We start from the raw sequence: 144179 nt of genomic DNA on the forward strand, positions 1-144179 counted from the left end.
CATTGAAACAGCCACAGCAGATCCAAACGCTGTCTGTCTAAATCTTTAGGTCTATAGACAGTGATTAACACTGGAAAATTCAAAAAAGCTATCAACACTGCTCAACATCAATGACAAGTTTGGTGGGTGGTTGGGTGCTGTTTAAATAGCTGGCACCCGGGCTCAGTTTGAGTATATAATACTCCAAATTGCTGGGTTTTATTCCCAAAATCTGCTTAAAAGTCAATGAGATGCAGAAAAATGTGGTTTAAAACACTTCATAAATTTTAATCATGCACATACAATATAAGGATATTTTCCTTTAACAAACATTGTCAGTATCTTACTTAACGGGAACTAACAAAAATGTTAGGCAAACAGCCCAGCAGGTAAAATGTTTACTATTTATCTTGTAGATCGTACACTTTTTCTTCAAAATCTCCACATGTACTTGACGTGCTTTTGAAACCAGATCTTCACTTAGACTTGACTCGTCCATCAAGCCTACGAGAGTCCATAGGACTTAGATTGAAGTTCAGTAGTAGCTGGAAAGAAAATGAAAGAATTAGATTCTTTACTTAAAATACTTCATAGGTAACTAAATGTCAGTTTACATTTTAAGAAAACCTGAGACTTTTCTAAGTTTTAAGAATGAAAACTACCTACATACGATTACAACACAAAACACAAGATTACTACTCTAGACTTTGCCCAGGGCTGCACATTCAATTAACTGCTCTTGTGGCTAAGGATCAGAGCGCCTGGTTTTCTCACTTTTCATTCATTTACTCAGCAACCACGTGCTAAGGCACTGTGACAAGCACTGGAACCGCAAGAAGAAGATGACAGAGCCCGCCCTGAAAGATCTTGTACCGTAAGCTGGCAAAATAGATGAACAGGCAGTTTCGGTACAGAGACATAAATGCCATGACAGGTATAAAAGAGGGCAGAGTTGGAACACTCAGAAGGGACGTCCAGGTTTGTGTCAATACTGTCCCCTCTTTGGTGGCCGGGACGTGTAAGTAGATACCCGAAGGAGGAGGAGAAAGTGTGGGAGGGAGAGGCAAGAAGCAAACACACAGAGCAGAGGCAGGAGGGGCGCCCGCGGAGCTGGACGCAGTCTGCCCAGCCGCTGGAGCACAGGGGCAGGGCAGGGGAGGAAAGAGATACGGCTGAAGGGTTTGGCAAGAGCCAAATCGATGTGGGTGTTTTTCTTCCAAGCTAAGGAATTTGGGATTTTTCCTGAGGGCAAAAAGTTAACCAGTGACAAAGTGAATGACAGGAAATTCATCCACCAGGTGACAGCTACATGAACCGAGATTGCTTGAGTCTGGGTTTTTGGCCTCAATCACTACCAGAAACTCGAGAAGCTGATGACCTCCATGCTTTCTGAGAACAGGTCCGTGTGCAGGTGACAGGCCCACGGGGACAGCAGGAGAGGAAGGGCACAGCCAGAAATAGAGAACACAGACTTCTTGAGTTTTTTTTAAAGATATGGATCATGATGTATAAATGAGGAATAAGCATATTTATCATTATGAATGAAATTACGCTTTCACATTTTTCATTAGCTACGTGTAAGAAAAAGATTTAACATGGTATCTGTTATTCAAGCAATAGAAAGTGGTGCCATTTACTGTTTACAGTGTATTTCAGAAATCAATGTCTAAATTTAATTCAGAAATGTTGGCAACATACCTTCTTTTAATTCTCCAGATATACTGTTTATCAGCTTCCTCTGTGTCTGAAATAAGTCAAATATTATTTTTAATGTTTAAGTGAAACAAGAAACACTATCATAGGAATGACAGCTAGCTTATGAAATGTGGCCTTTAAATAATACTTTTAGAGACTTCACTTAACTTGGGGATTGCTTAAATAGAAAAATAATCACATGAATAAAATAAAATAAATTCCTACTTACTTTGATTTTAGATAATAGAGAACACATATCTGTAAGGCTATTTAAATTCCCCTGATGAAGAGCACAGTAAACACTGCCCTGTCGGATACACATAATCTTCAGAGGGCGATGCCCGATCTTATTGGCACAGAGAGTTTCAACAGTTCAAGTCATGTTTCACACTGAATGCGTTGCTCTGCGGTTCTTAGAAAAACTGCCCTTTGTAAAAGTTTAGTTTTTTTTAACTTTAATGGATTTTTCCTTAAAATGAGCTTTCCATTCCTGCACTTTTAGAAAACTAACATTTTAAGGTCTGTTCTATGCTAATGTTTTTAGCACAGAATTGTAGATACATAAAATGAAGAAAGGGGTCCTGTTAATGTCAAGTGAAAATTCTACTGGCAAACAAGTTAAGCAAATGTATTTTGCTCTCTGTAGATGGCTAAAATATTTACGTCAGAAAGTCTGCTTGAAGAAAACAAAAGGAGAGGCTAGCGCCAGTTTTCAAAGTTGGTTTCTCATTCACAACTTCCTAGAGCTAGAAACAAGGAAAACAATACCTAATTCTTTAACTGTAACTTTGTTTCCATCCTAGACACTAGGGCCAACTTTTTGAAACTTGACTTAATTAGTTACGTATTTAATTATGAAATGTGTGGGGACACTTCAAACTACAAGTGTCCCCATCTGGAGTGTTCTTTTAAAAACCTTTCTTATAAAAGTCACCCGCTCACTAAACAGGGTCTAAAATAGTACACCAGACATAATAAACACTGTGGTGATAACAGCGACACGAGAGCCGAGGCTTCTGTAAAAGTTAGGTGCAAAGACAAAATTTGGGGCTACCGTTTGCCAGTATTTTCAGAGACTGTTTTCCGTAACACTGTCTGACAAGAGCACTCTAGAGAGGCCTTATGCCATCAACAACATGACAACAGTGCCAGGCGGGTCCTGTGAAGTGAAAAACACCTAGCAGATGAAGGGAGAAGCCTTGACTGAAATAATTTCATATAACCATTAATAAACACTATGCAAAATGTAGATCACACTTTTACATGAGTTGAATGTAAGGTTACTCTTTTCCTCTGCAAAGCTATTTTCCTAAACACGTACTTCTGGGACCTTTATGCTTATTTCTAGGTCCAGATGGTGGAAGTGATCTGAAGTCCAACATTAATAAGGAGAAGGCACCTGCAGTTTTACTTAAACTTTTCCATTTAACAAAAACACAGTAAGATGAGAAAATTATACACAGGAAGACAATGTATCAGCAAGTTTTAATTCTAATGATTTTTAATTAGGAGGATACTCTCGTAACTGGAGGTTTGCAGACTATGTCCCATAGAAATGGAAGGTCCCACTGGGGACACTGCAGGATTGAGGTCAAAACTGAGGTCACAGGCTGGAAGATAATGCTGCCCTCTCTTTCCGAGATCAATCTGATAAAAACAGACTTGCCACACACGTATACACACGTGTTCATTTCCAAAGTGAATATGTTTTCAGGTTATTGATACTTTTAAGTTAAAACTTGGTATCATTCTTATTTTAAATGTTATAAAAATAAGTACAATTCCAGAAATGCAATAAAATCAAGTCATTTAACCACTCTGATTCATCATACTGTTGTAAATAGGTTAATGAAGGAAATGACACTTGTCAGTTTGTAACTGTTAAATACATGTATTTTGTTGCAGACCAAAGAAAGGAGAAAGAATTTGTTGATCAAGGAGCTAAAAAATTCACTACAGAGAAAAAAGTGAATGAAAGAAAAAGAACTGGAAGAAGCTGAGTGACTGGCTTTCAGAAGTTAACACGCTTCCTCATTTGTCCATTCAGACAAAATGAAATGAGGGCAGGAGGGATTCCACAGAGCAGAGAGCTGATACAAGAAACAAGGTTACTGAACTCTGCCTCTGCCTTATGAGAAGTGAGCTTAACTACTGTGATAGTTTGATTAGAATTAAAATTCAGAGTGGATGTGCCCTGCCTTGGAAGCCTACTTTTAAAAGAAACGTGACCAGATTCTGCTGAGACGCAGTGCTGTGTCATGTAAAAAGTTAAAGTCTTAGGAATATTAATCGTTCTAGCTCTGGTGCACTGGTATAATCCCATTTAGAAAAGGGGCTGCTGAACTGAATGGACATTTGAGCAATTTAAAAAGTAGTTAAATGAATCATTAGAAAATGTTTGAAAGTGTCAGTAATACACCATAAGTCCAAAATCAGTGAGTGTAAAATTTAGTCTTCCTATTTAAAATAGATTTGAAGGACATTTATTAACTATTGTGGCCATGCTTCATGTTAGGCACACCAACACTTAAAAACTCTTGAACAAAAAAAAGTCTTTAAAACAGAGAAATTTTGTCTGTCATAATACTGTCTGGAATCAATTTTTAAGTTTTCAGTTCTCAGAAAAAAAATTCTATGTGCAAGAAAATCTAACAGTGATGTATCTGCTCAGGCTAATTTTAACTTTTTGTATTTTATAGTAATATAATTAAATAACACAATTGAGTAAAACTGTAAAATTGCTTCTGATATGTAGGACAAAACATCCCAGAAATAAACTAGAATGTGAAATCTGAGGGTACAAACTAGCAAAGCAGATATGGGGTCCATCTGTTACCACTACAACAATGTCAAGGGACAAAGCTGTACTTCATGCAGCAGTAAGAGAGGCAATAAACCCAAGTGTTATCAACTGGAAAAAACTTGCTTCGACCACCAGCACGACTAAAATCACAGACGTACAGCAATACTTCTGTCAAGTTAGAAAAAAATGCAGAGTAAGCTGGAACTTCACAGTAGGAACAGTCCAAAGTGTTTAAGCCTTGCAAATAAAGGAGAATGTTACATTCAATCCCAATGCCATTTTTGACATTTTGCTTTCTAGAACCATAGCTGAAAAGCTGTGGAAGTCTGTTTGGTTAAGCCCCATGCAAAAATCCATCCCTTCCTGTCATTTTAAACAGTATGTGCACAGCTCTCATAGCATTACTTTATGTTTTCCCAGCAGAAATAATTATATCCCTAGCAATTCTAGAAGGCACCTTCTTTCTCTGAGTCTAAGAAATCTGTAAGCAGTAACTGTACAATACCTCCTGTGAGGCGCCCGGTAGTGCTGAGGGAGACGCGTCTCTGCACCCGGACAGAGCGGGGCTTGTTAATCTCCCTGCTAAACCTAGCATGGTTCGGCCCCACAGCCCCACAGAAGAACTACGTGTACCTTGGAACTACAACACTGAGTTTAAGCTAAATTATTTTCCTGTGTACCTAGAAGTACTAAAACATAGACACCTCTTTCCTCCAAAAACATTAAAGGAAACACCTGTCCTCAGGAGATCTCTCTTGCACTGCTTTTGCACTCACACTCTTTCACCATCATCCTCTAAAGTGACACACTCGTGATTTTTTGGTGACAACTAATGAAAACATTTCGAGTTTGCATCATGCTTAGCCACTGACGGAAGTGTTAAGCATGCATTTTTCTTTTTAACACCACGCAGTCCGGTTTCATGACTCTGAAGTACTTAGACTCAATTTACCCACAACACTGTCTATGAATCCTGAGCTTTTTTCTTCTTTGATTTATGATGACATGAAGCCAAGTGAGAAAAAGCAGGTTGAGACCTCACTCAACAAGGGCCCGTGCTACCCTTCTCTGCATCAAGATCATGAAAACACCATCAAACCATAAACCCACACGCACCGATTTCAATGGCTATTTTAACAACGATACACAATGAAAACTGGTTGTAATTTAAAGACTCCCTACCATGGCCACCTCGGTATTCCTGCAGGTGAGGGCAAGACAGAGACATAAGTGAACTTCATTTTAAATATTTAAATATTTGCTTTACTTGACTACATATTAAGAAATGTTCTACAATCGCTCAGTAAGACATTTCATAACAATTAAAATAACAATGCTGTAAGTAAAATAGCAATTAAGAATGTACTCTTACAGAAGAAAATGATAAAAATTTTAAACTTAAAAACAGAACTTAATGTTTTTAGTGTTACAAGTTTATTGAATTCATAAAAAGAATTTACCTTGGATTCCTTTAAATAAAAAACATCCGTATGTGGTTAAGTATCTCGATGCCAATCATTTACTTATGCTTAGGGGTAGAAAAACTGGGGTGCAGCAAAACTTGAAAATGACTATGAACCAATGCCAAACCGAAATCAATCAGAAACTAAGCCAAACATTGGAAAGTGTATCTCTAGTTATTAGGCAATAACACTTAATTTCTAAAGTAGAATTTAAAATGGAGCTTTTTAAGAAATTTAAAATTTTGTCACTTTAGTTGCATTTATTGAATAAAGTTAATGACAGGTATCTCTTGAAAATGACAAGTCCTGGGACTTTAAAAAATAAAATTTGTCTCTTTCATTTGCACAATTAATTATGGCTTTTACTTAGTGTGCGTAAGTCAAATAAAAAACTCAGAATTTCATCAAATTAAAAACAAGAATTATATCAGAAATCTGAAACCCAAGAGAAAGAAGATAACATAACTAACCTTGAACAGAGCGCTCATGCTAGTTGTAGGGTGTGAAAAATTCCTTAAGTTCCTTCTTCGAGTGAGACTCCTTTTGGGCTCCACACTAGTACTAGAACTTTCAGCAGAAGGCGGTCTGTCAACAGGCCGTGCGGGAACAGAGCCGAGGAAAGAACTCTTGTGCTGTTTCTCCAGCTGAAGCTCAGTGCTCACTGCTGCCAGCCTCTCATTAGCCCTGCGAGGATCGCAAAGCACAGATTTCATTCATTTCGTTTTTTTCCTAAGTGATGTGTATTTCTAAAGTTGCTATAACAGTAAACAGATTGTCCCATTAAACTGTTTTGACACCAAAAAATACGTCAGCACAGACCTACTGTAAACAATTACAGTTTAAAACTGTCCTAAAGAAGGACGTATGGGCCTTAACTAACAAGTACTTCAAAGTGGGGAGTCAGAGATGGAGACGCCCCCACAGAGGATCCCCGCTGCCTTCTGCACTGGCTGCACCTAGACATACTCACCCTCAGGAAACCAGTTCAGAAATAAAAAATAAACCATCCCTCAAAGCCATTTTCAAGCATTTGCTTTCACCCCCCTTATATACACATTTCACGCATTACCTGGGAGAAATTAAGCATGCGGCACTGAGGAACAGTTTAGGGCCACCACCTCTGGGGGGCAGCAGGCGGCAGAGTCGATGGTGGGAAAGAACAATGACAGTGCCAGGGGCAATTTCAACTGTCCCCCAATGTCCCAAAGCTCACTTTGTTACTTCGCTTTTACCAGAGGCCTACATCAGCACCTGTTTTCCACAACCAGAAGAAAAACCTCAAGCGGATTTTCACTGCCATAAAAAAAAAAAAAAAAAAAAAAAGCAAAAAGCCAGCATAGCACTGGGTGCTTGTTTTAGCCCGAGCCATCAGTGGGGCAGTGAGCACCCCGAGCAGCGAGAGGGGCCCCACCGAGCTCCTTCCCCGGAACCACACTCAGTGTCCCGGCATCACGCCGCCACGGCTTTGGACTGTGTCTGTGAGCGCCTGTGCTTTATGCATATTTATTTTACGCTTCCACCAGCAAGACGTGTCCTAAGGTAACTGCCTCTGCTTTACACCGACAACTTTCATAGGAACGCTCTACTTTTGGACTGCGCGGAGACCTGTAGCTCATAACACTGCTACTCAGGCACCGGAGGTGGGACCTGCCCTTTCTGTCTTCCACACATCCCCTCGGGCAGGCCACCATACACTTTTTAGCCACTTTGTGAACCACTATACTGCCCTTCACCCCGATGTGAATTTCCCCGTTCCCCAAGCATGCCTTCACATAGTGGAGACAAACTTAGAAGGATACAGTACTTCGTCTCAGGGTGCCCACGAGCGGTGACACCAAGTATCACAATCAAGAAAGTAAATTCACCAAAAACCAGAATGGGGCCCCTTGGGTTTAAGTTGTACTCTTCCAAAACACAGTTAATTTTAAACTCATTAACATTTCTATTTATGGGAATTCTAACTAGAAATTTTGTGATAATATAGCTGTCTAAATTACAAAGTTTGCAAAACCCCTAGCTTAAAGACTAGACCAGGTTAAATATATGCAAGTATAAAAAATAAAGTCATGTAAAAGCAACAAAAGCCAGGGAGATGCAAACTGCCCTGGACTGACATTTTAAAGAGCTCATTTACTAAACCATTTCCCAAAATTACACTGTCTAGTCAGCTTTCACTTGCTACTCACCTCACGAACCTGGCTCAATAAAAATTATGCCTTAGAGGCAAGTTAATGACCTAAATTATTTTCTATAATTCTACGTTTTGACTTACGAGTTTAGCTGATTTGCCAATGACACTCTATTTTTTAGCTCTTCCAGGTACAGCTGCCTGTATTCTTCCAATTCTTTTTCATTAGAATCAAACTGAAAAGTCTTACTTTTCAGTTCCGTTTCCAGAACTTTAACTCTGTGCTCCACTTGACTTACTGAAGCACGTTTATACTCTCTTAAGTCTTCTTGAGATGCTGCTTGGGCCTACAGTAAATTAAAAGGATACAATTTTAAAAATACTTACAACCTGAGTAATTACAGTATATTTGTTCCCTTTAGTTTTGAGTCAGTGATTCAGAAAGCAATTTTAAGTGTGAAAAAAAAGCTAAGCTTTAAAATACTTATCATCGATGTCAAGTGAATTAAATCTGAATTATGAAGTTAAAGTTGAATCACTCTTATATTAGTACTCATGTAATGTGATCAAAGAATAATAGGATCAATCTAAACTTTTAAAAATTGAACAATACAACCTAGAAGTAATCCAAGAATGTGGCATAGTATTTACATCACAATATGTGCTTTTCCTCCTAGTGGTCTTGACTTACACCAATTGGTCTTAAAAATGATTGTCTAGTGAGAGTTGTTCTGAAAGATCAATTTAGTGATAGTAATGATGGAAACTGAATTATTTAAAGGGAGTAACAAATGCGGCCTTCCTTCCAGAAATCCACAAAACAAACTGCTATATGGGAAGTAGAGGAAACACGTAAAATGTACACATCCGAACTGTCATTCTCAGCGAAGTGAGTTAGAGCACGCTACAGATCAATGCTTCACCTGTAAAAACTGGCTGATTTCTTTCAATTTTTCTGCAATATGCTGTCTTGCTTGTTCTTCAGTCTCCTGTCTGTACTGCAGGACTTGACTGAGTTCTTTCAGTATTTCCACATCCCATCTTGCTCGCTCCTCAGTCTCCCGTTTGTACTGCTCCACTGGACTGCGTTCCACTGCGTTCATTTCCAGGTGACGCCTGAGGTGCACTACTTCTTCTTCCAACTGCTTTTTCTCCTCCTCCAGTGTGTCAGATTTCTTTTGCAATTCTTTCATAAATAACTCCTTTAGAAAACGTTGAGTTTCTGCACTCAGATGGAGAAGTACTGAAGATGCAGATTTCACTTTTGCTGGAAGATTAGCATTCTGCATGAAGAAGATAAAATTGTTTGGTAATGAGGTTAGCAGACTGAGAACAGCCTAACTCTAACCCAGCATCAAAGGTTGAAATAAATTCAGTTACAATAAAATGGTATCTGCCTTGTGGAATGGAGAAACTCAGATTACTCAGAAAATCAAGAAAAAAGTTCAAACCACCAAGAGTCACAAAAATATACTGTTTACTGTCATCACCTTTGTTATACATTTGTACTTGAGTTCACACTCTTTTCTGTAATTGTTTCATGTCTTTCCTACATAAAATGACTATAAGGCACCTCTTAGTAGAAAGTCTCTTACCCCTTCCTCCCCCAAGTCTTAACTCTCCATGCTTTTTAAAGTTTTAGGGAGATCATACTGAGTTACTTAGGGCTGAATAAATGCCTCCCAAAACAAGACTTTGAAAAAAAGACTGCAACTAATACGTCTTGCAAATACGGGTTCTAATGCCATAAGCCTTTCTCTGAACCACAAATATTTTATGCTTGTTTGAATTGCATTCCAAGGAGCAATGAATGATTCACAGAGTTAAGGAGAAATCCATCTCCTAGTGTAGTGGTTTAGTAAGGTGATCCATGTATTTTTCTAAACAAATAAACAAAAAAGCCTTAATTCTTGTAATCCTTTGTGGCTCTCCACAAAACAAGAGAACATACTCAGCAAAAACAAACAGAAAAACTTGCTGGAATTTCAGTGACACTGACTTGGGAAGAACTACTTTCCTTCAGATAGAAGGATTATTTGGTAAGACAAGATAGGCGGAGGTGCTGGTTGTAAAACATCTCTACAAATTCCTTGACACTTCCCCTGTGAAATTCCCTCCCCTGAAGTATGTACTGGCCTCAGTCAACTGGTTTCTAGGGGACAGAATGTGGGGACACTGCTGTGTGATTTCTAAGGCTAAATGGCTTCTGACTTTCACTCCATAGGGACGCTCACCCTTAGAACCCAGCCACCACATTGTGAAGCCCAGGCCACCTACTGAGTCTTTGTACACGCAGCTGTCCCAGCTGATGACCCCAGGGGATGTCCTTAACCAAAGCCAGCTCCAACTTCCAGATATGAGCATGAACAAGCCTTTAGATTATTCTAGTGCCCGCTTGATGCCAAGTGGAGAAGAAACAAGCTGGCTCCACTGAGCCTTGTCTAAACACAGACTTGTGAACCAAGCAAATGCTGTTTTGAGTCACCAGGTTTTGAGGCAGTTTATTATATAAATCATTAGCAATAAATAACTGGCACGGATATTAAAAATGGGGCACAGCCATTAAAAAAGAACCCAAAATGTGGGGATGCCTTTGAACCTGGAGGTAGGTGAAACCTGAACAGATGTAGAGAAGACTAAGAGTGAAAATCCAAAGTGTCCACGAGGCTGTTAGTGGAAGCCTGAGGGCCCTTGAAGGGCTGAGAGTGATGGCTTCTAGGCCAGGGAAGAAAATGACGCTAAAACCGGAGGAAACGGGACTCTTGCTACCGAACAGCTGAAAGTAAAATTGATGAGAGAGATATGCCAAAACATACAGGTTATTAAATGTAAAGGAACCAGGACTCACCGGGTTCAAATATCTGTATCCCATTTAAAGCATCTCCACATGCCCAATTGTCACATAATCGGTAAGCAGAGAAATGGCTTCCGGGCTAACATCAAATCTAGGGTGCTGCCAGAAAAACAGACTAAAGATGAAGCCAAGACTTTGTTAAGACCTTGAAAAGATTTAAGGTGCTGCCTCAAATTCCTTTAAAGATCTTAAAAGCATAAGAATTTCAAAGGCATGGTCCCACAACAGCTTCACAGGAAGCCCAAGGTGAAGAGTTTATCTCAAAAAGACGTGAGAGTAGCTTTTCCAATGGCATCAACCCAATAAAATTCACAGGAAACTCAAAGTTTTAAAGAGAACTGTGGTACCAAAAACACTGCTTGCCAGCTTGGACTGAAAGAGACAAAGACAGTGCAAAACAGGAAGAGGCCTTTGGGTTTTTCTTAGATGGTCTACAAGGAGGCAGCTGGCTTGAGAGAACTACTCAGCTGCAAACACGGGTCACTGCTCATGAAAGGGACAGAACAAAGAGCTCAGAGAGGGCAGCGAAGGAGAACCCCTCCCAGGGTTAGGACTAAGTCCTAATCAAAGAGCCGGCAGCATCAGGCTGCACTTCAGAACTGCTATGCTACGGACCAGTGTGCCTCCCATCTTCCATCTGTGAGTGAGTCCTTAGCAGTTCAGCAGAATGTTTGGTGTGTGGCGGTAAGTAACCCGTGTCTCCTTATCCTCAAGCCCCAGCACTGAGAGGAGTGTACCCAAGGGGCTGTACTCCAGAAACCACGCCCAGGAACCTCAGCCCCACCTGGACCTGGTGAAGATGGGAAAGTAAGACCTTGGGCTGGAGCCTGAGCCTAACACCACAGCGACCGAGACCTGCTCAGGGACTGAGTGGGGATAAGTGGATTTCTCGTATGGAAGCAGTAAGAAAACTTTGTGGCTAGTGAGTAGATTATGCTTGTTTTTGAATGTCTCCATAAATTTTCAAAATTAATTCCATAAAAAAGGTAGACTATGGGCCAACCTTAAGTGCCCTGCTCCTAAGGAACAGGAAACGGTGAGAGGGGCACCGAGTGAACTGCAGGGCAGGTTTGAAAAGGCAGTTCAGCTTCTGCCTCGCTCTTAACCCTGGAACCCAGTCTCAGGTGGGCACGCTCAGGCCACAGAGACAGCTTAGAACACTTCCAGGGGAGGTGGTCCACCTGCCCGCCCCACCAAAGCCACAGTCCACCGCCAACATCAACCATCAGACATCAATGGATGAACCTTCGAGTGATTCCAGCCGCCCGCCTTCGAGCTGCCCCACCTGAAGCCGAGAGGAATAGAGGCCAGCTGTCTTGGCCACACTATTCCTAAGTGTAGGTTGTGAACAGAATAAATGCTTATTTAAAGCCACTGAACTTTGGGGAGCTTGTTAGGCAAAAACAGATAAACAGAAAAGTGGATGAAAAACGATTGTAAGAAATGTAACTTGAGTATAGTAGAAATTGGTCTCCTATAAACTGGAATGTAACAAACGTTGAGATTAACTTGTCAATGACAAAGTGCTGATGAGAAGCAGATAAAGAAAGACCTCAGAACTAGTGAGAAGGAAGGTACTTCGGAGTTCCCTCCAATTACAGTTTCTTACACATAGGCATGTATTTCACAATTTCCCCTCGACTTTGAGGATGAGGAAGACTGGTAAGCAAGGGGACACAGGATTTGAAGTCTAATAATTGAAAAACAACTAGAAATAGTCAGTTTACCAAAATCAGCCTTTTCACCTCATTTCAATTGACTGAAATTCTAAGAGACAGGCAGCTTTGAGAACTTATTAATCTAGCACTCACTCTACATTTCCCTTTCCTCAGAGAGAAAATAAAATATTATGGAACCATAAATGTAGTGTCCTTTGGCAGTATTTAAATTAAATACAATTTTTCCTTTACCTTACTTCAAAGCTTGTTGGTAAGGGAAGGTAAGACTGTCTCACCTTTATGTTGTAGCACAATGCTTCTCCATATCACACAGATTGGCTTTGAGCTTTTGAAATTCAAATTACTAATCTGTTACCTGTTTCTGATAAACTGATTGAATATTATCTAACTTGTAACAGCTACTGTACTCTTGAAAAATTTTCCTTGCATGGGATGAAATATTTATTTCAATAATTATGCATAAAGCTATAGAATACAGCTAGGCATCTCTTTTTAAGTAAAAGGAGGTAGACACAGGGAGCTGAGAATGCAGGATCTACACCAAGAACAAGATCGGCACCAGTATTACACACAGGAACCAGGCCAAAAGAGGACTTCATCGTGAACCGCGAGATGATGGATTAGAGAGGCTTCCAAAGAGGAAGGTTGAATTAATCTTCTCCAGGCTTAATCTCTTTCCTCTAGATAGTGAAATCTATGGATGAGTCTATGAATTATAATGAGTGCAACATAATGAAGTATATTGCAGACCGAGTCAGCAGATCCCGTGACCATGATTTGATGGAAACGAGTGAAGTGGGAGGCATTGGGCGAGAAACTAAAGGATCTCAATGGGGGGGGGGGAAGGATGGACTTTATCTTTGCAAGCCTACTTTCTCTCATGTCACAGAGTCAGCAAGGCATAAGCTGGCCACAGGCCCCTTCAGGAAGCAGCAGATCTCCACAGAAGCAGAGTTACAGACATTCCACGACACTGACTTTTTATTACTATGTAAAACAACTGGTAATATGCAAGATGACTCGGAAAGAGTTCTCATAACATCTGACTTGGTACTGGCATAGGACAGACATAGATCAATGCATCACCACTGAGAACCTAAAAGAAACCCTCACATTTACGGTCAATTGATTTTCAATACGAGTGTCAAATAACTGAATGGGACAATAATAGTCTTTTTAACAAATGGTACTGGGACAACTGGATATCCACAGGCAAAAGAACAAAATTCGACCTCTACCTCATACAATACATATAAAACTAACTCAAAATGAAAGAGCTGAAACTACAAAATTCTTAGAAGAAAACACAGGTGTGTGTGTCTTCATGACTGGATCTGGCACTTGTTTCTTAGGTAGGACAGTAAAAGACAGAAATAGATTAACTGAGCTTCATCAATGTTAAAAACTTCTGCTCTTGAAAAGACACCATCAAGAAGGTAAGAAGGCAAGCTTCTGAACAGGAAAAAATACTTGAAAATCCTATATCTGATCAAAGACTTACACCCAGGATACAAAAAGAACTCTTACAATTCAATCATAAGAAGACAATCCAATTTTAAAATGGGCAAAAACCTGGACAGGCAGGTCTTCAAAGAAGATACACAAATGGATAAGCACATGAAAAGATCCCCAACATTCTGTCATCAGAAAAATGCAAATCAAAACACAATGAGATGCCAGTTCACACCCACCAGGAGAGCTAATGACCAGTGTTGACAGGGATGCATAGAAACTGGGAGAATTACACACTCTGGATAAAAATGTTAAATGGTGCAGCCACCCTGGGAAACAGTATGGCAGTTCCTCAAAAGGTTACACACAGTTACCGTATGACCCATACGACAGCATTTCCACCCTTAAGTCTATTCCCCAAAGAAATGAAAACGTGTTTACGCCAAAACTTGGATGGAAATGTTCACAGCAGCATTATTAGCAAGAGCCAAAAAGCAGAGGCAACCCAAAGGCCCATCAACTGATGGATGGATAAACGGTTTAGCCCCACAACCGAGAAATGTTCAACAATAAACGGAAATGGAAATACTGACAAGCGCTGTAACGTGGATGAACCTTGAAGATGTTTTGTCTAACGAAAAAAGCTGATCATGAAGGACCACATAGCATGTGACTCCACTCATGTGAAACACCCAGAACAGGCACATCTATAGAGACAGAAGTCAGACTGGTGGTTGCCTGGGGCTGAGGGGGGCGGGGGGTTGGAGGTGATGGCCAAGGGATGCAGGCTTTCTTTTCGGGGTGATGGGAATGTTCTAAAATTGACTGTGGGGACAGCTGCACATCTCTGGATACACCAGGAGATACTAACTATGCATCCTAAATGAGTGACTTATACGATATGTGAATTTATTTGTTTTGGTGGAGGGAAGCAATTAGGTTTTACTTATTTATTTTTAGAGGAGGTACAGGGGATTGAACCCAGGACCTTGTGTATGCTAAGCATGCACTCTACCACTTGAGTTATGCAATCCCCCCTATAATATGTGAATTATATCTCAATAAAGTTAAAAAAAAATCCAAAGGCAGGATCTAGACAATTTTCTTAATTCTCTATTTTCGGTGTACAGACATGGTCTGAACTTCTCCATGCTTTGACAACATACGTAAAATGAAGAGAAAATGAAGGCAATGCCTAACTTCAACTGGTTTGTATAATGACCTTTCTGCACAAGTTACTCTGAAATCCATGAAATGAATACACACAGATTCTATACCCATTCACAAAAGTGAAGAAGAGACATGACAATTTTCTGGAACATGCCATGAAACACTGTCCTCTGACTTTATCTAGCTGGCCTCATTGTGGTGAGAGATCACTAAACAATACTGTTTAATAGGAAAAACAAGTTAACTTCTGTGATGAAAGATGTGTAATTTTCAACTTCTCTAAGAGTAAATATTGTAAGAAAAAATATGTAAAGAAATGGTGGGATGAAAGTCAAAGTTTAAGAAACTGCATTATAAAGATAATAACAGTGTAATTACAATGAAGATACAAAAGAAAGCTGTCCCTGAAAAGCTAGTGTCCTGCAACACTCTGCACTGCACACTCACGGCCGACGTGCTGAATTTCACACGTACTGGGTTCGCAGTTTGATGTGATTTCCTCTCTGACTCCTGTGTCTCAGCTTCTACATCAGTCTGATGATGTGCCGTCACCTCCAGGGAAGCTTCCAACATGGACGCTTTCTTTCGGGTGTCAGTCAGCTCTTGCTGAAGCTGTCTCATACAGGCCTAAAAAGATAACTCTGTTACTGATTTTTAAGTCACCTTATCATAAAACTACATTAATAATATGTAACTCCAACATATGGACTTTGAGAAATATCCCCACAGACATCAATTCACCTTCTTTTCCTCACAGGTACACATTCCTGTTTATTGAACTTCATTTAAGACACAGAAGGCATGACCCTCCTGCCTTACCGACAGTAAGTTAACTTAGACAATGGATGCAGCCCCACCAGCCATTCCCTGCCCCTCCCAGGAAATGGCCAAGCTTTACCCCCACTGAAGTCTCAGACAGAAAGGGGTGTGTAGGTGGGATGAGTGGTGGTTAAGTTCCACACTGTGGAACATTCTCCCTCTTTCTCATTAGAGGCTTAAGTTCAGAGTTCTTCACATATTCAATCTGGTGTTTAAATCCTTCCAATAGACTCCTATCTCACAATAAAAACGAGGTTATTCCAATGGCCTTTGGGGACCTGAGACAACCTGGCCTCCCCTGCCTCCTGGACTGCAGCTCCTACGGCTCCCCCAACCCCTCCCACTCACTCCCTTCCTGCCACTCAGGACTCTGGCTGCTCCTCCTCAGTCTGAAAATGGGACCCCAATGCCAAACTCGTACATCACAGAGCGCTCCAGTTCCTCTGTACTGGACAAACTTAGATCCAAATGACAGTAACTGAGCCTTGAAATGAGAATTGTGAGCAAATTATTTGAAAAAATATTCAAAGTAAATTATAAATAGAACAGAGGAGACTAAGTCAAACACAGTTTTGCTAAAATTTACATGTGTCCCAAATTATGACTGAATGAAAAGTAGATGCCTTTAAGGAGTGGAGAGGTCATAACAATACATGACTTGAGATGGAAATATTTCTAAATTTAATTCCAATTGACATGAATAAAAATAAAATTATATCAACTAAAAATACATGAAAAGCTACTGAACGAAAAGTACTGCAAGATACAGCATTTACACATCAGTTCATCTGGGAAATCTGGATTTGACTGTCCAGGTAATCCACACAATTGAATCTTCTCTCTCTCTCTCTTTTTTCTTTTACTTTTTTTTGTTCACACAACTGAATCTTAATTTCAAAATACTCATTTTAGGTCTGAGCATTTCATTTATCTGCTTCATCATGATACTAAAATGTGGTGACAGAAAGATTAAAATCATTTGGGCACTGTAAGAGTAAATTACTAAGACCTGCCTGTATCTGTCAACAACTTATAGCTTAGTCTCCTAGAATTTCAGGTGACACGGCATCTTACTCAAAGTAAAGCACCTCTCAGGTCTAATTTTTGTTCGCTGGATACAAGATATGCTTTTAGGCTGCTTCACAGTGTATATATTTACAGCCCACACATTTTTTATGTTCAACTAGTTTCAACGTTCAGCTTTCATCAGATACTACTTTGAATTTTCTTTGAGGAAGTCTGAAAATGAGTTCCCTTTCTGGGTACTTACTTCCATTTCTGCTCTGTCCGTTTCATACTGATACAGTCTGTCCTTTAAACATTTGGATTCATCAATTAATTCCTTGTTTCCTTCCTCCAGCATCAGAACTCGTCTGCTCATGGCTTCAAGTTTTCCCATGTGATCCGGAAACAGCTCTGGGATATTAAGTATTGTCTTTTCACTTCTGGCTTCATTTTGAGCAACTTCCAGTTGCTGTCGAAGCAACGTGTTTTCACTCTGTAGTTTACATACTTTCTCCTTCAGGAACGCCTGCTTCCCAATGTATTTGCTGACTTCCCCTTGTTTGCTCTGAGACAAGGCTTCAGTTTCCTTGTTTGAACACTGGGCTTGGCCTCGGTCTCTATGCACACACTCTAATACCAACGTCGTTGGTCTAAGAGCATCTCTCCTGGGATGGAGCTCAATTTCTGGGCCACGGAATTGACTTCCAGCTTCAGGAAGTTGCTGAGGAAGCACCTCGCTGCTATCTTTTGGGTCAGACAGCTCAAAATCCATCGTGTCCTGTAAGTGAAACCCCTCATCTCTTACTCTTTGAACTGTACTCAACACACTGACATATCATAATTTCCTTTGAAGTGAAAGACTAATCTCTTAAGTTTATGCAACAAAAAGTTTGCAATAACTGGGTATCCAACTGGGAAAACTTAAGGTGGATACAAATCTCAAACTTTGAACAAGCAGAAATCCCCAAAAGTTCAAACATTTAATTAAAGACAGTGAATCCATGAAAGTAAAAAAGAAACCACAAAAGGATGTTTAAGAAGCTCAGAATCAGAAAGGCCCTTCTTTCTTTGAAATACAACAAACCCAGAAGGCTTAAAATAGAAAATGAATAAATCTGACTACACTTAAAAATTATACCTGACATCTAACCTTTACAGCTACCCCCAAAGTAAGAGCCTTAGCTCTGTATGTATTTGGACAGGTTAAATTTCCAAAAAATTTTCTTCCTGAGAATATTCCATAAATATTCTCTCTAACATTTTTAGAGTGAGTTATAAGAATGACATGTACGGATAAATGATAAATCTAAGCACTGTACTAAGCATGTCTACAAACATCAGTTAACTCATTTAGCTGTGACAATTCTGGAATAAAGGGTTAAAAACACAAGCAAGCTGCAGGGTTTTCCCCGGGGCTTCTGAGTCTACGACTCTTATACCAAACCAAAGCTACTTCTCTAGGATAAATACATAAACGCAAGAGAAGCCTTCTATTTCCCTAATGGTGACTACACTAAAGGTAAAGGTCAAATTTACAGAGCTCTTCTTAGAAAATCAGGAGACTATTTGCTTCTGCAATAATTGTTTTTGTTCTTCATGGTGTTTATAACAGTAATGGATGTGAAATAGCAGGGAAATACAGTGAACTGTTTTATTAAAAATAAAATACTGATCAATAAATTATCACTAAGTATAGATTGCGGCATATCTATCACTATATTCGAAAGCTCCTTGTACTGAAATCGGATACCACATGGAGCAGAGCGTTACTTTTTATCACACGTAGGAGAATGACACCCAAACTACGGTTTCTGAACTGGCTATACTTTTTCCTCCTTACCATCAGTGGAAATGATAAAGTAACCTCTCCAATCGTCTATCAAAGGAGTGAGAGCACTGCCAGAAACTACAATGCCTGCAGTTAGTAGCAACAGTTTTGAGATAATGGAGAGTTCATCGATTCCTATGGGAAATATGAACAGCCTCTCCTTGGATGAGGCCATTGTGAATGTCACTACGTCACTGTTGCCGGCAAGTGGATTTGAATTCAAAGTATTGCTTTATCCAATGGACCAGAAATGAACCCCCCAGAAAATATATTTACATATATAGGCTTTTAAAACCCTCTATACTTTCTGTACCTACAGTATTGGTTTTTAAACTATGTAAGTATACCAATTCATACACACACGTTTGAAGATGACTAAAGAAAATACCTTAGCATTCATTTTCTTATTAGCCTTTTCTGCCTCCTTTTGTTGGGAAAGATGATGGGCCAGGATTTCATCTTGTATTACTCTGGCATTCTGCTCTCGAGAAAGTTGTCTCTGAGCGTCATTTTGCTCTTCTAAAACCTGGCGACATATTTCATTAGGTTTTGGGTTTTATACCATGAAAAAAAGTCAAAAAAAGCTTAGGAGGGGAATCTTTAAAAAAATTTTTTTTTAAAACTGTTAAAAAGAAGTAGCCTTTTTAAGCACAGGGATCTTTAACGCACATAAATAACTCAAATTCTAATATATATGACAGCTAAATTTATCACAGAGCAAAAACACAAGGGATGTAGTATCATGAAACAAAAAGGTTTTTTTTTAACACTTTTTAAATTGTTATAGTCATTTTACAACGTTGTGTCAAATTCCAGTGTAGAGCACAATATTTCAGTTGTACATGAACATATATATATCCATTGTGACTTTTTTTTGTCGTGAGCTACCATAAGATCTTGACATTTCCCTGTGCTATACAGTATAATCTTGTTTATCTATTCTGCATATGCCTGTCAGTATCTAGAAATTTTGAAATCCCAGTGAAAGAAAATTTCTTTATAAGGCATTTAACCAATTCTATCACAGTCACAAGGCAATTTAGCCTGGATTTTAACTTCAAGAAGCCAAAATTAACACACGGATTTGAATTAGACTTGTTACTTTGTTGAATGGACCAAAACCGTCAGTCCTTATGTTAATGATTAAGCTCAATTTAACTTCCATTCCTTCATTCAGAAAAGACACAGAGCATCTATTAGATGCCAAGAACACCAAGAAATTAGTAAGTTAAGCTCTAAATGTCATAGTTCATATTCAGGATGAGATAACTTTTATTTGTTTTAAATGAAAATATAGATTAATTCAAAAGAATATTATAAATAATATTGACGAAACAGTGTTAGAGCTATGAAATTTTCACGTAAGACTAATTTACCTGATTTGGTTTATTCCTTATGCTCTTCAGTTTGCATTCTACTGCTCGGGCAGTGCTTTCAAGTCGTTGTTTCAGGTAAACTTGCTCATTGTATTGTTTCTCTTTTCTTTTCAAGCCATCCTTAGTGTTTTCATATAATGTATAAGCATTTTTCTTCTTCTTTGTTTCTTGTTCTAACGTGAATCTGCAGTGAAATATGCTTACCTTAAAATTTATTTTGTTAGAAAATAAAAAGTTCATTTTATGATCTCGTTCTTCACATGCTGATTTATTACCCTAATGGAATTTCTATCTTCTCAATTATTTTTTCATTTCTAAGTCTCACATTTTAAATTCCTCACATCAATCTCTTCATAAAGATAGACATATATCTATAGATATAGATATAGATATAGTTTCAGTCAAGAGTAACTCTGGACAATAGTGTAGGAAAGAAATTTTGCAATTATTCAGTAAGGTTTGAATTGAAAATTACCCTTTTTTCCCCACATAGTCATAAATTACTCCTTCATTAGGACAGAGAATTTAGTTACTAATGAAAAGAGAAGTTGCTATTTAGAAACAGGTTTATAAGTTCATGAGAGATAAAATTTCAACTTCATGAAGTATTACAGGGACTCCTAAATGACCTCCAGAGGAAGGTAACATCCGCAGACGTCTTTTCCAGAACACAGACCCGCTAATTAGCATAATCCAAGGGGAGGCTGGGGAGTCTACTCCCTGATGCCCTACACTTTATGTTTCTTCTTTTGCAACACTTTGAACTTACCTTGTTGAATATTATTTATTTAGTAAATCATTTTTAAATCCCTTTTGGTACAAGGCAGGATCCATATTAAGTAATTAAAAAATAAAGAGTAATCCATGCTTTCAGCATAGACCTTTGAACTAATCTGATCTCTGTATGAGAGAGATGCTGAATAAACTAACCAGTAATCACTTTCCACTTTACTTTTTAGTCCATCCATTCATATGTTAAAAATCAAACTGCATAAATTTTTTTTTAAAGTTTCTGCCTAGAGAAAAATGGTCATTTCATAATTCTGCAAGTGGGAATGTAAAGTAATATGAACTTTCTGGAAGACAATTTAGAGATAAAGATCAAAGATCTTTTTTTAAAGAAATATAGAATGAGGAAATATATAACATATATATAATATATATATATATATATATTATATATATATACACATATATAGCTGTTATTTCCAAGAGCCTCATATTCCACAATGTTAATGAAATTTTCTCCCCTGTAAAACCCCAAAAGGTTAAGTTAGCAATTTTAAGACTTCTCCTACATACCTACAGTACTAAAGTAAATACAAAGAGTTCAAATATTTCTTTAAAAACAAGAAATTCAGTACCTCATGCTGCAGAGCTCTCGTTCCCACTCCACATTTTGAAGTTTTAACTGTGATTTTGCTTCTCTTGTTTTCAGCAGCTCTGTTTGTAGCCAGTTCACCTGATTTTCCATTTCTTTAATTTTTCCTCTAAGTAGTGCACAGTCAGATTCTTTCAGTTCTGTTGATCTGAATGAATGAACTGGATCCTGAATTTTCAATAACCTATCAGAATCTGTATTAGGAAGAAAACAAAAATAGAAACAAAATATATAAATAATTTTTGTGTATAAAGAACTGCATTTTCACAATCATTCATCCATACATTGAACAAATGGATATTGAGCATCTATAACGTGGAAGACATTCTTCTAAGCTCTGCAGATATTAAAAGAATGACAAAGTAATATTATGAACATTATGCAAATAAATTTGACAATTCAGATGAAGTGGGTAAAATTCCTTGAAAGAGAGAAATTACAAAAGCTCAATTAAGAAAGAACAAATAAGCTAAAAAGCCCTGTATCTTAAAAACCAAAAGTCCTATTTAAAGACCTTACTACAAAGAAAATTCCAGTCCCAATGGTTACACTGGTGAATTCTACCAAATATTTTAGGAAAATTTCATACCAATTCTACACAAATTCTCCTCAAAAAACGAAGAGGAAGAACTATGTCCTCATTCTATAAAACTAACATTACCCTGAATCCAAAACCAGACAAAGATATTACAAGAAAGAAAACTAATGTCATGAAAATGGAAGTAAAAATTCTAAACAAAACATTAGCGAATTAAATCCAACAATACAGGAAAATTCGTCGTGACCAAGTGGGGTGTATCCCAAGAATGCAGGGCTGTTTTAACACATAAAAATCAATTTTATTCATCATATTAACAAACTAAAAAAGAAACCATATGATCATGTCAGTGGATAAAAAAAGGCACTTGCCAAACCTCAATGTCTATTCCTGATAAAAACTTCCAGCAAACTAGGAACCAAGGGAACGTCTTCACTATGACAAAGATCCGTGCTAACCCTACAGCTGACACCATATGCAATGGTGAGAAACGGAATGCTCTTCCCAGAAGGTGAGGAACCGGACAGGAATGGCTTCTCTTACTCCTATTCAGCACTGTACTGGAGCCAGTGCAATCAGGCAAAATGAAGAACCAAAAGACATCTGGATGGGAAATGAAGAGGTAAAACTGTCTGCTAATCAGCGGGGAATGTGATTACATGGTGCGAGTCAGCTAACTCCAACCTGTGGGCCGGGTTGCTTGCTTTGGTAAATAAAGTTTTACTGAAATACAGCCAAGTCCATTAACTTGTGTATTGTCTATGGCTACTCTTGTTGCAACAGTGACAGAGATGATTAGCTGCGACAGAGAATGTAGTTATTGGCTGCAAGTCTTAAACGTGAACTATCTTTAATAAGACAGTAGTTTAAAGAAGAAAAAGCTTGACCACCTTTGGTTACGTAGAAAATCTGAGAGAATCCATAAAAAGGCTACTAGAACTAATCAATGGGTTCAGCCAGGTTGGAGGGCACAGAGTCAGCATACAGAAATCAGCTGTATTTCTATCATCAGAAACTAAAATCTAAAATATATTATTTTAAAACAAATAAAGATATACTACTTATAACCACACTGAAAAATAAGAAATACAGGTAAACTCATAAAAGACCGAAAGACCCAGACACTAAAAATTCTAAACTATTACTGAGAAAATCAAGGAAGACCAATATAAACGGAGAAATAAACTTTGTTCGGGGTTAAAAATTCCGTATTGTTAAGAAGTCAATTCTCCCCAAATTAATCTAGAGATTCAACATAATCTACATCTAATCTCCAGGACACTAGCAGACATTTTTTTTTTTCTTACATTGACAAGCTGATTCTAAAATTCATGTGGAAAAAAGGGTAATAAAATGAAACAAAATGAAGCCAGAGGACTCTGGCCTTTAACCATGGAGCTGTGAGAAGCAGGAGCTGGATTTTAAGCAAGGGGGTAACAAAGATCTGAATTTTAAAAACTATCTAGTAATCATGGTTGCGGTGTAGACCAAGGTCCCAGGAGGCGGACAGCATAGAAGAAAGTCCTGAGGTGATTTCAGTGTTCTAGGAGGGAAGCAGTGATAACCTGACCTTGGGTGAAGGCGTAGGAGCAGCAGAGCCAACAGAAAGTACAGTGAGTGGAAACGGTCACAGCCCCTGGCTGGCAGCGCACAACACGTCTGATTCCGCTTAACACAAGGCAGGTTTCTGAGACGCAGCGGACTGTAACATATCCGTGCTCCCTGGGCAGTACTGGGTGTGCACACGTTACTGCGAGACACTTAAAAAGGCTTTGTAGTCACACGGGGGTCCTACCTTTACTCTCCGGGCCAAGTTGTTCGATTAGCTTCAGGGTATTCTTATAATTAGGGAAAAGCGACTCGCAGTCCTCGGAAGCTGTTTCCGGTGACAGAGTTAAGTCATCGAGGTCATCCACAGAATTCATCTGCTCTTTGACCTACAAATAAATAATGCTATTTCACAGTGTCTCCAACATAGTTATAAAATATGCTCAGTGTACAGAGGTGATAAATATCCATCTTTTTATGAGAGCAAAAACACAGACACTTCTCAAAAGAACTGATTTTTGTCAAAAGGCTAACTTAATCTATAGTGTTTCTAAATTATTTTTAAGTAAATGTCTCTACAACAAAGGAAGATTTTGTTTTTCCACTCTTTTATAAATTTTTTTTTACCACAGGAAAATATTTTTATAATTAATATTTTACTATACCTTGTCCATTTTAGTAGACGTTTTCTTTGAAGATCTGAAAAAAGAAAAAAGCAATTCATTTAAGCCAAATACTAAATATTGAAAGTACAAGAAATATGTACATCTATTATTTTTTATATAAAATCTTTGCACTGATAATTTTCAATACAAGGGATTAAATGAAACAGTAACATTAAAGGACAAAGAAAGTACATTAATTATATTATGAACAAAGTATTAAATTTAGATCAAGCGGACAAGCAAAGGAAAAGGAAGAACATAACATTACTTGTATTATTTGACAGGAAAAAATATACCAGGATTTTCTTGTTGTTGTCTTTTTCAATAAAAACTGGCTTTTATGGCAATAAAACCTATTTGGAAAGTATTACTTAAGTCCTTATATGAAGGAAACCCTTTTCCAATAACCATAACAGCTTTTTTGAGGACATAGTATGCAACCGCTATGCATTATTATCAGCACTTTACATGTCTTAAAAACATTTTAATCCTCACAACAATCCCGGGAGGTAGGTAATACATTAGGTACTTTACCCAGGAAGAAAATGAGGCACAGAAAGGCTAAGTCACTTGTCGAAGCCCCTATGTCTTCCCAGAATTCCAACCCAGGCAATCTGGCTTCAATACTTGCATTTCACAATATGCTAAGAAAGTAATATTTATTCTTAAGTATTTTTAACTAATGTAGTAAATGAATCTCTATTATTATTCTATGTCTAGGTATAATTATAAATAACTTCTGGGGCATATGTCCAGAAGGAACCCTACTTCAAAATGACACCTGCACCCCAATGTTCATAGCAGCACTATATACAATAGCCAAGACATGGAAATAGCCTAAATGTCCATCAACAGAGGACTGGATAAAGAAGATGCGGTATATTTATGCAATGGAATACTATTCAGCCATAAAAACCGACAACCTAACGCCATTTGCAGCAACATGCATGCTCCTGGAGAATGTCATTCTAAGTGAAGAAAGCCAGAAAGAGAAAGAAAAAAAAAAAACATGAGATCACTCATATGTGGAATCTAAAAACAAAAACAAAACAAAACATAAATATAAAACAGAAACAGACTTATAGACATAGAATACAAACTTGTGGTTGCCAAGGGGGCAGAGGGTGGGAAGGGACAGACTGGGATTTCAAAATGTAGAATAGATAAACAAGATTATACTGTATAGCACAGGGAAAGATATATAAGATCTTATGGTAGCTCACAGCAAAAAAACTGTGACAATGAATATATGTATGTTCATGTGTAACTGAAAAATTGTGCTCTACACTGGAATTTGACACAACACTGCAAAACGACTATGACTCAAAAAAATGTTAAAATAATAACAATAATAATTTCTGAATCTTAACACCTATTTTTTAAAAATAAAAAGACTTTAGACCTAGGCAATACTGGAAATCTACTTTTAATAAAGATTTGCTTTTGCTGAAGAAATTAATCAGCAGGCATTCATTATCCATTCAGCTGTTTGTTCATGCATTTGAGATGTCCTTATGGAGCATGATAGCTTTTTTAATTTAGAACTTAGTGATCCAAAAGTAATCATCTGTGATAGTTAATAGTTTATTACTCTATTGTATATAAACAAAATCTTCCCCTTCTTCCTAGAATCTAAACAAATATTAAGTTAGTATAATCTGGTATTTTACAATAGCACACAAAGCCATAGCCACTCATGATGATACTGTCAAGGACACTATAAAATTTAGAATCATCAAGGAATGATTAAACCCTATTCAGTATGGCCTAAGTGTTTGTATAGTTATTATGAGTATACAATTTTTAAAAATTTATGGACAATGGTGTAACTTTAAAGTCATTATCTGCATATTCAATTGTGTAAGAATATTACACTTCAGAACTAATGAATAAGCCCTTACAACAAAACTATACATGACTAGAAGTTTACTACAATATCTTAAAGACAACATAGTACAATCAATACACTTTCTAATATCAGAAACGCAAACAAAGTTAAATTGAAAAGCACGTCTTCTATGGAATCATATCCAACAGCACACAGACATGCTCTACAGACTACCATCTCATTAAAAAAAGAAAGGGAACTCCCACGAGCCCCACGTTCCCCTTCAGTTATCACCCAGTCCTCTCCTGCCTTCCCAGTGAATGTTCTCTGAGGGGCTGTTCACACTGACTCACTGCAGCCCGGCTTCCATGGGGACGTATTATTGAAACTACTTCCGGTCAAAGGCACTTGTCCTCAGCCTTTCGGCAGAGTTCCTCCGACACAGTTGAGAATTCTCTTGCCTTGGCCTTTGCACCATATGCTGCTGTTCTATTTCCAGAGAAGGTAACCACTGCTAATACGTCTTCGCCTAGAAATAAAGAATTTGTAGATTTTACCTGCCACAACCTTGATCTCTTTCACTTAAACTGCTGTTGTCATTCACGTGTAGGAGACCACCAGCCAGCGAGGCAGTCTTCGCAAATACACGTGAAGTCACAGGTGCTTTTAATGTCCGTTTTTCACTTTCATTCTTCTTTACTTCTGTCATATACGAGCCAGGACAGCTACTGCAAAACAATCCATAAAAAAGCCAATTTTTAAAAACTAATTCCACTGATAAGTTAAGAAACAACAATTTTTGTAAAATTCCAACTCTTACCCATCTTCAATCATTTATTAATTCACAAAATGGTTATCAAGTGCCAACCATAGGCAAGGAAACACAAATTCTTCCTTCAGAGACAGATACACAATTATGATACAATGTGATACGCAAGAGCTGACATGCGGAAAGTAAAGTGAGCATAAGGAAGGCTTTACAGAAGAGGGGAAATAAACAGGAGGTCATGAGCAGAAGAGACAGGAGGAAATTATTCTACTTAAGAGATTAGAATGTGAGCACAAAGATTAGGCACATGGCATTTAGGTGTGTCCTGGGAACCTGGAAGGAAGAGTACAAAATACATGGAAGCAAGTAGAGAGATGAGTCTGGGAAGAAATTCTGAACAATATCTAGGGAAATAATACTTACCTACTGTTGAATACTGATCTAGGCTTACCTATCAGAATTTCCTTTCTGCAGAGCAGGAAACTGCTGGTCATCAGTTTTTCCCCTCTTCCTCTGCCGAGTGAATCCTTTGTAATAACTGCCATCACACATGGTTTTTGATCCTTTCAGTTCACTACCTTTGTTCCCGCTCTCTTCTACTTCAACCTTTAGTGAAAGTTTGATACAAAGGGTAGTTATTACTTCATTCATTATAAAGACTTTTTTTCACTCATTTTATCATTTGACTCAGAGTTTGCCCTGGTTTCAATGATTAAAATATTTTTGTGCTTATTTTAATTTTATCATTTCAAGTCATTGAAATGTTTGTAAATTCTGCTTGTTTCTCTTTGAGGAAAACAAACAATTTCCAAAATTTCAAAAAGGACTTTGAGTGTTGTGCTCTTACATCCACTCTTCCCCATGTGACTGGCAGAGACAAAGAAATAAAAAGACAGAGGCATGAAATTTGTCCTCTTCTGTCTTTACCACCTAGATTTTGCATTAAACAGCCAGATTTAGAAGATTTCACACCTTGGTGCTTCAGTAACAGAAAGGAAACATTCTTCTTTCTGTGCTAAAGCTACCCTTTCCCCACTACTTTTTATAATTCTTGTTTCATTTGGATCCTGGGGTATCAAAAAAGTGGTGTTTAATAAAATACATAAACCCAAGTTTACCAAACCCACGTTTACCGAAAGGAGCAGAGTGAAACTGATGAATTGCCAGTAAGTGTGGAATTCTGCAAAAGGAATAATGCTTCCCAATTTCACATTCAATAACCATGACCATTTTATAGCTAGATGGCATAGGAGTAATGAATGATCTACTTTAGCCCCAGTGTTTACTGATAATCGGAACACAACCAAGAAAGGTTAAGTGATTTGTCCAAATTCCCTAAAGCAGTATTCCCCAGCATTTTACAGTGTCAAAAGAGATGATACAATTCTGTAACACTGAATCTAATAAGCTACCAAGTAAATTCATCAGATTGATCAGATAAGTTAAAAGTGTGTCTTTGGCAAAGTTGGGGGCAGGGCTCATCTCCTTTTTCTATTAAAGGAGAACACCTTCAGATTTCTATCTTTAACACTCTTTGACCTCACACAAAAGAACAAACACACACATTTGAAAAGTCTATTACTACAAGTAAAAAAAATCATTCAGTGCATCTCAAAACTCAAGCTTTCCCCTTTGGAGATAAGTACTGAATTTCTTTTGCTGAGAGTTCATACTACCTAGATGATACAATCATACATGTCAAAACTTACTACATTTTATTAAATAATATAATGTAAGTGTCTGACTCAACAGAAACACCCGAAAGTGGTGATTCAAGAATATGTGGGAGCACATGTATTAAGAATATCTCAAAGTGGCCATGATGGAATTCTAAGTGTTCAGTGATCAGTAAGACAGATAAGCCCGCACTCACTAACGCACAATAAACAGCTCAGTTTAGTGAGAGCTTGTGCTTATATCCCTTCTCAGTCACTGCTTCCTTCCCATTCTATGGAAGCGCAACTCACATTTAAGCCAATAGATTAAAACAAAACAAAACAAAACAACTCACAAAACCCCTGAGCTTATTATATTTCCTAAGCCATTTCACTCGCGTTTATTCCGGCTCAGAAGGTCACGTGGCACACAGCTGAATTACTTTCCCACTTCATATGAAAGACTGGTACAGACACTTAGGGTGATTAAGGAACAAAACCCAGGAAAATACTTCCCTGAGTTCCTGTTATTTAGATGGCAGAAATGGTCTGTTTCTACACGATTACATATCTAGATGACCCCGTTTTATACATAGGCTATTTTCATAAGCGGAAAATCAGATCAGATATGGATCAGAATGGAAGAGATTATTGATAAAGAGAAAAAACAGAGTAGCAGCAAAGGAACTTCCACCTCTTTCTGAAGCTGAATTTTCTTTTTCCAAAGCCAGGAATTCTACTTGTAACATGCCTACCTCATTCTTAAACCTTTGCATATCTTAGTGTAACTCTTTTAGATATACTTTGGGTGTTCTGTTACCATTTGATGGAGAAGAACTCACATTTCCTAATTCAGGGTCCATGATTTTAGAGTTATTAGCACCACAGTTATCTGCAAGCAGTGGCTTCTGGAGCTGGTTTGGTTTATCTTGGAAGTATTTGAAACAGCAGACATATCGTGACTTTTTACTTGAATCATGTGTTTCATCTCACCGAGCGGGCAAGCCACAAACCAAAAAGGCTTTTTGGATCATTTACCTGAGGTGCATGTCCAATGTCTGATTTCCAGTGAGTATTTTGGTGCCTTTTTTGTATTCTTTTTGTATCAAATTCTTGGTATGGAACTCGGTTCCTTACTTCATTTTCTCTGTCATTATAAAAATTCTCCTCATTTTTGTTAAAAACATGTTCTGTGTCTGGCTTATCATTTTCATCTAACTTATTTTCATTGAAATAAAGTTTTGAAAATGACTGGCAACCATACTCTGTTGACTCAGACTTGGAATAAGATGGAAAAACATCTTCAAGACTGGGCTCTTTGTGTTCAGAGACTGCCTGGACTCCTACAGAGACAGAGGCTCCAGGTGCATCTTTTTCCTCATGATCAAATATATTATCTGTCACACTGGAAGGTAGTTCCTTTAAGTCACCATGTAGTTCAGAGTTGTCATGTAGTGACTCTACCTTACGATGAAAAGTAATTTTGCCTTTTTCATGGATTTTACTGATTTTCTGATTTGACTTCTTTCTGATAAATTCTGAATTACTTTTCCAGTCGAATTTGCCTTGTTTGACCCACATGTCCTCATGCTTCTCTACACAAGAATGTTTTGAAGATACAGGTACGTACGTCCTTTCTGTCATGTTCCTTATTCATTTCTGGTTCTCTAGGCATTTTTTGCAGATGCACAAGTGAAAGATTAATCTGCTTGATTTCATCTTCAGATTTCTTTTATTTCACAGTACATGCTTATAAAACACATTTATCCTTAAGTAGTCAAGTATGGATAAAGAAAAACTAGAAAATACTTAAAATTGAACAAACTTCTTAATCCATGTTTGGCTACTCACAAACTAAGAAGTGAAACATAACTTGCCTTAGCCTTGAAACAGAAAAACAGGAACTCAGAAACCTAACTTTGTCACTGTCTGTTTGAACTAAACAATTCACACATGGTAAATCTACCAAGAATTAGAGGAGATTAATTTTTAACATTACAAAGATTTCCTCACTAAAAAATACTTCACCTCTCATACCTTAAATAGTGAGCCCCTCCAGTGCATGTAAAGATTTTTTTTTTAATGGACTAATAACTGGAGAATAAGCAAACTGTAAGTTATTAGGTGCCAAAACCAACTAACATCAATCAGAAAGAGGAACAAATTCCTGAATTTTAATGCAAACGACATACCATGATAGTGATCTATCTCAATATGTATTCTCCGCATCCACCGAGTTATATTATACTCTAACATTCACTAGTGAAGAGTGAATAAAAGAATTTTTAATAATATTTACTGATTTCCTACCCTGAAATGAAATAAATTAGAAAGGTTTTGTTTGTTCCCTAACAGCAAAGGTCCAGTCCTGGAAGGTTTGATTCTCTTACTAGGCAGTTGGGTTGACTCTATGACCCCTATTCTCTCCCTGATTGTAGATTCTGAAATCGATTACATAGAGATCACAAGACAGAAGAAATCTTTCATCTTGGCATTAATGACTTGCAATTTGAAACTGCTAATTTTGGACCACTGGGAATGACTGTTCCTTACGTGAAACTAACTCAGTGGCCATCACTGCTATATTTACAATTTCAACTGCTTAATCACATGATTTAATATTTGATATCACCTTCTTTATCATGTGAGGAAGCTATAAAAAAGGAAGAAGTAAACAATATTCAGGAAGGTTTTTTGCCTCAATTCCAATAAAGTTTAACTATAAATTATTATAGATCCTAACAATAATTAGATAGAATGCTATTAAAAACTAAATATTAAGTAATTATTTATTGACTCTAAAAGTCTAGTTTGAAAGGCAATTTCTTTTGAACTGTGTTATTGAAGCACAGAAAACAGTATTAAACAAATTTAAATTTATATTTTTACTTACCTGTGAGTGGCTATTTTCACTTCCATCAAGTCTTTCTTGCTCTTCCTCAGATGCCCTTTGTAAGTCTAGGCCTGCTGAAAAATGAATATGCTTAGTTAAAATTCACTACTTAGAACAGCTAAATAAAACACATCATCTTTATAAAAACATAAAAAACATTTCATCAATTGACACTTTAAATTAAGCTTAATCTTTAGCTGGATATTTACTTCTTTAAGAAATACTTCTAATTATCTAAAACTTCAACAAACTATTTGGGAAATACTAGATGTTACCAGATTAAAGGCATAAAAACATCTCAAAGTTTCACTCACAAGTTGATTCACCAGACATGAACAAAACAAAGAGAAATAAAACAAAATTTAAAAATACAGTAGAAATATACAAAGGCACAATAGACTCTATTCTCCTAACAGTACTTTTTAACAACATACCAAGCTTCAAGAGCAATGTTATTCATGGCTTCCAAAATTAGTGTTACTTTTTATGCTTTTATCTTTCCTTAATCTGAAATGTTTCCCTCTATTGTTCTGACAAATTCCTTTTCCTCTTTGAAGACTCAGCCTGCTCTGTGAAGTCCTCCTTGATTGCAGCTGTCTTTCCATGGAGACACAGGGATCTCCTACCTCGGAGCTACGTTGGTACTTCACAGATTTTTCTAGTGTATCTTCACCAGCTGAACTGTAAGCTATTTCTTTACATGTCTGTCCTCTTTGCTCCTATGCTGTAGAGGACAAACTCTTAAAAGTATCTTTGTATAAACAGCATTTATTAGAAAAACTTAGATTTATAGCTTGTAGTCACTACTATAGGAGATAACTGAGAATCTTTTGTAAATACGACATTAATTCTACAGGTGAGGAAAGAAAAGATAAAACAACAGGAGCAGAGAAACTATTGTATGACTTACTACTACAGCTCTGATTGTATCACTGATTAAGGCACTAAATTAATTGGTATATAAAGTAGAACACATGTTAGATGTAGTTAATCAACAGACTGGGTATCCTAGAAGAATTAGAATTGGTATTCCATATAATATTTTTAAGTGATAAAGCACTCCTTAAAAACCAATATCCTTTTCGACCTATCAATCCATTAGAAATAAAAAAACAAGCTGATATACTATGTGGACACAGTTAAGAACGACGTCCTGTGTAGCAAACTCCCAATGTCTGCTGCTACCGCTGGGACAGGCAGTTCTAAAATACAGAAAGTCAGAGAATATACTAGAAATATTTCGATATTTAGTTGCAGAGGTGTTTTTTCAGTTACACGGAATATAGCTGTAACAAATATTTATAAATTCAGAGCTAGATAAAAATAAAGCTAAGAAACCGTATTTTCAGAAGGGAATCTTTGGATGTCCACCTAGGTTTCCCAACTAGTCACAAAGCTCTAGACATCACTCTCCTACCCACTCTCAGGAGTGTGCTAAATACTAGTCTGAACCAACTTACTTTCACCTAATTCTCTTTGCTGTTTAATATGTTGCTTTGGTCAGAGAATGAATGTAAATGTCATGCCAAAAGATACTGTCTGGTTGTAGGTTGCACAAAAGGAGTAAACACAAAGGAGATCATGCCACAAAGTGATTTCTGCAAAGTCAGAGTATGGTAAAGCCACGCACAGGTAGACTATGGCTAGTTCCCTATGCTGTTTTATTCCTTCTTTGCTGCTTCTGTTCTCTGGCAGCTGTGATTCACACAGGCCACGGAGCGCTGCATTCCCCGGCAGAGACACGGCTCCAATATTCATCCGGCCTTTATCTACTAGGGCCGTCTGCCTCAGTTCTGTGGGTGCTGACTGGTTTGTGCCCACTGATTGTGATACCAGAGGACATTTATCAACTTTCAAATGCTTGGCTCTTTGACCAGCCTCATTATTGAGGCTCAAACTAGTAAAATCCCAGTCTGAAGAATATGAAAGCAAAGTTTCCACTTATTGGAATGTGAATAACAATACAAACTTGACTAACTTGTATGAATTCTCTTTCCAGAGCAGCAGCCCCACGTCCGCCCGCAGCCCCACGCCCTCCTCTCCCCCAAACACACTGCTCCTTCCCAGCTGGTTGCACTTTACATGTCATTGCTGTTCATATAGGGAACCACTGTCTTTTTTCTACTTTTAATTTTCTAGTATTACTTATTTGGATTCACTCATCACTCTCTATAAAACAGTCTATATTCCGTAAGAGCTTTATAAATAATTATGATTCTTCAACATATGAATTTTTTCATTAACAAAATGTATGTCTAACCAGCCATTTACTGGATATTTAAATATGCATGACACTACTGTGCCCTAGAGATGTGGGCTTTAAGAAAACTTTTACTGAATGGTACTACTTAAATTACAACGAGACAGTCTTTCCTCAATGTACCAATATCTTCAGAATTCTTACCTTAAGCCTTGGATAAACATCATAAATTTAAGGATAGCCTTGAGTGACTAATTTTTTCCATATAAAAATAGAGTAAGTCTAGGTACAAACTAGATCCAAAGAGTACAGAGTGCCATGAGACAGAAATGTTTCCCTTTTTTTAGGGAATTAAGTTGTCAGATTTAAACTTTTTAAGACAAGTTAAGGAAAAAAGGGCAAGAAATGTAGAAGTGAACTTTAAAGCCCACTTCATCACAAGGGCCCCTTTATCATTTCACATCCATGAACCCTGTTTAAAACAGCAGTTCTCAAGTGTCACCTGAGAAGCCCTGAAGCCCCAAGTTCCCTCCATCTAGGGAGTCCAGGAGGTCAAAACTAATTTCACAATAATACTGAATGCTATTTTCATTCTCATTCTCCGTTAAGTGAGCAGTGGAGGTTTCCAGATACATGACATGTGATAACATCATAGCTCTAATGGCTAATGGAATGTTTGTGTGTGCTTGTTTTTTCAATCTTTCAGTTTCATTTTCTAATATAGTAAATAAACATCAATAGATACAACCCACTTAAAAGTTCTTCAGAAGTCACAGTAATTTTCAATACTATAAAAAATATCCTAAACCCCAAAACTTTTAGGATTATTGTTTTAAAAGATCGTGTCTACCAAATATTAAGGTACAACTAATTACTTCCATCAGTTTTAATAAAGACACCACACACACACACACACACACACACACACACACACACACACACACACACACACTCTGCTAATCAAAACATCCAGTTGGCTTAAGATCTTTGGGCTAGGGAAATAGATCAGTGGTAGAGCACATGCTTAGCATGCACAAGGTTCTGGGTTCAATCCCTAGGACCTCCATTAATAAATAAATACAGAAATCAATAAATATCGTCAATGTGATAGCACTAGATGAAATAATTAAAGTGAAATATGACTGACATGTTAGCAAGTGAAGCTTTACCCTGCGTAAAGGTCAGAATTCAATTAAGCATTTTAAAACTCTGGAAAAATCTTAGAACCTAATAATCAATCTCTCAGAATCGCTGAGAAGTATAGGGACTCCAAGCTGAGCACTTCAGTGTCTCCCAACATCAACAGAAACATCCGAGTCAAAGCTGACATTTTAAAAATCTATTTCTTATGCTTATATATATTTTTCAAACATGGATACTGATAATAACATCTGCCTTACATATGTCATCTTTCAATTAAATTTAAAAAAGTAAAGGGAATTAGGAATAAGAAGACTGTACTTCATTTCAGAGTTAAATTTGTATTGCAAAATTTACCTGATTTGAATGTTTGTAAATTCTTCATTTCTCTTGTTTTATTAGGAACAGAATCTTTCACTCCAACTGCAGGCTGAATGGTTTTTGAAACAAACTGATTAATAATGTACATTTGATACAATCTGTAGTAATAATTCAAGGGGGGAGGGTCTAGCTCAGTGGCAGAGTGCCTGCTTAGCAGTGCATGAGGTCCTAGGCTAAATTCCAAGTACCCTCATTAAAAAAAAAAAAATTCAAGATAAAAGTATAAAAGTTTTTACCTTCAAGTGAGGATATTTTTCAGTAGAATCTAAAAGCCAAAAGGGACACATAATCAATTATATGTAAATATGAAAACCAACTATCCATTCACACAGAGTTAGTACTGAGCGCAATCCTCATGCTTGCTTTGGAAATGGACACGTTAGGTTTCAGTGTTTTGTTTTTCAGGGGCAGTTAGGACAGCAACAAGACAGAAATATGAATCCATTATAGATACTGAATAAAGAGCAGGAATTTTAACAAATGTTTAACAAAACATGCAGTTAAGATCTCAAAAGTACGATTATGTTTCAAATGACTATAAAATAGAAGCATGCACATGTACAAATGTGAACACGCTGCCTGAGGAGGAGAAAACTGATCTTTAAGCAGAGGAAAAAGTCACGGCTCCAAGAAGACAAATGTGAAAGCTGACGGTAAAATGCAGCAGCACGACTTTCATGCGACTGACACCATTAGTCTACAAGTACTTATCGTGCTCTTCAATCTGTCCTGCGATTTAGGAAGTCCACAGTTGTGATGGCAGTTCATTTGAATGTGCAATTCACTTCTCATCAGAGAAAGTGATATGAATTGATCAGCTTGGATACACACTTGTAGAATAATGGTTCATAAAAATATTCATTTTGTCCCATACCCACATGGGCTACTGGTCTGCGTACATTTCTTGGATCCTCTAGCCATTAAAGTTTCTTGATCCACTCATGCAAGAAAGAGTGTATACTGAGTTTTCAATATTGAAATCTGGTGATCAAAAAAAAAAAATTTAACTGCCACAGAACTATTAGACATTAAAAGTCTTTTATATTTCAAAACCTGTGTAGTATTTACTGAAAATAACAACTTTAGTATTTATGGAATGAACCCTATTAATTTCTTTTGTTTCCAAAATTAGTTTGGTTTGGTAAGTCAGGCTAATGCTTACAAGGATTTTTGTGAAACAGCTATCTTATCAAAAAATTAGGTATCATTAAAAAAAAACACACACACACAGCCAATGCTTCATATTCAAATTAATCTCACTTGAATAACAAATACCAATACAACATGTATCTTTGAAGCCTGATAGGAGGAGTGGCTGTGGTTTACCCCAATTCTAGGCCCCCTCCTGATTCCAGTATTCTCTGGAGTGGCAATGATCTAACCTTGCACTGAAGCAAAATATACTGATGCCATCGAAAAGGAGTTCTCTCAAGTTTCCTCCTCAATTCCAAAATCACCTACCTGCGGCCTTTTATTCTTCCTTCCTTTCACTTTCCTCTTCAAAGGTACCTCTAGATCTGTGGTCTTAATTCTTCCCCTTTTCTATTCTTTTGATGGACGATCCCCACCACTTCTTTTCCCTCTCTGCTTAGCAGCAGTAGCTTACACCTCTAATTTCTACTTCAACTCTTTGCCTCCCTCTGGCTATGAACGTGCTCAGAAAGAAAAACAAAATCGTGCTTTTCCTTGATGCTGTTATGTCTTTAACTCCCCAGTGGCTCTTCTTCCAGATTCCCCTGAACACAAGTCTACCCTCTGAGCGTGATCTGAAGACCAGCAACAAGGGCATCACCTGAGAGCTTGTTAGAAACGCAGACCCACTGCTCAGAATGTGCACTTTTCACTGGGTCCCCAGGTGACTGATTAAAATGTGAGCAACTCCGGTCTATACCGAGTCTGCTTCTGCAGCACTGGGACTTAACTGATCCTTCTGAAATCCAGCCTCACGTGTCTCACTGTAACACTTCCCCAAAAGCTGCAACAGGAGTTGCAGACTTTCCAGTGGACTCTTTACCAGGCTCCAGCTCCCCTGACCTCTCCGGAACGCACCCTGCTCTCTTCCTCTTTCCCACTCTCTTCTGTTGGCCTACCAGACACCATCCTATAAGGCAGCAACACGCTGCATGACACGAAGGTCCAGACACTGACAGCTGACCACACGCGCCTGTGCTCACCCACGGCAGGTACACCCAGTTCTGTGTGATCAGGTAACGCAGTCCTCACTGCCTTTCTAACGGTCAGGGGGATGGGGGAGTGGAACATTCTGCTGTGCTCCCTGGACAAGCTTTGGTGCTGGAAGAAGCTAAGCTCACTTCATACCCATCTCATTTCAAACACTCTTCTTTCTTCTTCCAAAGAACTATTGTACATTACCACCTCCTGCCAGGGAACCGCCCTCCTTTTCCTTCATTTACTCCCCTCCTCTCTACCTCTCTCATTCTTTGCTCCCTCCCCTTCCCTCCTCCTGATTTCCTGTCTCTCCTCAGGTCACAGAGCATCTTGAAAGCAAGCTAACAACTGAGCTCCTTAAACAGCATTCTAGTTTAATCTGTTGCTGACACCTGATAAGATATACAATTTACTTCCTTTTCTCCTCTTTTACTCACTATATGTTCAGCAGGTGATTTTCTTTGGCTGAGAGAATAGATCCAAATCCATGTCTTAAATCAACATTCTGTGAAATGACTTTTTTATAAAATACAGTGCTTACTTTCTACTTGTCCATTTAATGTATTTTTTTCTCCTAGACCCGCAGTTCCAGATAAATGTTCAACATAGTTCGGTAGTTGAATCTCGGAGATACTCTGTTAAAGTTAATATTAATAATGAGTTGCATAAAGATTTCCTGATCCCTTTCTAAGAAAATACCTGTGTTTCCTTATTATTATTATTTTAATTTCCTACTTTAAAAGCAACTAGACTTAAAAATAAAATAAGCATATCCTGGAAACCCAAACATTTAAATAGAAAATTCATATACACTCTAGGTCAAGTCTATCTTTTATCTTCAGTTGGCTTTTGACTCTGTAAACTGAGCATGGAAAGCCAGAGCAAATATTTTCACAGACAAAATACTGACTTACATGCAGATTTCAACAAAGAATTAACTTCAAAACACCGAATTCCATTTTGCATTCCTTGACAAATGAAGAGGACATTTAGAAAAAAATACATATTTTTATATGTATAACTGAATTGCTTTGCAGTACACTTGAAACTAACATTATAAACTGACCACACTTCAATAAAAAGTAAAATTAAAAATATACATATTTAAATATATTCTTTAATAAGTATACGTGCTATAAATTTAAAATGTTTCTTAGGACAGATATGCTTTTTAGCATTAAAATAACATACTTGGCATGAAAAGAAGCCTTGGAGTCTGTCATGCTGAGTATTAACAGAACACTGTGCAAACTGCTACATTTCAGTAAACAAAGGCTTAGCAGTATCTATTATTTGATAAAACTTTTGATAGGAAAAATACTTGAATAAAGTGCCAAAGTAGAAAGAAAAACATTTATGTTTAAATTAACAGCAGAAAAATTTTAAATGTAGCTATGCAGCTCTTCAAAGAACTACCATAAGCTTTACTTCACTTAGGGAAGAATAAGAACACTGTTTAGTGACCATCTGCACGTGCCAGGCCCTTATCATGCACATTCTCTTCTCTACACACAACAACAACAGTGATTCTAAGGACAGTTACCCACTTGCTGCTTCCTGGCCACTCCAAGACGCTGGAGCACAGTGATGAGCAGACGGGACCCGCTGTTCTCTGTCTGGAACATCCCTCCCCTGGACCTTCGTGTGACTGGCTCCTTCCTGTCCGTCACCTGGCAGCTTTGGTCACACTCAGCTCTTTTCTAACTACCTAAATTCCACCCTTCCTCCACCCCCGTCCTAACTACAAACTCCCCCACTGTTGTCTAACCTAACGCTCTCCACGTTCCTTGTGTGAAGGACTTACTGTCCCTGATACAGGGTTCCTGTTGTTCTTCTGTTCCTGCCACTACAGCCTCAACTGCTACGTTCAGTGTCTAACTGCCTGGTGCTAGTTGGTGTTCAGGAACAGGAATTTATTTAAGGTCAAAACATCTAAAATCCCCAGAAGGCGTCAAGTACCAAAGCACTACATACCTATCGGAGATCTCCGATAATAGTCTACCGACACTCAACATACGCCAAATGAGAAATCCCCGTGCCTGCTCTAACTTTCCCATTTTATTGTCCTTCAGATTTTAAAAAGGTGTCCTCAACATTTCAGTAGGTCACTCACTAGTGGCCGCTGTGATCATTCTTACATTTCTATAGCACCCTTTACAGTTGACAATGTGTTTTCACATTTGTTACCACATTTTTGTTCATGACACATAACCTGAGAGGTAGGCATCAGTACCATGATTTTGAACGAGCTCACTGACATTCAAACAAGTCAGACAAGTGTTTCCAAGATCCCACAGTGGGTCCGAACCAGGGTGCTACCACATCTGCTGACTTCAAGTACAGGACCTGCCGAGATCCAAGAGTTCAGGCTCTTCTGACCTCTCTCCACGGCTATCACCTTGCAATAGGTCATCACTACCCTGTACTTAGCTTCCTTCAAGTTCGGTCGCCATAAAGGTACTCAGTGCACGCTATTTTCCCTACCCAAAATGGGCTGTCCTCAGTAAAACATCACGAAACCAAACTGCTGGTATTTTAACCCCACATATTTATTACTATTCCCCATGCTTTTCTTCTCCTGAAATGTTCACTGCAGATCTACTTGACAATCCAAATATAATAATACTTTCAAGACGCAGGCACTGTCTTTTCAAGGCCAAAGTAGTTAAACAAACGAACAAACAAAAACACCGTTTTTTTGTGGGTTTTTTTTTTTTTTTTTTTAGTACAACCTGTTTCTCTCTGAATCTAAGAGTTATACACATTCATTTATAACAAAGAAACAAACATCTGGTCACAGGCTGACCAAGAATTATTTTCTTTAGTTTTTAGAAAATGTAACTTCAGAACCCAAACCGATTCCCTATGACTTCTAAGCCTTGGCTTTTGCACTACATACACCAGCTTCATTAGGTGAGTCTGGAAAATTAACAGAAGCGCACTCTGCAGTGGTATGACATGTAGCACAACGACTTTACTAAGTGTGGGTTAAAATGAGGAAAAAATTTTGCTGGGCAAATGTAAAAGTGAGAAAGTGAAGTCAAAACATCCCTCCATTTATGTTTCAACATCACGCAATGCTTATATTTGAAAATAATAATAATAGAAGACAGTACCTCAAAAACCCAGGATGATTCTGCATCTTTCTTTTCTTTGAATCTTAATGCTGGTGTTGCATCTACAAAATGCAGTCACAGATACATTAATGAGAACACATACCACTGGGACGTTTAAATATATGTAAGTCTATCTTGATTCATGAATATGTCAATAAATCAAAGTGGCAGGAAAGAATTTCAGAGGGTTGAAGCATTTTCTGGAAGAAAACTTGGTCATAGTTGGGATATTTATGAAGGAAGATGGCAAAAGAAAAACACTTCAGAAGAAATGGATATCAGATTTGGATCTACACACTTCAGATTTTTTACACTAGTTTTTTTTTTTTTTTTAATGGAGGTACCGGGAATTGAACCCAGGACCTCGTGCATGCTAAACGTGTGCTCTCCCACTGAGCTATCCCCTCCCCCCTCCAACCATACTAGCTTTTAAGCAGAGTAGAAACCCCATAGATGCTCACTGACTTCCCACCTCTGTCACTTTTGTGTGCTCCACCAGTAGAAATCAATTTGCTATGATCTGCTTGCTCCTTTAGAACACTGTTAATAGTCCGAGTGCCGTTCTCTTTTCCCCCACTTTTTGGCTTTGTTGCCTCTTCCTATAAAAACAAAACAAAATGTAACAAAAACCCAACTTGAGAAAACGTCATATTCCTACACTTGGTCATTCAATCAGTCAGGAAGACAACATATATTTACTGTATCCATCAAATCATAGGCATTATCCTGGGAGAAGCTGGCAATATACATAAAAGAGATTCTGCTTTATATTCTAGGGGAGGCAGAGACACATGAAAATGAATCAACACAGACAAGTATCATTCAACAGCTCTACACCTGCAGTGAACAGACACAGTAAGGGCACAAAGGAGAGAAGAGACTTGCTGCGTGTCAATAGCTCCGGGAACGCTGGGAAGACCAGACTGTGTCTTAAAAGACAGACCCAGTGCAAAGAGCAGATGCGAAGGGGATTCTAAACAGGGCAGCCGGAGCCAAAGGTCGAGGTGTGAAACAGCATGAGAAGCCACATGGAAAACTAGAACTCAGTTACTGGGGACGGAATGGAGAGACAAAATTTGCTGGATTAAATATAAGACATCACTTCATTAATTTAAATGTGAGGCTACCTAAAAAAAGAAATAACGAAGTTAAAACTAACTTCCTGGGATTTCAAAATTGTAGAATAGATAAACAAGATTACACTGTATAGCACAGGGAAATATACACAAAATGTTATGATAACTCACAGAGAAAAAAATGTGACAATGAGTGTGTATATGTCCATGAATGACTGAAAAATTGTGCTGAACACTGGAACTTGACACAAGATTGTAAAATGATTATAAATCAATAAAAAATGTTAAAAAAAAAAAAACTAACTTCCATAGGGAACTATATTCAATATCTCACAAAAAACTATAATGGAAAAGAAAGAAAAAGAATCAGATATATACATATATTTATAACCAAATCACTTTACTGCACACCTGTAACTCATACAATACTGTACATCAACTACATTTGAGTTAAAAAACAAACTTCTATAACCAAAAAGACAAAAGGTGAGGATCAAATTTTCTTTCTGTTGTTCATAAAATCAGCTACATGTCCTTCAGAAGAGTCTGAGCACTTTTTTCCATGACCTGACTTTTCCTTCTCTTAATTTGAATTTGAGATGATTTCTCTCATAATTTGTACTATGGAGTTCCTGCTCTCACTTAACCCCACTATTTCTGCTGTGTCTGTATAATCATCTCTCTCATTTTGACACTCACTTATCTTTATATTCATCTTGTCCTTATGAGATGAATCCTTCCCCTTTGTACCCCTGCCCATCTTCATATTCATCCAAGCTGCTCTTTCCAGTTGCTTTCTTATTTCTTTTCTTAAGGGCATACTTGAGAACTGTTTATTGCCACCAACCTTTACAAATCTCAGTCCTGCACATGTACCTCTCTTGTTATCACACTGTGATATTGTGATATTTCTATTGTGATCTTGAGGACTTCCATTTCTGTGTAGGATCCTTTTCATCCCCATGAGAATCAGGGGGATGGTAAGTGAAAAAGCACAGGAAGGAAAAGTTAAAAACAAAACGACTTACCTCTGTAACACCAAGGACTGCTGAAGACGTGAGAGGTTCCGGTGCTGGGAAGGCAGGATGAGAAAAGCCTGAAACTTCAGTTGATGGTTGAGAAACGGTTCTAACCGCATCTTCATTTTCACTATTAGAATTATCGTCCTCAAAGAAGGTGCCAGTTCCTGGTTTCAAAACACCATCTTTTGCCTCTGCTGTAGTGAAAACAAGGTATGGCAGATGAAATTATCTATAATTTCTAATCAGTGAAAACACAGAAAGACAGTCTTCAAATAACTTACTGTTTATCATGGGTTCTCCCCAGGCCTGAATTGGCTTTGCGGATCTTGGATGCCGGACTTTCTGGAGAAGAAAGTAACAGCTTTAAGAACAACAAATATGAAATTGAATAAAGTAACTATAACATTCCCCATTCCTAGATGATCTAACACAAAGAGCACTGGCTTTGGAGTCATTCAGACATGGATTCAAGTCCTGGGTCTGTCATTTACCAACCTACATCTTCTCATGGGGTGAGGATTATGAGAGATGATCTCAGGGGTCCCAAAATGTTACTTTCTTTACCCCTCATTGATTATTATACAAACACTATGGTATCCATTAGATGACTTTCTTGACCAAAATGATCTAGAACAAAAACTTATGCCTGATAGTTTAGAGTCCTATTGAAAAAACTAACATTAAGAAATTTAAAGTAATTGTTATATTTTGAAATGTGCTTGCATGATTTATATATGTGTGAATGATCTCTCATGGGGGAAATATGAGAGTTCACTTTTTAGCAGTATCTTATTTGGATGAGTTAGAACAGCAAACAGTATAAGCTACTTCTATTCCATTCGCCAAAAAGCTAAAGACAAATGATTGTTCAAATTCAGCTACTTCTAAGAGGAATAAGAACAAAAGTAATTCTGAGGGGCAATGACTCATGAGTGAAAGCCACACACATAGTAAACAGAAAGCTGTCACTAAATATGTTCACAGAGGCAGAGTGAGATGGACTGAAAGAACACACACTGAAGAAGTGTTTTCTGCAAAGAAATATTAGGTTTGGGGCAAACCATTAAAAAAAAAAGTGGGGAGGAGGAAGAAAAGAAAAAATGAGACATGACTAGTCAAGTACAAACTTAAGGCAAGAAAAAAAGCAAAATGTAAGTATAACAAGGCATGTGGAGAAATATATATATTTCAGCATTTATATATAATAGATCAGTGATGTATCAGTATTGTTAGGGACATACGATGAGTGAAAGCCTCTGTTTTACCTTTTTATTATATATATAAAAATATGTAAGTTATATATGCAAGTATATATATATTATTCTTCAGCAAATTTTATAAAAATATCAAAATATATGATATATAAAACAAAGGCCTTTGTTCATAGTGTATCCCCAATAACGCTGACCTGTATTACTCTACAACTGTTTGTAAATACCACTATAAGTAAGAGTTAAATCTTGTCACTCTAAGCCACTCAATTGAACATGGTCGTCTCTCACTACCTGAACGCTGCAAATTATTACTAGAGAGAGAGAAAAATAGATTTTAGAAAGTTCCTAACACATCAGCTTTCCACCTAGACAAAGAACTGGTAATCAGGATTCTAAGAATAATATATAGCTTGAAAAGATATATTTAATGGAACATGAGACGGGGCTAAAAGAAGGTTAAAAAGTTTTCATCTCAAATTCTAAGCTCACAGTTGGTGGATACTGAAAAACAGACTGTAACCTTTTCCTATTTATCATATACTTCTTATCTATTTCCTCGGCATTTATGACATATTTCCTCTCATAACAACTGAATTTACAACCTAAACAAAGGGAATAGAAATTTAAGTCATGTTTTTAGAATTCAAATAGATTTCACTATGACATAGTATGCATATTATATTACCTGTATCATCAAATAGATTTCATTATGATAGAGTGTGCATGTTATATTACCTGCAGCATGATGCAGAATTCCATGTCTCTTCATGCATTCACATTCAAAAAATACTAAAATGCTTCTTACATTTAAGACCTTATTCTAGGTGCTCCAGGAAATGCACAATTACGTTCCCTAATCTCCAGCGGTGTATACTGATGCAGGGGCTATAAAGTGACTATGTAAATAACTATACTACAAAATGTCTGAAACTTGAAATTTTAGAATGGGACACGAGGACTGGACATACTTTTTAAAACTATAATACAAAAGAGTTCTGAAGTAGGTTTCACCACATGGTTGTTATTAAGAGTCTACTTTTAGAGCTGGCTGGCTGGCTGTTATTTTAGGGAAAACATGTATTCTTCAATTAGATGCAGAGTTATGAATATACTCGTAATGGGATAGTTTAGAAAACACAGAGGAATCTCTTTATAATATGGATTTTGAGGAACAATTTTAATTTCTAAATTTCTATAATTCCAACTATTATTTTAGTCTTAATGCAGAACCAGAGATAGAAATAAAGTAAAAACAAACAAACAAACAAACAAAACACCTCTTTCCTCACAACTCTCTGATACCAAAATAACAAGTGTCCAAGGGGAAAAAAAAAAGATACATGCTATGTAGTTTTGTAACTGAAAGGCCCCAGGAAGAGTCCATGATGATCACAGTAAGTACTCTGACCAACTTTCTAATACAAACATAAAACAATGATAGGCAGAACACTGCTAAATTTTAAGAGTAAATACTACACAAAACTAAATTCAGAGCAGAAAAATTAATTTCACAAGAAAACACTTTACCTTGGGAGCAAGATCTAAGTTACCATCTGATGGAGGCCGTGAATCATCAACATCATGTTTGGGTGAAATACTTTGGAGCAAAAATACACATCAAAAATGAGTGAGTTCATTTCTTCAAACAAACAAGTCACACAAGTCTATGCTGAGGGATGAGAAAGCAGATTTGGGAGCCAGGCTGCCTGATGGTTAAGTCACAGGTCAACTACTTGTTAACCATGGAATCATGGGTCAACTAGTCAACCTCCTTAAACTAGTTGCCTAATTAACTAGAAGTAAGCTATAACAGCACAGCTACTCTGCAAAGCTGTTGTGGTGACTGTATGAGGTAACAAATGTGAAGTATATAATATGGTGTCTAACCCAGAGAAGGAGGACACTCAACAAGCCTTGTTTCTTTTCTCTGTGTTCCCTTAGTCAACATGTAACTTTTAAAAATCCATAAAATCCTACCGGCTTACAGAGATGTCTTCAAACCTCGGTGCAAACTTAGTCACTAAAATCTCTATTAAAGAAGAAAGTAAAATAGAGTTTATATCAGCAATAGGAAAATACAGAATATTAAAAGTATAAGACCAATGTTCTGTTAAAAAGCATTCCTTTGGGACCACACCTGGAGACTACACACTTGAGTGAATACTGAGTATACTCCTGGTAGGTAATTAATGCATAAAAACCACTTCCCCTCCTTTATATTTATCAAAAAAAGGGTGTTTATCCAAATTTGAGATCTTCAAGTGAACTGCTGTTTACAAGGACCAAAATCCCAACCAAACTTTATGAGACTCACAAAAGAATGATAATCGTTAGTAGAATCAGTATCATAAACTGACAACGTCCAGCTCACACAGCATGGTATTTCTGCACGATACCCATTGGACAAACCCACCCTGCCATTTGGCTTTGTCAACCTCCTGTTATCTGAGCACAGTCATCCCTATTCGCTCACATACGGTCTAGGGCTGCTTTCACACTGCAATGGCAGACACGAGTAGACATGACAGACACATGGCCTAAAATACTGACTCTCTGGCCCTTTGTAGAAAAAGCTTGTGCATCCCTGCTTTATGCCATAACAGGAAACCCTAAGACTCAAATCAAATCTTACTCTTCTGCTCAACATTCTTCAGTGAATCCATGTAGCTGCCATTTCTGGTTCCCAACTTGACAACCGTTTCTTCTTCGTTGTCCTTGCTGGACAATTGCAACTTTTCTTGGACATTTTCTGCCCCAGCATGCGAAGAAGGTAAGCTCTCCTTAGCTGCAAAAAGAGAAATGATTATTCTACAGTCATCACAGTAACTGCATTTCCTTTCGCAGTGGCTGCTTTAGGAATGAGCATGCGATGTAGCCCAGCCAATAAGATGCTAGGGGAAGTCTACTGGAAGCTTCTCTGTTTTCTTACTAGTTAACAGAAAACATGCAGAGAAGCAGCCCTCCTCGCCTGCGGATACGGTCATGTGAGACTATGATGCTTGGAGCTGCTGCTAATCAGCAGACCAGGAAAGGCGACATCAAACACCGGCAGCCTCACAGCTGAAAGAGGGACATCATCTGGGATCCTGATGACATCACCGAACCTTCTAAACAATCCTGACTCCTGTTGCTGTAGCTACTGTTACTTAGGTCTCCTATTATTATTTGCAGTTAAAAGCATTCTGACAGATTTCCCAAGGTCTACAGCAGACCTACTCCTTTCTATAGTACTAGAAAGGCTTTCAGAAGCGCGCCTGAGCTAGGTAGTCACCTCGTTCCCAACCATTCCTACAGCATCCTTCCTGCACCAACAAAATGAAACTCACAGATCCCGCAAAGTTCACTGGCACATCTTAGCCTTTGCACCGCTGTCCTCTCTGCCAAATGTAATCTTCAAAGATGTTCCACCCACCAAACACTGCCCTTCTGCCTCCTTCCCTGGCAAACTTCTACTCACTCTGCGTGGCTAACCTGACATCCTACCCACTTTTAAAAAACTTCTTTCCTCAACATCGACTTAAAACTATTTGGTAAATATTAAATACCAATAAAAAATACGTAAAGACAGTTACAAAGTCCTCATGGGCTCTGGGACACAGTAAGCACAGAATAAAGTAGAGTAAATCATAAAAATGAGGATGACAGTAACAAGCTCCCGGAGGCCAGGAGCTGTGCTTTTGATCTGTTTGCATTCTGCAACGTCAGAGTGGTGCTTAGTACCTAAAAGACACTTGATAGTCATCTGTTGAGTGGGTGAATTAACAGATAAGAATGTTTTCTTTGAAAATCCTGTTTAAAAAATATACAGGCATTAACCATTGGACAACTCTACTGTGTTATGAGCACCTTGAAGACCAAAACTCTGTCTTTTCCATCTTTGTATTTCTTACAGCAGAAGTTCTTTGCTTGATCAAGGTCTACAAAGTTAAAGGTGCCCTCATACAGTTCATACTGAACAGCACGCTAGGGGTCACATCTAGGCAACACAGTCTTTTTTTTTTTTTTTTTTTTTTTTTTTTATGTGAAGCACTTCTGTGCTCTTTTTTACAATTTGTTGAGTCCTGAGTTGTGCTATTTGAGTATGTATATAACAATCCTTTAACTAATGGCAATAGAAAATCTTGTTCTAACAAAATACAGTTTCATGACAAGTATCCCCCAAAAAGAAAACATCTGACTCATGAAGTCAACATATCTCATTCTGTTTGCACTTCTGAGGAATGAAATTGGTGAGAGAGAGAGACCTTGGTGGTGTAATGATGTGAAAAGTAACCAGTGCTTCTCAACAAGGCACTGCTTTTCTGACTTCTGCCCTATCACTAGGTATCTTTAAAAAACAATCTCTTATTAGTATGCTGCACACTGGCCCAGCTGTGCAGCTCTAATTGTTGGCCATTTGTTTACAGCACCAGGAAGGTATTGCTGAGCTCCCAGTTTTAAAGACAATCACTTTTTAGTGAGGCTAATCACTATTCAATAACTAGCATTCATTTACCTGCTGTGATCCATTTGCTGTAAAAATTAAAGATCCAGTTCTGTAACAAGGCCAACTTGTTATAATGTTACAGGAAACGTACAACAAAGTTAAAAACCTATTTTTCTTATTTACACAAAGATATAATATGGGATTTCAGGGGCCATGATTAAATAAATGAATTTCTTTTCAGACAATACTGTCTCAGATTTTAATTACCTACAATTAACTTCTTAAGTAATTCTGAATACTAGCCATTAAGAAAAAATTAATGAAAAAATAAAAACACACATGAAATTTACACACTGGCTTTTTTCACTGCTCTTTCATTATCAAAACTTCCTCACTCTTACTTCCGCATCTATGGTGGGCCCAAGAAGAGTAACTTATTACCAGAACTCTGTCCTAGGTCGCTGTTTTGAGGGGGAGTAGTTGGTATCTTTCCGTCTCTGTAGTCGACAATCAGTTGGTAAAGGCTATGTATAAAAAATGTGATAAATAAATATTACTACTTGAATACTAATATGAAAAACAATTGCCAAGTATATTAAATTCTTAGATCATTTCAGACAGTATCAGAGGTAATATCAAAACTTCAATTGTCCCATATACTTCAAATTTGTACAATCTACACTTTTAAATTTAGGATGTATAGTTAAAAAGGAAAAAAAGGTAAGGTGAAGTAGTCATAAACTGAGGGCAGTACAGCTCAGTAAACTAGAGCAAGCCTGACATACGGAAAGTATCTCAAACTCAGAAGTCCCAGCTCTATAACCAACAGCTATTTGTTCCTGGAAAAAGTGCTTCTCTTCAGCTCAAAGCTTCCTTTATAAAACTGGGATCTTACTGTCAGACAGTTAGTTATTAATACTCATAAGAATATTATGAAGATTTAGTGAGATAATGTATCCCCCAGATGCTCAGAGAAATAGAGGAAGAATGGAATAATTTGTTCTTGAACTTTAATGCTGGAACTATTTGAGAATCCCAAATAAAACCCAATGTGTGTTTTTTTCATAGGTGTAACATTTAAATGCGGCAGTTTTCAGAAAATGTTACAAATTACAGTGATTAGCTGTCCTTCGTGCTTTATAATTCAGGGCACCTCAGCTACTATATAACTTGTAGCTACATTTATTTATAAATATATGACCTCATACAAGCATATGTATGAGAACTAAACAAGCTGTCACGCTGAAGTTTACGTGTCCATCGCCACGAAGACCGCGGAAACTGGATCAGCACAGGCATCCCGGGAGCAGAGGTCAGTCATGACCCGACTGCAGGACCAGTTTCTTTTTCCTTTTCTTCTCTTAAAATTTTATTAAAGGTCTTTAGAGAGCAACATCCAGACCCCAGACCCAGCTGCCGAGGAGATCCTGTTAAAACCAGTTTTAGTGCCAACACTGCAGCAACAGAATCAAGGGAAACAAGAGAACGATTAGAATGCCCTCGCCCTGCCCCAATGCCTTGTGGGAGAGGATTGTCACTGTGCTCTTAGGGAATCCCTTCGGTTCTTGGAAAATTCAAGAGGAAGATTATAGAAGAAAGTCCCCAAAGGAAAATACAGGATTTTCTGCTCTACTAAACATTTCAAGACCCAAATAACTAGTTAGAAAAATCAGATATGTGACATTATTTGTACCCCATGCATAGGGGTTACACTGGGATGAAATGGAGACCAGTAGGACCCTAAGGATAAAGGTCTTACAAACCCTGAGATAAAGAACCCTGTGCCCACTGCTCCATCTCACTAGTCTGGCCTTTTGCTGGTTTCCAGCTGGTGATGGGGAGGGTCTCACTGCCATCCCCAAAGTGCCTGCTCCCAACTAGGAACTCTCACCTGTCATGTAACAAGGAACAGTTAGGTCATTTTCAACCTCAGTTTAGAGATAACTGGCATTTTAATGTAAACACTTACTGTTTAAAACCATTACGACAAGCATATCTTTCAGCAGACATTCCGTGTAAATCTCGAGAATCGGCATTAACACGCTTCTGAAGAAGCAGCTTGACTATGTCCGGTGAGTCATGAAACACAGCAAGCATGAGCGCTGATCTAAAAAGAGACAGCTTCACCCTTAGGAACTTAGTTAGCTTAACTTAAACAGTTAATCTGATCTGTTTTACCAAGTTAATATCCTGCCCACCCCTGGAGAACTGACCATTTACATGCTCGAGTGCTCATCTTTGCAAATCACCTCCAAGGCCAAAACGGAGGGACAAAAAAGAAGCCTCCTGTCCTACTTGGGTAGCACACAGTAGAAGTGGCTAAATTCAAGTCCTCTGATGGACAAGAAAGGATGCTGAGGTCACTTATCTGAAGCAGGTAAAGATTTAAATAAAGGATTCCCCTTTTCTTCCCTAGTCTAAAATATAATACTTTAAAATCAGCTAGAGGTCAGGTAAGGAGAAGCTGTTTGCAGGCCGAAAACAGTAACATGAATAAAAACGGCAATAAAAATAGTCACGGCTGCAGTTAACCACGCTGAGAAGCATGTGCCCGGCACTAACCTGAACAGTCTACGCATGGTCTTTCTTAAGCACAACCGCCCTTGAAGGATGTACTACGACCCTCCTTTACGTGTCAGGAAGTATATTTGTTGATAATAAATCATGTCCCCCAGGTAACACACCTGACCAGCAGGAGAGCTGGGAATTCAACCTCATCTGACTCTAAAGCCCAGCTCCTTCCTCTTTACCATCCACCAATGAATTGTCTTCTTTAAAGGGAATGTTTATTCAATAATTAGAGCTATTTTTCTTCCTTCTACCATTATCAATTAAAAAGAAAAACATCAAAATGTACTAGAAGTGAAAAAGGATAAAAACTGATGAGCCCACAGTATCTGGTCATAGTTACTCTTAGTGATACTCACTTAGTGATAACCTAATAACATCAGTATCCTTCAAAGGAAGTAATTTAAAGCAGAATCATCCAAAAGACAAAACAAACTCCTCTCTGTTTAATATGCATCTTTTAAGAAACAAATATATACCAAATAGAGGTTAAAAAAATTATAAAAGAGTGAAGAAATTCAACACTGCCTCATAAGTTAAATTAAAATTAGAGTCCATACTAATAAAACTAAAATGAAATCCCTGAACTATTGTAAGATCATATGACCAAAAAAATCAGGATGCAAATGACATCAGTCACTATCATAAAGGAAGATGAGTCCTGCTACATACCGTTCTTTGTGACACCAGGCAGAATAATTGCTTTTCTACCTGACTGATGATGTGTTGATTCCAAGTTAATCCTCTTCTTATTAAGTTAATCTTTCTGATTGGCTGTTACTACTTAAGAATTAAGATTTTAAAAAAAAAGACAGAGAGAGAGAGAACACACTATTGTACCTTTCCGCCTTGTCAACTGCATGTATATTTGCCCCGTTCTCAATCAAAAATCTGACCATTTCTTTGTTCTCCCTGATGGCGAGTAAAAATGGTGTGAAGTTATACTGTAAAATAGTAAAAATAGTTGATAATGTACAAAATTACATATAAATTTCAAAACTGAATTTAAAAACTTAAGTCTCTGAACTTAAACATATACTATAAAGTAAATAACAAGTAGCCCCTTCCTCCTTGCCCCTCTGTGCCCCTTCTCTTTAAAAGGTTCCTCCTTGACTTCCTCGAAAGCTTCCCTGTGAAGTCACTCTCTGAAACTCACTTCAGACATTTGCTGGTTCCAAGAACCTGCGCTTCTATTGCAGCATGTGTCAGGCATTCTCTAGTTACCTTACTGCTCAACTACTTACTCCCGACACTCTAAACACTGCTCCAGAGAGAGACATTCAGCTACTGAATCAACTACACTTCTAAGGAGCCACGCTGAGGAGAAAGATACCATACTGTTTGCAACATGCATAACCTATCCAGTTACAACTATGACTAATCTCATAAAGCTTGCAGACATTCCAATGGGTATATGATTATTTGCATGTAAAGAAAAAGTTTTTCTTAAACCAACTTATAAATTCTAATTTGAAAAATTCCATCTCACTCTTAAGGGATTATTATAAAATATGAAGTGGACTATAAATTAATATAGACTGCTTTTAAAATCTTGAAATATTTATCAAAATATACAACAGGAATTGTAAATTCAAATGCTTACAGAGGCAACATAGGTGGCCCGAGTAAGTGAAGGTCCCAGGTGAGGACAGCAAACCGGAGAACACACGCCCCACCGAGAAGGGGCCACCTCTGCAGGGCAGACCGCACAGGAGCCTGGGCTCAAGGGGGACCAGATTTGATTCTTTAGGAGAAGTTCTGAAGTGCAGATTCTGGCACAAGTCTCCTAAATTTTAAATGTTGACTCAGTGTGTGGAGGCAAACTGAACATAACCAGGGCCACGTTTAGTCTATAGCCCACTTGTGTTTTTATGTTTGCTGTGTTTCCAAACAGTTGGGTATAAATCAAGTATTTGTATGTAAAACCTTGCCTTTCTTTAGAATCATATGTCTTACACACAAAAACACTTGGCCCCAACATGTACTAAAAATTGTGATTAACACTCATAAGGCCCACTTCAAGAATTTTTCCAATGCCTACTAAAACTACAATCTACCTGTATCTAATTCTCCCTGATTGTTAATCAAGTGGATAATTAGTTCATAAGACGGCCAAAACTAAATTATTAAAACAATTCCAATTTGTTACTAATGTCATGGGTCTTGATGTTTAAAACTGCCATCTTCCATGGTATACTTATATATAATGGAAAACAACTCAGCCATAAAAAAGGAGTAATGCCATTTGCAGCAACATGGAAGGAACTAGAGATTATCATACTGAGTGAGGTAAGTCAGAAAGTGAAAGACAGATCCCACAGGATATCACTTGATATGTGGACTCTAAAATATGATACAAATGAACTTATTTATAAAACAGAAATAGACTCACAGACATAGAAAACAAACTGATGGTTACCAAAGGGGAAAGGGGGTGGGAGAAGAATAAATTAGCAGTTTTGGACTAGCAGAAAGAAACTACTATATATAAAATAGATGAACAAGGTCCTACTGTATATACTACAAGGAACTATACTCAATATCCTGTAATAAACCATAATGGAAAAAATATGAATATATATATGTATATATATATGACTGAGTAAGAATATATATAACTAAGTAAGAATATACATATATATAACTGGATATATATATATATATAATAGAATCACTTTGCTGTACACCAGAAACTGTCACAACACTGTAAATCAACTAGACATTAATTTTGAAAAAACTGTCATCTTGATTATGCTAGGGCTCAGTGAATCTAACAGATGTATTGCAAGAGTCTGTCACACAGCTTTAACCAAAAGAAGGTTCATGATTTCCTATTACTGCAATCAGAAAAACCCTGTTGACCTAATGACCTGCATGGGAACAAAAGGTGCAAAATCTTTGAAGGGTCCGACTCTACTTATTGAATCCCTCACAACAAAGTTTCTAAGACTGTCTGAGTGCCACTGAATGATCAGCGGTTAGAAGGGAAAAGGAGCTATTCTTCAAGGCAATAGATATTGCCAGTAATATTGTCAGTAAACTCCTCAATCACAGAGGGAAAGACGGATAAAAGTCAGGCTAACACGGCTGGAAAAGAGAGCACTGAAAGAAGCAGCATCTATCAAACCCCTGCGCTTCCAGTAATGTCTTATTTTTGAGATCTGTGAATTTACACGTATTACACGCATCCATTCAATAGTCCTTAACCAAGGGTTGTATCAGAATCTCAGGGAAGTATTTCTAAACACTTGTGTCCAGACCTGAGTAGATTTATTCAATCAAAATCTTCAGGGGAGAGCCAGGAGAAAAAGCAGGAGGACCAGCTTTGTCATCACTTGCTCCCCACCTACAGCCACAGCCCCGCAGGGGAGCCACACCAGGCTGAACATGGACGACCCCAAGGTGAAGGTGTACATGGAGGGCCATGTGGCCACCAGCACAAGTGAATGCCCCTGCTGGCTGTCAAACATGACCTGCCCTCACTTGTCCAGATTCTAGAACCTGGGATCCTGGGGTGCTCAGGGCCTGCGGTTTGCCGCCTCCCCCGCCCAGGTGCAGTCACCCAGCTCCCCCTGCTGGGTACTGGGCTCCTTCCTCCTCCCACCCATCCCCAGGCAGGCAGCCAGCCCTTGCCATCACTTCACTCCCCGCAAGCCTTCACCTTCTGTAGGCTCTGAGCCTACCACCCACTCCCAGACACTTCCTAATGGGAAGTTGTTCCTTCTGGGGTAGAAGTGCAGCTGGGAGACAGAGCTCTGCCCTTTCTGTGGGCACTACATCTAGCCCCTGGCCTTGGTTTTGGAGTTGTTTCCATGATAACAGGGCCTGATGTAATCAGTATACATATTACTATAAATAAAACACCTGTAGCTAGAAAAGACCCTATATTTGAAATATCTTGTAAATAGAGTCAGTTGAGCTATACCTTGTTTATCGCCTCAATATCTGCATTATAGCGGAGCAGCTTTGTTGCAATTGATGTATTTTCAGCCAAGACAGCGTAATGCAGAGCAGTGTTTTGACAGTTGTCCTTAAGATTTGGGTCAGCACCGCGTTTCAGCATGATAGTGACACATACTTCTTCCTGGCATTCTACAGCCTGTTGGTATCAAGCCAAGAAACAGACTGTAAGTGCTCGGCATTCCAAGTTAACATTTCTCAAGTCCCAGCCGTTTGTTATATTTAAAACAATTAAATTCATTTTGATTCTAAGTAATTACATCGAATCCATCTCATGTGGACATGGTTGGCTGCTACACACCTTCATGAGAGCTGTCTTGCCTTCCTCATCACGAGCATTCAGATCACACTTCCACTCTATGAGGAGAGTCACCACTGATGACTTGCCGCTGCTGCAGGCTAAGTGTAGGGCAGTCCTGAGAACATGAGAGGACGTTTTAGGAAATTAGAGCGTACTAGTTCAAAGGTACAGTTACTCACGTAATGCTAAACATTCAACAGCATGCGATTCCTATACTTTTAAAACTAAAACTAAATCTTCTTATCTTAGTTCTTTCTATGGGGAAAGAACACTATTTTTTATCCCTTGTTACTCACCACATTAAAGGAAGAACTACCTGTCTTAATAGAAAGGGCATGCGGTTGAGATGAAGCTCAACTTGGGTCTGACTTTCACTTTAACAGTCACTTATTAGCTCTCACTTACCATGTCTGTGTCTCAATTTCCTCATCAACAAAATGGGCATGAAGTAGTAGTAGTTATCTTACAGGACGCCACTGTGATGCTTAAATGAAAAGCTATGCAAAGTGTCTGGCAGTTCCTTGCACAAACTAACAGCTCAGTAGTTGTTAGGTAATACTATTATTGTTACCGTTACTCTTTTCCAAAGACAACATTTCAATTAAGTAAAATGACAGTCTATCTACTTTGTGGCTGCAAGGACGAGAGAGAACACTGTACTTCAATGATTCTAACACGCTCACTGTCTCACACTTCAACATCTCTGCCGTGGGAAGGCAATTTAAAATTCACGTCTTACAACCATAGTCGGCGGCTCCTCCCAGGCCCCGCCCCGCCCCGCCCCTGTTACCTGTTCCTCCTGTCTCTGCTGTCTACGACGTTTTTCTTGCGTGACAGCAACTCCTGCACTTTATGCCTGTAACCTAAATACGCGGCTCTGTGGAACTCCTTCAGCTCACCGCTGTGGACGTAATACCCAGGCACGGGGTTCTCACGATCCCTGGGCTCTCTCTGATGGGTGGTGAAGCCCACCCATCTCGCTAACTTAACGAGTCCCTTCTTCATCTGGCTTATCGCCTTCCGACACCGCTCACTTCCCTCCTGGCCTCTTGCCGCCTCCCGATCTCAGCGCTGGCGCTACAGAGGAGCCACAGAGGTCTCGCTGCCACACCTTGGCTGCGAAGCTCAGCGGCGCGGAATGTTTGGTTCGGAACGTTCGTAGCCTAGCAACAGCTCTGACCCTCAACTGTCCCTCAACTGTCCCTCCAGAGCCGGTGTCCCTGTGAGTGCACACAGAGGCCCGGAGGCCCAGTGTGCCCAGTGAGCACATGGGAGCCTAAGGCATTTCAAATCTCTGCAGTTGCTTGTGGGCCATCTTGGGTTCCCTTCAAATGCTGGTGCTAGGTGGCTAAGTGTTTCAGGACATTTCCTGAAGTGAGGCCTGCCCCTGACAAAGTCACGTTTGTATGCAACTGTGGTTACAGTGGGGTGGAACCACAGGATGCTGAAGGCCTAGTCCCGCACAGAGCTCCCCACCAAGAATCTCTACTTCGCCTTATCCCTCAGTTCATTCCCTTCCACATCCCTCTGGGCCCCAGCCAGTCTCCAGGGAATTCAGCGGATGCAAACAGCAGAAAGCGGCTTTCACGGTTTCAGAGACTGTGGCAATACGTATCATTAAGCACAAACTTGAGAAACCAATACACGCTCTCCAGATGAAATGAAAACGGGTTTCCGCATGTCTGCTGACCCTGCTCTGTGGCTCAGCCTTATGTTTACGTGCTTTCCTCGCTTGATTTTATCTTTTGCATTTATTTCCACCAAGTAAATCTTCAATCAATCAAAGATCTATTTGAGAGCATGCTATAACATTTGAGAACGTTTTAATCACGTAACTATGGATAACGTGTAACACCACGTCAGTTACTCAGCGAGGCCAGGCTGCTGGCTGACGACTTGCAGGAGGGGTGGAAGGCAGGACAGGCCTCTTCTTCCTGCCTACCTCCATCCTTCCTCCCTCAGCTGGCTAATTATGGCTTCTGGCCCTGCCAGGATCAAAACTGCAGGGGGCGGTAGAGTTCCTAAGTGGCTGACACTCCTGGGAGCTGGTCTTGAGTGGACTGGACCTGGCAAAGTGTTTTGAAGCTGACTCTCTCAGGGGCACTTCTGGGCCCACACCTGCAACTCCCCCGGCCTAAGTGAATGTGGCGTTACTAACTCACCCTTTTAACCTATCTTCTCTATTAGCGTACACTGTCATTTCCCTCATCTTAAAAAAGAAAGGTGCGTTCACCCTCCAGCTGCGGCCCCATCTCTCTGCTCTCCGGCACACACGCCTCCTGCCCCTGCAAAGGAGCTCTTCCCATTCGCTTCCTCCGATTCCTCTCCTCTTCCGTCCAAGCAAGCGTGTCCACTCACTGCAACTGCTCGCGACAGGGTCCCCCACCACCCACCAGGTGCTGACTCCACGGGGAGCTCTCAGTCCTCTCCTCGCACGGCCCGGCAGCCACGCTTCCCACCGCTGCTCTCCCCGACTTCCTCAAGCCCTTTCCTCACGGGGCTTCCCGGCTCTCAGGCTGCTCTGGTTTCCTCCCACGGCCCTGGCCGGTCTTCTCAGCCCCAGCCCCTGAATGCTGGCACACAGCACCCCTGAGGCTCAGTCTCCTGGCCTCTCCCACTTTCTGCCGCCGCCCCCATCAGCCTTAGGGCTTTATGTATTATTCTCTACAGGTTGAAACCTTCCAACCTGCTATTTCCAATCCAGACCTCCCTCCTGTATTCCAGACTCAAATACCCGTTTCCTCTCAACGTCATCTCTTGGAAGTTGAATAGGACTTCTCCTGGGCCGGCCCTCCCCTGGGCCTGCCCTCTCCTGTTCCCGCGCTCACCTGGTCCTGCCTTTTCCTGGGCCTGCCCTCCCCTGGGCCTGCCCTCCCCTGGGCCTCCCCTCTGCCTTGCCTCAATTTCCTCATCAACAAAATGGGCATGAAGTAGTAGTAGTTATCTTACAGGACGCCACTGTGATGCTTAAATGAAAAGCTATGCAAAGTGTCTGGCAGCTCCTTGCACAAACTAACAGCTCAGTAGTTGTTAGGTAATACTATTATTGTTACCGTTACTCTTTTCCAAAGACAACATTTCAATTAAGTAAAATGACAGTCTATCTACTTTGTGGCTGCAAGGACGAGAGAGAACACTGTACTTCAATGATTCTAACACGCTCACTGTCTCACACTTCAACATCTCTGCCGTGGGAAGGCAATTTAAAATTCACGTCTTACAACCATAGTCGGCGGCTCCTCCCAGGCCCCGCCCCGCCCCGCCCCTGTTACCTGTTCCTCCTGTCTCTGCTGTCTACGACGTTTTTCTTGCGTGACAGCAACTCCTGCACTTTATGCCTGTAACCTAAATACGCGGCTCTGTGGAACTCCTTCAGCTCACCGCTGTGGACGTAATACCCAGGCACGGGGTTCTCACGATCCCTGGGCTCTCTCTGATGGGTGGTGAAGCCCACCCATCTCGCTAACTTAACGAGTCCCTTCTTCATCTGGCTTATCGCCTTCCGACACCGCTCACTTCCCTCCTGGCCTCTTGCCGCCTCCCGATCTCAGCGCTGGCGCTACAGAAGAGCCACAGAGGTCTCGCTGCCACACCTTGGCTGCGAAGCTCAGCGGCGCGGAATGTTTGGTTCGGAACGTTCGTAGCCTAGCAACAGCTCTGACCCTCAACTGTCCCTCAACTGTCCCTCCAGAGCCGGTGTCCCTGTGAGTGCACACAGAGGCCCGGAGGCCCAGTGTGCCCAGTGAGCACATGGGAGCCTAAGGCATTTCAAATCTCTGCAGTTGCTTGTGGGCCATCTTGGGTTCCCTTCAAATGCTGGTGCTAGGTGGCTAAGTGTTTCAGGACATTTCCTGAAGTGAGGCCTGCCCCTGACAAAGTCACGTTTGTATGCAACTGTGGTTACAGTGGGGTGGAACCACAGGATGCTGAAGGCCTAGTCCCGCACAGAGCTCCCCACCAAGAATCTCTACTTCGCCTTATCCCTCAGTTCATTCCCTTCCACATCCCTCTGGGCCCCAGCCAGTCTCCAGGGAATTCAGCGGATGCAAACAGCAGAAAGCGGCTTTCACGGTTTCAGAGACTGTGGCAATACGTATCATTAAGCACAAACTTGAGAAACCAATACACGCTCTCCAGATGAAATGAAAACGGGTTTCCGCATGTCTGCTGACCCTGCTCTGTGGCTCAGCCTTATGTTTACGTGCTTTCCTCGCTTGATTTTATCTTTTGCATTTATTTCCACCAAGTAAATCTTCAATCAATCAAAGATCTATTTGAGAGCATGCTATAACATTTGAGAACGTTTTAATCACATAACTATGGATAACGTGTAACACCACGTCAGTTACTCAGCGAGGCCAGGCTGCTGGCTGACGACTTGCAGGAGGGGTGGAAGGCAGGACAGGCCTCTTCTTCCTGCCTACCTCCATCCTTCCTCCCTCAGCTGGCTAATTATGGCTTCTGGCCCTGCCAGGATCAAAACTGCAGGGGGCGGTAGAGTTCCTAAGTGGCTGACACTCCTGGGAGCTGGTCTTGAGTGGACTGGACCTGGCAAAGTGTTTTGAAGCTGACTCTCTCAGGGGCACTTCTGGGCCCACACCTGCAACTCCCCCGGCCTAAGTGAATGTGGCGTTACTAACTCACCCTTTTAACCTATCTTCTCTATTAGCGTACACTGTCATTTCCCTCATCTTAAAAAAGAAAGGTGCGTTCACCCTCCAGCTGCGGCCCCATCTCTCTGCTCTCCGGCACACACGCCTCCTGCCCCTGCAAAGGAGCTCTTCCCATTCGCTTCCTCCGATTCCTCTCCTCTTCCGTCCAAGCAAGCGTGTCCACTCACTGCAACTGCTCGCGACAGGGTCCCCCACCACCCACCAGGTGCTGACTCCACGGGGAGCTCTCAGTCCTCTCCTCGCACGGCCCGGCAGCCACGCTTCCCACCGCTGCTCTCCCCGACTTCCTCAAGCCCTTTCCTCACGGGGCTTCCCGGCTCTCAGGCTGCTCTGGTTTCCTCCCACGGCCCTGGCCGGTCTTCTCAGCCCCAGCCCCTGAATGCTGGCACACAGCACCCCTGAGGCTCAGTCTCCTGGCCTCTCCCACTTTCTGCCGCCGCCCCCATCAGCCTTAGGGCTTTATGTATTATTCTCTACAGGTTGAAACCTTCCAACCTGCTATTTCCAATCCAGACCTCCCTCCTGTATTCCAGACTCAAATACCCGTTTCCTCTCAACGTCATCTCTTGGAAGTTGAATAGGACTTCTCCTGGGCCGGCCCTCCCCTGGGCCTGCCCTCTCCTGTTCCCGCGCTCACCTGGTCCTGCCTTTTCCTGGGCCTGCCCTCCCCTGGGCCTGCCCTCCCCTGGGCCTCCCCTCTGCCTTGCCTCAATTTCCTCATCAACAAAATGGGCATGAAGTAGTAGTAGTTATCTTACAGGACGCCACTGTGATGCTTAAATGAAAAGCTATGCAAAGTGTCTGGCAGCTCCTTGCACAAACTAACAGCTCAGTAGTTGTTAGGTAATACTATTATTGTTACCGTTACTCTTTTCCAAAGACAACATTTCAATTAAGTAAAATGACAGTCTATCTACTTTGTGGCTGCAAGGACGAGAGAGAACACTGTACTTCAATGATTCTAACACGCTCACTGTCTCACACTTCAACATCTCTGCCGTGGGAAGGCAATTTAAAATTCACGTCTTACAACCATAGTCGGCGGCTCCTCCCAGGCCCCGCCCCGCCCCGCCCCTGTTACCTGTTCCTCCTGTCTCTGCTGTCTACGACGTTTTTCTTGCGTGACAGCAACTCCTGCACTTTATGCCTGTAACCTAAATACGCGGCTCTGTGGAACTCCTTCAGCTCACCGCTGTGGACGTAATACCCAGGCACGGGGTTCTCACGATCCCTGGGCTCTCTCTGATGGGTGGTGAAGCCCACCCATCTCGCTAACTTAACGAGTCCCTTCTTCATCTGGCTTATCGCCTTCCGACACCGCTCACTTCCCTCCTGGCCTCTTGCCGCCTCCCGATCTCAGCGCTGGCGCTACAGAAGAGCCACAGAGGTCTCGCTGCCACACCTTGGCTGCGAAGCTCAGCGGCGCGGAATGTTTGGTTCGGAACGTTCGTAGCCTAGCAACAGCTCTGACCCTCAACTGTCCCTCAACTGTCCCTCCAGAGCCGGTGTCCCTGTGAGTGCACACAGAGGCCCGGAGGCCCAGTGTGCCCAGTGAGCACATGGGAGCCTAAGGCATTTCAAATCTCTGCAGTTGCTTGTGGGCCATCTTGGGTTCCCTTCAAATGCTGGTGCTAGGTGGCTAAGTGTTTCAGGACATTTCCTGAAGTGAGGCCTGCCCCTGACAAAGTCACGTTTGTATGCAACTGTGGTTACAGTGGGGTGGAACCACAGGATGCTGAAGGCCTAGTCCCGCACAGAGCTCCCCACCAAGAATCTCTACTTCGCCTTATCCCTCAGTTCATTCCCTTCCACATCCCTCTGGGCCCCAGCCAGTCTCCAGGGAATTCAGCGGATGCAAACAGCAGAAAGCGGCTTTCACGGTTTCAGAGACTGTGGCAATACGTATCATTAAGCACAAACTTGAGAAACCAATACACGCTCTCCAGATGAAATGAAAACGGGTTTCCGCATGTCTGCTGACCCTGCTCTGTGGCTCAGCCTTATGTTTACGTGCTTTCCTCGCTTGATTTTATCTTTTGCATTTATTTCCACCAAGTAAATCTTCAATCAATCAAAGATCTATTTGAGAGCATGCTATAACATTTGAGAACGTTTTAATCACGTAACTATGGATAACGTGTAACACCACGTCAGTTACTCAGCGAGGCCAGGCTGCTGGCTGACGACTTGCAGGAGGGGTGGAAGGCAGGACAGGCCTCTTCTTCCTGCCTACCTCCATCCTTCCTCCCTCAGCTGGCTAATTATGGCTTCTGGCCCTGCCAGGATCAAAACTGCAGGGGGCGGTAGAGTTCCTAAGTGGCTGACACTCCTGGGAGCTGGTCTTGAGTGGACTGGACCTGGCAAAGTGTTTTGAAGCTGACTCTCTCAGGGGCACTTCTGGGCCCACACCTGCAACTCCCCCGGCCTAAGTGAATGTGGCGTTACTAACTCACCCTTTTAACCTATCTTCTCTATTAGCGTACACTGTCATTTCCCTCATCTTAAAAAAGAAAGGTGCGTTCACCCTCCAGCTGCGGCCCCATCTCTCTGCTCTCCGGCACACACGCCTCCTGCCCCTGCAAAGGAGCGCTTCCCATTCGCTTCCTCCGATTCCTCTCCTCTTCCGTCCAAGCAAGCGTGTCCACTCACTGCAACTGCTCGCGACAGGGTCCCCCACCACCCACCAGGTGCTGACTCCACGGGGAGCTCTCAGTCCTCTCCTCGCACGGCCCGGCAGCCACGCTTCCCACCGCTGCTCTCCCCGACTTCCTCAAGCCCTTTCCTCACGGGGCTTCCCGGCTCTCAGGCTGCTCTGGTTTCCTCCCACGGCCCTGGCCGGTCTTCTCAGCCCCAGCCCCTGAATGCTGGCACACAGCACCCCTGAGGCTCAGTCTCCTGGCCTCTCCCACTTTCTGCCGCCGCCCCCATCAGCCTTAGGGCTTTATGTATTATTCTCTACAGGTTGAAACCTTCCAACCTGCTATTTCCAATCCAGACCTCCCTCCTGTATTCCAGACTCAAATACCCGTTTCCTCTCAACGTCATCTCTTGGAAGTTGAATAGGACTTCTCCTGGGCCGGCCCTCCCCTGGGCCTGCCCTCTCCTGTTCCCGCGCTCACCTGGTCCTGCCTTTTCCTGGGCCTGCCCTCCCCTGGGCCTGCCCTCCCCTGGGCCTCCCCTCTGCCTTGCCTCAATTTCCTCATCAACAAAATGGGCATGAAGTAGTAGTAGTTATCTTACAGGACGCCACTGTGATGCTTAAATGAAAAGCTATGCAAAGTGTCTGGCAGCTCCTTGCACAAACTAACAGCTCAGTAGTTGTTAGGTAATACTATTATTGTTACCGTTACTCTTTTCCAAAGACAACATTTCAATTAAGTAAAATGACAGTCTATCTACTTTGTGGCTGCAAGGACGAGAGAGAACACTGTACTTCAATGATTCTAACACGCTCACTGTCTCACACTTCAACATCTCTGCCGTGGGAAGGCAATTTAAAATTCACGTCTTACAACCATAGTCGGCGGCTCCTCCCAGGCCCCGCCCCGCCCCGCCCCTGTTACCTGTTCCTCCTGTCTCTGCTGTCTACGACGTTTTTCTTGCGTGACAGCAACTCCTGCACTTTATGCCTGTAACCTAAATACGCGGCTCTGTGGAACTCCTTCAGCTCACCGCTGTGGACGTAATACCCAGGCACGGGGTTCTCACGATCCCTGGGCTCTCTCTGATGGGTGGTGAAGCCCACCCATCTCGCTAACTTAACGAGTCCCTTCTTCATCTGGCTTATCGCCTTCCGACACCGCTCACTTCCCTCCTGGCCTCTTGCCGCCTCCCGATCTCAGCGCTGGCGCTACAGAAGAGCCACAGAGGTCTCGCTGCCACACCTTGGCTGCGAAGCTCAGCGGCGCGGAATGTTTGGTTCGGAACGTTCGTAGCCTAGCAACAGCTCTGACCCTCAACTGTCCCTCAACTGTCCCTCCAGAGCCGGTGTCCCTGTGAGTGCACACAGAGGCCCGGAGGCCCAGTGTGCCCAGTGAGCACATGGGAGCCTAAGGCATTTCAAATCTCTGCAGTTGCTTGTGGGCCATCTTGGGTTCCCTTCAAATGCTGGTGCTAGGTGGCTAAGTGTTTCAGGACATTTCCTGAAGTGAGGCCTGCCCCTGACAAAGTCACGTTTGTATGCAACTGTGGTTACAGTGGGGTGGAACCACAGGATGCTGAAGGCCTAGTCCCGCACAGAGCTCCCCACCAAGAATCTCTACTTCGCCTTATCCCTCAGTTCATTCCCTTCCACATCCCTCTGGGCCCCAGCCAGTCTCCAGGGAATTCAGCGGATGCAAACAGCAGAAAGCGGCTTTCACGGTTTCAGAGACTGTGGCAATACGTATCATTAAGCACAAACTTGAGAAACCAATACACGCTCTCCAGATGAAATGAAAACGGGTTTCCGCATGTCTGCTGACCCTGCTCTGTGGCTCAGCCTTATGTTTACGTGCTTTCCTCGCTTGATTTTATCTTTTGCATTTATTTCCACCAAGTAAATCTTCAATCAATCAAAGATCTATTTGAGAGCATGCTATAACATTTGAGAACGTTTTAATCACATAACTATGGATAACGTGTAACACCACGTCAGTTACTCAGCGAGGCCAGGCTGCTGGCTGACGACTTGCAGGAGGGGTGGAAGGCAGGACAGGCCTCTTCTTCCTGCCTACCTCCATCCTTCCTCCCTCAGCTGGCTAATTATGGCTTCTGGCCCTGCCAGGATCAAAACTGCAGGGGGCGGTAGAGTTCCTAAGTGGCTGACACTCCTGGGAGCTGGTCTTGAGTGGACTGGACCTGGCAAAGTGTTTTGAAGCTGACTCTCTCAGGGGCACTTCTGGGCCCACACCTGCAACTCCCCCGGCCTAAGTGAATGTGGCGTTACTAACTCACCCTTTTAACCTATCTTCTCTATTAGCGTACACTGTCATTTCCCTCATCTTAAAAAAGAAAGGTGCGTTCACCCTCCAGCTGCGGCCCCATCTCTCTGCTCTCCGGCACACACGCCTCCTGCCCCTGCAAAGGAGCTCTTCCCATTCGCTTCCTCCGATTCCTCTCCTCTTCCGTCCAAGCAAGCGTGTCCACTCACTGCAACTGCTCGCGACAGGGTCCCCCACCACCCACCAGGTGCTGACTCCACGGGGAGCTCTCAGTCCTCTCCTCGCACGGCCCGGCAGCCACGCTTCCCACCGCTGCTCTCCCCGACTTCCTCAAGCCCTTTCCTCACGGGGCTTCCCGGCTCTCAGGCTGCTCTGGTTTCCTCCCACGGCCCTGGCCGGTCTTCTCAGCCCCAGCCCCTGAATGCTGGCACACAGCACCCCTGAGGCTCAGTCTCCTGGCCTCTCCCACTTTCTGCCGCCGCCCCCATCAGCCTTAGGGCTTTATGTATTATTCTCTACAGGTTGAAACCTTCCAACCTGCTATTTCCAATCCAGACCTCCCTCCTGTATTCCAGACTCAAATACCCGTTTCCTCTCAACGTCATCTCTTGGAAGTTGAATAGGACTTCTCCTGGGCCGGCCCTCCCCTGGGCCTGCCCTCTCCTGTTCCCGCGCTCACCTGGTCCTGCCTTTTCCTGGGCCTGCCCTCCCCTGGGCCTGCCCTCCCCTGGGCCTCCCCTCTGCCTTGCCTCAATTTCCTCATCAACAAAATGGGCATGAAGTAGTAGTAGTTATCTTACAGGACGCCACTGTGATGCTTAAATGAAAAGCTATGCAAAGTGTCTGGCAGCTCCTTGCACAAACTAACAGCTCAGTAGTTGTTAGGTAATACTATTATTGTTACCGTTACTCTTTTCCAAAGACAACATTTCAATTAAGTAAAATGACAGTCTATCTACTTTGTGGCTGCAAGGACGAGAGAGAACACTGTACTTCAATGATTCTAACACGCTCACTGTCTCACACTTCAACATCTCTGCCGTGGGAAGGCAATTTAAAATTCACGTCTTACAACCATAGTCGGCGGCTCCTCCCAGGCCCCGCCCCGCCCCGCCCCTGTTACCTGTTCCTCCTGTCTCTGCTGTCTACGACGTTTTTCTTGCGTGACAGCAACTCCTGCACTTTATGCCTGTAACCTAAATACGCGGCTCTGTGGAACTCCTTCAGCTCACCGCTGTGGACGTAATACCCAGGCACGGGGTTCTCACGATCCCTGGGCTCTCTCTGATGGGTGGTGAAGCCCACCCATCTCGCTAACTTAACGAGTCCCTTCTTCATCTGGCTTATCGCCTTCCGACACCGCTCACTTCCCTCCTGGCCTCTTGCCGCCTCCCGATCTCAGCGCTGGCGCTACAGAAGAGCCACAGAGGTCTCGCTGCCACACCTTGGCTGCGAAGCTCAGCGGCGCGGAATGTTTGGTTCGGAACGTTCGTAGCCTAGCAACAGCTCTGACCCTCAACTGTCCCTCAACTGTCCCTCCAGAGCCGGTGTCCCTGTGAGTGCACACAGAGGCCCGGAGGCCCAGTGTGCCCAGTGAGCACATGGGAGCCTAAGGCATTTCAAATCTCTGCAGTTGCTTGTGGGCCATCTTGGGTTCCCTTCAAATGCTGGTGCTAGGTGGCTAAGTGTTTCAGGACATTTCCTGAAGTGAGGCCTGCCCCTGACAAAGTCACGTTTGTATGCAACTGTGGTTACAGTGGGGTGGAACCACAGGATGCTGAAGGCCTAGTCCCGCACAGAGCTCCCCACCAAGAATCTCTACTTCGCCTTATCCCTCAGTTCATTCCCTTCCACATCCCTCTGGGCCCCAGCCAGTCTCCAGGGAATTCAGCGGATGCAAACAGCAGAAAGCGGCTTTCACGGTTTCAGAGACTGTGGCAATACGTATCATTAAGCACAAACTTGAGAAACCAATACACGCTCTCCAGATGAAATGAAAACGGGTTTCCGCATGTCTGCTGACCCTGCTCTGTGGCTCAGCCTTATGTTTACGTGCTTTCCTCGCTTGATTTTATCTTTTGCATTTATTTCCACCAAGTAAATCTTCAATCAATCAAAGATCTATTTGAGAGCATGCTATAACATTTGAGAACGTTTTAATCACGTAACTATGGATAACGTGTAACACCACGTCAGTTACTCAGCGAGGCCAGGCTGCTGGCTGACGACTTGCAGGAGGGGTGGAAGGCAGGACAGGCCTCTTCTTCCTGCCTACCTCCATCCTTCCTCCCTCAGCTGGCTAATTATGGCTTCTGGCCCTGCCAGGATCAAAACTGCAGGGGGCGGTAGAGTTCCTAAGTGGCTGACACTCCTGGGAGCTGGTCTTGAGTGGACTGGACCTGGCAAAGTGTTTTGAAGCTGACTCTCTCAGGGGCACTTCTGGGCCCACACCTGCAACTCCCCCGGCCTAAGTGAATGTGGCGTTACTAACTCACCCTTTTAACCTATCTTCTCTATTAGCGTACACTGTCATTTCCCTCATCTTAAAAAAGAAAGGTGCGTTCACCCTCCAGCTGCGGCCCCATCTCTCTGCTCTCCGGCACACACGCCTCCTGCCCCTGCAAAGGAGCTCTTCCCATTCGCTTCCTCCGATTCCTCTCCTCTTCCGTCCAAGCAAGCGTGTCCACTCACTGCAACTGCTCGCGACAGGGTCCCCCACCACCCACCAGGTGCTGACTCCACGGGGAGCTCTCAGTCCTCTCCTCGCACGGCCCGGCAGCCACGCTTCCCACCGCTGCTCTCCCCGACTTCCTCAAGCCCTTTCCTCACGGGGCTTCCCGGCTCTCAGGCTGCTCTGGTTTCCTCCCACGGCCCTGGCCGGTCTTCTCAGCCCCAGCCCCTGAATGCTGGCACACAGCACCCCTGAGGCTCAGTCTCCTGGCCTCTCCCACTTTCTGCCGCCGCCCCCATCAGCCTTAGGGCTTTATGTATTATTCTCTACAGGTTGAAACCTTCCAACCTGCTATTTCCAATCCAGACCTCCCTCCTGTATTCCAGACTCAAATACCCGTTTCCTCTCAACGTCATCTCTTGGAAGTTGAATAGGACTTCTCCTGGGCCGGCCCTCTCCTGGGCCTGCCCTCTCCTGTTCCCGCGCTCACCTGGTCCTGCCTTTTCCTGGGCCTGCCCTCCCCTGGGCCTGCCCTCCCCTGGGCCTCCCCTCTGCCTTGCCTCAATTTCCTCATCAACAAAATGGGCATGAAGTAGTAGTAGTTATCTTACAGGACGCCACTGTGATGCTTAAATGAAAAGCTATGCAAAGTGTCTGGCAGCTCCTTGCACAAACTAACAGCTCAGTAGTTGTTAGGTAATACTATTATTGTTACCGTTACTCTTTTCCAAAGACAACATTTCAATTAAGTAAAATGACAGTCTATCTACTTTGTGGCTGCAAGGACGAGAGAGAACACTGTACTTCAATGATTCTAACACGCTCACTGTCTCACACTTCAACATCTCTGCCGTGGGAAGGCAATTTAAAATTCACGTCTTACAACCATAGTTGGCGGCTCCTCCCAGGCCCCGCCCCGCCCCGCCCCTGTTACCTGTTCCTCCTGTCTCTGCTGTCTACGACGTTTTTCTTGCGTGACAGCAACTCCTGCACTTTATGCCTGTAACCTAAATACGCGGCTCTGTGGAACTCCTTCAGCTCACCGCTGTGGACGTAATACCCAGGCACGGGGTTCTCACGATCCCTGGGCTCTCTCTGATGGGTGGTGAAGCCCACCCATCTCGCTAACTTAACGAGTCCCTTCTTCATCTGGCTTATCGCCTTCCGACACCGCTCACTTCCCTCCTGGCCTCTTGCCGCCTCCCGATCTCAGCGCTGGCGCTACAGAAGAGCCACAGAGGTCTCGCTGCCACACCTTGGCTGCGAAGCTCAGCGGCGCGGAATGTTTGGTTCGGAACGTTCGTAGCCTAGCAACAGCTCTGACCCTCAACTGTCCCTCAACTGTCCCTCCAGAGCCGGTGTCCCTGTGAGTGCACACAGAGGCCCGGAGGCCCAGTGTGCCCAGTGAGCACATGGGAGCCTAAGGCATTTCAAATCTCTGCAGTTGCTTGTGGGCCATCTTGGGTTCCCTTCAAATGCTGGTGCTAGGTGGCTAAGTGTTTCAGGACATTTCCTGAAGTGAGGCCTGCCCCTGACAAAGTCACGTTTGTATGCAACTGTGGTTACAGTGGGGTGGAACCACAGGATGCTGAAGGCCTAGTCCCGCACAGAGCTCCCCACCAAGAATCTCTACTTCGCCTTATCCCTCAGTTCATTCCCTTCCACATCCCTCTGGGCCCCAGCCAGTCTCCAGGGAATTCAGCGGATGCAAACAGCAGAAAGCGGCTTTCACGGTTTCAGAGACTGTGGCAATACGTATCATTAAGCACAAACTTGAGAAACCAATACACGCTCTCCAGATGAAATGAAAACGGGTTTCCGCATGTCTGCTGACCCTGCTCTGTGGCTCAGCCTTATGTTTACGTGCTTTCCTCGCTTGATTTTATCTTTTGCATTTATTTCCACCAAGTAAATCTTCAATCAATCAAAGATCTATTTGAGAGCATGCTATAACATTTGAGAACGTTTTAATCACGTAACTATGGATAACGTGTAACACCACGTCAGTTACTCAGCGAGGCCAGGCTGCTGGCTGACGACTTGCAGGAGGGGTGGAAGGCAGGACAGGCCTCTTCTTCCTGCCTACCTCCATCCTTCCTCCCTCAGCTGGCTAATTATGGCTTCTGGCCCTGCCAGGATCAAAACTGCAGGGGGCGGTAGAGTTCCTAAGTGGCTGACACTCCTGGGAGCTGGTCTTGAGTGGACTGGACCTGGCAAAGTGTTTTGAAGCTGACTCTCTCAGGGGCACTTCTGGGCCCACACCTGCAACTCCCCCGGCCTAAGTGAATGTGGCGTTACTAACTCACCCTTTTAACCTATCTTCTCTATTAGCGTACACTGTCATTTCCCTCATCTTAAAAAAGAAAGGTGCGTTCACCCTCCAGCTGCGGCCCCATCTCTCTGCTCTCCGGCACACACGCCTCCTGCCCCTGCAAAGGAGCTCTTCCCATTCGCTTCCTCCGATTCCTCTCCTCTTCCGTCCAAGCAAGCGTGTCCACTCACTGCAACTGCTCGCGACAGGGTCCCCCACCACCCACCAGGTGCTGACTCCACGGGGAGCTCTCAGTCCTCTCCTCGCACGGCCCGGCAGCCACGCTTCCCACCGCTGCTCTCCCCGACTTCCTCAAGCCCTTTCCTCACGGGGCTTCCCGGCTCTCAGGCTGCTCTGGTTTCCTCCCACGGCCCTGGCCGGTCTTCTCAGCCCCAGCCCCTGAATGCTGGCACACAGCACCCCTGAGGCTCAGTCTCCTGGCCTCTCCCACTTTCTGCCGCCGCCCCCATCAGCCTTAGGGCTTTATGTATTATTCTCTACAGGTTGAAACCTTCCAACCTGCTATTTCCAATCCAGACCTCCCTCCTGTATTCCAGACTCAAATACCCGTTTCCTCTCAACGTCATCTCTTGGAAGTTGAATAGGACTTCTCCTGGGCCGGCCCTCTCCTGGGCCTGCCCTCTCCTGTTCCCGCGCTCACCTGGTCCTGCCTTTTCCTGGGCCTGCCCTCCCCTGGGCCTGCCCTCCCCTGGGCCTCCCCTCTGCCTTGCCTCAATTTCCTCATCAACAAAATGGGCATGAAGTAGTAGTAGTTATCTTACAGGACGCCACTGTGATGCTTAAATGAAAAGCTATGCAAAGTGTCTGGCAGCTCCTTGCACAAACTAACAGCTCAGTAGTTGTTAGGTAATACTATTATTGTTACCGTTACTCTTTTCCAAAGACAACATTTCAATTAAGTAAAATGACAGTCTATCTACTTTGTGGCTGCAAGGACGAGAGAGAACACTGTACTTCAATGATTCTAACACGCTCACTGTCTCACACTTCAACATCTCTGCCGTGGGAAGGCAATTTAAAATTCACGTCTTACAACCATAGTTGGCGGCTCCTCCCAGGCCCCGCCCCGCCCCGCCCCTGTTACCTGTTCCTCCTGTCTCTGCTGTCTACGACGTTTTTCTTGCGTGACAGCAACTCCTGCACTTTATGCCTGTAACCTAAATACGCGGCTCTGTGGAACTCCTTCAGCTCACCGCTGTGGACGTAATACCCAGGCACGGGGTTCTCACGATCCCTGGGCTCTCTCTGATGGGTGGTGAAGCCCACCCATCTCGCTAACTTAACGAGTCCCTTCTTCATCTGGCTTATCGCCTTCCGACACTGCTCACTTCCCTCCTGGCCTCTTGCCGCCTCCCGATCTCAGCGCTGGCGCTACAGAAGAGCCACAGAGGTCTCGCTGCCACACCTTGGCTGCGAAGCTCAGCGGCGCGGAATGTTTGGTTCGGAACGGTAGTAGCCTAGCAACAGCTCTGACCCTCAACTGTCCCTCAACTGTCCCTCCAGAGCCGGTGTCCCTGTGAGTGCACACAGAGGCCCGGAGGCCCAGTGTGCCCAGTGAGCACAAGGGAGCCTAAGGCATTTCAAATCTCTGCAGTTGCTTGTGGGCCATCTTGGGTTCCCTTCAAATGCTGGTGCTAGGTGGCTAAGTGTTTCAGGACATTTCCTGAAGTGAGGCCTGCCCCTGACAAAGTCACGTTTGTATGCAACTGTGGTTACAGTGGGGTGGAACCACAGGATGCTGAAGGCCTAGTCCCGCACAGAGCTCCCCACCAAGAATCTCTACTTCGCCTTATCCCTCAGTTCATTCCCTTCCACATCCCTCTGTGCCCCAGCCAGTCTCCAGGGAATTCAGCGGATGCAAACAGCAGAAAGCGGCTTTCACGGTTTCAGAGACTGTGGCAATACGTATCATTAAGCACAAACTTGAGAAACCAATACACGCTCTCCAGATGAAATGAAAACGGGTTTCCGCATGTCTGCTGACCCTGCTCTGTGGCTCAGCCTTATGTTTACGTGCTTTCCTCGCTTGATTTTATCTTTTGCATTTATTTCCACCAAGTAAATCTTCAATCAATCAAAGATCTATTTGAGAGCATGCTATAACATTTGAGAACGTTTTAATCACGTAACTATGGATAACGTGTAACACCACGTCAGTTACTCAGCGAGGCCAGGCTGCTGGCTGACGACTTGCAGGAGGGGTGGAAGGCAGGACAGGCCTCTTCTTCCTGCCTACCTCCATCCTTCCTCCCTCAGCTGGCTAATTATGGCTTCTGGCCCTGCCAGGATCAAAACTGCAGGGGGCGGTAGAGTTCCTAAGTGGCTGACACTCCTGGGAGCTGGTCTTGAGTGGACTGGACCTGGCAAAGTGTTTTGAAGCTGACTCTCTCAGGGGCACTTCTGGGCCCACACCTGCAACTCCCCCGACCTAAGTGAATGTGGCGTTACTAATTCACCCTTTTAACCTATCTTCTCTATTAGCGTACACTGTTATTTCCCTCATCTTAAAAAAGAAAGGTGCGTTCACCCTCCAGCTGCGGCCCCATCTCTCTGCTCTCCGGCACACACGCCTCCTGCCCCTGCAAAGGAGCTCTTCCCATTCGCTTCCTCCGATTCCTCTCCTCTTCCGTCCAAGCAAGCGTGTCCACTCACTGCAACTGCTCACGACAGGGTCCCCCACCACCCACCAGGTGCTGACTCCACGGGGAGCTCTCAGTCCTCTCCTCGCACGGCCCGGCAGCCACGCTTCCCACCGCTGCTCTCCCCGACTTCCTCAAGCCCTTTCCTCACGGGGCTTCCCGGCTCTCAGGCTGCTCTGGTTTCCTCCCACGGCCCTGGCCGGTCTTCTCAGCCCCAGCCCCTGAATGCTGGCACACAGCACCCCTGAGGCTCAGTCTCCTGGCCTCTCCCACTTTCTGCCGCCGCCCCCATCAGCCTTAGGGCTTTATGTATTATTCTCTACAGGTTGAAACCTTCCAACCTGCTATTTCCAATCCAGACCTCCCTCCTGTATTCCAGACTCAAATACCCATTTCCTCTCAACGTCATCTCTTTGAAGTTGAACAGGATTTCTCCTGGGTTGGCTCCCTCCTGGGTATGCCCTCACCTGGGGTCTCCTCTCCTGTTCCTTCGCTCACCTAGGTCTGCCCTCGGGTTTGTCTGCCCACCCCAGGCCTGCTCTCTCCTGGTCCTTCCCTATCCTGGTCCTGCCCACTATCTCCCTGGCCTCCCCTCACATGGCCTGCCTGCACCTGGGCCTTTCCTCTCCTGGGCCTCCCCTCTCCTCTTCTTGCCCTCTCTCCCTTGGGGAAGTAAGCCAGAAAGAGAAAGAAAAATACCATATGAGATCACTCGTGTGTGGAATCTTAAAAAAATTTATATATATATAAATACAAAACAGTAACAGACTCATAGAGATAGAATACAAACTTGTCGTTGCCAAGGGGGTGGGTGGTGGGAAGGGACTGACTGGGAGTTCTAAATTTGCAGATACTGACAGGCATATGCAGGACAGATAAACAAGATTATATTGTATAGCACAGGGAAATATATACAAAATCTTATGGTAGCTCAGAACAAAAAACAATGTGACAATGAATATATGTATGTTCATGTGTAAGTGAAAAATTGTGCTCTACACTGGAAATTGACACAAAGTTTTAAACTGACCATAATTCAACAAAAAAAAAAAGTGCTAAAAAAAAGTGCTCCATTCAGAGCTTTGGTTACATGCTGATCTTTCACGGACAGAGACTAGGTTGGAAACTCAATGTACAGACTGGGAGAGAAAGGGATTTCAGCTACTCTGACCGCTTCCTGTTGAATGAAACAGAGAGGCCAAGTCCTCACATTTCAAAAGTGCCCAGTTGGTGAGAAGACCCACCGCAGGGCAGGAGAAGGGAAGAAACTTCCTTAACAAAGGTTCCTGATGAGAAAATGGCCCAGTGACACTCACTCAGCCCACAGGGCCTTCAACCTCAATGTGAACATGGGGAACCCGGGCAGAAGTAGGCGCCAGGCCTCCCCTCACCTGCGCAAGGTGGAGGCAGCTTTCAGCACCCCTCCCTCACCACCCACCTGTCCAGCCTTCCTCACTGAGTCACAAGGGAACTGGGTGGAAAGGATTTCAGCCTCATGCGTTTGGCCCTGGGTGGGGCTGGGACTCCCCTTCCATCTGAGTGGAGGGCAATGATGTCCCTGGAATAGGGTGCGTCTGGAATCAGCTGCTCCAAGTGCCCCATGTGGGTGTTTCCTGGCACCACAATCTAGAGGGGAGGACCTGACAAATTCTGTCTGACGACAACCCAAATGCTTACCGAGCCTTTTATTAGCCAGTATTATAATGCTTATAGTAAAGGGCTGAGCCCAGACACAGCAGAAGTCAACCTCTGCACTACCTCGTGAGATCTACCCAGGCCACAGCGTTAGATGTAATTTACCCTCGTAAATTCCCTCTCCATTAAGGGTGAGCTCACACTTGACCCTTAGCAACTTCAACAACCTCCCATGTAGGTTCCTGGGGAAGGTTCTCACATACAACATCCAGGGCTTATGATAGTGACCCCAAAGCATCCCAAGTGTTAGCGCCATGTACACCTAAGATACACTTCTCGGGGAGAGATTTCTCTATTAAAATAGCTACTCCAGGCAGTGGATAAGAGCGGTGTTGTCTGAACACGTCCTGCCACACACAGGATGCAAATCAACATTCGGACAGGCTCAAGTTGTGTTTATCTTTGTTCATGGTCCCTGCTTCTTTTTGTAAAGTCTTGTAAGTTTACTTTCCCTCAGATGTTCTGATACTCTTCCTACTCAAATTAGTAATTTCTGCTCTCTGTATTATTAATCTACTTAGAAAATGGAATGGTACTAAGGTAGACTGGCAATCTGTTAAGAGCCAATGAAGGCAAACTTTCAGGTAGGTTCCTAACACAGACGTGTGTGTTACAATGAAAGCCCATATTGACAAGGTCTGTGAATGATTTGGATTTACTACTGGGTTTTTTTTTAACTCATATACAGCTAATGTACATTTTCCCCAAATTCATTTTTGCTTACTAACCCTACAGTTCATACCCTTATGATTTACTTCATCAAAAGCAATCACTTAAGCATTGTACACGGGCATGTTTGTGGCCTGCGTTCTCACTGGCTGCCAAGCACGACACAAACGAGACTAAGTTCATCAGGAAATGAGGGTGCACGTGACCCAGGGCCACACCAACTCATCTACTGCCCTGCGCCACAACCACAGCAGGAGGTGCCGTAAAATCTACAAAATCCTTCTGCCAGCTCTGAGCCGACAACAGTACTTACAGGTTCCGGGGGCCTCGTGCCAGCCAGGGGAGCGCACACACGCGGCGCTGCTGCACCGGCCAGGGGCGGGGTCCAGCCAACGTGCCCGCTGTTTGGTGGATTGTACACTTGGACATTTCTGGCCAGTCCTCTCACCACTGAGAAAAGAAAAGGCAACACAGATTTCTTATGTCTATTTACACATGTCAAGCTATCACTTATCCCAAACTTCTGCTCTGTAGTAGGAGAAATACTGACTTCCTTAAACTTTGGATTATCTACACACAAAACAGATGAAAACTCTCCAAATACAAATTTAGCCAAACTTAGCCAATTAGGGCCTTGGTCTCTAAGGAAGCTAAGTTGGTGCCAATAAAAACAAGCTAGTAAAGGCAGCAGTACTGGGTTGGCCATAAAAGGACAAGGGACAAGGGCAAGAAATCAGAAAAGAAGCTTCAGCTTTCCAGCACAGGTCATGGAGAGAGAGACAAGAGGATTCTATCATCTCCACCTCTAAATGAGAACTGACAACACCGAGGATGCCCATCTAATCCGGGCAGCTAGGTTAGCCAGTTTCAATCATTCATTTCTTCTCATTCAATAGACAGAGACTGAAGGTCGTCTGATTAAAGGAAAAGGCAAACAGGGAGAAATTAAAGATACACTCAGTTCTCAATTAACTACCCAAATAGGGACTTAGAAAGACATGCAAATGAAATCCATGTATTAACCCCAAACTCCAGTTTAGCCAGTAACATCACTTTTCTAGACTACTAATCTTTTGCCAAAAGAAGTCATCCACACTTGCTTTCTTTTAGCCATCAGCACGTGTATTTTTAAGCCAAAAAAAAATTTAGAGGTATGCACCAAACCCTTTAAACAATACTGCAAAGAACTATAAAACCACTCTGAACTGGTTTCTCAACATGTTAACAGCAAATGAAAGCACAGATTTTCAACACCAAAAAGTACTTCACCAGCAAATAGAGAAATGTGCTATCAGGTAATGTGACCAATAGATTTCAACAACTGACACTGAAAGCCACTGACAAAATACTGCTTCACACAAATTTATCAAGCAGAAAGTAAAGCTCATGAACTTCTGTCAGTGACAGAGAATACTGATAACTGTATACACACTTATAAATCCTGAAGTTATCATTTCAGAAGAATGTCACTATACATTTTTTATTTCATACACTAAAATATTAACTGATGAGGGTTGGGTGGTAAACTATGGGCAATCGTTACATTTCTCTTCCATCATTATTAATGTCCCAAATTTTCTTTAACAGGCCTATATGGCCTTTATACTGAAAAGCAAAACGCATCATGAAAAAACTAAATCTTTCTGCCTTCTTACTTCCATGTCCTTCCAGTGTCTGCTGTACGCTCTCCATCGCCCTCAGTATATAAACGGGAACCACTGTAACGGTGTATGGAGAGGAGTCAGATCAGGAGAGGCCAGGCAGGGGGCCACCAGCTCAGAGGACAGACTGACCCCGAGGCCTAGACATGACCCTGGTCACACACTGAGCCTTGATCTGCATCACAGACTGACTTTTGATACTGGACACAGGGTGCCTGGCTCCCATCACAGACAAGCCCTGATCCAGGTCACAGACTGCACCCCGAACTTGGCTGCGCTTCTATCACGGAGGTACACTCAGCGAGTGGTGGCTGCTCCCCATCTCGTACTGAGCCCTGATCCAAGTCACAGATTGCCCCCTGACCTTGGCCACGCTCCCAACACGGAGGGGCATTCAGCGAGTGGTGGCTTCTATTTCTGTTATCGTTGTGTCATTAACGTGTGTCCCACTCACAGTTGACCCGACAAATGTTATTCAGACCGATGCATCTACAACCGGGTGAGTTGCTGAGTGGGCACAGTGCTCCTGGGCTGGGTGGGCTATGACGGGGCAGGAGAGGAGTGGGCAAGGCTTGGGGGTGGGCTGCCCTCCAGGCCCAGAAGGAAGCAGCCATTCTTCGCTGGCTCAATGCCCCCTCTGTCTGGAAGCCTCATTTCCATCTCATTACAGGATGAATAGAGCCAATTAATGGTGGCCAGGCAGCCTTGGCCACCCAGGAGAGATGGCACATTGTGAGAGGGCTCCCAGCCTCCTTCCACCCTGGTGCCCCAGAATGGAGGCTGTGGCCTCTCTCGTCCCTGGGGCCCCAGTGGGCCGGGATGAGGGCCCTGGGAGAGACCCGCATCCTGCTAGGCCTTCCTGCTCCCTGGGCAGAGCTCTTCCCCAGCCCAGCAGGTGGGGCAGCAGAGGCAATGGGTCAGCCCCTGTCCATTCCTGCCCGGCCCTAGCCCACCAGGCTGGTTCCCCAGGCATCCAGGGCGTGGTCCAGGGCCTCTGAAGTTATGGCTTGTCCTGGGGCATGGGAGTTCCTCCTCAGCCCCTTGCATGGATGTCCAAATGAGGACCACAGGTGACAGGACGGCTCTCTTAATTCCCCCACCAAGTCCCCAGTCCCACCCACCCCAGCACCCATGGGTCCTGACTTGGCCCATCTGGCCAGGGGTAGGAAAATGCACAAAAGACTACCATAAGAGGGAGAGGGACGCAGAACTGAGACGCCGGGGGAGCAGGAGGGCAGCTGCACAGGGGCCCCCAGGTAGGGGTGGAGGTGGAGGAGAGGGGACAGTTGCTCTGGCCAGAGAAACACTTGCCAGACAGATATGTGATGTGGCCACGTGGCATTTGGACAGGCCGGGTGGTGGCAGGGCTAAAAAGAGGCCACGTGTTGGCCTGGGCCTCTTGCTGACTCCCAGCTTGGCTGGGGATGGAGGGACACAGGTGACACAGCCTCCCCTCGGCAGTGTGAGGGGCGAAGCTCCCTGGCACAGGATCAGACAGCAAGAACTGGGACGAGCACCTGCCTAGCTCAGCTGTGTGTCTTCTGAATGACTGCTGGACCTCTCTAGTCTGCATGCCAACCCACCCTGACACACATTTGTACACACACACACACACACACACACACACACACACACACACACTCTCCCAGTAGAGTGCTGGGCAGGAGACACCCCAGGTGGGTGGGACCACCAGCTGACAAGAGCTGACTCTTACCTCTGTCTCCCCCTTACAAGCTGTGTGACCTTGACTGCTGTTTAACCTCTGTGCCTCATTGCACTACATAAGTATTAATGCAGGGCCTGCTGTGTACCAGGTTTCATCAGCCAGCAGGGCAAACTTCCCTGCTGTTGGGGGGTACATCGTGGAAGAACAGAGAAGAAGGACGCGGGAATTATCCAGTATTCACAGGCGATGCCATGTGGGAAGAGAAAAAGACACGGGATACAGTGAGAGTGTGGCTGGGGCTGCTGCCACTTGAAGCAGCATGGTCAGGGGCTCAGGGCGGCCAAGGCACGAGCAAGCTGAGGGAAGTGGCCCCGTGGGCACGTGGGGAAGAGTGTTCCAGAGTGGGGAACAGCCCATGCAAAGGCCCTGCGCAGGTGGCCACCTGGCTGCTGGGAGGAGTAAACTGGTTAACAAGTGGTGATTCCTGCACAAAGGAGACACAGACGCGGCTGCTGTCACCACCACCAAGATGATTTTCATTCCCAAGGTCTCAGAGCATCAAGGCCTTCGGAGTCTCGGGCACACGCATGGGGGTCTGAGCTGACCCTGGGCCTGGGTGACCGTGTCCTGTCCTGCAGCCGAGCTCCCCACTTCACACTGTGGCAGCCCCAGCCCTCGGGCCCTGCGAGCCATCTTCCCCCAAGACCCCCAGCCCTGCCACACAGCTTTGACACGCGCTTTGTCACAACTACTGAAATCAGCCTACACACACACTCATACACGGTGGACACGAGTACCTCCCACGCTCACACACATGCACAGAAGAACCCAATGCACACGTGCACATACCGACATGCTGGAAGGGGGCAGGCATGACCATGTGCACACACGTGCCCCATGCACTGCACACACGCAAACACACCCCTTGCACACACGATATATGCTGGCAATGCATATGTGAATACACACACACATGCCATGTACATGCACACACAGTACTTGTAAACATGGATGCACGAAGACAGACATGCTCGCACAACACACAGCGCACGTACACACACATGGATGCAGGAGCACAAGTACGTGCACACACACACACAGGTGCAGTTCTGCCCGCCCCCTTCCAGCACCACTCCCCAGCATTACCATTCTCAGAATCTCTGCGCACGGCCATGGTACCCAACCCCATCTCCTAACCTCCCTCTCCCTGCCCCAGCCCTCAAGATTCCCTATCAGATAATGAACAAAGATACAGGTGACTTTTCATCAGTAACATTGCTTAGAAACACTTTCACCCCAGTTCTCATTCCTCATGACAAGCAAGGAAAAAGATGTTTTTACTCTCAGTTTTAAAGACGAGGGGTCTGAGGGGATGGAGGAGCTGATGGGTTGGGCCCAGGGACACTCACTGTGTGTGTGTGTGTCAGGCGGGGATTTGAACCTGACCTGGTCCTATCCTGGGGCACTAGGTCCCAGAGTTCCGTCCTCCAACGACATTCCCACCCGTGGGCCTCTCACATCCAAGCCCACTCTGACATCTGAATCTTCCTCCCCAGCACATTCCTCCCACTGCTTCACCACCTTGGCTGACGACCTCAGTGCCAGCCAGGAATCTGGGAGTGGTCCACCCACCTCCTTCCTCCATACTCACATCCTTTGCATCCACAAGTTCACCAGCTCCACCCCTACCCCTCAGACCCTGCTCCTTCCTCCCGACTGGGCCGGCTTTCTGCAGCACCAACAGCACACATATCACACCAGCCCTGCCTCCTTGATCTTCTCCAGAGAGCTCTGCACCGCTGGGTCTATCCGGTCTCTCCTCAGCACACTCCCTGCCCTCATGCTAACACAGACCAGCTCCAGTGTGGGCCAGGCCCCAGGGCCATCATGTCCACTGTGACCCAGCACTCCACAAAGCAGGTGGCATTTTGCTGGCAAAGATACCGAGCCTCAGGGAGCAGGTGACCACTGGAGTGTTGCCACATAAGATGCACAGCCAGGCCACTGCCCACCTGGTCCTCCTGCACCCTCCCACCTCCAAAACCAACCACTGCCCTGCATCTCTGCTCCTCGAAAGAGCCGTCTATAGTCTGTTCCATTCACCTCCTCCCTACCCACTGAGGACCACTCCCGCCAGCACGCCAGCCTTGGGGAAGGGGGAGCTGCCCCAGCCAAGGTCACAGTGACCTCCACCTTGCCCAGCCTGAACAGCCCTGGGGGCCCTGATCCCTGACGGGAGACGGGGATTTTCTGATGTGTCCTGGATGCCACACCTGCACCCCCTTCCCAGGGCTCTGGCCACCTCTTCCCTCCTCTCCTGATCCTCTCCGGCACATTGCTGCTTCACAGACCTTTCTAATCTGGGGGTCCTCGGCCTGGGCCAACAATAGAAACAGGTCCAGGATAACCAGCTTCCTTTGTAACCCCACTTAGCTTATTCTGTGCCTCTACAGAGGCTATTCTTTGGAACCCATCAGTGCCACTGGCTCAGGAGAGGCCAAGGGCCCTGGACCATGTCACCTGGCCCTGTGACGGCCAGTAAGCATGAACGCCCAAGCCTAGCCTGGCACCTGCTGCCCTCCCTGCCCTGGCTAAGGCTCCAGCCTCCTGCAACATCCTGGGCTTTCTGCAAAGGGGGGCTCCCCACCTGCCCTGCTGCCATGGAGGCCCGGCCGGGGTCCCAGCCCACTGCTCATGCCCTCCTGTAGGGGTGGCCTTCTCACCAAGGAAACCAAACTGCTAAAAAGGCAGACTGTGCCCCAGCCCCTCCTTGCTGGGACCCGCCCAGCACACAGGTACCCCTGCCTTTGCCTCCGACACCCACAGGGCTTGCCCACACCTCTTCCAGCATCTTGAACACGGCCCCCTGAACAAGACAGCCACTGACTCGAGATGACACACAGCAGGGACACTCCCACCCTTCACCTGACCCCTGCTTCTTGTGTTTGGCTGTTAACACCTTCCCCCTCCCCTGACCCGGAAGGCAGCTCCAGGACACAAAGGGCTTTCCTTGCGCCCCTTCACTGCACCTCGTCCCTGGCACCAGAACACTTCGCAAGCACTGAGGAACTAGCTGCTCGGTAAGGATTTGTGCAGCCACAACACGTACAAACCCCAAAGGACATCTCCTGACCACACTTCCCGACGGCCCACTCTCATTTTTTCTCCCAAGTCCCAGGAGGCCCCTGCAGACCCTGGCCACAGGCCACGGCAGCCTGCTGGCCCATCAGAATCGTCCTACCTGCAGAAGAGGAGGGACCTTCGCCCAACTGGAAATGAAACACTCCCTTATCCCAGGAGAAACCAGACCATCCTTCCCTGCACACTCAGCAAGCACCTCCCAGTGTGCCACACCATGCCTGGCCCTGGGGGCCTAAGGCAGGCACCCCAGGTCCCTATTCTCACAGTGCAACTGGCTTCCCCGAGGGAGCCCTCAGGGACGGGTGGCCAGGGCACGCCTGAAGAGGACACCCTCTCCCCCTTGCCCTCTGCCCAGAGGGCTGCCCCCTGGGCCTCTCCCCACCGGTCACTCACCTGGGGCGCATCCCCGCCCCAGTCCTGGATCAGGCTGGTGAGGCAGTTCTCAGGGCCACCAGCCACGTCGCTGCAGCTGCAGTTGCCCGTGACCAGGTGCTCCACGGAGAGGTCGTTGTTGGGGTGGGAGGGCCACACTCTAGGGCCTGCAGTCACTGTCTTGGGGAGGCTGCTGTCCCTTCATCTGCAGGAACTGCCTGCTGGCCTGCAGGAAGGCCAGGGGCCCCAAAGGGTCAAAGAGCCTCAGCACCTCATCACAGCTCTCCCTGCCCAGGTAGGTGCGCACGGACTCCAGGAAGGAGTCGAACTGGTAGGTGTGGATGCGGGCGGGGCTGCTGCAGGCGGTGCCTTGGCCACCCTCATGTAGAGCTTGTGCTGGCGCGGGTCTGGGTTGCGCAGCGTCCAGGAGCAGCGTGAGGTGCTGGAAGGGAACTCAGCAGCCTCCAAGAAGTACCTGAAGAACCTGCCCTGCATCAGCATGGGACACGGCTCAGCCCCAGGAACCACGTCTGCCCCCGAGGACACACAAGCCTGGTGCCCCCAGAAGCAGCAACAGCAGTGGATGGAAAATCCAAAGGGCACCCGGGGCCGCGCCTAGCTGGAGGGGCTGCCGGGGTTCCGCGGGCTGGGCAGGAAGGCATGGGCCAGGCCTTGGCATGCCAGGATGCAGAGGCAAGGCTGGGGCTACGTCCCAAAGACTCTGAGCCGAGGCAGGAGGAGGAGAGGGCTTCAGATGACCAAGGGGGCAGCAGTGACTCCTAATATCCGGGGCCCGGACGCCGGCCTGGGGCTGCCAGCAGCGGCTGGAAGAGAAACCAGAAGAGGGGACTGTGAGCCCCGTGGGGAAGCTGGGACTCTGGCATGCTGGGGGCAGTGCCCACCCCGAGCTTGGGGCCCTGACACAGGCTCTGGCCCTGCTCTCAAGCACCTGCTCTGTGCACCTGTCTGCCATCTGCCAGTGTGTTCACCTGCAAGGGCAGGGGGTGACAGGAAGCCAGGGGCCTGGCATGCCCTCTCCCACCTAGGCCTGGGTGGGAGCAGTGGGGCAGCCCAGACCTGGGCCACAGGCAACAGTAGCCTCAGCTGTGTCCATCTGGATGGACAGACTGGCACGGCCCCATGGGCTCTGGGCCTGCCTGCAAGCCCCATGGTGGCCATTACCATTCTGGGCCTCCGGGGCCTCTCTGACCTTACCCCTCCCCAACCCCACCTTTCAGGGAACGATCTACAAACCCAGCCAGGACAGTGGGGCAGAGGAGAAAGGTCATTCCAGGCATCTCCCAGCCTCCCTGCAGCCCCGCTCTCTGGACCTGAGCCCATGTCAGTGCAGAGACCCCTCCCACCTCTGCCTCCTCACATCAAGAGTGACCTATTCTTTGGAGGATGAGGGTGGGGTCAGACCTCAGTCTCTGGCTGTAACTTGGACATCCAACCGCCTCCTCTCTGCCCCACCCACCCCGCTGCCTGTCACATGGCCCCTCAGGTGCCCCTCCAGTCTCCCACCTGCACTCCTGCTAGGAAGCTCCCTTCCTCCCTTAACCCCTCCAGACTATACTGGAGCTAAAGCCTGGACCCACCACTGCCTCCTGCCTTGGCCAGGCTGGCACTGTTACCCTTCCCCCATTTCAAGGTGAAGAAACTGAGGCTCAGACAGGGTCACAGTGAGGAGGCGGGAGTACCCACCCCTGAACTCACAGACTGACCCCAATCTCGTGACCCTGGGGTGACCTGCCCTGCTCACGGAGAGGGTGCTGGCCGTGTGCCAACCGCTCACACCCGGGGGAGGGGGCGCTCCTGGCCCGGGTGAGCGGGGACGCAGCAGAGCTGTCCTGGCCTCAGGAAGCCAGCACCACCCACCCTGGACTCGCCCCCACGTGAACCCTGGAAGTTCCTTCTGCCTCTAACTTCAGTTTTCCCACTCTTCCTAAAGCCCCTGGCCGGCCATCGCCCCACGGAGAGCTAGGCCACTGGGTGGAGAGGGGAGACTGAAGTCTGCACCCCAGTGCCCGCCCGGCCTCCTGGTGCCAGCACCTCTGCTCTGCTGTCCGTGCACATGCCGGCCTCCTGCCCACAGGGACTCATTGCTTCTTGCTGCCTGGGCCCAGCAGTGACCCAAGGTCGGTCACTGTTCTACAGCCCCCTCCTGGCGTCCTTCCTGACAGGTCTTCTAGGCACAGCAGGAGCTGGGCGTGGGGGGCCTCCTGGTTAAGAAGGCACCATGAACATCTTTCTTTTCTAATAGAAAGGCAGTGGCTTCATGAAGTTGATGCTTCTAAGGTAATCTAGGAAATAAAAGATAAACCTTCACAAATCCTGTTCCTGGCGTCTGAAGATCCTAGTAAGATGGGAAAAAAAACTTAACAAATAATGAATTCAAACCCTAGTAGTACGCTACTTTACAGTATCATGTGCAAACATCTGACTTTCCAGTCTTGGAGTGGCCCATTTGGGACACTACTGAACCAGGGTCATTCATTTTTTTCCACTTTTTTATTTTAAAAGTTGTTATGCACCTGAATTATGTGTATCCACGACACAAAAGGCAACATGAACATATAAACAATAATAGTATACACCAGAAATTGACAAGTATAACTATACACAAAATATTTAGAGCAAAATGACAATGACACCAGTACACATTAGCTTGTGGAACCTCAATAAAAATTCATAAACTGAAAGTTTCTAGTGAGTAAAGAAGAAATACCAATTAAGCTATGATAAAAGAAAGAAAAGTAGTACAGAAAAGAATGTCATAGAAAGAAACAACAGAGAAACAACAGAAGTTTTAAAAAATCCCCGATTAGTCTCTGAAAAGATTAAGTAGAATACCACTTTCCTACTAAGAAAATAGAGAAGCACACATAACATATTAACAGGTTAACACTTTAAGTCAGCCCGTTTATAAATCTCCGCCATCTGTGACGCCTTCCTGTCTGCCCCTCACCCGCACATTCAAACTGTTCATGCTGTTATTTCTACCACCGAGTTCTCATACGCCCACTCCTTTCACCCCGGGGGCCCTTCCACACCTCGACTGCACTCCTACAGCCGCCCCTTCGTTACACTGTCCAAATCCTGCCTCCTCATTCCCTTTTATACCAACACGAGAGCTCTCGTCAACACAAAGCCAAACACATCGGTCTCACAAAAGCCATCGAAGACGCCTATTTTTTTAAAAGCAGAATGTCAGCCAACCTCTGACCCTAAGTAAACACAGGAAACATTCTGCTACACCTTCTCACCTCCCACTCCTGTATCGCTGGGTCATCTCCTGCTCCCCGAGGGGACCAGCCAGGAGCTTTCACGATCATGTTCCCCCTCAACCTACAGGACATTTCCCTTGCTGCTTCTTCTCAAATTCCTATTCATCATTCCAGTCTTAGTTTCAACATCACATCTTCCATGAAAGTACCTCTGATCCATCAGTTACAAATAATTCCCTAATTTCCCACATCCTTTGCCACTCTCACTGTACCTCTTTTGTAAAACACAATTCTACCTGCATTACAAGTTTTAATTTACATTATCTGTCTCCTTCAAGAGACTGCAGTTCTTTGGGTGACGACTGTTTTAGCCATCTGTGTGTAACCCTTAGGAACTAGGACAGTGCCCTGTAATTAGCAAATACTCCAGAACTCTAAGTATACAGTCAGAATTGGATCTGACACTAAGTGGTAATTACGAGACTATTACTGAGAAATTTAACTTCACTGGAATTCAATGAACTGACTTCTCCAGACATATATCACCCACAAATCACTACAGTGATCTTGGGGAAGCATTCTTCCTACTTTTCCCTCAATCTTTCATGTAATGTCTGCAGAAATTACTTTCATAACAATAAATTGAAAAATAAAAATGCAATAAATGCAACAAACCTAACAGCCAAATTGGCTGAACACATACTGACAGTACAAAAATAGTAATTAAGGTTTAGCTGAACTAAATATCAAAAAGCCAACCAAGCATTTATGGAAGTTCCAAAAACAAATAATCTACACAGAATTACGGTAAAGGTATTTGAAGAAATGTGTGGGCTAAGGAGTCCAAGAAATGTGTCAGTGTGTTAAAAGGGTAAGACAATCTAAAAATCACCTACCAAGTGATTCTCTGAACCTCAGGAGGGCTATTTGAAAACATCAAGTCATAGGAAAACAATCCAATTCAAAAGTGGGCAAAGGATTTTAATGGACACTTCTCCAAAGAAGACATACAGATGGCCAATAAGGCCAAGAAAAGATGCTCAGCATCACTAATCATTAGGGAAATGCCTATCAAAACTACACTGAGATGCTACCGCACACCCACTAGGCTGAGCACTATCAAGAAAACAGACTATGACAAGTGTCAGTGAAGACGTAGAGCCTTGCAACCCTTTGTGCACTGCTGGCGAGAATGTAAAATGATATACCATTATGGAAAATGATATGGTGGTTCCTTAAAAAATTAAAAATAGAACTACCACTTAATCCAGCAATCCCACTTCTCAGTGTATACCCAGAAGAACTGAAAGCAGGGACTCAAAAAGATATTTGCACACTCATGTTCATAGCAGCATTATTCACAAGAGTCAAAAGGTGGGAGCAACCCAAGTGCCCTTGGATGGATGAATGGAAAAACTGAATGTAGTGTATACATAAAGTGGAGTATTACTTAGCTTTAAAAAATGAATGAAATTCTCTTATGTGCCACAACATGGATAAATCTTGAAGATCTTATGGTTTAAGTGCAATAAGCTAGAAACAGAGGACAAATTCTGTGGAGGGCATAGCCCAGTGGTAGAGCACATACCTAGCGTACACAAGGTCCTGGGTTCAATCCCCAAGACCTTCTTTAAAAATAAATAAATAAACAAACCTAATTACCTATCACCACCAAAAAAAAAAAAAAAAAAAAAAGACAAATGCAAATACTGTTCAATTCCTCTTATATGAAGTCTCTAGAGTAATCAAATGCATAGAGTCTAAAGTAGAATGGTGGTTGCCAGGGGCAGTGAAGAATGGGAGTAATTACCTAATGAGTTTGGGAAGTTCAAAAAGATCTGGAGATGGAAGGTGGTGATGGCTGCAGAACAATGTGAATGTACTTAATGCCACTGAAATGGTAATAAACTTTGTCATTTTACAACAATTAAAAGAATAGAAGAAAATTTTTGAAAAACTGATAGGACACCAACTGTTGGTGAGAATGCGGAGCAACCACAACTCTCATACATCTCTGGTGGAACGTGAAATGCCACAATCACTTTGGAAAAAATGCCTGCTAAGTGCTTACAAAACTGAACCGACGCCTACCCTGCGATATCCCAGCCCCACTCCTTGGCAGTGACTGCAGGGGAAGGAGAGCATTTCCGTACAAGCGTGGTCACAGCAACTGTACTCGGAATAGTCAGAAGCTGGAACTAGCCCGGGTGTCAGTCACCAGGAGAACGGCGAAGCGGTGCTGTCTTCCTACAGTTAAACAGTGCGCAGCAGTAACAGGCACAAGGACTGACACGTGCAGTGACAGAGATAAGCCTCAAAACCATTACGCTGAGTCAAAGGAGAATTCTACTAGAGTAGCTACTGAATGATTCCACTAAAATGAATGAATAAAACAGGCAAAACTCACCCACAATGGAAAAAAACCCGGAAGTGTGGTTATCTCTGGGGGATGAAGTGGGGACTGACTGTGAAGGGACTTCCTGGGTTGAAGGTAATGGTCTCTATTTTGTTGGGGACTAGGGTTACACAGGTGTATGCATTTGTTAAAACTCAATAAATGCCACAATTAAAACTTATGCATTGCGTACGGTTATTTTACCTCAAAAAAATGCCACAGAGAAAGCAGCTCTAGTCAATGACACATGTGATAGAAATATTTACAGATAAAATGTACCCTGTCTGCAAGTTACTTTGAGACATAAGAAATTAAGATGGAATGATGAAAACTTACAGTTTTATACATCAAATAAAAAAAGATGGGACTGATAAATGGATAGAGGGCTAGATAGAAACATGACAAAGTACACAGTGTAAAATCTTACCTCTAGCATTATTAAAAAGGCACCAAGAATATCTGCTTTCTTTTCAAATAGTTAGGCAGTGACTTCATGAAGCTGATACTTCTGAGTAATCTAGGAAAAAGGAAATGACAAACCTTCACAAATCTTGTTCACGGAGTCAGAAGATTTTATTAATACTGGAAAAAAAAAATCCCTGTATAATAAAAAATGAATTCAAACCCTAGAAGTATGCTACTTTACAGTATATATGCAAATATTTGACTTTCTAGTCTTGGAGCGGCCCATTTGGGACTCTAACTGAATCAAGGTCATTCATTTTTTTTCCACTTTAAAAGTTGTTTGTGCACCTGAATTATGTGTACCCACTGCAGAAAAGGTAACATGAATATATAAACAATAATAATATACACCAGAAACTGACAAGTGTAACTACACACAAAATATTTAGAACAAAATGACAATGAAGCCACTACACATTAGCCTATGGGATCGCAATAAAAATTCGTAAACTAAGTTTCTAGGGAGTAAAGGAGAAATACCAATTAAGCCACGATAAAACAAAGAAAATAACTACAGAAAAGAATGCCACAGAATCAACAGAGAAACAACAGAGGTTTTAAAAAATCCCCAATCAGTCTTTGGAAAGACTAACAAAGTAGAATAATACTTTCTTACTAAGGAAAAAGAGAAGCACAAATAACACACGAACAGGTTAACAGATCAAAGAAGGAAAAGATGTGATCATCTCAATAAATAGAGAAAAAAATCACTTGATAAAATGCAGCACAGCACCCGTTCTCGACAAAAATAAAAACAATATGAAACACTCTAACTCAAACTGGGAATGGAACTTCTTTAATTTAATTAAAAAATACTATCAAAATCCTACAATAAAAACCATATTTAACATAAAACGTTAAGACACATTCACTTTTAAATCAGGAACGACAGTGCACACTGTCATTGCCTCTTTTCAATAAAACCCCAGAGCTCCTAGACCTCTGCCGGGAGACTGAAAAAAGCGTAAGACTGGAAAGGGAAAAACTACCATGGTTCTCACACAAAATATTATGGTTATAATAAAAATCTAGACACTATTTGAATGAAAAAATACTTCAGCCTCGTTGCTAGATATAAAACAACATGCTAAACTTAGTAACATGCACCAACAGTAATCAGTAAAAAATGTCATTTCAACAAATGTCCTTTAGAATGTTAACAAGAAGTGTAAGTATCTGGGAACAAATTTAAGAAAATATGCAAGAGACAAGTAAAATATAAAGTGACAAAGCCTCACCAAAGTGCACAAAGGGCGTTTTTAAAAGGCAATCATGGTCCTGGATGTGAAAACAATACCATAAAATGTCAATTCTCCTGGAATGAATCTATAAACTCAATGCATTTCTTCATCAAAATCCTAGAAAATGTATTATTTATAAAGGTATGTGACAATGTGATTCCTAAATTGATATGAATTAGTAAGAGGTCAAGAACAGCCAAAGGGTTTTAAAGAAAAAGAATGACGAGGGAAGAATATTCTTTCAACTCATAAATCTTACTCTAAAGCTGTTTTCATTAAAATCTGCGGTATTAGTATAAGGAAAGAAAAACGACCAAAAAAACCCAGAACAGAATCCACAGAAACATCTACGTATATTTGGGAGTTTGGTGTGTGGCAGTAAAAATAAGGGAAGGACGGACAATAAACTGGCACGTGGAAGATCAGTCATCCACATGGAAAAAATATATAAATCCCTCTCTTGGTCTGTTTACAAAAATAAATTCCAGATAAAATGTAAGAAGCCAAACTATAAAACTCATATACAAGGATATCCTTTATGCCATTAAAGTAGCAATGGAAATAAAAGTCACACACACAAAACTTTAACGTTAAAGGAAAATACTGATAAATTAAAATGGAAATCACTGAAAACAAATTTAAAAAATACGCCATAATAGCATGGAAAGAGGCATCTCCAACATAAAAGAGCACTTAGCATTAGAAACCCAGAAATAACAAGAACTTTGAGAAATCAGTACAAAGGGCAAATCCTCACTAGGGAAACAGGCCAATGATGTGAACAGATAGTTCAGGGAAAAGAAAACCCAACGTGTCATTAAACACATGGAAAGAGATGCAGTGTCACGAGTGATCAGTGAGAGCCATCAGAACTGGCAGAAATTAAGAAGCCTAAAACAACAAGGCTACGTGTCACGTTCCATAAATAAAAAAAGACTTAAGACGTCTAAATATTAGGAACACGCAAGGATGTGGAAAAACAGCAAACTAAAAACACGGATGAGGAGAAATTTATCACAGCAATGGAGACCATGCACCATGGAGTCAGACTGGGTTTAATCTCAGGTGCTAGCACTGACCAGGTATAAACTTAAGCAGGTAATTTAATATGAGTCTCCCTTTGCTCATTTATACAATGGTGAATGATTAAGGGAAGTTGACTCTTGCCTCCTGTACACCATTGGTCTTACCTGAATGGTTTCTTCTAGGCGGCAGCATTCCACGCCTGGCAGCATCTCTATAACCTGCTTGGGGCTGAACGGACACAACAGCTCAGTGAACGGCTCTGCGACACACGGTATTGAGAAGTTTGGTAGGGAGTATCTTTGAAATAATCATTGATTTTTTTCGCCCCACATATTTCTTGCCTCTATCTTACTCCCTGTTTTAAGAGACAGATCATTCCTTAGAGAACAGAAGTTACAGAAGAATATGAGAAATAACAGAGCTGCTTATTGCCTATGAGTTTTAAACACTCAGTTTTGTAGGAAACAAGAACACTTCATGGCAGAAAGATTTAGGTGGGAATCTCGTGGGGAAAGCCCAGAGCAATGAGGTGTACAGGACATGGGCACCGTTTCCTGCATAGAAAACAAGAGGAATCAGGAAGCCCTCACAGAACAGCGAACTCGCATCTCTGAGACCTAGCCTGGTGGAGCCACACAGAACTTCCTGCACCTCAACATGGAACAGATCAGGGAAATGGTTCCCATCAGTCTCAGAATGGAAGGGAAGGAATAACATCACTGGATGTGATGAGCCAGGTCTCAGCAACACTTGCGCAGGCCGGCTCCCCAGGACCAGACAGCAACCAGGACAGCTCAGCGGGTGCCCAGTGTACGCAGGCGACACAGAGGGCCAGGTAAGCGTCATTCCACATCCCACCACCTCCTAACTCCTTGGCAGTAGAAGACTCCAAAGCACAGACACACTCATGGAGAAAACGGAGAGGTCTTGCATTGCTACGAATTTGGGAACGACGAATTAAGTTGTAAATCAAGTGAGTTATTTAAAATTATACACCAGTACCCATCTTACATAAATCAGTTCGTAGACACAAAGGCACAAGTATATGGAATACGTGGTCCCTGCACTGTTTTCCTAGACAGTGTTTCATGCTCAAATAGGTTTGGGAAATGCTGTCTTTTCCTTTGGGACATCAAAATGCCCATTAACATGTAAAGATGCCCAGTATTTTCCCATTGATTTGACCTGGGAGAGCCTTTTGGAGAAATTGGTGATCTACGATCCTGGGAAGACGTCTTAGTAAGCACTGCTCTCAACTTATCTTAAGTCTTAATTTTACCCGTTCACTCACCTACTCAAAATCCTTCACTGAGTTTCAATGGATCTTTAGATTTGGTTTTCAGAGACATTTCTTTTTTAAGAGCCTCCGCAATGCAACCTGCCCTAGTCATCAGTCGTCACTGTTTCCCTGTGTAGCTCCTTTCCTTCAGCTACGTCACACTCTTCACTGTCCTGAACAAGATACATTCTTGTTGCTAAGTGTAATTCTCAACTCCCCGTGGTCTCTACACGCCCACAAACGAGGTGGCCATTTGGGTTCTACTCTCCCAGAAATGTCACAGAGCTGCCCCGGACCATTCCAGCTCCAACCAGCTGTTCTCTGATAACACACGAGCATGTCACCCACTTACAAGCTGGCTTCTGTGGTGCTTTGCCACGGCAGGAATGATGCCAATATGTTTACACATCATTCAACAAATCCAAATTCCGGTGTTGAATGATTGTATTTTGCCTTAGTTTTATGTTACTTTCAGTGGCTGGCTAAATGTCTACCCCTAAAAATGAAGGAACATGTGCACTTTTCTCAGAGTAGAAACTTTACATACATTGGGAATGACTGCAAATTTTAAAACGAAAGAGGCAGAACACAGCCCACAGGACTTCAGTGGGCGGCAGCAAGACATCAGTTTGACTAAGTTAGTTTGTTAGAGAGCACGTCACAGTGTTCACTGTTCACAAGTCCCAGGACGTACTATCTCTATTTATCATGTAAAAAATTTGGTATTGGTGTGACGTATTTGGGAAGAATTGTATGCGTGTGTGTGAGATTTCTTTTAAATAGCAAGATTCCATAATTAAAGGGACAAAAACATGGCTGGACAATACACCTGTCACTTGTTGAGCCAAGAAAGACATGCAAAAGCCCCTCAAATCTGAAAAGGAGACAGAAAGCACAGTAGGTAAAGAAAAGCTGAAGTTCAGCTAATTTGTCCAATGCAACTCCTACAGGATATTCTTGCCATGGGAAAATAGGTAATATTCACCCTCAGGATACTCAAGAACAATACATCCTTGAAAAAGTCAATTTACTAACTTTATGAAAGATGTTACAAACTGATAAACCGTAAAAGGACCAAACTGTCTCATTTAGACTGAAGTTAAGGCAATTACACTTTCTGATAGTGGTCTTTATCACTGCTCCTAAGATCTGTGCAATCACCCGTCAACCTGCATTAGTGGTCTAATTAAGGTTAAACATTTTCAAAATTGTATTCCAGAAAGAAAGCTATTGATAGGCTATCTTTATGTGAGAAAACTAATTTTCTCCATGGTCATTAATTACTGTGATATACTGAATGGTATATATAAATATAGGTATATATATATATATATATATATATATATATATTCCATTTAATACATGTATTTATATGTTATAAAATATATATTATACATAAGTATATATATGTGTACACACTCAACTTTTTATTCCATAAAAGCAACATGTAAGATTTTGGGGGGATAGATTATGTAGTTGTACAAAAAGCCGTCTTTTTCCAGAAAACATTAGGCGATGTGTCTTTCCTATTTCTCTGTAACTCCCTCTATTCTGGCCAAATGAGCCACTACGGAGTCTAAAGATCTGTAATGAATGGTGACTGTTTTTCACTTTTATGCTTTTCATGCCAACAGCATAACTGGTGCCGGGAAGAAACTGATTTCTGTTCGGCCCTAGACCTAAATGTCAGTATTCATTCAGTTGGCTTAGCCTTTCCAAAGAATAAAACCACTCCTTTGTCACGTGAAAGAAACACTAGCAAACAAAACTGTCACAAGAGAGATATAATTCCCTAAAATGGAAAAAGAAATGACTTTGTGAGAATGGGAGCTTTTCCAAAACGTAAAGGAGTAAGACTAGTTGAGGGGAGGGGGGACAATGGGAGGCGTCGGCACTACCCCCATCCAGCCAGGCCCCGCGGTCAGCCTCCGGTGGGGGGGGGGGGGATAAGCAACCAGGGTGCTCACCACCCACCCCGGCGCCACCCCCTCCACACCTGCTGTTCCCTCGCCTGCTCATTCCTTCAATCAAAGCCACTGAGCTCAGTGGGGTGTAGCGTGACTGCAGTTGGACCTGCCCCAGGGCAGGGGGAGGGCCTGTGCAGGCTGGGGGCAGCTGGCGTCACTCTGGGGAACAAAGGAGTCAACTCAGGGTTCAAGCAGTGACAGGGCAGAGCCTGGGGACTTGGGAACAGACATTTGAGGAGTGAGAGACCATTCTTGCAGCCATCAGGACAAGGCTTCTCACTGCAACGGGCACACGGAAGGCACAGGTCTCCAGGCCAGGTCCCCCAGGCTTTTCCGTGTTGGAGGCACGGACACTGGCAGCGGACGCCGAGGCTTCCTCTGCTGGAACGGCACCTGTGAGCGCTTCAGAGGAGCTGACGCCTCACCTGCCTGTACACCTGGCTGCCTTGGGGAGAGTGGGGAAGGGCAAGGGGGCCAGATTCTGGGGGGATTTGGGAGGGGCAGCCCCAAGCTTGCTGATGGACAAAGCGTCATGCTAACTAAACACTAGCACTTGTCATCTGCCTCTACAAGGACTGGATCACGTTGTCACCTGCCATCTAACTCTGCTTGGATCAAAGTGTGAGCCACTGCAGCCTCTGACCTCCAACACACCTGAAAGGAGTTCAGGAATGAGGCGCTCTGCTCTGGGAAAACTGGTGGACCAGGCCTTCAGACAGTTAGATATTTTCAGGAGATATTAGGAGCCCAAATTCTTGTGTCTCCTCCAATCTGGAAAAACACTGAATTCATCAGCGGTGACAACCGCTCCCCCTGACCTGCAACTAGCCTCTGCCTAGGTGTGTGCTTGACCGCGCACACAACCTCCTCTTCACTGAAACCACATGTAACACTGAGCTCTCCCCTGCCTCCTCAGAACAGCTTCTCACAGCTCTCTGGGACGCTGTCTCCTGGGCTCTAGTCCTCTTTTTGCCCCCGATAAAACTTAGCCCAAAACTCTCACGTTGTGTGGTTTTATTTTAGTCGACATCCCCTAAACAGACTCAGCAGTGGGGCCCTGGGGCTCCCCAGGCTTATGGCACCCAGCCCAGGAGACCCCAGGGGAAGGTGAGGTGGGGAACTGGGTGCCCCCGGGAAGGTGCCCCCTCATCAGGCAGGATTGGCCCCCCGTAAAGGTGGAGGGTCAGCAATGTGGGCGGGGTGAGTTCAGTGGAAATGGGAGCAGAGGATGTGCAGACTCCTTCGAGGTCTGCTGCCCCTGCTTTCCGAGGCCCCTCACTCCCTGCCAACCCCCTGCCCTACCCGCTTGATACCACAGTCCTGACTCCCAGCCCCGTTACCTCTCACACAATCACAGCACCCTGAGTCTGGTCTGCCCCGCACCTGCCACTAGCTCACCCACCCAACAAATGGTGCCTGGGATCCTTCACGGAGGCCACTGGGACAAGGACAACTGAGTAACACACATTTCCAAACCATGTAAGAGCTGGGGCTGACAGACGCTGGGCACAGGGCCGGGGAGCAGGTCCTTGCAGAGGGGTGACCTGCAGGTGGTAGGACAGGCCCCGGGAGTGCGATGGCAAAGGTTATGTGTCAGGAGACGCTGAGCTGCAAGCCACACAGGGCCGGCACCGCCACTCCTGGGAACACCCCTCCTGGCCACACTGCTGTCACATTCGACCTAGTCCCCTGCTATCAGGCCACAGTCCACCCTATGCTTAGGGGACATTCAGCTCCGAGTCCTTAGGGAGGCAAGTGCCTGCACGTGGCTGACATCATCCTGGGCGTTAGCAGCTGTGAAGGGAGCAGGTGGGGGCAGCAGTGATGACTTCTCACAGGTGCCCCTTCCCCACTCGCACTAAGGCACGTCCCAGACACGAACACTGCTCCCCGCCCAGCAGTGGAGAAGGCGCCGTCCTCCCCCGACCTTCACTCTCATTTAGATGTTTGTATGGCCGACCCCAGCAAGGACCGCTCCTGGCCCGGGCCCAGGGCAGCACAGAAGTGACCTTGCACTTGCACCTGTTGACCACGTCCCAGGCTCGGGGTGGATGCCCTGGGTTTCCATCCTGCCTGCACCTAACTGCAGGACACCACCCTTCCCCCTATGGGCTGTGGTCCCCACAAATGGGGGTCCCCAGGAGCTCTGGTCCCCTAGGGTTGTGGCATCCCTGCCCTCTGAGGGGCTGGGTCTGCACCGCTGTCTCCCGTGGTCCCGCAGCCTGCAGCCCTGGCCCCTCCAGAGAACCAGCTGTTCGGGCTGGCAGCCAGGAGGCGGGCAGCTGCTGGACTCACTCAAAACTTGCAGGATGGCAACGCAGGCTCTCTGGCCTCGGCCTCTCCCCCATCAAGTGTCCCCTGGCTCCGCAGTCTCTGGTGGCGACAATCAAGGGAGCATGCACGGGCTCCTGACCTCCAGCAGAGGGACAGGAAGCTTCTCCTTGCCACTTTCCCCATCTCTGTATTACCAGCTTCCCATGCATTTTATCATTTAATCTTAGAAATAATCCACAGCTCAGCTCTGTAAAGAAAACTGAGGCTCAGAGAGGTGGGAGGATTGCCGGACGCCACACAGCAAGACAGTAGGAGGGCCAGGATTCCAGTTTTTATTTGTCTCACCATCTCACATCCCCTCCACATCGCCAAAGCCTACAACATTTGAGCAGTGAAATCAGGACTGGGAATCACAGACCTGAAACGAACCCTCAAGGATGGTCTAACACCCAGACCAGATGGAGGGGGCCCTCCCTAAGGCCCATTCAACACGAGGGCGAAGCCCGATCAACGGAGGTCTCCCAGGCCATTTGCAGAGCTTTTCAGGCTGCCCTGGGCATCAGCCAAGGACTGGCCCCAAGCAGGACATGTGGGTTGTGGTCTCTGACTGGAGGACCCTCACTTGCATCTTAGGCACACCCTGACCTGGCAAACGTCAGGGGATCCTTGGCCCTCCTTCTTTCAGTTACACCTCTAGGACACATCCTCATATACCCGCAACATCTGGAAGTTCTTCCCCATGTCTGACTGAAATCCTTCCTGCTGCAGAGGACACCTATTACCATCTCTGCAACACAAGCAGGTCCTTCCTTCCTCGAGCACACAGTGACCGCTCCCACATGTGGGAGACCATTTGCTGCCTCTTGTCTGAACTTCAGAAACTTGGAATACCTGGGTCACGGATCCAGGCCCCCACTCCTGGGCTCAAACCTGAGGAATCTAGGTCAGTGACATCTGCTCCTCCCCACTCCCCAGGTCCAGGGTGACAGAAGGAGCTGGGGCAGGGGCCCCTCCCAGCACCAGGAGCTTGGAGCTCCTCCCTGCCTGAGGTGAAGGGGGGTTGTAGGGGGCCCCAGGCCCCTCAAATCAGAGCTCCCAGAGAAGAGGCTGTGCCTCCCTCATCAGACCAGGGTCTCCAGGAAGGCCCAGCCACTGCCCACTCCTCTGCAGGCCACCAGGTCCTCACTACAGGCTCCTCCCACCCCACTCTGGCCAAAGCCCCCATGTCACCAAACCCCAGGGACAACCACCTGTCCCTTTCGCTCCGCTTCTGAGCTCCTCTTCTGCCCTCAGTCAGCACCCCAGGGCCTGACCCTGAGCTGGGACCTGAGTTTCCTCTGCCGCTCCCCAGCCCTCGGATCCCTTGGTCAGTCAAGAATACAGCCAGCAACCTCCTTCCACCCCCACGCCACCCTCATCCACCCACCTCACTCCCTGGACAGCCGGCCTCCCGATCCCACATCCCCCCGATGCCAAGTTGTCCTCCACAGCGTGTTAGGCCAGTCACTGCCATGGTAAGCTGCCCCTCCGGTGGCTGTTCAAGGCCTGCACACCCGCCAGCTGCATACCACCTGCGGGTCCTCCCACCACGTGATGGCCCTATTTTCCTGCTGGCATCATCCTCTGGGAGGGCAGTAACAGAATCTGGCTTGCTCACCACGCTGCCTGCACCCCAGTAGGGGCAGAGTGCCCAGCTAAGACTTGCTATGCAGGGACAAGTGAGGCCCTATGGCCGGGCAGCATGGCCCTTCTCTGCCCCTGCAACCTGGCGGCAACCTCCAGGACCCCCCCCCCCAATCATACCCACACGCCCATCAGCAACCAGCCTTCATGTCAAAATGCACTGAGACTCTCACTGCTATTTTCCATTCCATGGCCACCACCCTGGTGGGACCCACTGCCAGCCTCCGCCCTGCCTGCCTCTGCCTGTACCCAGCAGAGTGCCATCATCTGAAACATGACAGGACACATGCTCTGCTCAAAACTTTCCTGCTGCTCCCTCCTCACTCAGAGGAAAGGTCATGCTGCCCTCAGGGACCCCACAGGCCCAAGCAACTGGCCCAACTTCCCTGACCCTCCCCACTTCCCCCCTTGAGTACACCCATCCAGCCACACTCAGACAGGGAACCCCAGCTCCCTGCAACCCCGCCCTCGGAGACCTGCCTCACTCCGACTTCAGCCCCTATGCGGGGCCACAGCCTTATCCTGGTGTCTCCTCAGGTGGTCACTAAGAGAAAGCAGCCTGGCTCCTGTCACCAGCTACCAGAGGGCAGTAGCCTGGCCCCTACCCAGCTCAGAACGCCCCCCCAGGGGACCTCTCCTGGGGCCCCGGTGTGTCAGAGCCTGGGAGGAGGCTCAGCCTGCAGCCCCCCTGCCGTCCTGCTCCCTGCAAAGCTCCCTGCTGGTCCAGCCCAGCCCCATGAGGGGGAGCTGGACAGCCGAGGCTACTGCGGGCCACTCAGGGCTGAGCTGCCTCCCCTGTGAAGTAGGCACACATCTTCACCCCGCGTGCTGTTCAGGGAGACAACAGGGATACAGGGCTCAGCACAGGGCCCGGCACGCTCATGGGAGATCAGGCGACAGTAACACAGACTGTGCGTGGAGAGTGCAGCCTATCTGCCCGCCCACTGAGCCTGGGCCTTCTCGGCATTCAGGATGTCTCGCGCAGGCCCGCAAAGCAGGTGTTACTACAGGACTGTGGGCATCAGGGTCCCCCCGGGGTTTGATGGGCTAATTCACACTGGAGTGGGAAGGACTCATATCTGTCCTCCCACACAGCACAAAGAAGCCAGGATGGGCGCAGCTAGCCCCAGGGACGGAACAGGGAGTGGGCAAGGTGTCTCTATAGACAGGGGCTTCTAGGAGCCCCTCTAAACGCCTCAGCTGGGCCTTTGGGCTCCCGAAACCACCCATGCCAGGTACAAGTGCTGCTAAATCACGCTTCACACGTCCAGAGTGCCAACCTCCCACCTCTGCCTATCGACTTCCAAGCCACAGACCAAGGCTTCTGCTGCGTTGCCTCCTCCAGGGAACCCACCTGGATGAGCCGTGAGTTCCTGAGCAGTGCACCTGGCTCCTCCAACAGGTCCTGCCCGGCTGCTGGGCTGGGGCTCCCTGCCTGGGGCCCACCTCCCGCAGCAGCAGGAGCTCATCAGGGCTCTCAAGTCCCCCCGCAGTCCTGGCGGCCCTGCCCACACACACCAGCTGGGATGGAGCTGCTCGGGGCTCAGAACACAGGTGCCCTCTCCTGACTCCAGGTCTTTATCTTGGCCGTTCCCTCTGACCGTATCCCCTCCTGTCCCCTGGCTGACTCAGCTTCATCCTTCAGGGCTCTCCTGAGGCCCTGCCATCTCCTGGCAGCCTCCTCAACCTCCCACTTTGTGCCCAGCTCCCATCTGACCACTAGCCTGTGAGAACCCCCGTCCGCGGGCAGACCAATGTCTGCTTCCCCAGATCAGTGCCATGTCCTCTCTGTTGGACGGTCTAGGGGCAATGCTTGCGACCCGAGAGGATCCTGGGGGGTGGAGAGGTGACTGACTTCGGTCTTGCTAAGTAAGCTGCTGGGTGAAAGCCATGCACCCTCAGGCGCGTTCCTGCCCATGGGGGGCAGGCTCTCCAGGCACTGACAATGTCTAAGGCTCACTTAGCAACCACGGGTCTATGACCGATCTCCTGGCTCCCACGTGGTGCCGGCCATGCTCTGAGTCAGAGCTTCCAGCCGCTGGCCTGTCCCAAGGGTGGAAACCTAGCCATCCTCAGGGTCTAGTGGCTCTTCACCTGACCCACCCCACCCACCAGGGCAGGGCCACTGAGCCAAGGCAGCCTGCCAGGCAGAACAGGAACCCAGCAGAAGGGGGGCCCCTAAGCTCCCCAGCCCTCCAAAGTGGTCTGCACTGTGGGTGCCAGGGTCCCACAACCCCAGGGCACCTGCTGACTCTGCCCAGCTCAGAGGCCTGCACCCCTGCCTGAGCCCTTTGTCCCTCACTCAAACCTTCACCTGGTGCACCTCTGGCCCAGCTCTGTCCAGCCTGCCACCTACTCATGCCAGCTGTGGGGCCAGCCCCTCGACACCCACAACCCATCACGCTCCAACCACTGGCGCAGCTGGACCTCAAGCCGATAGGTCACTCACTCAGCAAGTGCATCCCTGGCCGGCCTGCTCAGGCTTCATGCTGGGTGCTGGGCACCTGCATGGGCGCCAGTAGATCCCAAACCTCCTCACCTTCACCAGCCCAGCTCTGTCTCCTCCACCTTCCCAGACTACGTGGCCCCATGAGCGCTCCCCTCTTCCCTCCCACCCAGCCCCCTCACCTACTCCGCCTCATTAATTGCCCCGGGTGTGTCCTGGTTCCCATGAGGAGGGGGGCTTCATATTGTAACAGAGAACAAACCTGCCTCCACATTGGATCTGCTCTTTTAGTTTTAACCACTGGGCCGGGCCCTGTTTTCCACGCTCAGTCTTGCCAGCTCTGCACCTTTTGGGAAACAATGTTGCCTTTAGCCTGAAATAGACAGGAGAGCCTACTCTCAGGGCTCTGACCTCTAAGGATGTCAGCACTTCTGCACTTCTGCAGAGATGGCAAATTGCAAAACAGAATAGCCTTTGCTTTGTTGGAGGTTTACAGGAACACCAGGGCCTGACCCACATGGACAGCTGCAAGAACGAAGCATTCCTACAGCAGGAAGTTTGCAACAACGAACCCCACCCACTCTCTCTCTCTTTTGTTTTTGTAACAGGAGCCTGTATTCTGACTGGAGCAGGATGGTTCTCCAAGACACTGGTCTGCCATCCTCTCGGTCTCCTGCCTTTCCAAATAAAGTCACTATCCCTTACCCCAACAACTCGTCTCCCGATTTACTGGCCTGTTGTGCAGCGAGCAGAACGAGTTTGGACTCGGTAACAATTTCCCCCGAATTGCTGAGGCAACCCCCAACGCCACCTTAACTGTCACCACAGCGTCCACCCTCATGGTCCTCACTGAAACCACCATCAGCACCAGCACCACCACCGTTACCACTGCCAGCACCAGCGCCACCAGTATGATGACCTCATCACCATCACACACCGCCACCATTACCACTCCCAGCGCCCTGCAGCTGCCCTGCGCACCCTCCACCAGTGCAGGCATCCTCCCAGAGCTACCCTGCGCTGTTCCCCAGACTGTCCAGCAGATCCTGTGAGCTCAAGGCTGTCCACACTCGCTGCTTACCCTGTCAGGCCTCACCCCTGACACTCAAGTCACTTGGGAACACCCCACTCATAGAACTGCATGCCCCTACCACTGACACACACGGGGCCCGCAGGGGTCGGAAAACACAGGGACCAGACGCAGCCCTGCAGGAGACTCCTGTGCCCTAAACTCCACCCGGGAATGCTCCCCACCCCCAGATGCCCCCTGCCCCTGCCACAGCAGTGTATCCCTACCCTCACGCACATGTCTGTGATGGTCCCACCACAAAGGACCCCGCCCAGCCCCCTAGACACCAGGGAAACCACTGGCCCAGCAGCCGCCAACAGTACCCTTTAGCCAGCATGGGAGAAGTCGGGCTGGGAACTGGCTGGCTCTGACAGTGAGCTTGGACACCCTTCCTCTTGCCCCCCTTGGCCTGCCTCTTCACTACCCTCTCCAAGGAAACCAGGGACAGGGATGGGGCAAGGCTGTTAAGGGGCCCAGGACATGCACTTGGGTGAGGACCCCAGGGAGGGGGCTAGGCCTGGGTCCTGAGTGTCCCCCAGGACACTCAGGACGCAGGGCTGGGGTCTGCCCAGGCAGGGACAGAGCACAGACTGGCATGATCCATGGGGCCACCCTGGGCCTGTCGATGGCACTACGTGCCACAGTCTCCTAAGCCAGGCCGGCCTAAAGGTGCCTGGAGTGAGTCAGGTTTTGAGATAGGACCCAACAGACTGTGCGGGAAGGTCACACCCTCCACCAGCCAGTCCCAGTGTCTGCTCTGCCAGCTCAGTGAGGGTGCCAAGTGCCCACTAATTAGGGAAACCCCAACCCAACAGAACAGGAGCCACTTAAAGGACTTCTGAGACCTTTTATGGTTGCCGTGCATGTGAACCCAGGAGAACAAGACACGGTGGGTATGAACTCTACCCTTCCTGGAGCCCACGTGGGATTAGCGTCAGGCAGAACACCTCCTGAAACGCTGGCATAGCAGGAGGAGGGCCATGGAGGGTGTCTGCCCCAGGCCTGGCCTGTATGACGTCCCTATGCTGCGCCTCACCTCCACTGTTTTCAAGTGATTGCACAGCAGGTGATTTCGAAGGATCTTGCCAGCTCTCACTTTTGTGCTCTATGTAACTCTGGGTTATTCACTTTTAAAATGGGAACTGCACAACACATGCAGCCGCCATGAGTGAAAGACCCAGCGAGCTGTCCGATCAGAACCACAGGAAGTGAACTCCCTGGATGTGCTCCTGGCCTTCCTTAACCCCGGCACCAGTCCATTCTCCTGGGCCCGTCCTCCACCCACCCACCCAAACATCTGGGAATTCTGCAAACATCCCCTTTCCCTTCCTAATGGCCCTGCTCCCAAGGACCTCACTACCATCGGCCAGCCTGGTGAAGGGGTGTTGGGGGAATGGGGACGTGAGCCCTGTTGGGAGAAGTCACCTCATGTGTACATGTTGAGCCCGTGTGTGCAAGTGTGTGTGTACAACTGGGGGTGAGACAGGCAGGGGTTTTCTGCTGTGGGTGGAAACCTCTGACTCAGATGTTCCAAGACGAGCATGTCACATGACTGACAGTTGCACGGGGCTGGAAGAGGGGGCGGCCCTCCAAGCACATAACACGTGCATAATTACACACGAACGCACACAAGTGACTACAGATGAGACACGGGATCAGGGCTCAATGTGTAACCAGGATCAAGACTCAGAGTGTGACCAGTGACCAGGACTCAATCTGAGTCCGGAATCTAGGCTCCATCAGTGATCAGGGACAGAGTCTATGGATCAAAACATCAAGTACTACTCAGATGACGGTCACATCACTGATGGCGCTCAGCCCCCAGCGGCCCCCCAAACACACAAACTTCTGGAGACACGTGAGAACTTTTCTCACCCAAACACACACAAACACAGGCCCATGACAGCACAGACCCAATCTCTGGACTCACTGGTGGAAGCAGACCTGGGGTCCTGTCCCTGGTCCCCACTTTAGGAAACACTTGATTCCTCTGAGCCCGTTTATGTGAGGAGTGGCTACTTGGGCATGGAAGGAGATTCCGTCCAGCAAAGACCAGAGCAAAGGGGGAAGACTGGGGGAGGGGCAGCGACAGACCCCACCCTCCCCTGCCCAGCCCTGGCCTGGCCTTTGGCCCCAGGCTGTCCAGTTCTGGATCAGATACCGCACTCCTCATCCTGAGCTGGACCACGGTCCTTCCTAAGCCTCGGCTTCCCCCGATGTAACAGACATAGTTAGCCAGGCTCCTAGGGCCGTGCCCAGGACTGAACAGGGAGCTTGTGGGCAAAATGTGTTCTGGGGCACCTTCCCGCTGGCCTCAGAGCCCTGGGCCCAGGCACAGAGACCCTAACAGTGTCATCCACTCAGAGGTGACCTGCGGTGGGCAGTGGGTGGGCCCCCCACACCTGAGGTGGAGGCCATGGCCAGTGCTAAGCACCCCAGGGACCTGGCTGCAGCCCACTCCCCATCACCTCTCTGCCCCCACCTGCAAGCAGGCTGACTCTGGTCCCGAGGATGGGAGGGTGAGGCTCCCAGAGGGTGGTATCTGCCCCAGGTCACACAGCCCTGGGGACTGCGAACTTCACACTCCCTGGGCTGGCCAGACTGCTCACAGCCTGCTGCCCTGGGGGCCAAGGGGCTGGGTCCACATCTCTGGAAAGAAATTTACCACCAAGATCTTGAAACTGTTCAGCGGACTCAATGCCTAGGGAACGATCAGAAATGTGAGCAGAGCTGTCTTAGCGAGGGTGCTGGGCCACTGGGTGAATGGGCACCCCCAGGGCACTGCAGGCAGCCTTCCAACAGCCAGTGGGGAGGGTTTCTGGCCTGTGGGGAGGGGCTTGTGCTGACATCAGGGGCCAGATTAAACGGACCTGCAGTCGCAGTGTAACCTCCCACGATGGCCAGCCTGGGCCCTACAAGCACGTGGGCCCTCTTTCTTCCTTCTTCTTTTTTCAACCTTTTTTGATACTCCACTTTGAACAAAGAGCTTGCACCATGTGCAAAACCCAGAGAAAAGCAGTTGACAGCAACCAAAGCCAGAGAGCCAGTTTCCCAAGGCTATGGGGTCCGCCCCTGCTCTCCCCCAGCCCAGGCCTCTGCCCCAGCCCATCTTCACAACCGCAGACCCAGAGTTGGAACGGGCAGTGGACTCTGCTATATGGCCCTGGACACTCCCACCACAGGGTCTTTGTACTGCCTGTTCCTTCTGCCAAAATGCTTGTCCCCAGACAGCCACGTGCAGTGCTGTCAAGCCTCTGCTCAAGCACCACCCCAGAGAGGCTTCCATGAACCTGCCCTGAAAGGCACCTCACCCCACCTGCCACTCGGTACACTGGCTCCACTTCCTGGCCTGTGCCATGACCTGACAGTTTCACAGGGATCCATACGTTCCCACTTTCCTGTCCCTCCTCACTGGGGATCAAAGGAGGCTGAGGTCTTGAGTGATTACTGACCACCGACAAGGCAGTCCTCCTAGAGCAGTACCTTGTCAGGGGTCAGTAATCACTGAAGACCAGATGGATGGATGGGAGGATATTTGGGTATGCGGATGGGTGGGTGGATGGATTGATGGACTGGGGGGCTGGATGGGTGGATGAGTGAGTGAATGGGTGGACAGGTAGGTGGGTGGATAGCCAAGGGAGAGGATGGATACAAGGTGGGTGGGTGGATACTTGAGCAGGTGGACAGATGGACAGGTGGATGGAGGATGCACGGATGATGGTCACATCCCTCCCGGACAACTTCCATAGTTGCTGACACGCAGCCCTACAAACTGGCCCCACGCCCCTTGCAGCCTCCCCTCCGGCACCCATCCATCCTCCTCTCCGAGGTCGCCTACTTGTCCTGGCCTCACGTTCCTCCTGTACCCTCTAACTTCCACACCTTTCCTCAAAGTGTGTTTCTGCCTAAAGACCTTCCTCCTCTTCTCTGACAGAAAAACACATCCTCCTCTAGGGTCAGCCAGTGTGGGAGCCTCCCTGACCTCCCTGACCTCCCTGACACACCTCCGTCACTGCACCACGCTCAGCAGTAGGGACTTGTCCCACGCACCCCCCGGCCCATAGGCGGGCCTGGGGACCGGTGGAACCAGGGATGAGAGAGGTGGGTGGTGACAACGACATGCAGCTCATACAGACCCACCCCAATGGACACCAAACCTCTAGGGGGGAGGCCCAGCCACCACCAGGCCCATCTGGCACATTGGGACTCGGTCACTAAGTTCTCTCCCACCCTATCACCGCAAAGTCCGACCTTCCTCGCCTCTGGATGCTGCCCCCATTATGGGGCTTTTGCACAAACTCTCCTCTGTTACTACGTAGCCCCCCACCTGTCTCTTAGCTTCCTTGTGTCTGAGAGGACACCTGGTTCTGGGCACCCATGCAGGGCCCTGTAACTCTAAATCGCTGTCTGGTCAGTCCAGCCCGGTGCCCTGTGCCTCTCGTTCCCCCTGCTGCAGCGCCTGGGCTGGTGCTACCGCCTGACAAGGAACTGGCCAAGGGCCCCAGGAGCCCCCCCCATCTGCTTCCCATCTGATCACTCGGGGCCTCACCCTGCTGTGCCAGTCCTTGGCGGTGCTCTTGCAAAGCTACACCACCTCCCGGTAACCTGGCAGGTGTTGGGGGGACCACCACACCCCTCTGGATCCCCAACTGTGGACTTCCCTGGGTGGGGTGGTAATCCAGCTGGGAGGGACCCTGCCGCCTTAGACCCTCACCTGGGCAGGGAGACCGTGCAGGACGGACGGAGTGGAGGAGTCAGCGGCCGCAGAACCTGAAGGCTACGCCCCTCCACTGCTAGGTCGGCCTTCCCACAGGCCCACGGCCCTGAGGACACAAAGCGCAGATGAACTTGCAGGTCAGTTTCAGCCCACAGTCTGGCTGGTGGTGCCCACAGTCTGGTTGGTGGTGCCCTGGGAGGGAGGGGGAGCTTTCAGGCCACCTGCCGGCCCTACGGGCCCCACCCAACCATCACTGCACGGCCCAACCTGTGCCCAGCACTCTGCCTACCCTCTTCTTGCAGAGTAAGAGTTTGAGGGGGAAGAACTGAGACCCAGCGCGGGGAAGGGACTAGCTCAGGCACCCAAGCCCTGCTGTGTGGCCTTGGGCAACTCCTGTCCCCTCTCTGAGCCCGGATGGGGAGCAATAGCTAAAGCCCAGTTCTAGATGCCCTGGTAGCCACTCCAGCGTCTGGATCACCTCGGAGACCGCCTCCCCAAGCCGTCCACACTGAGCCTTTGCCAGCTGCTCCCGGGCTTGGAAGATCGAAGGGTTGGGTGCCATCACTTGCAGGTACCAAGGACTTCCCATGCCAAGAAAGTCCTCTGCAGTCCCCAGTCATGGCCATGGATGGCTTACATCCGCACAGTGTGCCACTGGGGACACAGGGTTATGTCAGAGTACAGAGGGCAGAGGAGGACCCTGGAGAGATGGGCTAGGCTGGGTAGGAGACCCCTGTCCCAGCCTGACCATTATCTGGATGTTTGGGTAGCCGATAGAGACACAGCGGATGTAGGTGGGGGCTCCCAGTAGGCGATTCCCTCCTCGTCCAGCTCACAGCATCACAGGATGAGACCTGGGGAGACGGCGGGTCAGCTCTGTCTCCCGATTCGCAGGTGGGTGCCCACCTCAAGCACAGGCGTCCCACCCATGGCTCCCAGGCACAAGCCCCTCCAGGTGGAACCCTTAGCGCCAGAAGCAGACACTTGCCCGTGGACACATTACAAATGACCCAGCACAAGGGACAGGCCTCCCTAGGTTTCTTTCATTCAGAACATTTCTGAGCAAATGCTTCAGGTCGGGCACTGCACCAGGTCCTGGGACATGGCAAGAGCCACACCTTCAGGGACCCCACCTGCGTGGGGGCAGAGACCTTTCCTATCCAGAGCCCTGGCAAAAACCAATAGCCCGGCAGGTCCTGCTCAGTTCCACCCACGGGGCCAGGGGACCCGATGGCCTGGGTGTGCCGCAGCAGGCACTGGGCAGCCTTGGGGCCGACCGACGTCAGGTGTCGACTGCCTTAAACACGGGCACAGCCTGTGACCCAGAACTTACTCCCAGGGAACCAGGCACAGTTGCACACACACACAGCGATGACCCTAGGCGACTGCCACAACCCTGTCACCCAACAGAAGCCACACGGCAGGATAGGACACCTGCTCCACCGCATGGTGCAGAATCAAAACGAGGGAAAACGTGGTCGTACACGCAGACAAAAGGTCAGACAAGTCACACCATCCCGCGACCAGGGTTTTCTTCACTTTACTTCCATGGATTTGCAATATGCTACCCAGACACGTATTGTTCTGTAAACAAAACACGGCAGGGGGGCTGCAACCATAGCTGGGAACACACAGCCCCCACTAGGGGAGGAGCCCTGGGGGGACAGGGAACCCACAATACCCAAAAAACCACGGGTTTTACAGAAAGTAAATAGAGGCTCAGGGAGGGTCACTTCCTGAATGTTGCAAAGCAAACACAACTCCAAACCTGTGTGCTCTCTTCGAATGTGAGGGGCAAAGGACATCAACGCACTGATGTGCCAAGCCCCTTCTGGGAGCGCTCTCTGCCTTTTCCACACCCCCCATCACTCCACAGGGCTGCACGGGGATGAAGACCACCGCGTCCACAGCCGACTTCCCACTTAGTGGTCCTGCATGCCCACGGCTACTGTGTTAACGTCTCTGTGCCTCAGTTTCCCACGTGTCAATGGGTGGCTCCCTAGGGCACTGCACTAAAGGGCTTCATGCAGGCACTGGCTCCTGGTGAAAGCTCAGGACACGGTGGTCCTGAGCCCCCGTCCCCTCCCACCTGTACAGCCTCGGCTTCAGGGCACGGGCTGCCTGGGCATGGTCTGGCCGTGTTACCTGCGCTGACAGCACCTTGGACCAGAATCTCAAGGACAGGAGTCCCCCACGACACCCAGCCCTCAGTCCTCACCTGTGGCACTGTGAGGACATGGGACTGCGGCCACCTCTCTGACCAGGACCTCCTCCCAGAGCACAGCACCGAAGCTGTCCTCGTCACAGATCTCACAGGGCTCTGCCCAGGGGCCGGGACGTGAGTGGGGGTGGGGACAGGAAGAGCAGGGGATAGCTGGTAGCAGGGCCAGGAAGGCCAAGACCCCTCCAGGAAATCCACCATCACAAGCGGAAGTCATTTCCCAGGAGAGCTGAGCCCCAAGCCCACCCAGTCTCTCAGGATGCCCCTCCCCAGAGTCCAGCTATGGGGTGGGGGGACCCTCACCGGGACACTGCCGGGTGCTGCATTGCTGGTGCTCATCTTGGGGGCGCTGGCTGTGCTCCCAAAGGGCCCCAAGCAGGCATGCTCCCCCTACTGTGTGCCACCACCACATGTGACACGGCATCTGCTCCCTGACGCCCAGAGTGCCACTTCCCATCCACTGTGGGATGCCGCCACGCATAGAGGACAAGGAGGATGCAGGTACTGGAGCCACAGGGATGCAGACACAGGGATGAAAGGGCAGGAAGCCATGAGAAGAAAAATACTGAGACCCAGAGAGTAGAAGCCAAGCCCAGCTTGATACAGGATAAAACAAATGCCTCACACGCACTCGTCCCCTCACCATCACCCCACTGCCCCCGGCATCCCCAGGGACACTGCAAGGTCCCACAATGAGATGCCATGCAGTCTCGCCCCTCCCTTATGGTCCATGCCCACCAGGACGCCACCCACAGGTCCCTCGGCACGGCCCTGACCTGGGCACTGCTGCAGGAAGCAGTCTCGAGTTTCTACCCAGTGGCCCTGGCACTCGGCGCCCCTGTACCAAGGCCCGTTGCACACCCACGTGCACTGCTGCCGGCCCAGGGAGCAGCTGGCGGAGCATGGGCTCCAACTTGTCTTTCAGGGATGACCCCTCCCACACACGGAACTGGGACTCAGCAGCCCGGCGCTCAGGAGGCAAGTGTGGGCCGAGACAGGATTAGTAGTGGGCTGTGATGCAGAGGCTGGGCAGGGAGGGGCAGAGATGCCAGGGAAGTTGGGGTCCGGTGCCCACCCCACTTCCCCCTGGAGGCTTGAGGCCCTCCAACTGTGTCTACAGGCAGCTGGGCCAGGGTCTCCACCGGCTTTGCATCCAGGTCCCCAGTGTGGGGGCTGGAAACAGAGCTGGAGCCCCAGCTAGGTCTAAAGAGTGAATGAATGAGTGAATGAACGAATGAATGAAAGACACCCCCGGCCATCCAGCACTGCCTTACACAACAGGGTGATGGGGTGATGGGGTCAAGCATGGTGCTCGGGCACGCTTTCCTGGGCACAGGTCCTCACGCCCCGCTGCCCTCTCCCCGTGGTCCTCGGTCCAGTTTCCTCTGAGCATCAGTCTCCTCCTCATCCCGCTCCTGCCCCAGCCATGACCTGTGAGCTCTTTCCCCCGCGCCCTCCAGGGACAGCAGGCGTGATCAAGCTGCTGCAGCTGCTGGCGGAGCACCAGGCTGAGCCTCCCCCACACCCAGCAGAGACTGGCTGCTGAGGGCCTCCAGGCCCCTCTGGCCACCCTCCTTTAGCCCTCTCCTAGGTCTTCTCCATCCTGGCCCTGACCCCCCAGCAGTCATGACCTCATGCCCCCAAAGGCCTGAGCCCCTTAGTAGCCCCAGTGCCACCAAGAACACGATGAGGGACAACCTCTAAATACTGGGGAGCCATTGAGGAGTGAGAAATGGAGAGGCCTCACATCTGGGGCCAGCACTCCAGGCTACGCCGATGGGCTCGGGAAGAGGCTGCTTCACCCAGGCTTTCAGTCCAAAGGCCACACTTAAGGTTCCCAGATCACTCCGTCTGCGAGGGACCCTGATGCCACCATCCTATTTACTCTCAAGGTCACCCTGAGGCCCCTGACCTCCCAGCAAAGCAGGGTCGGGGCAAACTCAACAAGGGCACAGAGCCTCACGAAGCACCTACTGTGGGCCAGGCTCAGGCCGGGCCAGGCACCCAGCATGTGCTGACGTGGTACCCATGTACCAGGAACCAAGGAGATGGCACTGCCAAGGCCCAGCTCTGGGACCCACATTAGATCTGGGCCACTACCACACCACCTACTCGGCCAGGGCTGGAGCAGGGGAGCTGAGCTGCCTGACGGCAGGTCACACCTGGCCTGGCAAGAGGGTCTTCAGTGCCACTTGGAGCCCAGCTTCTCTGTGGTTCCGGGGAGCAGACCCCACCTCCAGGGGTGAGACTGAGGACTGTGTAGATCCCAGAGGGTGGGCTCTGGAGCCAAAGGGACAGGGTCACGTGGTGGCCCACCACCCACCGCCATGGGCCCGTCAAGTACATCCCACCCTGGCCTCGCACCCCTCATCTGAGGACGGACTGATGCCTGAAATGGTAGGAGGTGACCGGTGTGGGCACGTTGCTGGGATCAGAGCTGATCCCAGGGAACCCACTTTGATGGCCAGCAGGCTCAGTGTCCAGGCACTCTGTTCTGAGGAGGGCGGCTGGAGAGGTGCAGAATCCCCTCCCAGCAGTCCCCGTGCCTGCGCTGGGAACTGACCATCAAGAGGGGCCTGATGAATGAACTGGAGACTAGGAAAGGACACCCCTAACTTCCCCTATTTGGAAGGTGGGGCTCCTTCTCCCTGCTGAGTTATGTAGCAACTGAGAATTCCACACCCCCCACACCCTCGCAGAAACTTTCCTCTCACAGAGCCCACCCTCCCACGGGCCCCACTTTCCCCTGAACCCAGAGGCAGAGCCCCTCTGCCAAACAAGGGACGGGTAGGAGGGGTGGCTCCAACCTTACTGGGGTGGGCGTGGACTGTGCTTGATCCCTGAGCTCCCAGCTGTGCAGCAGAGGCACAGGGAGGGCCACAGGGCAGGGGCAGGGCTGAGCTCTGCATGGACCCTGACTCTGGGGGCTGGGGGGCTGGGGGGCCGAGGGGCTGGCTCTGAGCCACATCCTGGGTCTGGGCGCAATGCCTTGTGATCCCACAAGGGAGGCCTCTCTGCTCTCATTGTTCAGGTGGAAAGACGCGAGCCTGTCCACGTGAAGAGATGCCGTTTCCCCTATTGAGGAGGGCCCAGTGGGACTGGGCCCCCTAGTCTTCAAAGAAGGTTGCTCCCTCCAAGGTTGGTTCTCTGGGGAGCATCCTGGGCAAGCAGTCCTGACTCCCCCCTGCGCCTGCTCTGTGCTGGTCACCTCAGTACACAGAAGCCTTGAGTCTCAGTCCACCCGGGAACCAAGTGTTCACTTCACGTACAGCAGAGACAACTGAGGCTCAAAAAGGGGTGGTCCAGACAGCCAGGAGGGTCTGCCCTGGAGACGGTGTGGAGGCCCAAGTCTCAGAAGACAGGTGAAGCCAGGGTCTCAAGGATACTGCACAAATAGGAGTTCACTTTGAACTCGGAATGTCGTGGAAGAACCCTGGGGGCCGGGGTGCAGGAGAAGGGGAGCAGACCAGGCCTGAGGGAGGTCGGGGACCCCCAGGACTGCCTCCGTGCGCTCGGGACAGGGCAGGTGAGGGCTCTGAAGGTATGACGGCCGAGGCTACCCAGACATCGGGCCTTCATCACTGCCACTTCGCTCGGGTGACCGCAACAGCTCTGTGACCACGCCCATTTGGCAGATGCAGACAGAGAGGCCAAGTTACCCCCTAGGCTGACAAGGAGAGGAGCTGGGATCAAACCCAGGATCAGATTCCAAGTGCTCCGCTCGCTGGCCCCCAGACTAAGGCTGCCTGCCAAAGCCGACCACAGGGCCCCCTGCTTGGCACTCTAGACCTCAGTGGTTTCCCCTGCTGAGCCATCCCACCCCATCATGCTGAGACAAAGGGACAGAGGCCTGGGGTCCAGGAGACAGGACTGGAAGCAGGGCCAGGGTGGGCACGTCCTGCCCATCCCCCTTTGCTGCCCCAGCCCAGGTGTCAGGTGGAAGCCTGAGTGACGGGGAAACTGGCAGTGGGTGGGAGAGAGAGGATGCCCCTTGGTTCCCATGGCAACTGCTGCAGAGCTCAGTCTTTCAGGATAGACTCAGGTTAGGCCTCAGCTGCAAAAATACCCATTATTTCAGGGCTGGTTACCGTGGTGCCCCAGGTGGTGAGGATGTGGTGGGAGGAGGCGGTGGAGAGGAGGGGTCAGATCAGGAGAGGCCTGGCAGGGGGCCACCGGCTCAGAGCACAGACTACCCCCAAGCCTAGACATGAACCTGGTCACACACTGAGCCTCGATCTTCATCACAGGCTGACTTCTGATCCTGGACACAGGGTGCCTGGCCCCAATAACACGCAAGCCCTGATCCTGGTCACAAACCACCCCCCAACCTTGGCCAGGCTTCCACCACAGAGGGACACTCAACTACTGGTGGCTGCTCCGCATCACGTATGGAGCCCTGATCCAAGAAACAGACTGACCCCTGACCTTGGCCGTGCTCCCATCACGGAGGGACACTTAGCGAGTCGTGGCTTCTATTTCTGTTATCACTTTTATATCTTTAATGAGTGTCCCACTCACAGCCGACACCTGACAAATGTTATCCAGACTAATGCATCCACAATGGGGGACTGTCCATAAGGACTCCTGGGGCCCACAGTGCTGGGCAGAGGCTCTCAGGACCCCCTTTGCTGGGTGGCCACAGAGCTCCTGGGCTGGGTGGGCTATAAGGGGGAAGGAGAGGAGTGGGCAAGGCTGGGGGGTGGGCTGCCCCTCCAGGCCCAGAAGGAAGCAGCCATTCTTCCCTGGCTCAATGACCCCTCTGTCTGGAAGCCTCGTTTATGTCTCATTACTGGATTAACAGAGCCAACTAATGGTGGCCAGGCAGCCTTGCTCACCCAGGAGAGAGGGTACATGGTGAGGGGGCTCCCAGCATCCATCCCACCTTGGCACCCCAGCCTGGAGGCTGTGGCCTCGATGGCCCCTGTGGGCTGGGATGAGGGCCCTGGGAGAGGCCCGCATCCTGCTGGGCCTCCCTGCTCCCTGGGCAGAGCTCTCCCCAGCCCAGTAGGTGGGGCAGCAGAGGCAGTGGGTCAGCCCCAGTCCATTCCTGCCCTGCCCTCGCCCACCAGGCCTGTTGCCCAGGCATTCAGGGTGTGCTCCAGGGCCTCTGAAGTTAGGGCTTGTCCTGGGGCATGGGAGTTCCTCCTCAGCCCCTTGCATGGATGTCCAAATGAGGACCACAGGGGACAGGACGGCTCTCTTAATTCCCCCACCAACTCCCCAGTCCCTCCCACCCCAGCACCCATGGGTCCTGACTTGGCCCATCTGGCCAGGGGTAGGAAAATGCACAAAAGACTACCATAAGAGGGAGAGGGACACGGAACTGAGAGGCCGGGGGAGCGGGAGGCCAGCTGCACAGGTACCGCCAAGCGGGGACAGAGGTGGACGACAGAGGACAGTTGCTCTGGCCCAAGAAACACTTCCCAGCCAGATGCCTGATGTGGCCATGTGGCATTTGGACAGGCCAGGCGAGGGCAGAGCTGAAAACGGCCCACGTGTTGGCCTGGGCCTCCTGCTGACTCCTAGCTGGGCTATGGATGGAGGGACACAGGTGAACCAGCCTCCCCTAACCACTGTGAGAGGCAAAGTTCCCTGGCACAGGCTTGGCCGGCAAAATCTGGGACAAGCACCTGCCTGGCTCAGCTGTGTGTCTTCTGAATGACTGCTGGACCTCTCTGGTCTGCATGCCACCGCACCCTGACACACATGCGTACACACACACTCCCCCTCCCAGTAGAGCACAGTGCAGGAGACACCACAGGCGGCACCACCAGGTGACAAGAGCTGGCTCTGCCCACTGTCTTCCCCCTACAAGCTGTGTTACCCTGGCTGCCGCCTTAACCTCCCTTTGCCTCATTCCACTACGTAGGTATTAATCCAGGGCCTCCTGTGTGCCGGGTTTCATCAGCCAGCAGGGCAAACTCCTCTGCCCTGTTGGGGACTACATCATGGCAGGACAAACAATAAGTAAAAAAGGAATTACCCAGTGTTCACAGGCGACGCCATGTGGGAAGAGAAAGAGACAGGGTGCAGTGAGAGTGCGGCTGGGGCTGCTGCCACTTGAAGCAGCATGGTCAGAGGGTCAGGGCGGCCAGGGCACGACAAGCTGAGGGAGGGGCCCTGTGGGTGTGCCAGCCCCGGGGACAGCCTGTGCAAAGGCCCCGCGCCGGTGGCGCCTCGCTGAGGAAACATCCCCGGGCTGCTGGGAGGAGTAAACTGGTTGACAGGTGGTGCTTCCTGCACAAAGAGACACTCAGACGCGGCTGCTGTCACCACCACCAAGATCTTTACTCCCAAGGTCTCAGAGCATCAAGGCCTTTGGAGTCCGGGGCACGCGCATGGGGGTTTGAGCTGCCTCTGGGCTGGGTGACCGTGTCCTGTCCTGCAGCCAAGCTCCCTGCTTCACATCATGGCAGCCCCAGCCCACTGGCCCTGTGAGCCGTCTTCCCTCAAGGGCCCCAGCCCTGCCACACAGCCTCAACACGCGCTTTGTCACAACTGCTGAAATCGGCCTACACACGCACTCACACACGGTGGATGCGAGTACCTCCCACGCTCACACACATGCACAGAACGCAATGCACACACACACATGCTGACATGCTGGAAGGGGGCAGGCGTGACCACGTGCACACACGTGCACCATGCACTGAACACACGCACACACACCCCTTGTGCACACTCCACCCTGAAGGAAGGAGGAAAGCTGCCCCAGCCAAGGTGGCAGTGACCACCACCTTGCCCAGCCTGAAGATCTGCACTCAGGCCTCCCACCCCAGCGCTGGGGGCCCTGAAACATGGGTGCAAGATCGGGATTTTCTGATGTGTCCTGGATGCCACACCTGCACCCTCTTCCCGGGGGTCTGGCCACCTCTTCCCTCCTCTCCTGATCCTCTCCAGCACCTCGCTGCTTCAACACGTTTCTAATCTGGGGTACTCGGACGGGGGCCGTGAATAGAAACAGGTCCAGGATAACCAGCCTCCTCTCTAACCCCACTTAGGCTATTCTGTGCCTCTACAGGTGCTATTCTGTGGCATCCATGACTGCCACTGGCTCAGGACCACATCACCTGCTCCCGTGATGACCTGCTGGCAGGAAAGCCCAGCCCAGACTGGTCCCTGCTGCCCTCCCTGCCCTGGCTAAGGCCCCAGCCTCTCGCAACATCCTGGGCTTTCTGCAAAGGGGGGCTCCCCTCCAAGTGTCTGCAGGTCTTCCTACCTGTCCTGCTGCCATGGAGGCCCAACCGGGGTCCCAGTCCACTGATCATGCCCTCCTGCACAGGTGCCCCGCTCACCAAGAAAACCAAACTGCTAAGAAGGTGGACTGTGCCCCAGCCCCTCCTTGCTGGGTGCCCTCCTGCACAGGTGCCCCGCTCACCAAGAAAACCAAACTGCTAAGAAGGTGGACTGTGCCCCAGCCCCTCCTTGCTGGGACCCGCCCAGCACACTGGGACACCCGCCTTTCCCTCTGACAGCCACAAGGCTTGCCTGCACCTCTTCCAGAATCTTAAAAACAGGTCCCTGACCAAATCAGCCCAACTCCACATGACACGCAGTCCCGACACCAGGGACCCCCTCACCCCACACCTGACACCTGCTTCTTGTGTTTGGGTGTTAGTGCCTCCTCCCTCCCCCGACCCGGAAGGCAGCACCAGGACACAAGGGACTTTCCTTGTGCCTCTTCACTGCCCCTCATCCCTGGAGCAGAACACCTCCCAGGAGCTGGGGAACTACCTGTAGGATGAGGAGTTGTGCAGCCACAACACATGCAACCCCCAAACTGCATCTCCTGACCACACATCCCAACAGCCCACTCTCCTCATTTTGCCCCCATGTCCCAGGAGGCCCCTGCAGACCCTGGCCACAGGCCACAGCAGCCTGCTGGCCCGTCAGAATCGTCCTACCTGCAGAAGAGGAGGGGCCTTCCCCCAGCCGGAAATGAAAAGATCCCTCATCCTGGGAGAAACCAGACCCATCCTGCCCTGAACACTCAGCAAGCACCTCCCAGTGTGCTGCACCATGCCCAGCCCTGGGGCCACAGGCAGGCACCCCAGGCAGGTCCCTATTCTCACAGTGCAACCGGCTTCCCCGAGGGAGCCCTCAGGGATGGGTGGCCAGGGCAGGCCTGAAGAGACCCTCTCCCCACTGCCCTCTGCCCAGGGGGCTGCCCCTTGGGCCTGTGCCCAACGGTCACTCACCTGGAGCGCATCCCCGCCCCGGTCCTCGGTCAGGCTGGTGAGGCAGTTCTCAGGGCCGCCAGCGACATCACTGGGGTTGTGGTTACCCATGACCAGGTGCTCCACGGAGAAGTTGTCACTGAGGTGGGAGGGCCTCACCCTGGGGCCTGGTGTCATTGTCCGGTGGCAGCTGTCTCTCGATCTGCTGGAACTGCCTGCTGGCCTGCAGGAAGGCTAGGGGACGTGACGAATTGCACAACTTCAGCACCTCATCACAGCTCTCCAGGCCCAAGTAGCTGGGTGTGGACTCCAGGAAGGATTCCAACTGGTAGACGCAGACATGGGCGGGCCTGCTGCAGGTGGGCACCTTGGCCACCTTCATGCAGAGCTTGTAGCGGCACGGGCCCACGTTGCACAGAGTCCAGGAGGAGCGCAAGGCGTTGGCGGAGAACTCAGAGGCTGCCGAGAAGTACCCGAAGAACTTGCCCTGCACCAGCATGGGGCACGGCCCACCAAAGGACGCACATCCATCTCCGAAGCCACACTTGGCTGGGGCCCAAGCAGCAGCAGCAGCAGCAGCAGCAGCGGATGGAAAACCCATAGTGCGCCCGGGGCAGCGGCCTGGCCCCTCGTCCTAGCTGGTGGGGCCGCCAGAGTTCCACGGGCTGAGCAGGCAGGCGTGGGCCAGGCCTTGACATGCCAGGGTCCGGTGGTGAGTAGGGCCAGGCTGGGCTCGGGCCAGGTTGCAGAGCGCTGAGCGGAGGCAGGAAGAGAGGGCTTCGGGTGACCAAGGAGCAGCAGTGGCTCCTAACATCCGGGGCCTGGATGCCAGCCTGGGGCTGCCAGCAGCACCTGGAAGAGGAAGCAGAAGAGGGGACTGTGAACCCCGTGGGGAGGTTGGGACTCGAGTATGCTGAGGGCAGTGCTACCCCGAGCTTGGGGCCCTGACACAGGCCCTGGGCCCTGCTCTCGTGCACTTGCACTATGCACCTGTCACCTGCCAATGTGTTCACCTGCAGGGGCGGGAGGGGCAGGAAGTCAGCTGCCCGGGCATGTCCTTTCCCACCTAGGCCTGGGTGACAGTAGTGGGCAGCCCAGGCCAGGGCCACAGGCCACATGGGCCTCGGATGTGCTCATCTGGATGGACAGACTGGCATGGCCCCTCTGCTCTGGGCCTGCCTGCAAGCCCCGTGGTGACCATGGGGGTCACTCCCATTCTGGGCCTCTGTGGCCTCTCTGACCTCACCCCTCCCCAACCCCATCTTTCAGGGAAGGATCTGTAAACCCAGCCAGAGGGGATGCAGCACAGGGGAGCAGAGGAGAAAGCTCATTCCAGCCATCCCACAGCCTCCCTGCAGCCCCGCTAACTGACCCTCAGCCCATGTGGGTGCAAACTCCCCTCCCATCTCTGCCTACTCACATAAAAAAATGACCTATTCTTTGGGGGATGAAGGTAGCGTCAGACCCCGGTCTCTGGCTGTGACATCCAACTGCCTCCTCTTGGCGCCCCCCTACCCTGCTCCCTGTCACAGGGCCACACAGGTGCCCACATCAGCCTCCCGTCTACACTCATGCCAGAAAGCTCCCTTCCTCCTTTATCCCCCACCCAGATTCTCCTGCAGCCACTGGGTCCAGGCTTCTGCCTGGACTGACTCCTGCATCCTGCCTTGGTCAGGTCGGCAAGGTTGCCCTTCCGCCATTTCATGGTGAGGAAACGGAGGCTCAGGCGAAGTCACAGTAAGGAAGGTGGAGTACCCACACCAAACCCCAAAGATTGACCCAAAACTCGTGACCCTGGGGTCACCTGCCCTGCTCCAGGAGAGGGTGCCGGCTGTGTGACACCCACTCACACCCAGGGCAGGGGGGCAGCTCCTGGTCCAGGTGAGCGGGGACGCAGCCCAGCTGTCCTGGCCTCAGGAAGCCAGCACCGCCTTTTCTGGACTTGTTCCCACGTGAATCCTGTGAAGTTCCTTCTGCCTCCAAGCCTCAGTTTTCCTACCCTTCCCAAAGCCCCTGGCCGTCCATTACCCCACACAGCAGTGAGGCCAGTAGGCGGAGGAGGGACACTGCAGTCTGTGCCCCAGAACTGGCCCGGCCTCCTAGTGTTGGCACCGCTGCGCTCTGGACCATGCACACACTGGCCTCCTGCCCACAGGGACTCCTTGCTTCTTGCTGCCTGGGCCTAGCTGGCCAGCGACATAAGGTCGGTCACTGCTCTGCAGTCCCCTCCTGGCGTCCATCCTAACAGGTCTGTAGGCACGACAAGAGCTGGGTGTGGCCGGCCTCCGGCTCTGGGCCAACCACCAACCAGGCCAGGACAGCTGGACTTGGGCTGCCCCTCTCATGGCTCCATGGACTCGGGCCCGTCCCTCACCTCCCAGCCTCAGTGCCCCCATCTGTAAGGTGGGAGTTAGGCTTCATGCACTCAACATAAGCGTAAGAGCTATACCTGCTGGCTTACCCAGAGATGGGGCAGGAGGGGACCCCAGGGGGAGAAAGGCTGGTTGGGGATGATGGGTCACCGGGGGCGGCCCTGTGGGGGCTCTTCAGTGGCAAATGTTCATGTTCTCTGAAGAGGCAACTTGCAAATTCCTCATGCTGCCCCTCTGAGCAGCACTGGGCACAGTTGCACCTGACCCCTATCACTGGGAAGCCCGTTCTCCTGCCCTGCCTCTGGACCACTCTGGGGACAGTCTTGGTGGTGGGCAGAGCTACCTGCCCTGGCCTCCTAATCAACAGTTGGGGACAGAGACTGGGGCCAAGGTCCCACAACGAATCTCACACCTGGCAAGGAGCCCACCCTGCAGGGTGGCAGTGGGACCTGAAATCTCACCTGAGCCTCAGCGCCAGCTGCAGCACGCCCTCCCCTGCACCCAACTTGGGACCTAATGCAGTCACCAGCACCCAACCCAGGTCCCCAGCCCCGGAACAGACCCTCTTGGATGTCCTGGAGATCCTCAGTAGAAAGTCTAATCACAGTCCAGTGCCTCCCTCACCACCACCCTACGTGACAGCTGCTTCACTCTGTCCTGTCCCCACTGACCAGGGGTCAAGGGTATTTCAAAAGCCAGCACCCCCCCCCCGAGGGGCCTGTACAGTCTGAGATGGTCCAGGCTGGGCCCACACTCTCCCCTCCTCATTCCAGTCCCTGACAGCCCACACCACAGCCCTCCTGTCTGGAATCTTTGAATTTGGTGGGGCAGGTAATTAGGTTTGTTTGTATGCTTGTTTGTTTTTCATGTTAACGGAGGTACTGGGGCTTGAACCCAGGACCTCATGGGCAGTAAGTACGCGCTGAACCACTGAGCTATCAGCCTCTCCCAGTCCCTTTGCAGTTTTGACGTTTTTTGGTTTTATGACATTTATCTCACTACTTTCAGGAAATCTTTAGGAAAACCTATTTAATCAGGAATTTAGTTGAGTCTAGTACCTGAGAATGTGCTTTACTAAGACAACTGTTTTTGAATTCATCAGTGACAACAGGACAGCGCCTGGAATCAGCGCGAATGAAAGGGGCAGTCATTTACAGAAACGCACAAGGACAGTACGAGGCCAAGCGTCCATCGACCACGGGTCTACGCACGTGCCTGTCCACGATTCTCAAAGTCCCTGAAGAACAAAAATGGCCATGATCACCTTTGACCCTTCCTCTTTTCTACCTTTATTCCTCACATATTGTTTCACTTTTCTTCCTCCTCTATTCTCCATGTTTATATTCATTTAATACAAATGGGTTAGAACCACTTTATCTGCTTATGGCCCATGTTAACCCCTTGGTGGAGGCGCATCGGGGCAGTCTGTGTCTCAACTAAGGTCACTGCTGCACCTGCAGTCAGGGGGCGGCTCGGCTGGGGCTGACTCACGTGTCTGCTGCTTGGCGCTGGCTCGAGGTGGATCCCCATCTCTTCGGCAAGCTAGCCCGGCCCTCTTCATACGGTGGAGGAAGAGTTCCCAACAGCAAGACGCTCTTCATGAGTCCATGTAGGGGAGGACTGCACGAAGGACCACAAAGACAATGAGTTATTCGTCACTTACTGAGGGTTACGACTCTCATCGACCACACACGATACTCAAGACTTGAGATAGCATTCCTACCACACACCTACTCTTCTTGAGATGTTAACCCTCCGTTCTTTAGACCAGCATTTTCCATAGGGTATTAAGAAGCTTGGTAGGGGGTATCTTTGAAATAATCATTGATTTCTTACCCACATATTTCTTGCCTCTATCTTTCTCCCTGTCTTAAGCTGTCTTAAGAGACACATCATTTCCTCAGAGAACAGAAGTTACAGACGAGTATGAGGAATAACAGAGCTGTTTGTTGCCTATGAGGTTTAAACACTCAGTTTTGTAGGAAACAAGAACAATTCATGGCAGAAAGATTTAGGTGGGAATCTCATGGGGAAAGCCCAGAGCAATGAGGTGTACAGGACATGGGCACCATTTCCTGCATAGAAAACAAGAGGAATCAGGAAGCCCTCACAGAACAGCGAACTCGCATCTCTGAGACCTAGCCTGGTGGAGCCACACAGAACTTCCTGCACCTCAACATGGAACAGATCAGGGAAACGATTCCATCAGTCTGAGAATGGTAGGCGAGGAATAAAGTCACTGGATTTGATCAGACAGGTCTCAGCAACACTTGCGCAGGCCGGCTCCCCAGGACCAGACAGCAACTAGGACAGCTCAGCAGGTGCCCAGTCTACACAGATGACACGGAGGGCCAGGGGAGCGTCATTCCACATCCCACCACCTCCTAACTCCCTGGCAGTAGAAGACTCCAAAGCACAGACACACTCATGGAGAAAATGGAGAGACCTTGCATTGCAACCGATTTGGGAACAAAGAATTAAGCTCTAAATCAAGTGAGTTATTTAAAATTACAGACCAGTAGCCATCTTACAGATATCAGTTTGTAGACAGACTGGCCCAAGTATATGGAATTCGTGATCCATGCCTTATTTTCCTAGAAAGGGTTCCATGGTCAAATAGGTTTGAGAAATGCTGTATTTTCCTTTTGGACATCAAAATGCACATTAACATACTGATGTCTTAGGGAAGAATCAGAGTAAAGAAACCCAGTACTTTCTCCATTGATTTGACCTGGGAGATTCTTTTGAAGAAACTCTGTTGATGGATGATCCTGGGAACACATATTAGTCAACACTGCTCTCAATTTATCTTAAGTCATAGATTTTACTCTTTCACTCACCTACTCAAAAACCTTCACTGAGTTTCCATGGATCTTTAGATTTTTTTTTTCAGGAAAATTTCTTTTTTAAGAGCCTCCACAATGCAGCCTGTCCTAGTCATCAGTTTTCACTATTTCCCTGTGTAGCTCCTTTCCTTGAGCTAGGTCAAATGCTTCACTTTCCTGAACAAGACACACTCATGTTTCTAAGTACGATTCTCAACTCCCCTTGGTCTCTACAGACCCACAAACTAGGTGGCCATTTGGGTTCTACTCTCACAGAAATGTCACAAAGCTGCCCCTGACCATTCCAGCTCAAGTTGGCTGTTCTTTGATAATGCACGAGCAGTTCACCCTGTTAGAAGCTGGTTCCTACGGTGCTTTGCACTATCAGGAGTTACGCTAGTATGCTCATACACCATTCAACAAAACCAAATTCCTGTGGTAAATGATTGTATTTGTTAGTTTGATGTTACTTTCAGTGGCTGGCTAAATGTCTAACCCTAAAAATGGATGAATATGTGCACTTTTCTGAGCGTAGGAACTTTACATACATTGATAACGACTGCAAAGTTTAAAACTAAAGAGGTAGAACACAGCACACACGGAATTTCAGTGGGGGGCAGTAAGACATCAGTTTCACTAAATAAGTTTGTTAGCACGTCACAGTATTTACTGTTCACAAGTCCTGGAATATACTATTTTTATTCATCAAGAAAAAAATGAGGTATTGGTGTGATATATTCGGGAAGAATTGCACGTGTGTGTGAAATTTTTTTTAAACAGCAACAATTCCATAGTTAAAGGGGCAAAAAAACATGGCTGGACTATGCACCTGTCAGTTGTTGAGCCAAGAAAGACATGTTAAAGTCCCTCAAATCTCAGAAGGAGATAAAACACTAGATAAAGAAAAGCTGAAATTCCACTAATTTGTCCAACGCAACGCCTACAGGACATTCTTGCCATGGGAAAACGGTTAATAAATGTTCGTTTCACCCTCAGGATACTCAAGCACAATACGTCATTCAGAAAGCCAATTTACCACTTTTTAGAAAACACCCTTGGAACTGATAAACTGTAAAAAGACCAAATGGTCTAACCTAGAATGAATACAAGGCAATTAGACTTTTGATACCTGTCTTTATCATTGCTGGTAAGATCTGTGTAATCATCAATCAATCAGCACTTAGTGGTGTAAATAAGGTTAAATATTTTCAAAAGTAAAGGAAAGATACTGAGGATGAAAATCTTATTTTATTTATTCCAGAAAGAAAGCTATTTTTAGGCTATCTTTATTTGGGAAAACTAATTTTCTCCATGGTCATTAATTACTATGATATATTGAATGGAACATACACATGTTCCATTCAACATACATATACTTATTTGCTACAAAATACATATTACACATACATATATCTACACACTCAATTTTATATTCCACAAAAGCAACCTGAAAGAATTTGAAGGATAGAGTACACAGTTGTACGAAAGCCACCTTTCAGAACACATTAGGCGATGTCTTTCCTATTTCTCTGTAACTCCTATGCTAGCCAAACAAGCCACTAAGCACCCTAAAGATCTGTAAACAAGAGTGCCTCTGTTTGCTACTTTTATGCTTTTCATGTCCACAGCATAATCGGTGCTAGGAAGAAACTGATTTCTTTTTGGCTTTGGACCTAAATGTCAGTATGCATTTGGTTGGCTTAGCCTTTCCAAGGAATAAAATCATCCCTTCGTCACGTCGAAGAAACTACCAGAAAAGAAAATTGTCGAAGGAGAATTACAATTTCCTCTAATGGAAAAAAGAACCTACCTTGTGAGAATGGGAGTTTTTCCAAATTATAAACTAGTCAGATCAGCTGGGGGGCGGCGGGAGGCACTGGCACCAGCCCGCTCCGGCCCCGCAGGGCGCGGGCGACTCCGAGAGTCCGGGCGCGGGGCGGGCTCGGCGGCGGCCCGAGCGCCACAGAGGCCTCCGCGCCCGTCGCCGGAGCGCCCGAGCGGCGGGGACACAATTTTCGGGCCGCGGGAGGGGTGGGGAGCGACAAGGGCTCCAGGGTGCTCACCGCGCCCACAGCCGTGCCCCCGGCGCCCACACGGCCGGCGCCCGCCCCGCCTCGCCAAGGCCCGCGCGGGCTCCCTCCCCCGCGGAGACCCGGGGCAGCAGCCGCCGCATCCCCCTCCTTCCCGCGCCCCGCGCCCCGCGCCCGGCCGCCGCCGCCCGCACTCACCTCAGGGGCGCACCCGGCACAGCCGGCCGTCGACACAGTTCCCGCCGAAGCGTCTCGGTGCGGTACTCCCTGCGTGGGCGGGTTCTTCCCCTGCGGTCGCAGGGGTTCAGGGGTGGCGGGGCGGGGAACGGCCGTCACTTGAGCTACGAACCTAAGCGCCGCTTGGTGGCATTTTCCACAGGCCAGCGCCACCGCAGCCGACTTGGGTCCACACAGCCCCCTGCCAACCGCAGCTCTTACTGTCTCGCCGAGCCGACAAGCCTGCGCGGAAACAGGAGGGAGCCGAGGCGCGAGACGGAGGCCGGGCGCGGGTGGGCGCGAACGCTTTCCTGCGGGGACTGCGCGCATGCGCACCAGCGGGGCGGGACCCGTGGCCGCTGCGTGGGGGCCGGCCCCGCCCAGGGGCGCTGGTCCGGCTCAGCCAGTCGCGAGCGCCGGGTACTTCTTGGTGCGGGCGCTGTGGGTGGTTCGTGGGCCGCCTGAGGCAGCGGCAGGGTGGCCACGCCGCTGCCACTTTGGGAGCTTTTCTGAGACCGGGAGGGGAACCCGCCCCTCATCCCTTCGCCGGAGCCCCACCCTCGCCAGGCCGCGAGACTGGGGAAAAAAAAAGTTGGGAAAGTAAAATAAAGCAACACTGACTTCAGGATAACAGTTACCTCTTTGGATGGACGGAAGGGAATGGGATAAAGGAAAGGTGAAAAGGAAACGTCAAGCATTTGTATATTTGATTTCTTGAAAGAAAGATTTTTAAATGCTAACATTTTGCCACAATGCTTCAATTTTTTAAAGAAATAAAATGTTAATAGGTAATTTTGTTACATAAATACCCACGATATATTCATGAATATGCACACAGATATACATATTTTATATCTAAACGTAAAAACATTATTCAATGAATAAAATTATAGAAATTTTCTTTATCATTCAACTTACTATTCTTTTCCTTAACTTATGGTTACTTCAGGCACTTCAGGGCTCCAGAGCTTGCCAGGAGATGCACATATCCAAGGCCAGTCCCCAGCAGGGAAGCAGGGTGGAGCCCCAGGTGCACGGAGGCCACTACAGGATGAGGGTGCTGGGGATGGTCCAAGGCAGGCAGCCAGGCTCGAGGTTGGGCAATGGGGAGGGAAGCATCGGGGTGTATGTGGGGCACAGGTAGGCCAGGGCAGGATGGAGTGAGGGGCACTGGGTGGGACCCAAATAGGAAGGGAGGCGAGGGGTGCTCCAGGACCTGGGGTCGGGGTACCCCCTACCCCCACCTCCTGCCACCTCCCAAAGCAGCAGCTGAGTCCCTCCTGAGCTCCCTGTTGGACAGGCCCAGCTTTGGCATCTACGTCCTTGCCCCAAGTTGCTACACGGCTCCCCTCATCTGGAGCCCCCTGCCCACTTTTCTTCCCTGCCAGCGACCTGTGCTCAAAGGCACCACTGTCAGGGGCACCAGACCCAATGCACAGTCCCAGGGACACCAGGGGGATTCCATTGTTCTGCTGCCCGGACACCTGGCACTCTGTCCCTTTTCTGGTCCCTTCCACACCCACTTGTCAGCTGAGGCCTCTGTCCTGGGTCTCAGCCCTTCTGGGGAAAGCCAGGAGGCCAAGGGGACCAGTGGCCCAGAGCCGGAAGCAGGGGGAACCCATCTGACTTCCTGCTCCAGGTGCAAAATGAAAAGCCGTCCTGTAGAAGGACAAAACAGGCCCCAGGTGAAGTTCAAAACCTGATCTTCATAGCCCTGTGCTTTGGCTCCAGTGGCACCAGCTGGCTCAGGACTCCTCAGCACTTCCCCCAACCAGAGGGTCCCGGGGGATTTCTGAGTCTCCGTGGGCCTGGGTCTCTGGACCACACAAGTAGCGGTTCCTTTTTTCCTTTTACATTTGTAAACAGGTAATACACTCCTGTGGTTTCAAAATAAAAAAACCACGAGCAGATACACAGGGCACCCCACCACCCTCTGTCCAGCCCCCACCATGAGTAGACAGGTTTAGTCACTTCTACAATTTGTTTAGATTCTTACTTTTTCTTGGTTTGCACAAAAAGACACTACCTACAATACAGAGATGCTTCCTCATCGGTACAGAAAACAAAGACTGTTAGGGGGCTTTGCACGTTGATCCATTAGGTAGTCGGATTCTTCCTGGGTGTTAGGAACATTAGCCCCTTATTGATCTTTCCTGGAACTTGTGGTTTGTCCTTTTTCACTTACTATAGCATGCTTTTTTAGAAAAAATTGTATTTAACCTATTTTTTCTTTTATGGCTTCTGTGTTGTGAGTTGGCGTTAGAAAGCCTTCCTTCTGACAAGTTTACAGGGGAATTCATCACTATTTCCTTCCAACGTTTTATATCTTTGTTTTTCTACATTTAAATCTTATATCCATTCATAATATATCACGGTGAATGGTGTGAATAGGAATACAACGCTTTGTAGATTGTTTAAAATTCTTGTTTTGTCCTAGTAATCCATAAAGTTTTAAAGAATATAAAATTCAATCCCTTGTAATTTATCTTACGTACAGCATGAAGTAGGGAGATGGTTTTATTAGTTTGTTTTTATCTTTTTCCAAATGACCAACCACTCAAAACAACATATAATGAGAAAGAAAAAAACCTCTCTTCCCCTTCCGTTTGAAACCCTCTCTTTTCCTGTAGGATGCTCCCATGTGTATGTCTGGTAGAGCATCTTCTTTAACAGGACTGCGTTTTTTTATCTGTAAGCCTTGTCTGTATATTTGTAAAACAATAGTAAGTTATTCTATCTGTAAGCTTTCAATATGCTACAGTGTCATGTTCTTTTATTTAAAGACATAATCAAATTTCCAACACTGAATTAATGGTTCTTACTTCACTTTCATAAATAGATTACTTAAAATAGCTCGTGTTCGTAAGAAAATGTATTTACCTTGAAGTTTCTTTTCTGTAAACGTCCCAGTCTTTCCCCTCGCCCCACTTCTTTATTCTGAGATCTTGGTCCCTATTTGAAGTAGAACAACTTGGTCTCCTTTAACAAGTGCTGATTGTCTCCCATGGGATTTGGATCATTTACTTTTCTCCTTGATCTATTAGGGGATTTTTTGTTAAGTCAATTATCCTCACTAGCGTATTTGTTTCTTCTTATTTCTCCTTGGATTTTGCTCTGTAAATGCTGATGTTATGCTATCTGGTGCAAAGATAATTATAACAGAAAAGCATTTTGGCTTTTTTTTTTTATTACACTGAATTTTTCTTTTTTGGTCTTAATGTATTTTGCCATGAAGTCAGCTTTTTCCCATGTAAATAGTAAAGTCCCTCCGTTTTTTCACTTGTAACTCCCTCGTTGTCTTTGCCATCGTCTACTTTGAAACCTTCTGAGCTCTTAGTCTTCCGTGCATCCTACTGTATACAGTGTGGAGTTGGATTTCCTTCTAATCCAGTCTGAGAGTCTTTTAATAGGTGCGTTTATTCTGTTTACACCTTAGATGTGGCAACTGTTTGACCTTTACTTCACCAAACAGGATATATAAATGGTAAATACATGATACACAGGAAAAAGAGCCAGTATCATTAGTCATTACAGAAATTCAAATTAAAACCACTATGCAAACAAGATACCACTACTCTCCTATTGGAAAACTAAAATTTTTAAAAATTAAAAACTGACAATATCAAATGCTGCTGAGAATGTGGAGGAACTGGAACTCTCGTACACTGCTGGTGGGATGGAGGAATGGCACAGCCGCTTTGGAAAATGGTTTGGCAGTTTCCGAAAGCAACTCATTCTCTGAAGTAAATCCTGTTTTCCTGGTTATTTACAGTCACATTAATCCATTTCTAAGGGTCTTACTGAAGGAAATGATGTTCAAAAAGGACCCCAATTGCTCCACAGTAGATGCTGTGTAAACGGTCATGATCAGCTCACCCTCCCAGGAGGAGGGGACACTTCCTCCTGGCTTTCTGACCGAGCACGAGACACCTTGGTGTGTGAAGCCAGACGTGCTCCTCCCACTCTGGTCCATAGCTTGTCCCTGCTCCTTAACTGCTTCCTGTCACTCACTCAGCCTGGGCTTCAACTTCCCCTCAGTTAATTGATGATGGTCACACTCGCCTCATAAGAATGCCATGAGAAATTAAGATGAACAGATTTTGAATGTTTTAGCACACTCCATGGGATAATTGTTCCCACGTGGAACCCTCCCCAAACTGTATTTTCAGCACCTCTGATGATTTAATCGTGGATTTATTTTGGAAGAAGAAAAAAAATTGGCCATGATGGAATTGCTCCCATCTGTCATTAGGTTTGGGATTGGGACATTAACAAGCTTTTCAAAAACATCACAGCCAACCCCACCCTCAGCATCCCCACCTGCCCAACACAGTTTCATCATGGCTCTGCTATTTCATGTTGAGGTTCAACGTTTAGATGATCTCATTAACATTTAACACTTTTTTCTTAAAAAATGTTACCTGAAAGTCATGTTTTTCAATCCTATCTTTAAAATACATCTTTTTTGATTGATATCAGTAAGTTAAAAATTTGACCTAAGAATCATGTAAGACTAGGGAAAAGACAGGCCCAGCAGGACTGCGCTCTTGTTCCGTGCTAGATTTCATCTTGGTGCTGCAGGCGTCCCTCGAGAGGGCAGAACTGGAGGGTCTGCCTCACGGTCATTGTACCTCAAGGACAATGTGCCCAGTTGGGCTTGCTGCCCGTCTTGAGGCTCAGCTCACTGTGACCCTCCAGGACGCCAACCTCTGTGCTTTGCTTTGACAGGTCCCTGCATTGAGCTCCCCTGAGGATGAGAGTCTTTCTTCAGTGACCAGTCAGCCATCCTTGAGAAGCATTCCAAAGCACAGCCACCCTCAGCTGGCGCATGGAGCTACGGGGAGACGTCCCCTCCTACCGGGAAGAGGTCCCTGCTGGTGGGTCCGCACCGCCTGCCCACTCCTCCTGGGACCTCTCATCATCCCAGCAGGGCTAAGCCCCATGGGCCCTATCAGAGGGAGGCAGCTCTCCACCATCCAGGCCTATGAGGTGTCCAGTGAACAGCGAGGGTCCTACTCAGACCCCTGGGCTCCTAGGGAAGACCTGGTCATGCCAGCCTTGACCGCCGGACAGCAGCAGCAGCAGCAGCAGGGCAAGGCCCCAGGACAAGGAGATGGCATTGAACTTGGGATTGCCCGGGATCCCGAACACGGCCAGGAGTTGATGGCTGGGCTTTAACTTTGCATATGATATTGACATGCAAGTTCTTTATTCTAATATAATTGTATTTATCACACTTTTAATGATTCCTGCTTTGTGACTTGTTTAGATGATCCCTCCCTAGCCTGGTAACATAGGTTTTCCCTGTATTTGATTATAATTAACTTAAATTGGAGTCCATCTTGAGTCTATTTTGTAAAGACTGTGAGCCAGTGTTCTCCAGGTGGACAGTTTTCTCTGCCTCTCCTCCCGATGTGCAAGGCCTTCTCTCTAGGTGCTAAGGCCCTACACATTGACCCATTTGGGTTTGTTTCTTGGCCTCCATTTTTACCCCGTCAGCTGACTGTCCATAAGTTTATAAGAAGTCTTAACATCTGGGAGGGCAATGGACACTTCTTGTGCTTGTTCAGTTTCATCTTGGCTCTTCTTAGAAATTTCACTTCCACATTTTAGAATTTTAGAGTCAGTCTGTCAAATGCTAAAGCAAATCCTGATTCTGGTGTGTGTGTGTGATTTCTGGATATTCTCTGATATTAAGATATTGCAAACCTTGGCTAGCTACCTTGTCGCTTCTGAGCCATCTACCCAGGAGAGCTAGACAGAGCACAGAGGAGAGAGGCATTGTGGAAGGACCAGAGGTCGTAGGCAAGTTCAAGGTCTAGTCACAGGCAGATTTGGATTCATGGAAGGACCAGACCACCTGCAGGGTCACAGGATTCAGGCAGCTGTAGACATTTGGGTAGACACTCTCAGTCCGCACAGACTGCCTCTGTTGAAGGAAGTAGTAAGACAATATTTCAATCAGGATGTTTCTCTCTGAGTGGTCAGGGGATGCACACTGAGGCAGGTGGGGCAGGGTCATGACTGCCGCTAGGTTGACTTGTTTTGCAAAGGCTGTCCAGCCCACCGGGGTCCTTTCTCCACTGCCCTGTTCTGTGAAACTGCCCCAACTTCACAGCCTGAGGGGTTGAGTAAATGGATGAAGGCTGCAGTGACGTAGATAGGGGTGATGAGATGACCAATGTTTGCTATTCAAAGGCACACTGCACCCCGGAGAGTGGCGAGACAGTGGGTGTGAGGTCCAGGGCAGCCGGGCATCTCTTATATGTCTCAGGGACTCAGGAGTCACCCAGGGTGACTGGACCAGAGAGAGCATGTTCTCCGCAAAGAAAGTGACTGGAAATGCTCCCCAGAGGCAGAGTGAGGATTGTTAGGGGAGGAGGATGGGGGAGGGTGGGAAAGTAGGGAGAGAGTCTGGACAGGGAGGGGATGTGGAGGCTGGAGTGGGTTGGCAGGTGAATGCCAGGGGGAGGGGCGAGCTTGGGACTCATGAAGAATTGAGGGAGGGGGAAGCACAGGAGGAGGCCAGTGGAGGCTGCGGCAAGAGCCCACGGCTAGTGTCAGAGCATGGTGGGGCACAGGACAGAGAGCGGTGCTGGCACTCTTTCAGGAAGCTTCTGATGGGACAGAGAACAGTGGGGCACTAGCTTGAAAAGTATCAAGATTTAGGGAAATTTATTTCTTACGTGTAAGGAAAGAAACAAGTAGAAAAGGTAAAGATTGCAGATGTCAAGTTACCCCAAATGCCAAGCTCCCTCAGACCCAGGGTCCCCTCCTAGAGGTCCCACAGGCCACCTCAAATTCAAACAGTCCAGACAAAGCAGTCTTCCCAATCAGAAGGGAGCCCAGGTCTTGCTCTCTTCGCCTGCACCCCACCCCCCATATACAAAATCAATTAGCTGTCCTGAGCCTTATCTCCTAAATGTCCCTCAGCGTCCATCCTGCCACCACCACTCCTGTCCAGACTCTTATCCCCTCAACTGGATTCCTGCAAAAGCCACTCTAGTGGGTTCACTAGGGGCCCCCAAAGATGTGTCCACCTGGAACCTCAAAATGTCACCTTATCTCAATCTGCAAATACCACAGGCTGGGTGGCTTAAAACTCTCCACCCAGTGACAGACAGTAAAGAAGACACACCGACACTGAGAGAGAAGACCATGTGAAGATGGCAGCAGAGATTGGAGGCATGTGGCCACGTGCCCAGGACACCTGGGGCCACCAGAAGCTGGAAGACGCATGGGACAGAGTCTCTCTCCAGCCCCAGAAGAAACTGACCCTATGACACTTTGGTCTCAGACTTCTGGCCTCCAGAACTGTAAGAGAATGCATTTCTATTGTTATAAGCTCCCCTAGTATTCGGTGAGTTGTTATGGGAGCCACAGGGAAACTACTATGGCCACCTACGTGGTCACTCTGTTCTTTCATTCACTCATTTGATGAATTTCTATTGAGAAGATGAGAAAAAAGGACAGAATCTCTGCCTTCAAGGGCCCACGTTCCAGCAAGGAGTCAGGAAGCAGTAAAGACAAAACTGGAGGTGTATTTGGGGGTATTGATGACCAGGGGAAAGCAAACAGGGGTGGAGGGTGGGGAGGCTGGTTTTAAACATGGAAGTGAAGGGGTCCCTTGAGGAAGGTGACCTTTGAGCAAAGACTCAGAGGAGTGAGGAGGGAAGTGTGTCCCGCAGAGGGAGCCCTCCCCCTCAGTGGGGAGCACATCTGGAGCATTCTGGGGGCAGCCAAGAGCCCTGTGGATGGAGGGGTCTCTATAGCGAAGAGTAGGGGCAGGGGTGGCCCACAGAGGGCCTGCTGCCTGCCGGGTATACCCTCATTCATTTACCTGAGCTAGGGGCACCGCAGGGTTTGAACCCAGAAGTCATGATCTGATTGGCATTTTAAGTGAATCATTCTGGCTGGCCTTTTAAGAATAGACTTCAGGGTCAGATTCAGGGACCAGAATGCTTAGCAGGCTCTGGCCATAACCCAAGAAAGGGAGGACCATCTGGACAGGAGGGGACCAGTGAGGATGTGGGGGGTGGCCTCAGAGGCAGTCGATCGGTTGGGAAGATAGAACCGACAGGAAATCCTAATGCACTAGATTCCTGAGTCTCCAGTTTTCATCCTCAGCATCTGAAATTGTGGGTCTGCTGTCCAGATCGATCAACATGGGAAGGCTGTGGGCAGAACAGGCTTTGGGGGTGATCAGGGCGAGTGTGCTCATTTTGAGATGTCTGCTGGACCTCTTGTAATAGAGAACAAATCTGACTGTATATTGGTCTGTTCCTTTAGTTTTAACCACTGTGCCCTGCTTTCTAGGCTCAGTCTTGCCAGCTCTGCACCTTTTGTGAAACAATGTTGCCTTTACCCTGAAATAGACAGGAGCCTATTCTGGCTCTGACCTTTAAGGATGTCAGCACTTCTGCACTTCTGCAGAGATGGCAAGTTACAAAATAAAGAATAGTATTTGTTTTGTTGGAGGTTTACAGGGACACCATGTCCTGACCCACATGGACACCTGCAAGAATAAAGAATTCCTGCAGCAAGAAATTTGCAACAACCAACCACACCCTATCGCCTGTATTCGCTTCAGATGCAAAGATCAGTGAACTTGACGACAGGGCAGTAGAAACTGTCCAAAATGAAACAGAAAGAGAAAGACACCAGCCCACCCCACCCACAAATAAGAAAAAGATACTCATCCTGATGCAGGTGGAACTGATGTCCCTAAAGGAGGAGGGGGAGGGGCAGAAAAGGTATTTGTAAAAGGATAATTGAGGGGTTTTCCCCCAAATACTGTGAAACTATAAGCCTACAGATGCATGAAGCTCACTAACCTGTAAGCACAAGACACGTGAAGAAAACCACAGAAGGCACATCAAAATCAAATTGCTTAAAACCAGCGACAAAGACACAATACTAAAAGCACACAGAAAAAAACGTATTTCATACAGAAGAACAAAGCTGACAGGAGACTGCTCGCTGACTATAATGTGAGAAACGATATAGCAGCATCTTTAAAGTTCTAGGGGGAAAATCTGGGCACCTAGGATTCTATATCCAGCAGAAAGAAATTCAAAAAGAAAAATGAAGGCAATATAAACGGTTCTTTCAGAAATATAAAAGCTGAAAGAATCCATCACCAGCAGACCCACACTGTTAAGAGACAGAGGAAATTACTTAAGACAGAAAAAAAAAAAAAAACCATACGGAACTATGCCACATATAGACCACCCTGAATAAAGAACGAATGAAGAGACACAGAAATGGAAGCCCTAGGAGTAGGTATGTAGTAGAAAAGAACAAATCTGACTCCATACTAGATCTGTTCCTTTGGCTTTAACCCTGGGCTCTGTTTCTAAGCTTAGTCTTGCTGGTTCTGCACCTTTTGTAAAACAATGTTGCCTTTAGCCTGAGAGACCCAGGAGAGCCTATTGTGAAGGCTCTGACCTTTAAGGATATTAACACTTTTCCATTCATATAAAGATAACAAGCTGCAGAACAGAAAATAACATTTGTTTTGTTGGTGGTTTTACAGGGACACCATGACCTGATCCACATTGACAGGTACATGAACAACGAATTCCAAGAACAAAGAATTCCTCCACCAACAAATTTGCAACAACCAACCACACCCCGTCCCCTTTTTAGTATAAGAGGAGCCTGAATTCTGACTTGGGGAAGAGGGTGCTCCAGGACATTAGCCGGCCATATTCTTGGTCTGCCAGATTTCCCAAAGAAAGTGGTTATTCCTTGCCCCAACACCTCCTATCCCAATTTATTGGCCTGGCATGCAGTGAGCAGAGCAAGTTTAGACTTGGTAACAGGTATGAAAGACTTATTTCAATCTCTTTAAAAGGGAACTGGTTGTGTAAATAAACATAATACTACTGTAGAATGGAGTTCATAACACGAAAAAGTGAAATGTACAGCAAGAAGTTCACAAATGCCAAGGGAGTAACACATGTCATGTGACATGCCTTCAGATGCTGTAGGTGATGTGTGCAGTATAATAAACCCCATGAAGAAGATCGTTGTAAATTAAGATACCCTCCCAGACCCCAAGGCAACCACTAAAATGACAAAAGTTATAACCAATAAGCCAACAAAGGAAGTAAAAATGGAGTCATAGGACACAGTGGACTTTAAAAAAAAAATCAGAAACAAAAACAAGCAAAAGAATGGACAGGACAAAGCAAAAGCAAAAAGCAAGATGAGAGACTTAAACCTGACCACAGCAGCAGTACAATACTCTAAATGTTCCCAATTGAAATCAGAGGTTGTCAGATTAAATTAAAGAAAGGAAAACCTGGCACTTTAAACACTTTAAATTAAAAAGCATAAACAAAAATAAAAGTAGAGACACTGACATGCCTTCTGACAGTAATCAAAGGGAAGTTGGAATAGCTGCATTAACATTAGCCAAAAGTAAATTACCAGGATAAAGAGGGTCATTTCTTAGTGGAAAAAGTTAATTCATCGAGAGGACTTTGCAATCCTACATGTTTACAAATGGAATAACAGAGCTTGAGAGTACGTGAAGCAAAACCTGATACAACTGGAAGGAGAAACAGGAAAATTTATAACTATGTCGGAGAGCTCACTACCTCCTCTCTGTAACTGAACACGTAGCCAGGGTATCAGCAAAGACACAAAAGCCATGAAGAGCCCGGTCAACCAACTGGCCTAGTTCTATTCACAGAGCATCCAGAACACAAGGATTCTACAAAAGCAGGATACACATTATTTTTAAGTGTCTATAGGTCCTTGACCAATGTAGATCATATCCTGGGACATAAATTGAAGGGGATTCAAATTTTAAAAGTATGTTCTCTAACCACAATAAAATTAAATTTGAAGTCAAACACAGAAAGATCTTTGCAAAACCCTTGGAAAAATAAACAAACAACAACAAAATCCTCTTACTCCATGGGTCTAAAAAAATCAAAAGAAAAAGTATAAAGTCTTTTGAACTGAGGAAAAATAGGAACACAACATATAAGAAATCTGGGATACTGCTAAAGCAGTACTCCAGGGGAAGTTCACAGCACTAAGCACTTACACCAGCAGAGACAAAAAGATCTAGAATCAGTGACGTCAGCTTTTACCTTAAGAAACTACAGAAAGAGCAAATCAAAACCAAAATTAGCAGAAGATACTAAGTACTAAAAATCAGAAAGGATATGAATAAAATAGAAATAGAGAAATATATTTACTTGCTCAGAAGCAAATTCTTTTAAAAAATCAACAAAATTGATAAACCTTTAGCCAGAATGATGAGGAAAGAAAAGAAGACACAAATGACCCAAAGCAGGAATGGGAGAGTTGCCATCATCACAGATTCTACAAATATTAAAAGAATAACAAAGCAATAATGGGAACAACTTTGTTCTAGTAATTTTTACAACTTAGATTAAATGGACAGATTCCTTAAAGATTAAAAAACACCAACTACATTCAAGAAAAAAATAAATAACCTGACTAGCCCTATTTAAAGTAACTGAATTTGTTTTACAAACTTCCACAAAGAAAACTCCATACACCATGAATTCTATCACACATTTAAGAAAGAAATAATATCAATTCCACACAAACTCTTCTCAAAAAATTGAACAGGAGGAAATAATCCCAAACAAGAAATAATATCAATTCCACACAAACTCTTCTCAAAAAATTGAACAGGAGGAAATAATCCCAAACTCTTGTATAAGATCAGCTTTACTACGATACTACATACAGACAACACAAGAAAAGAAAGCCACAGACTTATCCTTCAGACCTAAATGGAAAAAACCTATACAAAACCTTAGCACACATAGTACACACTAACATGCACACATACACAGAGGCACACTCATACCCACGTACACGCACACACCCCTAACACATCTACTCCACTCAACCACCATGAGGCTCCAACGCGTGCAGCACCTTTTCTCTGGAGGCGTGCGCTTCTCTTGATGAGAGTATTGAACCCAGCGTCCCAAACGCTAGTACATGTCCTGGTGAAAGAGCAAACTAGTGAATAGGAAGGAAAATCTCTTACGCACCAGCAAGCTGAACAACCTAGAAGAAATGGGTCAATTCGCAGAAACATACAACCTACCAAGGTTAAGTCAGGAAGAAACAGAAAAATCTCAACAAAACTACTACTATGAAGGAGACTGAATCAGTAACTGAAAACCTCCCAGCACAGAAAAGCCCAGGACCTGGTGGTTTCACAGGCAAAGTCTACCAAACACACATAGAGTATTTCATACCAATTCTTCTCAAACTCTTCCAAAAAATAGAAGAGAAGGGGACAATTCCAAACCCATTTTATAAGACCAGCATTGCCCTGATATGAAACCGGGTAAGGACGTCTCAGGAGAAGAAAATTACAGGCCAATAGCCTGATGAACATAGATTCAAAAATCCTCACCAAAAAATCTGCAAACCGAATTTAGCAATGTATTAAAAGGGTCACACAGCATTATCATTCCAGGGATGCAAGGATGGTTCAACATACACAAATCAATCAATGTGATAAGCCTCATTAATAAAATGAAGAATAAAAATCATACAATCATCTCAACAGATACAGAACAGGCATTTGATAAAATTCAATATCCTTTCACACTTAAAACTCTCAACAAAGCAGGTATTAAAGGGAACAGACCTCAACATAATGAAGGCCATGGATGACAGTCCTATGGCGAACATCATACTCACCACTGAAAAGCTGAGAGCTTTTCCTCTAAGATCAGGAAACAAGACAAGGTTGCCCACTCTTCACACTTTTATTTAACATAGTTTTGAAGTCCTAGCCAGAACAATGAGGCAAGAAAAAGAAAAAGACTTCCAAATAGGAAAAAAAGAAAACTATCTCTATTTGCAAATGACATGATACTACAAATTGAAAAGCCTAAAGACTCCATCAAAAAACTGTTAGAACTAATAAATGAATTCAATGAAGCTGCAGGATACAAAATCAATATACAGAAATCTGCCTCATTTCTATATACCAACAATGAACTATCAGAAAGCAAAATTAAGAGAACAATCCCAAACCTAAGCAATGGGAGGAAATATCTGCAAATGATGTGACTGACACAGGCTTAATTTCCAGAATACACAAACAGCTCATACAACTCAATAACAAAAAACAAACAACCCAATCCGAAAATGGGCAGAAGACGTAGACAAACATTTCTCCAGTGAAGACATACAAGTGGCCAATAGGCACATGAAAAATTGTTCAGTAACACTAATTATCAGAGAAATGCAAATCAAAACTACAATGAGGTATCACCTCATTATCAGTCAGAATGGCCATCATTCAAAAGTCCACAAATGATACATGCTGCAGAGGGTGAGGAGAAAAGGGAACCCTCCTACACTGCTGGTGGGAATGCAGTTTGGTGCAGCCATTATGGAAAACAGTATGGAGATTCCTTAAAAAACTGAAAATAGACTTACACTATGATCCAGCAATCCCATTCTTGGGCATTTATCTGAAGGGAACTCTAATTCAAAAAGATACCTGCACCTCAATGTTCACAGCAGCACTATTTACAATAGCTAACATGTGGAAACAACCTAGATATCCGCTGACAGATGACTGGATAAAGAAGCTGTGATGTATTTATACAATGGAATACTACTCAGCCATAAAAAAGAATGAAATAATGTCATTTGCAGCAACATAGATGGACCTGGAGATCATCATTTTAAGGGAAGTAAGCCAGAAAGAGAAAGAAAAATACCATATATCACTTATATGTGGAATCTAAAAAAACAAAAACAAACTTACTTACAAAACAGAAAGAGACTCACAGATGTAGAAAACAAACTTATGGATACCAGTGCAGGAAGGGAGGCAGGGTGAAGGATAAATTGAAGTTTTAAGATTTGCAGATACTAACACTATGTGTAAAATAGATAAACAACAAGGTCCTACTTTATAGCATAGGGAACTTTATTTGATATCTTATAATAGCCTAAAAGGAATATATACACACACACACACGTGTGTGTGTGTAACTGAATCACTGTGCTGTACATCAGAAATTAACATAACATTGTAAACCGACTATACTTCAATAGAAAGAAAGAAATCCCATTTACAACTGCATCAAAAAGAATAAAATACCTAGGAATAAATTTAACAACAACAACAGAAAGGCAAATCTTAAAGACTTCAGGAGACACATGGAACACTGAGACGTTTAGAGGGAACATGTGATGTCCCCACATGTGGACGCCCTGCCACGTGCACCCTGGGTGGTGGTACAGATGGAAAGGGGCAGTGGATGTCACACATGGGACATGGGCTGAAGAGGCCCCACCAGGGCCAGGGGGAGGGCATGGGTCTAGAGCTTGAGATGACACACAGCAACTGCTTTAAAAGGGAAGAAACTGGCAAAGTGACAGATGGAGTTGTACTCTAAGGTGATAAAGAAGGAAGAGGACAGGACAGGGAGCCTCCAGGTCACACATTTCATCCTGAGAACAAAGACCCAGACAGAGTCTCCCCCGGGGGCAGCATCTCCATCTGTGCCCTCCCACCCAGGGGAGGCCCATCTCTCCAGCCCCGGATGGGGCGGACCCCGCATCTGCTCTGACAGGAGGCAGCACGAGTGGGCCGGCTGGCAGAATTCCTACCTCTAGGAGCCCTGCGTCCATAAAAGAAGAGAGTGATCAGTGGGCTGCATAAAAACGACACTCTCTGCCCTTCACACAGCACTGTTACGAAAATGAACAAACAGGCCAGAGCAGGGAGAAAATACTTGCAAATCAGGCGTCTAACAAAGGATGAGCGGAAAATCTATAAAGACTCCCTGTGCCTTCCTCGGGCACAGGGGAGAAGTGCCACCGCGAGAGACCTGGAGCGGGGGGTGTCCCAGGGACAGTGGAGGGGCAGGCTGGCAGCACTGCTTACCAGGGAGTCACTGACTTGGCCCTGATCCCTGGGGGGCCACGATGCTGACCTCAACTGCTGGGAGGACAAGCGGACGATGGGACAAAGAGCACAGGCCTTCACGTACGCATGCTCCGAGAAGAGGCCCTGGTGGGCCAAGTGGCACCCTGGTCCAGAAGCTTCCTGGTGAAGGGGAGGGAGAAGCAGGCCTGGGAAAGCACTGGAGCAGCAGCCGGAGTCCTTGGCCGCCAGTCACCACCCGTCAACCGGACAAGACACACATCCTGACCCAAATGCAAAAGGTCCTGGAGGCCCCAAGTGACAGCCAGGGGCACATGAGGCACAAGCCATGCTTACACCCTTCCTCCTCCTCTAGGCTTCTCCAAAACCACCTGCATCCCTGTCCATGGGGAGGACGACAGGGAGGTGCCCACAACCTTGCTCCTGGGAACGAGCACAGTGGCTGCCTCGACCAAGGCTGCCAGGGCAGCTCCATGCCCAGCATAACAACATTACGGCCAGTGTGACCCCTGCCTGCTCTGCCTGCAGGTCAAGGGCAAACGCTGTGCCCTGATGTTCTGTGCCCTGCACAGGGGCCAGCCAGAGTCTGTGGCCCCCGAGCCCGCCACACAGCCCTGCGCGTGCACGCACACGCACAGACACACACACACACATACACGAAACGTCCCTCACGACTCTTGGCCGATGCGTAAGCCAGGCCTGGCCAGGGTCCCCTCCTCACCCTGTTCATGAGGAGATGTTAACGCTTTCTCTTAGACCTTTAACTGTCACTTCCTGAGGTGGATTCTGACTTTGACAGAATTTGCTGCCAACTCCTCCTTTCACAACCCTGACTCGGGGCCCCTCTACGTCCACCTCAAGCAAGGCTGGATGGGCAGGTGAACCTGTCCATGTGTTTATGTCCCCAGGTCCTTGCAGGACGCAAGCAGGTGTTGGGGTCCAAGGAAACCCAGGCCATCAGTGGCCTGCGTGCTGCAAGCAGAGGCTGTTGACCTCTGCAGGACTTAGATGTGACCTGTCCCAGGTTGGCCTGCATACCCCAGAGCTCAGCTTGCAGTGAGCGAGGTGACCAGGCACCGTGAGAGGTCACCAACTGGGCCCCGGTAGGGAACTTTCAAGTCCAGGAAGAGAAGGGCAGCGCAGGCCTGCTCCGCAGAGCCCCCCCGCCAAGGCCGGCCCAGGTGACATCTGCCAGGGGGCAAAAGATGGGGGGTGGCCGCCTGGCAGAGCCACACCCTCTCAGAGCCCCGCAACACAGCCAGCGCCTCCTCCTGCCCATGGCCCTTTAAGCACCTCCCTCTCTGCAAATGCAGCACTCAGGTCCGAGGGAAGGAGGCAATGAACAGTGAGGCTGAAACAGTGGGTGACTTACAGCCAGGCTGGTGAGCACCGCGTCCCGACCAGCCTGGGTCACATCTCCGACACGGGGATCCACCTGGCCCATCGTCACCCCAGGAGTCACTCAAATTACACCCGAACAAAAGCAGTGGCTGCGTTTACTGTGGCCAGTTCGTCAAACTTGCCGAAGAGCTCACTGAGGAGTCTCACCAGCTCCTGGGCTGTGCACTACGACACCAGGCTCGTGAAGCCCACGATGTCTGCAAAGAGGATGCTGCAAGACAGAGGGGTGCAGGCTGCCCTCCTCCACGGACGGACAGGCTCCACCACCCAGACAGACGCTTACCCTTACACATCACCTTGAACTAGAGCTCCCGGCTTATTCCTCCAAGCAGGCTGGCAATGAAGGCCCTGCTGTTCACATCTCACAGGTGAGAGGACTGAGGCTGGGAGAGGCCAGGGGACTCTTCACAGTCACAGAGGGGGAAGTGCTGGAGCCACTCAGAGCTCCTGCTGACCCCACCCAGGACACAGGGGAGCAGCTCAAAGTCCACTAGACCTGCCCCCTCCTGGGCTGTTCCTGTGGCGGGACCGTGGCTGCGAGCACGTGAGCAGAAGTGATGTGCTCTTAAGGAAGCAGCAGCCTCCGCAGCCTCCCTCCCTCCCACGGCTGATGCAGGCACTGTCAGCCTCACGGTGGCTTACTGTGCTGCGCGGAGGGCCACCCCCGGCCAGCTACAGGGGTGGGGGGCACATCTCTCTCTTACACACTGGGCCTCCGCTTCCTACAGAACCTGGGTCAGTCTAAACAAGTGTCCACCCGCGGCGCACAGCTGTCTTCCCGGATGCTACGAAGAATGTAAACGCCTTAAATAGTGAAACAGCACGGAGGACCCAGGCAGCACAAGAACGTGCAGAGTCACGGACGGCCTCCCTGAGCCGCACGTTCGGGAGCAGCCAGGGTTCCTGACGAGCCCTCCGAGCACCCAAGTCCCCACACGTGTGGCGGATGAGCGAGGTGTCACCGGGGGCCTCTCTCGGGGGGAGGCACTCCGGCGAACCCACGAGGGAGAGGCCACGGGGCTTCAACATGCAGCCGCCGGACCAGCGCCAGGTGCCACCTCCAGACCTCTCATCCCAGGGGACAGTGAGCCCCTCACTCTTGAAGACACTGCACAGCCAACTTTGTAACCTGCAGCCTAAAGCGTCCTCAGCTGTGAGACTTGGGAGGTCACACACAGGGGTACACGAAGGGGTCTGAAAGGGAGTTGGAATTATTGAAGTTCGACTTTTGGACACAATTGTGTTCATCTCTTGATTCCTGATGTCAGATCTGAATTCAGTTCTGCATTTTTAATACCACTTCATGCCAGACAGTGGGGACCCCTGTCACAAGCAGGAAGTGGGGACCAGGCCATGGGCTGAAAGTGGGAGCCCACATCTCAGAGGGGCTTCTCCCTCACCCCACCTCGTCCACCATGCCCTGCCCATGCACAGAGAACCCCCGGGGCTCACCCCACCACGAGTCTCAGATCCTTTAGTCATCCCCTTACCGCGGGACAGCATCCCCCACTGAGAGTCGGGGCACGTAAGGACGCAGACTCCAACCTGTATATCCCACAGCACCGAACACAGAGCAAGGGGGATGCGTACCTTTGCTATGAATGAACGGATGAATGGATGGGTAAAAGAACTGGGTGTCTAGGCTCTGAGAAGTGTCACTGATACTGGGAAGCTGGGAGAAGGGGCTGGCTGCAAGGATGTGCGGGGAGACAGACAGCACAGGTTTTTTCCCCTCTCTTTTGGTATAAAATTCAGGCTGATTTACACCTTTGAGGGGCCACCATTTTATCCTTCTCTACTCTATAACTAACCATGCGTTCACATGTCTTTCTGCACCCCACTCACTGTCTTCTCAGCTTCTGCTCAGTCATGGAGTTTCACGAACACTGACTGAGCACTGCCAACCCCCATGCTAGGAAAGCCCCCAGCGTTGGCCCTGTCTGCCCTCCTCAGCCTCCCGCTGAAGCACCCTGACATCCTCCATGCAAGCACGTGTGCAAGACCTCTTACACACCAGGTCCCTGTCCTCAGGAGCTCAACATCCGGAAAAGAAGGCTCCGAGCAGGGAGGGATGGAGCACAGGGAAGCAATGATACGGGAAGCCCAGATTTCTGCAGGAAGGGCACAACACCCACTTGGCTGATGCAGCCAGGCTGGAGGAGGGTCTGGAGCCCACCCAGGAATTTATCCAGACCAACAAGGAAGGAAGGAAGGAAGGAGGGAAAGAGTGAAGAAGAAAGGAAGAGGGGGTTGATTCAGAAGTGCAAATAGCACATGGGAAACTAAGATGAGTGTGAAACCATATAATCACATAAAAAGCTAAGAGTGGTTAAAACATGGGTCCAAGTAATAAGCAGCAGGGCACACGTCTCCAGGATGAGAGGTTCCTGAGTGTCAGCCCAGGAAAGGCAGGAGGGGAACAGCAGTGAGAGCCTGGACTCCAGTCGGACTGTCTGGCTCCACCATGTACAGCAACAGGACCATGAGCAACTTATCCAACACTTTCCCATGTCAGTCCTTCCATCTGCAAAATGGGAACAAGACTGGAGTCCATCTCATAGGTTGTGAGGGTTAAATGGATTAACAAAGCACTTAGAATAATACCCTGGACCTAGTAAGAGCGCAACAATTGCTTCTTTATAGTAACTAGTAAGTGCTCTAAATGCAACAAATATTTACTAAAGGATATCTGTGCTAGGCAGTGTTCCTGGTGCTTGGGTCTTTAGCAGTGAAAGAAAGAGTCGAACATCACTGCCCTCCAGAAGCTTCCATTCTAGTTGGGGGAGGTATTTCAAAGGTGACATGTGTAACTATGGAGAAAAATGAAAGAATGACGATCAGTTTGGAGCCACGAGCAATGTTAACTAGGACAGGTTAGGTGACACTTGAGCCCCGAAGAGGGGGGAAGCCATGAAGACACTGGGAGAAAGAGGGGCTAGGCGGAGGGAACAGCTGGGATTTTGGCTGGATACAATTCTTGTCTTTTTAGTTCATCCTTTGAATATGCCATCCCATTGCCTTGCGGCCTCCATAATTCCTGATGAGATATATCCTAAAACCTTTATTAAGGTCCCCTTCTGTGTAACAAGTTACTTCCCTCTTCCTGCTTTCGAGATTCTCTCCTTGTCTTTGGCTCTTGAGAGTTTGATCTTGCTGTGTCTAGGTGTGGATCTTTTTCAGTTTATCCTAATTGAGATTCTTTGATATGTAGGTTAGTGTCTTTCATCAACTTTGGGATATTTTTAGCCATTGCTTTTTCAAATACTTTTTCTGCCTCTTTTTCTCTTTCCTCTTTTCTGAGATTCTCACTATGAGTGTGTTGTTATTTTTGATGGTATCCCTCAAGCTTCTGAGGCTCTGTTGCTCTATCTTCATTCTTTTTTCATTCTGTTCTTCAGATTGGGTAAACTAATTGAACTATCTTGAAATTCACTGATTCTTTCTTCAGCCTCAAATCTACTGTTAAGCCCCCAGGTGAATTTTTCATTTTAGTTATTTTATTTTTCAAATTTGGAATTTCTATTTGGTTGGATTTTTGTGGGGGGAGTGAGGCTTATTCATCTATCTATCTATCTATCTATCTATCTATCTATCTATCTATCTAACGGTGGCACTGAGGATTCAGCCCAGAACCTTGTGAATGCTAAGCATGCACTCTGCTACTGAGCTACATTCTCCACCATCTTTATTTTAAAAAATAATTTCTATCTCTTTATTGATATTCTTTACTTGATGAGGAATTATTCTGATACTTTTCTTTAGCTTTTTTGACATGGTTTCTTCTTTGAGCGTATTTAAAACAGCTGATTTTAAAGGTTCTGTCAAATAAGTTCAATGTCTGGGCTTCCTCTGGGATAGTTTCTATTTACTGCATTTTTTTTTTATTCCTGTGTAAGCCATGCATTCTTGTTTTTTGCATGTCTCATTTTGTTTAAAAAACTGGATAACATAATGTGGCAAATCTGAAAATCATACCCCCACCCCATCTCAGGGTTTGTTGTTTGTGAATGTGAGGCAGCTCAGATAAAGATAAGCTCATCAGTGGTGTTTTCCAGTGAATTTCCAGACGGTCAAATAATGGTAATTCTCTGAATGGGGTTTTGAAAGACTGACAACCAAGTTCTGCCCCTGCCAGTCGCTGCCGGGCTACAAGTTTTCATCATGATGGCAGCTGTTGGCTTTCAAAACTTTTGTGAATTGGGAGATGGGAGGATGGAATAGAGCAAGTTAAAATTGCACCAAGCTCACTGTTCTTACCAAGATTTTGCCGTCTTTCTTAAAGAAACATTCTTGGATTCCTCCTAGACTTTGGTTAATTTGCAATGTTCTAACAATGTTGATTCAGACCATTTTCTCCAACGCTGTCATTGCTTCTACGGAGGAGAGGGTTCTCATGGTATTCCACCATTCCCAGTGGCATCAGCTGCTGTGAGTTGTGAATGGCACACTGAGCTTGGATGTAACAAGAATAGTAGAGAGGGCACTGACATGTCTGTATCGGGGTTGTAGAAAGATGTCTCTGAACCCTGCCAGAGGGTGGCCAGAGGGGCTAGTGTGCAGCTGGCATCATCTGTGACAGGCAGTCTCAGCTTCCTCTCCCATCTCAGGGCTGTCATGCCTGCATCCAGCACATTGGTCCACCAGGGGACATGGACGGAAAATTTTAGCAGCAAAGGGAATTCATGAGTC

At 46.8% G+C, this 144179-nt stretch overlaps 2 protein-coding genes and 1 pseudogene across 14 annotated transcripts in view; all 3 read right to left on the reverse strand.

Annotated features, from left to right (window-relative positions):
• Nucleotides 1–241: 241 nt before the first annotated feature.
• On the reverse strand, nucleotides 242–56165 carry LOC141574628 (ankyrin repeat domain-containing protein 26-like). Of its 6 annotated transcripts, none has more exons than XM_074350082.1 (31): nucleotides 55892–56164; nucleotides 55102–55216; nucleotides 54766–54939; nucleotides 51681–51784; nucleotides 50242–50379; nucleotides 48714–48796; nucleotides 46479–46631; nucleotides 45824–45875; nucleotides 45374–45443; nucleotides 42914–42974; nucleotides 42639–42826; nucleotides 41007–41133; nucleotides 40535–40596; nucleotides 37960–38053; nucleotides 35486–35514; nucleotides 35226–35298; nucleotides 31529–31599; nucleotides 27432–27586; nucleotides 26769–26939; nucleotides 24384–24417; nucleotides 23966–24107; nucleotides 21616–21826; nucleotides 20252–20435; nucleotides 19264–19401; nucleotides 17313–17825; nucleotides 15671–15850; nucleotides 8992–9351; nucleotides 8213–8415; nucleotides 6411–6624; nucleotides 1678–1723; nucleotides 242–524 (listed from the first exon to the last, which is right to left on the reverse strand). In XM_074350082.1, the coding sequence occupies exons 1-31, from the start codon at nucleotides 56104–56106 to the stop codon at nucleotides 484–486; spliced, it is 4401 nt and encodes a 1466-aa protein (XP_074206183.1). In that variant the 5' UTR covers nucleotides 56107–56164; the 3' UTR covers nucleotides 242–483. The 6 variants fall into 6 exon arrangements, with proteins under 6 accessions (XP_074206183.1, XP_074206182.1, XP_074206185.1 ...); XM_074350081.1 differs by having other exon boundaries at nucleotides 31529–31602; XM_074350084.1 differs by having other exon boundaries at nucleotides 15698–15850; nucleotides 31529–31602; nucleotides 55892–56162.
• Nucleotides 56166–75016: 18851 nt separating this feature from the next.
• LOC141574630 (adhesion G protein-coupled receptor B1-like) lies at nucleotides 75017–116021 on the reverse strand (annotated as a pseudogene).
• Nucleotides 116022–116035: 14 nt separating this feature from the next.
• The window catches only part of LOC141574629 (uncharacterized), a 110394-nt gene continuing 82250 nt past the window's right edge, over nucleotides 116036–144179 (reverse strand). For 4 of the 8 annotated variants that reach the window (XM_074350090.1, XM_074350091.1, XM_074350087.1 and 1 more), the window contains 2 exons: nucleotides 119593–119721; nucleotides 116036–116581 (listed from right to left, as the gene is read on the reverse strand). In XM_074350090.1, coding sequence (XP_074206191.1) covers nucleotides 116182–116581; nucleotides 119593–119721 — 529 coding nt within the window. In that variant the 3' untranslated portion in view covers nucleotides 116036–116181. Of the gene's footprint in view, nucleotides 116582–119592; nucleotides 119722–123154; nucleotides 123749–126334; nucleotides 129102–144179 lie in introns of those variants that run through there. The other 4 variants (XR_012501513.1, XM_074350094.1, XM_074350092.1 and 1 more) reach the window with 4 other exon arrangements.

The sequence above is a fragment of the Camelus bactrianus genome, chromosome 22, assembly GCF_048773025.1.
Source record: "Camelus bactrianus isolate YW-2024 breed Bactrian camel chromosome 22, ASM4877302v1, whole genome shotgun sequence".
NCBI lineage: Eukaryota > Metazoa > Chordata > Mammalia > Artiodactyla > Camelidae > Camelus > Camelus bactrianus.

Coding starts and splice junctions, on each gene's coding strand:
- LOC141574628 (XM_074350081.1), bottom strand. CDS start 56,106: ATGAAGAAGGGACTCGTTAAGTTAGCGAGATGGGTGGGCTTCACCACC. Junction 51,785..54,765: donor ATATTGAGGCGATAAACAAG/GTATAGCTCAAC, acceptor ACTATTTTACAG/TATAACTTCACACCATTTTT. Junction 20,436..21,615: donor CGAGAGCTCTGCAGCATGAG/GTACTGAATTTC, acceptor ATTTCACTGCAG/ATTCACGTTAGAACAAGAAA.